A 144,179-nucleotide genomic window follows, 5' to 3' on the forward strand; every position below is an offset into this window, starting at 1 on the left:
CTGTGGTAGCTGCATTTGAGCCAGGCTCCTTCGGTGGCTTGCAATGAGGAGCCAGGAACAGCCTAAAAAGCTTTTTGAGCGCTTTTTAGACAATAACTGTGTGAGCTAAAGGCTGCTTGACTATTTTTTTTTTTTTTTTATTTATGTGAAATTGTAAGTAAACACATATGGAAGAGAATCTGGTTGCTTCCACTGTCTCTTTGAAACTTCTATATATCAAAATAAATTTACATTTAAGAACCATATTTTGAGATTTTAACATTATGCATGGAAATGAGTAGCTATGATTTCTAAAGGTCTTTATGTGTCTTATATAGTTAACATGTCCAGGAGGCCTTCCACGATCTACTGAACTTTTTCAAGAGTCCTTATGGTGATAAGCCATTTATTTCCTCTCTCTTTAGATTTCCTCTCTCTTTGTGTTTAATGTTTTATATAAAACTACAGTATTTTTTCCCCAAGAATGATCCCAAAGTATTTTACAAACTGAATATTTTGAATTTATTTAAACTCAGTATAATCCTATTAAGTAGCCTCTGAAAATAGGTATGCATGTAGAGTTCTATATTTCTGTCTGCCCTGTGAAGCACACCAAAGTGCTGCACATCATATTTATAAGCTCTATTTCAAATTCTTTCTGTAACTAAGACTCCCACTGAAGCCATCAAGCAAGTTACTTTTACAAGGAATGTAGACTCCTACTCAAAGTGAATATTTTTTGTTATAGACCAAGCCAGGGAATGCTGAGGGAATACTTAGAGTTGCCTTTAAAAGTTAAAGTTTTGAGTCTCCAAGCAATAGTGTTACAGAAGAGTAAGGGTGTGCAATGAACAGTGAAGTAGCATGTCTCTGCATAAGCAAGCCAATTCCCTTCTCATTAAACAGAATATAAGATGATGATTTCTGGCACAAAAAATTGATTATTTTTGTAAATAAACAGGCAGAACAAAGGAAACAAAACAGCATACTCCCTATTTCAAGGTGTGGCTTTAACTTCTTAGCTTGAACAGTCTTCCTTACAAAGCTGATACACTAATTGTGCTCACTTGTGTTTGGTTTAGGCAAGTGCTTTCCTTGTTGAATGTCCTGATTACCAACAGGCTCCTATCAGCATCAAGATCTTTCTGTCCCAAGTTACAGTTTGCCCGTTTATTTTGTCCACACAGTGTTCTGCCTTAAATAGACATTCATTTTGACACTTGTGAAGTCAAAGTGCATTACTGAAACAAAAACTGTTGAAATATTTTACAAGTTAAAACCAATTTTGGCTTCACCAGAACAGAATGGTTAGTTGCCATAGGAACAATGTAATGCAGAGGGGAATTCAACATCATTACAATAATTTCTAAGTATTGAATAGCTGCTCTAAGCTTTTCCTCTTGGCATATGGCAAATCAGAAAGTTCATAACTTTGTTGTAGCAAGAAGACAACCTGAATGGCTTTATTTTCTTTTCTAGCTCACTCTGAGGGACAGCAGATTAGCAGCCTTCCCACAAGTAACAGACAGAATAACAAAGTATAGTTCAGTGAAAAGTAGTCTGGTGGTTAGGAAAGGTGAGGAGACGTTGACTTTTGCTTATGAAACATCAAGCCAAATTCCTGTAAGCAGTATCTTTTAACTGCATATGGAGAAAGATAATGGAGAATGTCTAAACTTTATTAGCACAGTAAATTGCATGACATTTTGCAGTTGTATAACATTAGCTAGTGTTAATATGACAACAATTGATGCTAATAATTTTTAAAAATCTAATCAGTTTTTTTTAAAAACATGTCCCCCCATAAAGCCTCCCACCAGATCCAACACATTAATCTCAGAAATTTATGACGGAATGCTTTGCGGTCAAATAGCTTTCTCTTTGATTTTAAAGAAAAGGTAACAAAAGCCTAAGTGTTCACTATGTTAAATGTATTGAATAATGTTGACAAAACCCACTGAAATATCATGGAGGATGTAGCTTAGCAATCTTACTAAATGAGTTAGAAAATAGGGCAAATCCAATGCTTCTATTCCTATAAGCTTTTCAGTTGTGTTCTAAACTCTTCCTGTCCAACAAGCACTCTAAGAAATCTTAAATACTTCTTTGATGTAGTGTGATCCCATAAAAGTGCAAGAAAACCACTGTAGTTTTACAGGCAGAATCCTGTCTTGATTATTTCAATCATTCCAAATGAGAATTCTATTTTAATTATACAGTTTGGCTGTTGATTTACACTTGTGTTTCTACATTTTACACTTTTTGCCTTCTGACTACATATCCACCGACCAGAGTGAAAGAAGTACCCAGTGATTGGTCTTTGTTTTAGTGAACAATTAATTTCTTGCCTTATCTGAAACTGTCATCTAATGTTGATTTTTTTTTTTTTCCCCCCGACCATACCTAAGGAAAAGAATCAATCAGTAGTGACAACTAGTATATTAGTATGTCCTCAAGGAAATAATCGACAAGCAATGTTGAGTGTTTTGAATAAAACTAATGTTTACTTAATAGCCTTTACAAAGAGTAAGAAACTTTCTAATATCTGGGACCATTGTCTTGTGTCTCCAGTGTTTAAAACCTTTGTATTAGAATTTAATGATAAGTACTCTGGGACTACATCTGACAAAGGACTTGGACACTTTCCAGTTAAATGTTGTAACTTTTAGGGGTCTGACATTCATATTATTATACCAGACCTCAACTGAGACACTGTCACCTTCTTTATTTTGCTTTGGGCACGTCCCTTTTTCTGTTCAGAAATTTTTTATAGAGTGGAGAAGAAAAGTGAATGATTCTTGCTAAATAGATATCACATTGAATCAGCCATGTTGAGCATTCTAACAGATAATTGTGAAGCCCACATTGCTTATTAACTATATGCCTATGATCTGCATGGGCACAGAGAATTTGACATGCGTTGGAGGTATGGAGCTTGCCACATGTGTACTGATTAGCTGTGCAGTGCACATATAGACACTTTGACTCACTCTGAGCCTGATGAACAGAGCATGAAGGCCTTTCACAGCACTGGAATGAAAAGCTCCAGGAAATACGTATTTGAGAGGTCTCTTTTCCAGGTTGCAAGGCCAGGTCATGTCTCCACTTCTGAGAATTGCCTGTAGTGGACTGTATCTGTAGCTTTTACCTCCTTCTCTAACCAAAAAAACTATTGCAGGGGTGGGGAGGGGAGAGGATTTGGAGACAGTAAATTGAATGAGAACATTTCATTTTTATCTTTGAAGCCCTACCGGTGCCAGTCACAAAATAAACCCAAACCAAACTGAGTTTCCTGAGATGAAGAGAATGTTTGAACAATCTATTTTTTTTTGGAACACCTATCTGAAAAAGGCAAGCTCAAGTTCCTATCCCTGCTCTCAGAATAATTTCTTTTTTTTTTTTTTTTTTTTCAAGTAAGTCACAAAAAAAATCCTTGGATTGAGGAATGAATTTGATGATTATAGGCTTTAATACTTTTGTAGTCAGGATGCCTCACAAATTACGTGGCATTGCCTAATATTTCCTTAACCTTTTTTTTTTTTTTTTTCTTTTTTCTTTTCTGCACTTGATTTTATACCCCTAAATGACTTAGAAAGTATCTAGTGACTACCTGCCACATCACACAAATTCAGAGCAGTGTCCTGTAGTCATGGATATTCTTTCCTATATTTTCCAGTGCTTATGCAAAGCTTCTTGAAAATTATTTCCACACTTGTGGTAGACTGTAATTAGTAAGCTATAGATAGCAAATTGTGCAATATTCACAATATATCATTTGTGTACTGTAGCCTAAAGAATTGATTTCTACTCTGGAAGAATTATTGAGTAAAAGTATCTGATAGATATGCCAGATTTATCCCATACGGTGAATAGACCTATAGGAAGAAAACTGATAACTTTGTGTTCAGTGCTTTATCTGCAGAGTGTGCAGTAAATAATTTATGTGACAGACATTAAATAATGACAGTATAGGAAAATGTGAAGTAACCCTTTATGAAACCAGTTATGCTGTATATGAAATGGGAGGGTAGAGAGGGTCCTCTGGAGAGAGACTACATATATAGCAATTAAATACTACATAGTAATGCTTATACACAGAGGATAAGATATCGGTTCTGCAGGCATACTTCTTTGTAGCATCTCTTAGCTCTCCATGAGCCTGACTTTCTACCAGACTAATTATCCATTTCTGTAATCTACCAGTGTGATTTGTATTTCAGCTTCATATTATGGTTATAAAGAAAGGGTTCTTACACACATCTCTGTTAACATTATGCTTTTAATATTTTTAAACAAGAAGAAATAAATAAAAATATATTTATTTTTGTGTGTTCCATGACTAGAGCTAATAAAATACTGCAAGCTGAATATTCAAGTGGATTTTCAGTGTTTCCCAGTTCAGGCACATTAATGAACCTTTCTCCCTGTTTTCACTTGCACAAGAAGTGTTTTGGCTAAATATTACTCAGAATACCTATTTGATCACCTGTACTTCAATAAAAGTCTTACATAAATGTCTAAAACATAATTTGCTGTTGCATGTTTATTATTTTCTGTTTCTGAAAGCTATATTCAGTTAACAAACAGGAACAGTACTAAATCGTTCAATTTTGTTGTTATTGGATGAATGCAAGACTTTGACTGTGCCCTCAATGTCTTGTCTCTTCTTACAATACACTGTAGTAGTGATGATTAGGGTCCTGACTTAGATTTGTCACAACGATCTGGAAATCAGTTTGTGAGCCATAGTGTGGGGTGGAATCTAGGCAAAATATTCTGTGGGCCCTTTGAGTCAGATATAATTTGGTTGTGATTACAAACTGGGTATAGTTAATGGCTCCCATGCTCTCTTCCAGTGCTCTGTTCTCTTTTGTTCATCAAAAGAGACAAAATGAAATGTAATTTTGAAAACAAAGCACATAGAATTGATGAAAAAAAACAAAGCAAATGTATAATAACCATCTGCAGGCAGAAGGTGTTTGTTTAAGTTGCTGGTTATGAGATCCCCAAATATTCAGAGTCCTTGTGTTTCAAAGGGATAAACTTCATCCTTTCTGAACGCCTACAAATACTGTAAATATTTTCAGAAATTGGGTTTGGTTGAAGGGTGCTCAGTAGAGTTAGATGTTGCAAATTATTTGGTTGTTTATATGATTGTATAAGCATTTGGTGAGCTGATTGGTGAGCAGCTTTTAAAACTTACCTTTTGAATCGAACAATTAATGGAAGTAGGATGTTGAAACTTCCGTCTAACTATCTAATAGTTTAGCTTAAGAGAACTGAATGCTGAAATTGTGATAAAACTATGGTTGGAAGAAAGTCCTAGAATATAGAATGTCAAAGCTCTTCACAATTACAACAAATTATTTAAGTACTCATTTTCTTTTTCCATTCCACAGTTAGCTGTCTGGGAAACAGGGAAAATATTTTTGTTCCATACCTAAAGAGTCGGAGGCAATAAAATAATATAGAAACGGCTTAAAAAACCAAGCCCCACAACACAAAAAAAATTGAAATGTTAAGACACATGGAATGAATTACAGAATTAATAAACTGTAGGTGACGATACCAAAACCAAAATATACATAAATATGTAGATTATTATCAATATGCTATTATTATTTATTTAATGAGATTACAGGCAATACTGCCTACATGGTATTTATAAGTTTACAGAACTGTCTGTCAGTGTATAAGTACAGAATATTATGTTATAGTGCAATCTGTAATAGTGTTCTTTTTCACATTAATAGATTTACCTACATTTTATTAAAGAAGATAGAACAAACTTTTTCCACTTAAAAAATAGTAGTATCTGTTGTCTTTTCATTAGCAAACCTACTGACTGTTCAGTATAATGGTGGAATACATCTTAACACAAATATGAAAATTCAGGTAAAACTGTACTGCTATTTGCACTTTATTTCCTTTATTGTTAAAGTAGAACAGATTAATTCATTAGAACCACCTAAAAATAAAGTGTAACATTACAGTCTTTATCTAGTTATACAGCTGTCAACAATACTGGTCATAGTTTAATCAAGATATCAGTAAAGTTGCTGCCACTTAGTTAAGTAGCCCAGAAAATTAGATCCTGTTTTGTAGTGTATATTTATGTTATTCTCTTTTAACGTGTTACTTAACAGAGGAAGCAACAACATAGTAAATCTTTTATCCATGGATTCAGTAGTTTAGCAGATTTTCTTTCATCTTTTTACTCTTTTTCTTCTTCTAGCTGATAATAATATTAATGATAATGAAACAAATCTTTGTATTGTGATTGATCTCAGTAAAAACAGACTGTGCCCTTCAACTGTAAAAGGTAATTTAAGTTTTCACAATATCTGAGAATATTCCTATGGTGCTTTACCAATAAACCAGAATTTCCTATATGCTGCTTCCTTGCTTAGTGCACAAAAGAACTTGCTTGAGCATGAAACCAAAGGCATTTTTTGACATACAAATTTTCCCAGCCTTTTAAAAAGTAAATATTAAACTATATATAACAATTGTGTAATTTCACTGTAATTATGTGCTCAGGTGGCAATTATTTTCCTTATATTCTGTATAGTTCTTGACAAATGGGTAATAAACATTTAAGATATTCAATGTGTATGGTTTTGTGACCTTTAGTTTTTGATACTGCCATGAAATGATGGGCTTTGGAGAGTGAGATTTTTTATATCAGAATCTCCCACAGGTAAATCCTGTGAACTACAAAGTCTAGTTTACAAGTTTTTGAATAAGACAAAGAAATGAAATAACCTGTCTTCCTGTGACTGGTTTCTTCCCCGCCTTTCCTCCATAGCTACATCTTCCAAGAAGATGCAAAGACTTTCTTCCTTTTACTTCCCCCCACCTTACCTCTTTTTTTCATACTTCTTTATAAATTTATTTAATTTAACAATATCTTGCATATACTCTTGATTCTGGACAAGATATAAAGGTCAAGAAGAAAACAGCGTAACATGGAAGTAAACTCTCTGTTATCCTCTCTCACTCTTGCATCGTGGTGCTCTGGGTGCTTTGTGTGTTATAGTAACATGAATCTAATGTTGAACTCTTTTTTTTTTTTTTTTTTTTTTTTTTACACGGGTATGAAATATATTATTACTTATCACATCTTTTAGAAGTGTTTTCTCACCCTGAAGCAATTTATTTATTCAAATTCAGTAAGTATTCTGCTGTGGCTTCCATAGAAACCACTCTTCCTGAGTAGTTAGTGTCCTCTTATTCTCTGCTAATGAAGAGTACTCTACCTCATTTCAGTACTTGACACTGTTGATAATCCCATCTTCCTGAACTATCTCCATAGCAATCGTAGTTATCCTACCAATCTAACCCATTATTGTCTTTCACATTTGGGCTACTTCTTTGTGTTGATAAACCTTCTGCTTATACCATAACAAGGTTAGACTCATGGTCTTCCATTTTCTCTGTTCAACTGTACAGTCTTTCTCTGTTTATTTGTCTACATTTAGTAGGTTCCCAGTAATGTTTTACATTAATAAATTGTAAACGGTTTGTTACATGTTCTAAGGAGAGGAATACCAGGCTACAAATTTAGTTGCTGGAATTAGAATTATTACTAAGACATGATTTCACAAAAAGTTTGGCACCTTTGTGAAAGAATATGCAGATAATGTAAAACAGCTATATAAAAGGCTGTTACTTATTTTTTTAGCAAACTGAAAGAAAAACAATTATTTTAACATATCTCTGTTTAAACAATGGTTGCAAACTGTGCTTTTTATTTTTATCTAGATGCATTGATTTGCTATGAGGGGTTATAATTATTGGTTATACTGCTCTTTAGAATAAATTCTCTGGCAGAAACATTTATGATAGCATAGAGTTAGTAATTTTAGTGGTTGAATGAACAAATCCTAGCAGTGGTAGAAAATCAGCAGAGAGGCTGAAGGAATTATTGCTGAACCAATAAGGAATAACAAAATTATTAGTGCATCCTCACTTCTACAATCTTTTCCTGATGTACAGGGAGATGTTATCCTTTTCAGTAGAGAATAAAATTCAATTTTCTTTAATAGTAAAGTTAATCTAAACCTATATTGAATAAATATTTGGGGGGTTTTGTCCACATGATAAATATGCAGAAGGACTGCATAAAGATTTCACATGAAAACAGAACCTAGTATCAGCCTTCACTGAAGAAATTTAGACTTCTTTTTCAGAAGAACCGACAAGTTATATAGCACAATTAATTATGGCTGAATTTTAACAAAATATTAACTATGGTTTAGTAAAGATTCAGAGCATGACTACTTTTGACATATGTCTATTTGTATCCCAATATCCTTTGACATAGTTTCTAAATTATTAGCTATTCTGTGAGCATAACTGATTAGTTAGATGGACTTCTAATGACAAGACTAAGCATATTTTAATACAGCGATAGGAAATAGAAGGTTTGATTAACAGTGAAAATTGAAAAGTATCATCTTTCACTGGAAACATGGACACAGTTGATCCTTGATCAAAAGAAGAGAAGAGGAAAAAAAGATTAGGTTCAGATTGCCAATGCTGATGTAAACAAAACCTGTTTTCTGACATGTTGTTTTTGGCTGGAGTGAAAAAAGTCCAATCAAAGAAAGATGCTAAAACCTACAATTCAGATGAATTCGGAATAAACTATGATTTACTTTTTAAATAGATTTGCTGCAAAATATTTTATCATACATAGCATATTTTGGAAAGTTCAGTTCTCTACATCTAAGTAATTCATGAATGTTTAGCTGTGATAATCATTTCATATTGTGGAGTCAAAATAACCTCTGTACTGTCTCTATACTGGAAAATTCTGATGTCTTATAGACCATGAGTAGAGTTTGTGTATCCCACTCATGCCAGGACTCCTCTAGTTATTTGTCTTTAAAATCTTGTCTTGAACTGACCTGAGGATCCCAGAGATAGGGAACAGGAATGAATTAGCAGTCTGAAAAGACAGCTGCTAAAGGTCTGTTTGTGTTTTGAGAAGTGTAACTTCTGACCATGATGTAACCACACTGTAAATTTGCCATGTATATTCTGTTTGCCTAAGTTGCATGGTGTTATCTAGCAGTCTCTTTGGCTTGTATTCTCATTTTCACACAAACTGCTCCAGGTGGGGAGAACAGTCCTGCCAAGGACAACTATATACTTCTCTACCAAGCTGGGGAGCTGGCAGAGGGGAAAGTCATATCCTGCCAAAAGTCTCTGAGGAGCACAGCAGGCACAGTGGGTTTTGCAGTGTTTTTCTGAGGTTGCCTGCTTATCTAAATATTCATTCAACTGGAAAACTGTGTTGGGATACAGTATTATAGATTCCAGTATGGATTCTGGTAAGAAGTCTGTGTTGAAAAAAAATTACAGAAATAATGCAGAAGGGTAGGGAAAGTAACAGTCTTGACTTGAGACTAGGTTAAAACACAGCAAATTATTGAAATAATCGAAATGCATTCAATACAGCTTGAAGCTGGTCTTTGAGACCTTGTTTGTGTTTTTCTGCATGGTGGTTTAATTGATATGTTTTACAATAACAAGTTCACAAGCATGCAGTGCACTGTTCAACACTTGTCTTCACAATTAAACATAAGTGTCCTGGAAAGCATACTGTTATTCAATGATATCCTATGGCAAATAACTGATCTGGAGTTCTCCTTGTGACCATCTAACTGGTATTAAAAAATCTATACTGATAAGTCTTATGTTTAGAAATACGTATTTTTGGTTGTCTGAAAAGCTTTCTGCAGGCCCATGTTAACAAAGCATAGTATTAAGGAAACCTTATCTTCTTTATTGTAATTTTAAAATTATTAAAAAATAAGTAGGAGCAAACAACAAAAACCTAAAAATATTTTTCCATAGTAATATTTTTTCTGTTCTTTACTAAAATATACTTTTAAAGAAATGTGTTTTAACACAGTTTTGTAACCTTTCCTATAGAATAGGTTTCCAACTTGTTATACGAATATGACAGTCACCAGGCAGTATTTCTATATTCAATAAGATATTCTGATATTTCTTTATGTAAGAAAATAATAATAAAAAGTACATTTGAAAATTTCATAAGAAAAAGAAATGGGAATAATTTAAATTATATATGTATTAAGTAAAACTAATAATTTACCTTAATTTTATATGTTTGTGTCCTGGTTCAGCTAGGATAGGGTTAAGTTTCCCCAGCAGGGGGAAGGGATCTCCAGCCGGGTTATTCATACCATGCTGAAGTCAGGTCCAGCGTGGCAGCACGGGAACGTTTTCCTTTGTGGCTTTGGTGCAGGGAGCACGCGAGCAACGTCTGTAACCATTGCGGTTATTTTTCTATATCTTTTCTCTACATCTTTTGTCTTGTTTACTGTTATTGCTGTTTATTGTTGTTATCATTGCTACTGTTGTTGTTCAGATTGCTTATTACACTGTTGTATTAAATTTCTTCTTATTTTAACCCGGGGTTTGTGCCGTACCTGTGTCTGAGGGTGGGGAAGGGGCAACGGCAACATGGTCTCTGGTCCCAGCAGGGCTTAAAACCATCAGTTTGTTATGTTGGTTTCACTGAACCTTTCTCTACACAGAATAAAATTTAATGAAAATTAATGTATTCTGTCTGCTCAAATGGTAAAGCTCTTATTCGAGGCTAAAAAGTATTTTAAAAACCCATGAAAGAGGTTTGAAAATCAAAAATTTGGCCTCAAATATCCATGTCAATATAAGAAAACAGCAATAAAATTGTGACTGAGATCAGCTTCACAGCTTTTTTCTGTCTATGTACTGAGATGATGATGTGCACACCAGCTTTCAATGTGGAAGCTTCATAGTGAAGAACTAATCCATGTTCTTGAGACACCTGAGTGTGCCCTTTAAGTTCTGCTTTATTTTCACCTTCTTGCCAGTGGTGCAGACTGTGATTCAGGGCACCTACAGGGCCCAGGCTCTTTCTCTGCATGCAGAAGCTCATCCTTTCTTGTGAGGGTTAGCAGTTTTGCCTGTGGGTGTTATTTTTGGTAGCCTTCTGGGTGGCAGAGGAAGTGGGACAGAAACAGTAGAAGCCAGTCAGAGAACCCTATACCTGTTAGCAGTTTCCTACAGAAAACAATGAAGCATTCTTCCCTTTTTTAAAAAAAAAATACTGTTTTATTCTTTATATATCCTAGTATGATAATCAAATATACTTCAGCACTGTATTATACAAAAAAAAAAAAAAAAAAAAAGGAAAGAATAAAGAAAAGGTCCACATGGGAATGATAATATTTATATATGAATGTACTGTACAAAATGTGTGTATGCTACTGAGATTTAAATTTCCATATCTGACATATTGGTGATTTGTTTTTCTTTGATTATGTCATGAGAATAAGCACAGGAAATGCATGCTGTTAACAGCTGATGCATTGAATGTCATGTTTAATATTTTTCAAATATAATAAAAATATTTAATATTTTCCTGTGGATTCTTCTGTATAATGCTGAAATTAAGGCCAATGAAACACCATAATTTTTTAATATTCCTTAAGAATGCAAGAGAACATATAAATGACATATTAGGTTGATTCAAGCATTTTGCTGTATTAGCATAAACATTTCTTTTTGAAAACACACTATAAAAAGCACAGCAGGATTGTAAACTTGGCATTACCATACCCCAAAGGGCTTATGCTTATGTAGTAGTGCTAGGAAATGAGACCCTTCTTCCAAAAATTATAATTTTACCGTATAAAGACAATTTGATAGGGGTATTTTACACGTATACACAGGTTTGCCATTTCAGAAGCTCTGCAGGACCAGGTTCTGCTTCTCAATAGTATGTAATGAAAAAAGGAATCTATGTACAATTATTTAATATTGCAGATGCTACCGCTATAAGAGTAATATTGTCTTAGTAATTACCCCTTTGTTCTGTTTCTATCCCTTATTCCTTAGCAGAATGGTTCTCTACTGCATTATTGTTTGTTCTTCTCTTACTTAATTTAAATTGTAACAAATAAACGAGCTTCTACATTTTTCCTGGGGAGATAGTTCTCTAGTTTAACAAATATCAGTGCTTTGATATTGAACGTTCCCATAGTCACTCTGTACATCCCTATTCCTTATTTTAAATGGAATACCCTAGTTTTTTGAAGAGAAATATCTTGTAGACCATATCTGGTATTTAGACATTTTTCCATTCACAGAATCACAGAACTGTCTAGGTTGGAAAAGACCTTGAAGATCATCTAGTCCAACCATTAACCTAACAGTGACCACTCTCAACTACACCATATCCCTAAGACCTATGTCAACTCGAATTTTTTCTCGAATTTGAATGGTGCATTTTGACTGTGAAAAGCTGCTTGGTTTTATTTATTTTATTTTTTAAAAACATTTTGTAGTTCACAAACAAGCCATTGACCGGATTATTTCTTAACCTATAGAGTAGCAGAAGCTTTACCTTTTGACTATTCTTTAATACAATAAAATCTTCTCCTTCCTTCTGTTTCTCTCTTCACTCCATAAATTCTAATTGCAGAACTGTGGGTGATGCATGAGCAGTAAAGGGACACAGCTTGACTTTCTGCTTCCATGCTGGGTTTGAAGCATGACTAAGAATGAAAACAAATTTCTACTAAGAAACTGAACAAATATGATCTTGAAGTCACTGACAGTTAATAAATTTGGAATCCCCATTTTTGTTGACCTATTTACTAGGCTAGGACTCTATTGTCTTTTAGCAATCACAACATATATGTAAGTTCACATCTTAGAAGGAGAAACTGTACTTCAAATTATTTTGAGGTTACTACACAAAGTTTTTAAGAACAAGCTAGTTTGAAAAAGAAAAGTCTGGTTTGGGAATTACTCATCTTTTGAATAATCTCTCTGTTAAGGAGAATCTTGAATGTATCATATTCAACAATGGCAATTATACAAGCCCTACTGAATGCTTCTGGGTCAAGACCAGAAGGGTTTTCTCCAAGGGGGATCTTACAGTAGGCATCTGCTACTGACCTCCAAACCAAGATAAGACAAAAAAAAAAAACAAAAAACCATATTTGCGTCACTTAAGAAAGCTTCAGTTCCACAAAACTGAGTTCTTATGGGTGACTTCAGCCACCAAGACATTTGTGGGAAGAACAGTACAGCAGCTCACACAACATGCATCAAGATCCTCGAAGGCATAGGTATCACTTCCCAGTTTCTTGGGACGATGACTCATTTGCTGATTCCCAGGTCAGGATTAAGGTGAAAGAACACCAAGGATTATTCATTTCACAGAACTCAATTTTTATTTGCTCACAACAGATATTGGCATGAAACTTTATCAGTAAGCTTTGCAACTTCTGCAGCAAACAGTAAACTTCATAACATACACCAACTAGTGGCAGATCTTATAACATGCCCTGACAAGCCTTGCCTTATATGCAGGGATGGAGAATGAGGATGGGAGGGAAAAGAGAGAAAAAGAGAGCAAGACAGACAGACAGAAAGATTTCACCACTCCTTATTCCATTGTTGGTCCATCCAGCCTAGGAGCCCAATTCAGAGGGGCACCACCACCTTGGGGCTTTGACTTGTGTTCTTTTATAAATCCTTGCCCCTCCTCCAGGTGGGCACATGGACTCATTGGAATAATTAGGCATCATGTGCAGTCTATGCTTCTCGAATTTTTTGCTTTGGTGCATGCATAGTTTGTACCTTTAGATTCTTCTGGAAATGGGTCAGTGGGTTTGGGGGTCGTTGTGAACTTGCTCCCCCCTCCCTGCAGATATGACATTTGTCTGACCCTTCTTCTTGGTGCATATGTCACGAAAATGGCTTCTCTATTGGCTCTATATGCAGTCATCAAGATAGGAAAGTTCAGACTCAGGGAAGTGTGGTCCCATCTCCGTGGGACCCCTTCATCTCACCATGCCTCCCTGCCATTACCTGCACAGCCCTGGCATTTCCATAGAAACTATTTCTTTTACCAAAGTTCTTTATTGAATGTTTGAGACATTAACTATTGTTTCATCGGACCATCACAGTAGAGGACTGCTTCCTTATACAAATGTTAGATGTGCCAACCAAGAATGAGGCACTGCTGGACTTGCTACTCACTAACCAAGAAAACCTGCTTTGTAATATCTCAGTGACAAACTTGGCTGCAGTGATCACAATATTGTGAAGGATGGGATCCTGCTGAACACACAGAAGATTAGTATTAAGACAAAGGTTGTAGATTTTAGAAGAACAAACTTCAGCTCGCTCAGAGCTCTCTTGGGAGGGATTCCATGGGAAGTTTCCATGGAGGATAAAGGAGTTAGCAAGTGTTGGGAGTTGTTCAAGAACATTCTCCTGGAAGCAAAAACCCAAGTTCATCTCCTTTAAAGGTAAGGGAATTAGGCAGAGTAACAGACCCCCTTGGCTTAACTGTGAGATTCTGAGTCTGCTCAAAACCAAAAGAGGAGCATACCAGAGATGGAAAAGTGGACAAATACCTGCTGAGAACTACCAGGGCATTGCCAGGGCATGCAGAGATGCAGTTAGAAAAGCAAAAGCTCAGCTCAAATTGAAGCTGGCCAAAGATGTGAAAAACTACAAGAAAGGATTCTTCAGGGGTGTAAACAACAAACAGAAATAGAAGGAAAATATTGGCTCACTGTTAAACAGGAGAGGTGAATTAGTCACCAGCAATGCTGAAAAGGCACAGGTTCTCAACACTTTCTTCACCTCTGTCTTTACCAGCACCATTGGCCCTCAAGCCTTGGGAACAAGAATCCAGGTCAATGCAAACACAGACCCACCGTCAGTGAAGGAAGAGTTGGTATGTGAACTATTACAGGAGCAGCAAAGAAAGCCAACAGGATGATGGGTTGCTTCAACAAGGGCATCACCAGCAGAGACGAAGAAGTCATTACCCAACTCTACTCAGTGCTTGTCAGGCCACACCCGGAATACTGTGTTCGGTTTTGGTCCCCCATATGCAAATAAGATGTGGACAGGCTGGGGAGGGTCCAGAGAAGGACCACAAAGATGATCAAAGGGCTGGGAAGCCTGCCCTGGGAGGAAAGGCTGACAGAATTGGATTTGTTCAGCCTTGACAAGAGAAGGCTTAGTGGAGACCTTACCATCATGTTCCAGTATTTAAAGGGTGGCTACAAAGAAGATGGAGACTCCCATTTTACAAGGAGTCACATGGAAAAGACGAGGGGTAATGGGCACAAGTTACTCCTGGGGAGATTCCACCTGGACACAAGAGGAAAATTTTTCTCAATAAGAACAATCAGCCACTGGAATAATCTCCCCAGGGTGATTCCCAAACATTGTGTGGGGATTCACAAGTGGTGGATTCCCCAATATTGGACACTTCTAAGATCCATCTGGACAGGGTGCTGGGACATCTTGTCTAGCCTGTGCTTTTGCCAAGAATGGTTGGACCAGATGATCCTTGAGGTCCCTTCCAAAATGGTATTCTATGTTAATAAAATATTTACAGGATTGGTGGCCGAAAGAGGTTTAAAAGTGATTACTGTTGATATGATCAACAACAAAACCGATTTTCAGTTTTCACCTTCTCTAGTTTTGTGATTCTCCCCACTACTAAAACCAATAGCATAATGTAGACACATTACTAGACTTCTGGTTATCCGATTTCTGTTCTTGGTCACTGGTCACATCTGACAGTCCACTGTCTGTCCTTTGATGAGTCTGAATGCACTCTGTGGCCCTTGTCTGCTTTAAAATATGATCAAAATATTTTATTTTGGTTTTTGCTCCCAAACTGCCATTATCTTTCATCCTCCCACACATCTGTTCTTTTTCATACTATCATTCTAATATCTGTGTATCTTTCTTTTATGATATATTTTGATGTTTCCCAAACTGTAATCCAAGATCTGTGATCTATATTAATTAGTAAAGACCTTTTGCATAAAAATTCTTCTTTTGTCCTGCTCTTTCTCCAAATATCTGTTTATTGTATGAAAGTAAAAAAAATCCATGTTCTATTAATTTTTCATCCCTAAGCAATTAGGTGCCACAAGGATGCTTTATAGCCTCTAATGAACATAATTAGTTTTTCAGGAAACTGAAACAATATTAATCATCTGCAAATTAAATTATATCCTCCTCAACTTCAGGGCATTACCAATGCCATTTAATCTCCAGGTTGTTGGGGGTTTTTTGAGATTAACAATTCAAAACCTATTTATGCATGAAAAGGTAGCCAACTAACTTTAAAAAATGAATTTTAAAAACTTTAAAACTTGATCTCTTTTTTTTTTTTTTTTTGAGAAAATTAGGTAGCAGACTTAAAACAAGTGCAAGCTCAGATCATAATTAAATTGAAGCTATTCAAAGCATAAATGGAATCAGGAGATATTTTAAAAGCTTCATGGAAGATGGTTCTATTAGTAGCTCTTAAAATGATAGTCCAGAACAGGGTAGGATGAATATTGAACCGAGGTCTCCTCTTTGATTTCTAGAGGCTGCTTGTTAGAGCTTACTGGTATTACTGTTATACAGAGGAAAGAACACATGTCCTTTAGTTTTGGTTGTTGTGGTTTTTTTGTTTGTTTGTTTTGTTTTGTTTTTTAAAAAAGCAGCATTCTAGAATACATCTTTTCTGCTCCTGAAATGAGAATGAATCAGTCTTTCATAAATGAATGCAGAAAAATGGAAACACTTAAGATAATCCAATTATTGTTCTACAAAGCATCTCTAATGAAAAATAATAGTGCCACAATATCTAAACCAGCCTGTAAGAGCTGAACTACCAGAGGAATCTCTTTGTGTGTCCGGAGGGAGAGGGAAAGAACATTAGTTTTCTCAGTCTGTTTTATTTACAGTCTGCAGGTTTGGCTGCTTGCATGAACAAAAGATCATCAGCAACAATATTCTGGAGAGCAGAACCACATCCACAGTTCTTGCAGTTTTATTCAGTGAAAAAATTCATACTACAAAATTAGAAGTCAGCACTACAGTGATATATGTGGATGCACAAGGTATTATATAACCATAAATAATTTCCTATATACTCTGAGGCTGAAGATGAAAGTTCTGGAGTTAATTGCAGATGATGGAGAGAGAACAATGGAGGAAAAGAAACTCAGGGAAAAATCAATTTGTTCTTGAACCTGGTAGAACATGACAGTGTTGTTCAGACCTGTTGATAGGCACTGTATAGGTTCAATGGTTTATATATTATGTAGATTTATGCTGCCTAGATTTATACTTTTAAACTCTATACTCTCTATTAAGGGAATTTAGTACAGGTTCATCATGACATCATTCAGTTGCATCGCACTCCATAAGAAAAGGCTATGATGCTATGGGACAGATGGTTATCCAAATCCAAAATAATTTGCTCTGGAGGGATAAGTAAATCTGGAGCTGCTAAATATATTACAGTAATCACTTTACCGTGTTCATCTGAAATCTGGAAATCACTGAAGCTGTATCAATGAACTTTCATAGCTATATTCACCCATGTCTGCAGTGTCTCAGTTCACCAGGATATTTAGAACAATACCGCCACTAAATGGAACTGCAGGCATCCACAAAATCATTCAGGCCTGATTCCATGATGATGTTGCAACTTCAGAGAGTTGCCTCTAACAGTGCTTCACATCCAAGCACTGCTGGGAAGCAAGACTTGGACTTAAATGAGACCTTCATTGAAGCAGAAATGTAACTGATTTTGAAACAATAAAAGTTTGGAGTCAAATGTTATTTCTTGCTCTTGATTTTTGCCATCCAGAGCTGCAACATGACAGTTCAGAATTCCCATCTTTGACATGATAACCATGACATGTCAGGAGTTTTCTTAAATTCCAGTGCCTGGCTGTTGTGAACCACTGGCTTCACAGAAGTTTCATGCAATCCTTTAAAGAATTGATCATATTACAAGAAACACAGGATAAACTGTTATTTAATTGCATAGTAAAATTAATTGAGAATATGTATGTATTATGCAGATGAATTGTGAACAACTTTGTTGCAAACTGCTTTATCTAATAATTTTGAACTAGCTGCTTTAAAATCCTGCTCTTCTGCCTCTCTGGGTATGCTGAGAGCCCTATCCTACAAAATTTAGGCAGTGTGTTGACCTACTACCTGAAAAATTAGATTAGAAGAATGTTTTCTCATGAACTGATTTGCCATATTTATGCACATATGACAAAAGTGAATTGAAAAAAGTATTAATTGGCAAATGTCCCTAAATGGTGACGTCAGCACATCTACCTTGCAATGTTGCATTACCGAAATACTCAAAATTTTTAATTTATAAATGACAACTTCTGTTAATAAACAATTTAAAAAATAATTTGGCATTTGGATTTAAAAAGCTTATATTGCTGAGTGTCATTGAAGATTTTTCTAATCTTTGTCAGTCCTGATGAGAAGGGATTCATAAGCCTAAAAACTTGTCTGTTTTTATTAAAGCAGCTAATATGGTTGGATAAAAGATAGTACCTCTCTCCTCAGACTTTCCTTCTATTACAAGTGTGTGAATCTTTCCTGTAGGAAAGTCCATATTTGATAGGTAGAAATGTATCACCTTTCTTTTTTTTTTTTTCCTTCTACTTTATGTAAGGCAGTATAGATTAATAGGGTTTTTTTGTAAGATTATTTAAAAATCTGTGCAAAGAATCTTTCAGCAACTTATATATATATATATATATACACACACAATACTATATAATAATTTAATATTATTTAAAACTGCTTTAGAGGATTTTTAGAATCAAGCTTTTAGTGTACGTTGAACTGTCTGGTTTAAAACATTGAAAGATATTTTCTCTACATCACTCAAATACGTATGTAAATGATATCAGATTACATCACTTGTACAGACATCCGTTTGTATTAATGATGTATTGCAAAATATTTAATTTTTAAAGGTTTTTGATAAAATCAAGAGAAAGGCCATTAATGTGAGAGTTTTGTTTCCTCTGAAAAATTGCCGTCTGTGATTTCTCATAGTACTTTGCAATGAGTTTGGTATTGTGAAGTACAGCATCACGTCATTGACTTTATAAATAAAATGCAGTGGGTGAAATCTGGCCCTTAATGGTAGTGCTGTGCAAAAGCTAGCCGTAAAACACTGCAGGGTTGGCTGAACATCAGTGACAACAAATATTCTGGCACTATTGCACAGGATGGCTGAAGGCACTCAGCCATGGCACAGAGGAACACACACTGCCATTGCTTTGGAAAAGATCAAGCTTCTCTCTTGGTCAGTAAGTTGCAGAAGGCAGCATATGTATTAGCAGGTGGGGAAGCTGTTTACACCCTTTGGCTCTCACTCAGGATCCTGTTGGATGGTGCCGTGCTGCCTGGTGTCCATTCTGTATCCTAAATTGAGCATTAGTTGAAACAAAGCCCTTCACTTACACAAGGGATAGGGTTGAAAAGCCTCTTCATGTCTTGTTTTCTTTATGCATCTCTGCTGAGTGCTGGTCAGGCTTGTTCCTAAAGATTTGTCATTAAATTACCTATCTGGAACTTCAGGGGAAAAAGTAATTTCTTTCAGCAATCAAAAGATAATGTCTCATCAAGAAATCAAACGGAAAGGCATTGAAGGAGTCTTCAGAAATAAATAATAATAAATTATGGAAGAGTAGAGACCAGCTGGTGTTGGATACTGCAACCTAATATTCTTCCACTGTCTACCCCTTCTGTCTCACTGTCATCTACTTTAAATGAAAGATTAACTTTTAGGTTAAAGCTACTTCTTTACCAAATCTGGGCATATACATGCATTTTTTAGGGCTTACTCCATATTTCTTTGTCTCTTCACTTTGTACTTGGAATTAAAAGCCTCTTTTGTTCACTATCTTGCAAAAGGCAAGCCCAGGAATGCACCTCAGCTTCTTCTCTTGCACTACCTTGGTCCTGTGTCAGAAACACGTACTTGCTCAAAGAACAACCTTAATTTGGAAAGGATCTTCCACTCATGGTGTTCCATGGAAGGGCATCCTTTAAGATGTCTGAAATTTAATGGGATGAGCTTCAACAAGGCCAAGTGCCAGGTCCTGCACTTGGGCCACAGCAACCCCCTGCATGGCTACAGGCTTGGGGAGGTGTGGCTGGAGAGCTGTCTGGAAGAGAAGGATCTGGGGGTTCTAATTGACAAGCAGCTGAACTGAGCCAGCAGTGTGCCCAGGTGGCCAAGAAAGCCAACGGCATCCTGGCTTGTATTAGGAATAGTGTGACCAGCAGACGCAGGGAGGTGATAGTCCCCCTGTGCTCTGCACTGGTGAGGCCACACCTGGAGTATTGGGTCCAGTTTTGGGCACCTCAATACGAGAGAGATCTCGAGGTGCTGGAGCGAGTGCAGAGGAGGGCAACGAAGCTGGTGAAGGGCCTGGAGAACAAATCCTATGAGGAGTGATTGAAGGATCTGGGACTGTTCAGTTTGAGGAGGAGAAGGCTGAGGGGAGACCTCATCACTCTCTACAGCTACCTGGAAGGACATTGTAGAGAGGTTGGTGCTGGTCTCTTCTCACAGGTGATTAGTGACAGAACAAGAGGGAATGGCTTTAAACCGCAACAGGAGAGGTTCAGACTGGACAATAAGAGAAAAATTTTCACAGAAAGAGTGGTCAGACAGTGGAATAGGCTGCCCAGGGAGGTGGTGGAGTCACCATCCCTGGATGTGTTTAAGGGTCATTTGGATGAGATGTTGGGGGATATGGTGTAGAGGAGAACTTTGTAGAGTAGGGCTGATGGTTGGACTTGGTGATCCCAAGGGTCTTTTCCAACCTGAATGATTCTATGATTCTATGAATTTGTGGGGCAGCAAAAGCTAATTAAAAACAAATTTTCTTATCAGTTTAAGCAGTGAAGGTACATAAAATAATGCCTCCTAAATGGTTAGCAGTCCTCAACGTAGTGTGGCCTGTCTTGCTTGGTGTCCTTGGGGAAACTGGTGCACAAATAAGTGCTTTTCCTACCCGTAAAATGGTGATAATGACACTGACCTTCTTTGTAAAAAGCTTTAAAAACTATGGATGAAAAGCATTATATAAGAAGTAAGTATTATTATCGTTGCTCCTAGCAACTAGCAGCCTGCTTCCTGACAGCTGCAAGAGCAATTCGCAAGTGACAAAAATCCCAGCCTTAATTTCCTTCTCACAATTTTCACTTGTGAAACTCTAGCTTTCACCTCTTCTTCCAGCAGTAAGTGCCAGATATGTACTTATGTGATGCAGTGTCTGGGAGGGTCATTCTTCCTCCTGCTGCTGAAGGGTAAGGAAGGCTGCAAGGATCCTGGACTGGTTTTTGGATCCTGTGCTGCTCCAAATATATTCTTTCACTACTCTAACAGATTATAAACTGTTTCTGGTATGGTCTAAATGCCTACCAGTAACTCAAAAGGTAAATTGAAGGACAGAACTATAAGCAGTGAACAACGTTATTATCATTTTACTCCCACCAAGAATCAAAATCTGTGTTTGTTCAGGCTTACTTTGTACAGCCTGTCATTCCCCTGTGAGAAGTGATGGTAGAAATGCTTGGCACACTAACTCTAAAAGAAAATGCTTTTTAAAATTATGGAGTTCATTTCAAGCTTGATGAAGGTATATTAATATGTGTTATGACAGGAGCTGTGTCAAATTCTGTGGTAAAATGAACAAAATCAGGAATATGCTCATATTTTAAGTCACAGGACCGCTATGAAAATGTATTTCCTTCTAAAACTGCACACCAGCAAGAGGAAAAAGACATTGAAGTTGTGACAAAATGCTGTCACTTTTTCGGCTTTTACTGGTGATCTGAAATTTGCTAAAAAGTATTCTAATGAATTTTCCTGGAGTGGGCGAAGGGTGTTGCAGAGTACTTTGCTTTGAATGAGGATGATGGGGGGTTGGGAGTAAAAGGAAAGAAGTAGATCTTCCTGCATTTCCTCTGTTGCATGGTGCCCTGTGACAGCTACTTGACAAGATTCTGCACAGAGGCACTTGTTTCCCCTTCAGAAATAACGTCAACATAATTTCTCTGGACTGCAAGAACAGTGATATTCACAACACTCTTTTCTGCACTTCCATTTCTATAAGATCTTAACAAAGATGCAAAATCCCAGATTTGGAAGTGATTTTTAAGTAGAGTTCAGGCCATATACCTCCTAGTTTGAATATTGAGTCATGAGCTGAAATGGAACCGAAGTGTAAAATATACCCTCTAACACCAGGATGCTAGAGCAACATAAAACAATCTGTAAAATCATATTGATTTATGTACTTTGGTTTGCACATAGTTGAATAATTCTTGTACTCTGGCATGTTTTTTTCCTATTAGATGGGCATCTCTGAATAGAAGTGGTACGTAAGTGTTTCTGTTGGTTAACCTTATAGATAATAGAGAGGGTTTCTTATATATATGCATATATATGCACTCACTCATACATATAGAAAATCATCTGCATACAAAGTAATATCCATGTTATGTTCCTGAAAAATTCTTATAGAATTAATCTCTTCCCCATTCTTTTTTGTCCCAGTTGGAACTTGACTGTCAGCCAAACACCACGTAGCTGCTCACTCACCCTCTCCCCATCTGAGGGATGGGATAGTGATTTGGAGAGATAAAGGGAGACTCATAGGTTGAGATAAAAGCAGTTTAGTAATTGTAATAAAACAAAGAAATAAAAATAATATAAAGTACAAATGGGTAACACACAAGGTGATTGCTCACCACCACCTAACTAATATTCAGCCTGTTCCCAGCTGGCAATCCCAAAATACCAAGACCCCGCAATCGCAATCCCGGAAGTGAGAAAGAACCCCCTCCTTCCCGGCCACCCCTTCTTTATATACTGAGCATGACATTACATGGTATGGAACATTCCACTGGCTAATTTGGGTCCAGTGAGATGGCTCTGCCCCCTTCCAGCTTCTTGTACAACTGTGCATGGGCAGGACATGGGGAGTTGGCGAGACCTTGATCTCTTAGCAACAGCCATAAACATCAGTGTATTATCAGCATTGTTCTCATACAAAATCCCACACTGAATCCAAAACACAGCACTATTCTAGCTACTGAGAAGAAAAATTAACTCTATCCCAGCTGAAACCAGGACCATCTTCCTATAACACGGGCAAAAATATTTGATTTTTTTTTTCTTTTTTTTTTTTTTTTTTTTCTGGAAGTGCTCAAATTAATCTACAAATTCAGTTGTAAACATAAAATATAACACAATACTCCAATATGCAATGACCCCTCAGTTGTGTGTTCTATCTGTCTGCTTAGCATAAGTGAGGAGTGAAGTGTAAATGTGACTTTAAAATACAACTTTCAGTGTAAATTAAACCATTAGCAGTTGAAATACCTTTGGTAGAACTGAAGGTGTTAATGCCTCTTATCATTAATGCACAAAAAATGTACTAAGAGAAAGTTTCATATATTCATGTGTGTGTGTCTATTCTATTCTGAAACAGCCATTTCATGAAATGACTAATAATTTGAGGCATGTTTATATATGGTGATGGTTGCAGTTAGGTGGCTTAACACGGCATAATGAAGAGTCTGTTTCAGCATTTCACTGAAAGATGCATCCTTCTGTGGGAAATTGTCTCCAGCATTATTTTTTACTGATAAGACTGTTTATCAGGATTAGATTATACTCTATGAAGGTGTTACAAAATTCAGTTAAAGTGAAAAGAAACAGAAAATACATAAACATTACAAAACCAGACTTTCATCATATGTTCCTCTTTTCTTTTTCTGCTTTTATGATGGAATGGATTTACTTTTTTTTTTTTTTTTTTTTCTTGGAACATTCACTTGGAATTTTTCTGTGTTCATTTTAACTCCTTTTCACTCCTTTTTCTCATTTTCACTCAATCATGGGGAGAGTCCACTCAAAATCAATTTGAGACTATTCAGAATGATGACTAAATCCCACAGTATTTCCTCAGGAGTTAGTAAATTTATCCTGGCGCTTAGCAATCACAGTAATTTTTTTGGAAGAGATCACAAATCAGTCTTGTACAACCTAAGTGTTTTCAGCTACTTCTCCTTTGGAGTGAACCACAACAGATCTGAGTGGCAGAAGAGTAGTTCCTTGGTGAGATTAACATCAGAAAAAATTACCTTTCTCGTTCCTCTTGAGCCTCTTCTAAAGGCCTAAGGCCTTGAACTTCCCAGTGAGACATGTCATAGGTTTGAAGCAATCCCATGGATCTGGAACTTTGTTAAGCACAGCTGATTTCACAGAGGATAAAGATGTGCATAAACATGAAATGCCCAACACTTCTGTACCTCAATTCTCTCACAGAGAAAAGAACATCTGTAGAAGCATGACTGGAAGGTGCTCCTACCTCTCATCCCTCTGTTTCCTGCTGTTTAACCAGTATTACATATCCCACTGTGTCAATCAACACTTCTGCCCAGTATTGGACCAATATTATTTGCCTATCCATCTGAAGCTTGCTTTTTTTTTGTTGGACTTTTTGTCTGTTGTACCCATCAATGTCACTAATCTTAAAATACTAAAGGAAGCTAATAACTTCATCACTACCAGTTTGTATTGGACAACTCAAAGACATTTTCTATGGCAGTCAGCAACTTCAACCATGTTAGGGTAGTGGTACCCATGCCGGACCTCACCAAATTCCTCTAAATCTGGACCTGTGAAAGAAAAAATAGCCATCAAACTCTAAGACACCTCTCAGGAATTTCTTTTCTTTCCCTCTATCTTTGGGAATCCAAATATAATGTAGCAGTGGGATCTAGGTGTGATGCTCCCTTTAGGACTTATAGAAATCATATAGCCATTGTTTCACTGATGATTAAAAGGAGATGACTTACCAGTAACTGGGCTTCAAAATGAGTTGTCCACATAAACGTTTATTATTCAGTCTCCTTTACTTCTCTCCCAAAATTCTTATTAATTGAATAATGAACTGTCTTAATATTTATTTCACAAAAAGATTGTTTAAATGATCAAAAAATTGAAGTACATAACTCGATCAGTCTGAACCTATTACTGGAAAATAGAAGTTAATCAAAGGGTGATCTGAAGTTGTTCTGCCACCTTTGTAACCCGATTAGGTAGATTTCTATATTTATCAATGTTATGCAAGTTACTGTTGGTTCCTAGCTATCTCCCTTTGGCTGTTCAGAGGCAGAGAAAACCTGAGATTTAATTAGCTGGAATACCCACTAGGGCATCCAGGGTGTCTGGCCTCCCAGCAGCCTCAGCAAGTCATAGGCCAGAAGCTGCAACTGTTCATCTCAGAATGTCCTCAGCACTGGAAGGTGATACAGGGTGGGTTTTGCAGGCATAACGCTCTAGCATTTTGAGTGAGCAAACTCTGAGGCAGTGAAGCCACCCTGCTGAACACCCATCACAGCAAAAGTGCATGCCTCTGTCATAGAAAAAGGTGGCAGTTGTACCCTTGAGGGATGTGGCTATTGCTGTGCAAAGGCACTCCTCCATGGGAAATACCCTGGGAATCAGTCTGGCTTATGACTGCAGAAGCAGTAGCTCATCCAATCGCATTGGATGAGCAATTGTCACTCATTGGTTCTATTGTATAAAACGTAATCAAAAAGCCTGCACCCAGAATCTCAATGAATATACACAGATAAAAAATGGGACAGAGTGAAGCAGACATGTCATGGTAGATTCCCCTGTGAATACAAATTCCTTATCTGTGATGTGCTATTTACTGTGTTGCTTCAGATGTAAGAGTAAAAAAAGATCAATTATTTTAAAGAAGAATTGTAATAGAAAAAAAATTTTCTGTATCTCATTTGAAAGAAGAAGCCCACATAACTATCAGTTAGGCATGTCAGGTGATAAACTTGCCATCTAGTTTTAGTCATTTTAAGAATGCTTGAAATTTTTAGCAATTCTGGGATATTACTTGTTTTGTTGTATCAACTATGTGAATTTCTCTGAGCTGTAAACCCATGTAGGTCTTCCTTTAAACATATATTTCTTTAAGTGATGCAGGGTTCTGGGCTTTGTCTCATCCCGTGTGGTGGGTTATGAGGGGGTGAATCTTTTGAATTCTCGGAGGAAGAGCCACAGGGGGGCCAAGCACCACAGTGACTCAGAGGAACAATTGTGCTGGTGACTTTACTAACTGACCACTTTAGTAAGTGAATGGAACAATTTGTAAACAATCAACTGATAACCATCCAGAGAATAAAGGCACTTTGGTGATGAGACTATTTTCCTAATAACCCATTAACAATCAATCGATCATAGTTCAATTCCTACAAAAGTTAATTACATTAATATATGTAAGGAAGAGAGAGACCAGAAAGAGGAAAAAAAAAAGAGAGAGGAGGGGATAGGGAAAGGGGAATCACCACACTTGGAGCCCACATTGTCACAGAGTAGCGAGCTTGGTCTGTAGGTGTGCGTCGACAAAGACATATGTGGGGTATTGCCTTTATACAGGTTACAGTTACCTCTCTTTGCTTTAGTGGCAATGATTCATGGGATGAGAAAACTTAGAGTGAAATAAGGAGGGGTACCTTTCTTTGATGATCTTCTGGAGTTTCTGCTCTTCTCAAAATACCACGTAGGTACCATGACATAATGATACAGAGGACACGTCTCTACCAGATCATTCTGTGAGGTTATTTCTACAATACTTCTTCCTTTTTGTCACTTCTTTCTGAAAACAAACAAACAAACAAACAAAACCACCAAAATACGAAAGTAAGATAATTCCATGTGAAAAATATAATGTCTAAATTAAATGTGTATGTCTTCAAGGAAGAATTCTTCACACCCTGTTTCCTTCATCCTGCCTTCACCAGTAGCCTGTCTGAAATCAAACTGGTACGCTTTTATTTGTCCTCTGCCAACTCTTAACATCTTAAAACTTATTTAACCCCATTGACATATACCTTGTCTGTATCTGTCCTTGCTTAGGGACATATATATTTCATTTTCCCCTCTGCTGCTTTTCTACATCACTGTATGATATTCAGATTTCTTCTGACAATTTACAAGATTGCTAAAAGCTCTCCCCTTAGTCCAATCTACTGTTTGTCACTGAAGATGAGGTTTGGGTGTACAATTTCTGTAACTCAAGTAAGTTTTTGCTATATTCTTGGGTTTGTTTGTTTTTTTTTTTCTACACACACACACACACACACCCCACACCCCAGTCATTTCTTTTCAGGGACATAGTTGTTTTATTGTCCATTTTTTTCCTCCTATCTTATGTTATGATAATTTCATTGAAAGACTAATGCATTCCTGTGTACTGTCACTTTGCCAGTAACACTTTTGAGAACACATTCCATAAGTCTTTTGCTTTCTCTGGCAAGACACAAAAAAGAAATACGCATTCTTGTGTCATCAAGCTACACATTGACATCTTGTTACTGCATGTCATACATGTACATGGCTGACACATGGCAGCACATTATTTTGACTTTTTTTGTGTCACTAAAGCTTTTTACTTGCAATATAGTATTGCAGACCTGACATGCAGCTCACAGTGAGCTGTTCAGGTGCTTATTTGGAAGCCCAAGCACCTGACACACATTCCCTTCCCCCCAAAAAAGGAGTTTAGTGTCAGAAAACTTGAGATGCATGCTTGGGGCTGTCAGAATTATATGGTCAAGGGATAAAATAAATAATAGTAAGGGGATATTTTTGAGAACGAATCTAAAAGCATAGTAGAGAGGAAAATATTAGGCAGGTGTGTGTTCCTATATCTGAGTGAAGCGGCATGTAGCCTCTTTATTGTCTTTTTGGTAAGAGATGAGTGCCTCAGTAGTCCACATGACATTGCCAATGTGTATCTTAAGTTTCTTTCTAAAAAATCTGAAAAACAACTAAGTAATCTAGACAAAACCTTTAAACATGATTATTTTGGACATCTATATGCACTAGATTTTACCTAAAGTCAATATTATAAATGGAAATGCTATGGATAGTGTATATCCTACATTGTTGACAACTTTGACTCTTTTTCACACATTCGAGGTCTTTTATATTTCTTTTTTGTAAAACCAAATATGGATAAAGCTTGCAACTCCCAGTTAGATCACATGTGATCCAGGTAAATTTCTCCTATCTTGTGTTGTAGCAAAAATGTGCATTGCATGAAAGCTGATCCAGCAAATATATTTTAAACACAAATATATACTTGAAGATTGTCATTAATGCTTTAGAAAATATGCAAATGTATGCACTTCTGTGAAGGAAAAGAACACTAACATTTTTAATAAAATATTAGTTGGACTTTGTTTTTATTACTGCTGACTTTGATTTAAAAAGAAGTTATTAGTGATATGTCTGATTTGCCTAATTGCCTCAAAACCAAAAAATAAGATTAGAATACAAAAGCCTTCCTTTCATTGTTGATGTTTTCTTAATTGGTTTGTTGTTTTTTTTTTTTTTTTAAAGGCATATTATAAAATTGTTTTCATATCTACCAGAATAAACCTTCATGGTTCCTTAAATCCCCAGGCACATATCTGTTAAATCCCATCACTGGTTACCTGTTCATATAAGGTATGTGGGAGTGAGTTTCACAATGAAACTATATTATAATGCCATATAGTAATACACATTGCAAGTCAGACTACATTTATTTATAATAATTTTTTCAAAATAATTTTTTTCTTTTTTCTACACTATGTTCCCATTACAGAGCACTCTCTCCATATTGTTCTTGCACAGTACATTTCAACCACTAATCCAACATAAGAAGATGCATTCAGAAATTAAATATTGCACAATATGCAGTTCCTTTGTTCAGAAAGTTTGGACAGTTCCTTACTGTTAACAAAGTACGTGAGTAAGTAGTGTTTTTATAAATACTAATTTATTTAATAAAAATACAAAAATATAAATATACATATATAAAAATATCATGATGAATCAACACACAGACATTCTTTAACTCAATAAATATGGCAGTAATATTAATCTTCATTAAAGTATATTTTTAAGTTTATGTTACAATGCAGGTGCACACTGTCCCAGCTAGTAGGAAAGGTAATGCAAAGCAATTAAAAAAAATTAAGTTTCCATCTCAACATTAAAGGCACAAAAAGCCTTTTATTGTATTTTCATTGTCAATAAAAAACCTTTCATCAGAGGTTTCTAGGCAGAGAAGGTGAATTATAGACTTCTTAAAATCTAAATCATTCATATTCATTCACGTTGACTTATCGATTAAGCAAACCCTTACTAAGACAACACCTATTTTTTGTAAATTTTTTATTCCCAAGTAAGAGAGAGTAGGCCACTTTATCTAGTAACATAGACATGAATTCCACTAACATTGACCAGGTCACAGATTACTTTCTCAGTCTCGATCACTGTCTTCTCCACCATACATATCTGCTAGTTTTTTAAATCGAGGTCCCCAGTCACTGAGGTAATCATAGTCTTGGTTGCCCTCCGTGGTGAGTGATTCAAGGGAGCTGAGTGAATTTGCTATGGAATCATTTCCTTCGTAGGCATATGTTGCTAATGAATCATAAGGAGGGGCAGCTGGGTCTAAATCATTTTCCTTTAACCTTCTATGAATAAAATCTTGGACATCAATGTTTTCCCAAAGAGGTGCAGTCCTTCTTATCTGAAATATAGTTTCTGGGATAACATCTCTTCTCATCTTACTTTCCTCCCTTGCTTCTGGATTTCTCAGTGTGCCAATGTCAAAAGCCTGGGTGTCTTCTTCCCCACCTCCTTCATCATTGTAGGTCACAATGTTATCCCGAACATCATCCTTTGAGATTATCAAGGGCTCTTTCTTCCTCTGTCTCTTCAGAGCCGTAAACAAGACAACTAATACTGGAAGGAAACACAAGATGAATGAAGAAATGTGTAGTTAGAAATTAAATAAATAATAATTTTGCATTACCTGTTGGATTGGAAAAGTTTTAAGGCTGGGATGGGATTTTTGGTAGAAAAATAGTGATAAAAGCTATCTCCAATTTGAAGTTAATGAGGAAAAATTATAATGATTTTATAGCACTCAAAAACTTATGGTTTTTTTTTTAATTTATGGGAGAAATGATTTAAATATTATATATTTGAAATAGATATAGAATTAAGCTGAAGTTGAAAAGCAGACAAGGTAAAATATATCATCCTACCAGGGTTTGACTTTGATTTTAGTTTTGTGAAGTACCACCTTCCTGGCAGTCACTAAGGTTGATTTCATCAAACACAGTTGAATCTCCCTGGCAAAAGTAATTCACACTCTTGAAAGCTAGTGATTTAGGTATTCCTAAGTGCCTAATTCACTTTTGATAATGGGAGCTATAGGTCCTTCTGAAAATAAAAACCTAAGACCTTCAGCTATCAATATTATTGACGAAACTATTTTTGGCTTCAGTGACTGCAAGAATTGAAATCTAATCTTTGTTACTAAACGTTTCTTTTTAAAAACATGATCCCCCTAGTTTAATGTTAGTTGAATAACTCTTCTCTTTGGAGAGGTAAGGCTTGACACAAAAATAAACCTCTGCAGAGGGAGATGAAATACTTGAAGTTATATTTGTAAATACATTCTGGTGTCTAAATGCTATTGATTTCAGTAAGAGTTCAATGCTTAAGTGCATTTAAAAATTTGACCCTTGCTCCAGTAGCTGGAGTAAATAGGAGAGTCAGCGAGATTATCTGTCAATAAGGCATAACAGTAGTTGCTGAACTGCACATTGCAGCTGTGCTGAGTACTTTTGTTGAGTCTTAGGAACAAAGTTTTTACTTTGAATGACTTGAATACTGGTGAACAAAAGGGAAGATCACACATAACGCAGATAGGAAGAGGGGAACCAATATCTTCCACATGCCATGGTACGATGTTGTGAAAGTAAAGGCTGTTCTGTTCTGTTTCGTTTGTGATTTTTGTATTTGTACAGGATCCACTCTTTTGAAGTTTTCCTAATGCTAGACAAGTAATAGCCCACTTAAGAAAGTCTAAGAACTTCATGTACAAGAGTAGGGCAGATCAGTAAAAGGTTGTTATGAAGAAGTGTCTTTCACATCCAGGTACTTAATATGTCTCTCCTATTTTGGGCATGATAACACCATTCTACTATCCTAGCACACTACATCTTGTTGAACGAATAAATAAGGTGCTAAGAATCACACCAACTGTAGCCTAATGCTGGGTGTTGTGCTTCGGACACAACAACCCCCAGCAGCGCTACAGGCTTGGGGACGAGTGGCTGGAGAGCTGCCAGTCAGAGAGGGACCTGGGGGTGTTGATTGACAGCTGGCTGAACAGGAGCCAGCAGTGTGCCCAGGGGGCCAAGAAGGCCAATGGCATCCTGGCTTGTGTCAGCAATAGCGTGGCCAGCAGGGACAGGGAAGGGATCTCACCCCTGTACTCGGCACTGGTGAGGCCGCCCCTCGATTCCTGTGTTCAGTTTTGGGCCCCTCACTACAAAAAGGACATTGAATGACTCGAGCGTGTCCAGAGAAGGGCAACGGAGCTGGTGCAGGGTCTGGAGCACAGGTCGTATGAGGAGCGGCTGAGGGACCTGGGGGTGTTTAGTCTGGAGAAGAGGAGGCTGAGGGGAGACCTCATCGCCCTCTACAGCTACCTGAAAGGAGGGTGCAGAGAGCTGGGGATGAGCCTCTTTAACCAAGTAACAAGTGATAGGACAAGAGGTAATGGCCTCAAGTTGCACCAGGGAAGGTTTAGACTGGATATTAGGAAACATTTCTTTCCAGAAGGGGTTGTTAGGCGTTGGAATGGGCTGCCCAGGGAGGTGGTGGAGTCCCCATCCCTGGAGGTGTTTAAGAGTCGGGTCGACATAGCGCTGAGGGATATGGTGTAGTTGGGAACTGTCGGTGTTAGGTTAATGGTTGGACTGGATGATCTTCAAGGTCTTTTCCAACCTAGACAATTCTCTTCTGTTCTAACAATTGCGTTTAGCTGCTCTTCAGCCTTATGCTACTGTGGCTTTAGCTATGTCTGTAGCGCTAAATAGAGCAGGGTCTCTGACACTGGGGCCAAGAGACACAGAGTAGTCACAGTTGTTTTGCACAGCACTGGTATCTGAGCCTATTCTGAGTCTCATGTGCTATCATTGTGGTCTTAAAGTTGCAGTTTTATGTTTGGTTTTAGTTCAGTATTTCTGTACTAAAGCATTGCAGCCAATCAGAGTGATGTTTTCATAGTGAGCCAGCAAGGGTGTGTGTTTGTTTCATGGAACACATTTCATGCCCTGTGTTGGGGCATGAAGGATGGCTTTGAAGACCCAGAGCTTGCTGACATGGTTTTAAGAACTATGAAAGGTGGAGAGTGAGACCTGGCAAAGTTTGAACAGTAGTTGTCTGTTGGAAGTGGTGCCCTGCAAGTTCTGCTGTTCAGACTATGCCTGGGTAGTGCCCTGGGGAATCCAGGCTGGCTCATGCTGAAACCAGGCCAGCAATGAAGATTGAACCTAAGCAGTATGGACAGTTTGTCAGAGTTCAAGTACCCTTCCTTCCCTATACCCAGCAGTACAGATATAGCTCCTACACATTGTCCCTCTACTAATAATCTCTGTGGTCCTTTGAATATTTACTGGAGGTAGCTTGAATCCAGTCTAAAAACTGGAAAAAAAAAAAAAAAAAAAAAAGTAATCTCATTAGAATTATGTAAACTGACATCCATAAATTTATCACTGCTCCCTTGGCAAGTTGTGTTGGCCAGGACAGGTGGAAAGGGAAGGAGGTTTTCCATGGAGTTTGGCTGGAAAGTAGAGATGATAGCACTTTTAAGGAGATGCTTCTCTGGTAAGCAAAGCATGCAAGCTGCAATTTCAAAATTCTTTCCACTGGGTTATGAGCTAGCATTTGTTCTTGTCTCTTAATTTGTCACTTCATCTTTCTAATGCTTCTGCTCTCCAACCACCTGTCTAACTTCTGCTCTCACACTTTATTTAATCAACTGCTCTCACTACCACTCGCAAGCAACTGAACAGTTTTCTTCTATGATTTTGAGCTAAATATTTCCTGAGTATAAAAATTACAAATCATTCATGATTAAATAGTGTAACTGATAATTTTTTAATCACTGAGAAACTTATCAATCACCTTCAGGAATATGATTTTAAGGTCCCAGATCTAAATGAAGATCAAAGGAGCAAGCATCATCTAAAACTGTCCCTAGACTTTAAAATGTATTTCATCTAAATAATATTGATCACCTCATTCTTTTTGCACACTCTTCTGAATATTAATGATGAAAACCAGCCCATAGTATCTCCTTTTCCCACTCTCCCAGCTCCTCTTCCATCTTAGAAAACAGCTGATTAAAAAACCACCCCAAAACCACCAAAAAACCCACAACACTTCAGGTATAAAATATTGTTCTGCAGGGTCATGTGATTAAAGGGTTGAAGAATATCAGGGGTCTAGAATTGACCAGACCTTTGCCTAGTCAATTAAATGTCTCGTCACAGGTACTTACCTAGCAGGATAATGATGCAGAGGAGAATGGCAACGAGTGCTCCGGTGCTGAGGCCAGCAGGGAGGAGCAAGGCCTCAGCGCTGCAGGACTGCATGTTCCCCCGGCTGTCGCAGGCACACACTCGAATGGTCAGTGTGCCAGTGCTGCTCTGGATAGGGTAGTCATTGTCAAATATTATGATTGGCAGGAGATAGGTACTCATCTTACTACGGCTGTATCCATTTCTTCTAGTCATAATTCCTGCTGTGTTATCTAGAATGGAAAAGCAGAATAAATACATGTTGCTGAGTGAAGTTTTATGTGGTAATGGAGCTGAGAGGCAGGGAAGGGGATAGCCCTGGTCAGTAATTACCTTTGTTGTCTACAATGGAGAAGTTTGGATGAACAGCAAATTCTGGCACCAACTCAAAGAAAAATTTGTGTCCTCGAGGAGGGTCATCTTTGTCAACAGCACTCACAGTCTGTATCAGCTATAAAGAAAACAGTATTTCATGCTATTTTAGAAATCTTGTGTTTAAAATAAGGTGTCTGACTTTCATGTCCAGTAAAAATCCAATGAATCTCTATCCGAAGGCACAAACTGATGTCCTAAGCCAAACATTCCTCACATAACCACAGGAAAGCTTACAGTAAGCAAATTGTTGTTTTATTGTTTAAACACATAATGGATGATGAAAAAGAGGAGTCCTCACTGCAAGACAGCCGTGTGCTTTGATTTGTATTCTATATCTTGCAGTGATACAGAAACAATTGCCCTTCTGAATAAGCCATAAACCTGTGGCCTCGTGTAGGAATGACACAGAGTAGTGTGTAAACCAGTTGTTAAGTGGGTCTAATTCCCAATCCACCTCATCTGCTCCTGGCAATAAATTGGAGTACTGCACTGGCTCAGTTCTCCTGAGGTAATAAAAAGAGATGCTTTACTCCCTCCTAAATTGAAACCTCTGGCTGTGGAGCTTTATAGCTGCCCTAACAAGGTCATTCAAGCTCGGCTGGGAAGGAGTGATAATAGTGCCAGCACAGGGTCAGAGTAGAGTAGACTAAACAAGAGAGGCTTCAGCAGTTCTTCTGGCTTTCCTGTTGCACCAAAACATGTGCAGATATGTGTACTGATGTATATATAGACACATAAACACAAGCAATCTGAGTCTTTTCCTATCTGCTGTTAGACAGGCTAAGCAAAACAGCTGCAGGAATGAGGAAGGAAAAGCTACCTGGGAATAGCTGTGGTTTGTGAAAAGGCTTGCAACAGTTAACACCGTACCACATTTCATGAGTCGTAGCGACTCCAGTGAGCCGTATGAATGACTACTACGTTCTTTGCACTCCCTAGTGGGTATCGCACTGGAGAGTGATCCATACTCCATCTTGGCTTGCAATGACATGTTTGAGTTCAATCACAAGATGACAAAGCTTGTTGGCATGAGAATGGGAGTAAGCTTCAACCGAGGATGCTGCAACTTAGTACAGGTGAGTTTCTATGGCACCTAAACTTAAAGGCAAAAAGGGCTCAGTAGTCAGTCTTGTTTCTTTCAAAGCCATGAGGGAACCAATGCCTGTCTTGAAGTTTTCAAGTGTTTCCAGTGTGTAAGGTATCTTGAAATCCCACAGACATCAAAGTCACTTGTTATCAAAGACACTTCATGGCTTGTTTTTCTATTCTTTCCAGGGAAAGTACAGCATGACCTCTTCAAGAAATACAGTAATTGACAAGCAACACTGATAGAATTTTTAAGTTTTGGAGCAATCAAGTAAGGAATGCCTTTTTCTTATGTACTTTCTCTGAACATCAGCTTGATTGGGACTTGAGGAATACAGTTAAATTTTGGAGGGTATTTAGTGTCTCTCAGGATAGAACACTGTATTAGACAAACATAATTATAGGGCTACCAAAAATGCTAAAGTGTTTTTCTCACTGCAACATTCAGAAACCTGCTGTTGCTAGTGCTGTATTTCACAATGAGTTTTTGGACCTTTTTTTCTAGTTAATTTTGTGATACATTTATTACAACTAATAATATTAAGTTATTAAAAATCCAAACCAAACCAAACTAAAACAAAACAAAAAAACAAACAACAAAAACTCCCAAACCAGTAGAGAGATCTGAGTTTGGCTCATTCACTTCCTAGCAGCTCCTTCTAAAACAACCACAAGATTTATTTTTCTTTATAATTTTCTTTTGATTTTTGAGGCATATTGAGGAACTTGAAAGGTAATTTGTGAACATCAGCCTTATACAAAAAGATGTGACTATGCTGAAGGCAGGATTATGCAGTTTTTCTAAGTGTGATTAGAATAATAACTACATAATAAGATCTCTTTATTTTTAAATCATTTGATAATAATTACTATTTAGATTTATTAAAAAAAAAGTTTTAGCTATTTCCCAAAATTAGCAAAATTCCTGTTTATGGCAAAGTAGCCTGTTCAATATGTTGCTGAGTCTCATTTGAGAAATTATGCCAACATTTTCCCAGTGTCCCATTGCTTTTCTCTTTGACGTAATATGCTTCTTACAATGGCAATACAGAAAGGAAGACCAGGGTGGTTCTCAATTTTAGTTTTCCATTGTTTAATGCAAAAATGTAATATTGCTACCAAAAAAGAGTTCTTTCTGTTAGGACTAAAATACCGTATACATTTCAATGACGATTTTTTCCTCTCACAGTTTTAGAAGTTTTAAAAGACAGAAAAAGTGTAAAAGTACCATAGTAAAGAGATATAATTAGAATAAGTAACGATATTTGTGCAATTACTTGCTAAAAACCTCAGGGAGAAAATATCCTCATACACTAGCTACTAGAAATTTCAGTTGAGTATCTTGGGGGTTTTTGACATGTAATGAGTGGGATGTTTGTAGGATCTGGATTTGATTCCCTTCATGTCCAAATCACATGGAGGAGGACAATTGTGCCAGACATCAAGGAACTTAATTACATTGAAAACTTATTGTTGAGGGTAAGGCTGAAGTAGGAAAAAAAACCCCCAACTTATTACCTGCTCTAACTAATGGCTGCATGAATTGAGAACCAGCTGTTCTTCCACCAGGAAAGATGAGAGAATAAAAGAAAAATGAGAAAGGATGATTGAAGGTGATTTTGTCCAAATGATTAATAGATGAAAGAAAATCAGAAATGTTATCTAATTAAGGATATATATATATATATTTAGTTATACAGCTGTAAATAAAAGATTATTACATTAATGATAATCACTACAGAAATTAAAGATATGTGGCTATATTTACTTTAAGTATCAGAGTTATATGAAAAAGTTTAGTACAGTTTCATGTACATTTTGTAATTTCATGTAGAAAATTTATTCTTCCATGTTGAAGGAGTTATGGACATTGAATTATGATCACTTTTCACCAGGAGTTCAGAGAAAGATCTCTGACCCTGTAAGATTTATGAAGGAAGAGTTATTTTAAGAAAATTACTTTTACTCAAATACATTTCAATCATATCACTCTTAAAGAAGATAAAAACATACCCATTTTTTTTCTTTCTTCCATAGTTTCCCATGAGAATGAGCACAATTTGTAAAACACAACATTATAGCCATTATTTTGAAGGTTGCGTGTGCATGTTCATGTGTACCTCTGTGTGTTTAAAGAAACAGTCTCATACTCTTAAGTGGAACTTATTGGGTAAATTCAAGTTTTTAGGGAACACTTGTCTTTGAGGATACTGAAAATGTAAACAAGCATTGACATAAAGTTTACTCTGCTGCACTCAGGGCAAAGTGGTTATAGCAGCTTGACAGCGTAAGATGTAAGAGTTGTGAAAGAAGAATTATTCCCACTGGAAATATTTCCTGTAGAGTTTCTTTCATGATGAAACCAGAGATTCTTTTAAAGTGTTTGGACCTATTTCCTATTGGCATATTTTTTTCAAATGTGGAAATGTTTTAATTATAATACTGTTTTGTGCTTGTTTTGTTGTTGGTTTTTGTTTGTTTGTTTGTTTAGTTTGTTTTTGGTTTGGTTTGTGTTGTGTTGTTGTGGGGTTTTTTTGGTTTTTTTTTTTTGTTTTTTTCTCCTGAATACTGTGTTTTTAAGGCCATGACTTAAACCACAGTCAAAACTGGGATTATTGTTTACGTTCAGTCTACTTTATAGATGTTCATACTCATCTCTGAAAAAATGATTGGGGATTAATAGACTGTCTAGTCACAGATTCCTTACTTGTATCTGGTATATTCCTAGACATAGACTGCTCTCCCATTTTCTTCAACCTGTTTTAAAGACAGAAAGTGAGTAAAAGCTAGGTGGGGGCATTATGAATTAACTAGGGTCCCTGTGCACTTCGGAGCATGCCCTTACTGTTCCTGAGGCTGCATTTGTGGACCCTGAGAGCTGCACAAGTAGGAGACTTGGGTCCTGGGCTCAGTCTTGGGACTGCCTCTAAAAGGAATATAAGAACCATTAAAGCAAACATTAAACTAGTAGGGCATCTTTAACTGTATAGAGGTCAGCACCATCCAGCCACTTTTTAGATTAGATTTTCAGCCTCTGCTGGCTTGTCATGTCATGCGAATAAAACACAGTTGCACATTGGATCCACGGTACACACTTTAAAAATGCAGCAACATACTTCAGATTCTTGCAAGGTTCATTGAAAAAAGCTGAACAAGATGAGATCTATGAGTGGACAGATGCAATATATTTTCAAGTTAAAACTTCTACTAATAAAACAAAATTTGAGACAAATAGAATGTCCGCAATGTAATCTGTTGCTGCTTCTTTTCAAAACAGCAGCATGTCTGTGTTTGCTATTGTTTTGTTTTTTTTTTTTTGTTGGTTTTGGTTTGGGGTTTTTTTGGTGGGTTTTTTTGTGTGTGTGTGGGGTTTTTTGTTTTTTGTTTTTTTTCAGAATTTCTCCTTTTAAAATACACTATAAATAAGACAGTGAAAAATAATGTCACCTTCACAGGAATTTAAAGATGGTCTGCTGTTGTAGACAGTGCTTTTCTGAAGATTTCAAAGAATGTGATTGTCAATATAGCATGAAAATTGTACTCCTAATTTCAGAGAAGTAAGACTACCGGAGACAGACACCGTTAAACTAGAGATACAGTAGCAGCTGCTGAATTTTGTTGTTCCTTGTATGTGATTATAGATATACAGTGGAGTAGGCCTTCAATCCACTTGAATCATCTGGGCTTTCATTTTTGTTATATTATGCTCCTAGTGAAACCTGGATATTGTACAACAGAGAAATTTATCAAATGTCCTTTATCTACTTTCAGCTGCTTCTGAGATAAGACTTAAAAAATATCACTAAGCATTTGAGAAAGGAAAATTTGGAACATTTTGCTGTTGTTTTTGTATGAAACTTTTTTTTAGAAGTCATATAGGAGAGAGCAGAACAAATACCGGATCTTGGAACACTTTGTGATTCTTGAAACTTACTAAACTTGGGTTTTGTTGCAAATATTTCTCAAGGAATCTGGAAAGCTGTCACCACTTTGCAATAAACCATGAAAAAACATATTGTGAGAGAGGCAGAGTTTTTGACAATCAGCAGGAAGTAGTAGTGTGCAAATGCTGTGGGGGAATGTGGGAAGAGCAACTTTGTGTTTCTTCTGTCCTTTCTTTCTGTTGCCCCTTTTCCTTCCTGTATGATCTGGTTGGGCCAATCATTAACTAATCTTGAATTCATTAATAACACAGCACAATGTAAGTGGGTGAGATGAAGATTTTGTAGATTTCAAAGTGGCCACATTTCTTCGGGAGTGAAATAGTAATATAGTTCAAGTGTCTCCACACAGAAGTGTTTCAAAATCAATCCAGCTCTCAGTGGATGCCCATATTGTCATTTTGCAGCTTGAGTGATCACACATGTTCAGGCACAGATCTAACCTATATACATGTATGGTGCTAGCTGCAGAAAGCAGCCTCCATCATATGTGTGTAAACTTGAATAGACCTTTGATGTTGATACCTTAAGTCCTAAGAAATATTCTAAAATTACTACTGCTTAACAAAGCTTCATGTTTGGTAATGCAAACCACTTTGGTTTTGAAGTCTTGGCTCTGTTCCACAAATGCGTTGACAGTTTTAAAGCAGGACTGAATGCTTACCAGAAGTTGGAAAATTCTCCCTTGAACTCCAATTCCTACTTCAAAACTGAGACAGACTGCTAGCATGTATCTCACTAAATCAAGCCAATAGGTGTCTACCTAGAGAAGGCAGCTACAATGTATAAGCAACTTGTGACTGATAATTAGCAATAGCTACATGAAATATGTAATCTCTGTGTGCTCCATCTGGAAAAGGGAGGGGGAGTATGGAGGCTAATGAAAAGAAAAATCTGCCAGCTTTCTGATGGAGGAGACAAATTCTCTGTTTTGATGCCTGAGAGCCACTGAATGGCAGGAAAGAACACGGCAGCACTGCAAAAAAAGCTACCTGGGTTATTTTCTTAAATATTATTATTGATGGGTGTTGAAATTAGCTAAATTGTTACTAGCAAATTGTTCAGTTAAATCAGTCTCCTTTTCAAGTAAATCTTCCTGGTTTCCATGGAGAAGACTCATCCTCTAATCCAGCTAAAAAGACCCAATTAATTCCTGTGACAAGGGCATGAGAGAATTTGTACCAGAGCCTTCCCCACAACAGTCCCTGGGGCTCTAGAGCCCCATCAAAGGATTAGAGATTTCTAAATTGTGTGAGAGGAAAGCTGTGTCATACTCCTCTTTAGCCTGTGTATTAGCCAGTGGAATGGGACTGCATGGTAACAGATCTATTCCAGACTAATGAACATAGTTGTTTATGCACCTCTAGTGATAATGTTTCTCTGCAGTCATACCATTGTTGTTTGGAGACAGAAGAGTGGCAAGGGAGGAGGAGAGACTGTAGGATTTTCTTTCCTCTGACCCTCCTAAGACTATCTGAAAAGCACAATGCAGCTTCTAATATCTGCTGATGTTGAGAATGAGTAATGTCACTTGGTGGCAGAGAGCAATATTTGATTATTCTGACTGCTTCCTGATGCACCTGAGATTTAGAGAGTAGTGTGATTAATAGCTGGGCCCGATTTAAAACAAAAACAAAACAAAACAAAACCAAAACAAAACAAAACAAACCCCACAAAAACAAAAAACAACAACAAAAACAAAACAAAACAAAACAAAACAAAACAACCCAAACCACAAAAAACCACAACCAAAACCCACACACACAAAACAAAAACAAAAACAAACAAACAAACAAAAACCCAAACCAAAAAACACCTAAATGTATTTATCTTCTCAATCTGACTCTCCTGCTATGGGCACCAGGCGTAGAAGCACTGCTGTGATCTGTTAGTCTGTTAGGAAGCAATAATGATCCAAATAAGACACATGCTTTAGGTGTTCTCTAAAATAAGGTGTAGTCCTAAATGAACACAACATGATTCTATATCTTTATTGTACTATAGGGTGACTGCTAAACATGAAAAATATGGGTTATCTGGAATTTAGCATCCTTGCCCAAAATATTCAAGTTTGTATCTCTGTTGTCATTGCTATTTTTAGGTACCAAAATAAAAGTAGTCTCATGTGCTAAAGGTAACTTGTTTTCTGAAATACTAAAGTCAACTATATGTAAATGTCCAGATATGAACTCAGATGCCGTCTAGAGGAACCCAATTGTTAACAAATAGAACAGTCTGGATCTCTCATTCTTCTGCAGCTACACTTGATGCACACTGTCCTTCTAGTATTTTTTTTTTTTTCTTTTATTTTTCCACTGAGGTAAAATAATCCCTGGAATTAAATTGGTATGCTACATGTAAGGGAGGTCTGAAAAACTGTATGCCTATCTAATGGGTGTCTATCTTCTCTGTTGTTACGAAAACACAGAATTTACCAGAAAGGTGAATGAAATTTTATACATTAATTAATATTTCCTCAAGTACACTAGACTAGATGGAAATTTAAGAAAACTGACAAGCAGTATGCCTGGACTGAACTTGGTTCGAATATATGACAAAACCTGTGCTTGCTGGTTGATAAAATTGCACATGATTAATTTCAATGAAATCTTAATTTGTAAGATTTGGAACCTTTGTGTTATACAATCAGAGTACATCACTCACTTTGTTGTCAGTCATTATACTGTGATTTTAAGCTTTATTTGTCTCAATTTCATATTGTGCAGAGAGATTTTGTTGCACAGACAGAATTTAGGTCATATGCCAGTGTTTGAGATTAATGGCTAGAATTATCTGAATGTATTCCATGTGTAAAAACAGCTTAGATAAAAATAAAGCAAAACTATGAGTGTAAAATAACCAGAAGTTCAGGGAATTTTTTCCCACTTTATAAGGTTTGAACTGTATGCTTGTGTGACAGTTTATGTCACTGGTTAAGACACAAAGTTCTGATCGTAAACCTCAGTTCTTTTGAAAGGTGTTCCTTGTTCATTTTTCTGATATTATAATTTCTTCATCGTTTTAATTTAATTAATCACTGCCCTTTATATGAGTATTCCTCTATTTATATAATCTTAATCAAAAATAGTAAGTTCTTGAAAAATAATTAAAATAATGGTCAAGTATCTCTTCAAAGCCAAGTGATTTAATTCAAAGGATACTCTGTCTTTCTAACCCACTTACCAAAATTTCTGTATTAGGTGCAATGAATGAAAAATAAGTAGAACTGAATGTAAAACCCAGCAATCCACTGTATCCTCTTTTAGTCCCTCTTTTGTTCTCTCTTTTTATTTTTTTTTTTTTTTTCCATCTGTTAAACCATTCATAAAACATCGTCTGAATTGCAACTTGTAAATTGCATGTTCTTGCTCTGTCTAGAGTTCTGTAGGACCTGAAATTCTAGGCTCATCTCAGGGAACATCTATGCTGCTTTCAGGGCAACTCCCATGCCTATGTTAAATACAACACTGGGCAGCAACCAAGTGAAAACATGAGCATGCTTCCTGATGCATATCCATATACCCCAGCCCTGTAAAGCCTTTGAGTGTTGTATGATTACTGTGCTCTAAGAACAGACAAAATATCCTACATTCAGATCCTTTCCACATACTTTCTGTGAAGACAATCAGCCTTGGTTGTATGATGTCAGCATAAAACTAGTGAGATACAAGGACAGAACTAAGCCGAGTTTAAGGTTCCATCCTGGCCTCTCTCCACTAGAGTAGGAACCCACTCAGATTTGTGCTAAAAAAAAATAATGATATCAATTTTTCTTCCACTCAGAAATACATCAGTCTAGAGAAAAGGCTCATGCATGGCCTTAGGCCCATACTTGAAAGACAATCTCAAGGTACAAAATCTGCTATTAAATCCAGTTCTTTGGTAAATAATTTGAGCAAATCATACATCTTTCTTCACAGGATTTGAAATTGAAAGACTGTCTGGCATTAGCATAAATAGATGTTGGTTGTAGTGGCAGTAATATTAAAAGATTTCTGTAAAATCCTGTCTCTGAGTTCCATTAGTCTGTCTGCTTTCTCAGTTCCCAGTTATCACTTCATTTTCTCTAGAAATCTTGTTATTGTCTTTTTACATTTTTACAGAATTGCTGAGATAGTTTAGAAAGGGATATACAAGAGCTTTGACCAAATTCAACTTCATTCCAAACTGAAGTTTAACTTACAATGGAAACAGTTGCATTATCCATTATTTTTGCAAAAGTTTATTTTTCATATCTCCTTTACTGAAGCATAAGAAAAGATTTTCCTACTTTGTGTACTTGAAGGTGTGGTTACATTAACTAAGGCTTTGAAAAAAATCCAGAAAAAAATGCAATTATCAAACAGTATAAAGGGGTTTGTAGCATTATGTGTAACTAGTTATGAAAAATATTTTCTGATAGTAGGAATGATAAAACACCTTAAAGGATGATTTGATTTATACGCTATATTATTACACTAGGGTAAAATCCCGCATCTTTTATCTCCTCCTTTTTTGAACCAGCTGTCAGTTTCTGTAGAAGATAGGGAATAAAGAGGCTGAGTTGCTTTGCAGTTGCTCAAGTTAATATATGTTGAAGTCTTCATTATTTTATTCCAGGATATTTTCATTACAAGTTCTTCAGTGACATAAGTATTTGTTTACCTGTCCTGCTTTTGCATTTTCACAAACAAATGTTTCATAGTATTTGTCAAATTCTGGTGCATGATCATTTATGTCTAAAATCCGGATGAAGACAGGTATCTGGCTACTTTGTTTAGGATTATCTGAAACAAGAAAATTTTTAGTATTACAATACAAGTATTTACAGTCTATGTCTATGAAAAGACCTGAAAAGATCTAGCATTTTTTTCCAATATACATAAGAAATGTGAGGTTTTCTTGATTATACTAAAGCAATTCTATTTCATTTCCTATTGACATATATTCCATACACATAAAAGCTAAAAAGCACTGTTTATATTTGAAACAAATTGATCTATTACAGCATATATATATTTTTTTTAAATATAAAATATACTTAAATTCATTTGCATTAAAAACAGATCACTCAGTTATTGTCTTCTATAAATTAGTGCAGTAAATGATACATTACAAAAGCTGTCTATTGAGGTTGAGCTGTCAATAGCATTTACTTGTTCAAATCAGAAAAGCAGTTAAACAGCATCAGTCAACAACAACACAAAAAAATCCCTCACAACCAACCCAAAGTTGTCCTTTCTCTCCCAAATGTACAAATCAAAACAAAAAAAAGGATGCTATCATCAACTGGTGTTCACAAATTTGACCATCAAGGTTAATCTATCAGTGGAGATGAATCTTGCAGTATATGTATTGAAAATGGAGACCATATTTGACTAAACAATGAAAAAACATTTATGAGGAAAAGGTATCAGTCTTTATGGGGATATAATTAATCTCTTCATGTTACCCAATTCCCAGACTGTTAAGCACATAGACACCTGGGGAATCTATAGGGAAAATGAAGGGAGGGAGAAAAGTTGTTCCCTAAAATCAGTGTCTCTGTTTCCCCTCTGACTCTGTTGGCTGGAAAGAAAAGGCAGACAAGAGACATTCAGATCTAAAAGGGTCCAACAGAATAGTAAAGAATCCAAGTGAAAGACTTAGGGCAAGGGTTTGCTTCAGACATGGAGGAGAAAGAATTTCCTCTAGTACTGGCTTCAAATGAAACCATTTCCTGAGATAAGTTAAAGCAGTCGATGTTTATTTCTTCCCCTGATTACAGTAGTCATTCTGACAATGTGTTATTTGTCTGTCATGGCCATTTTTTTTTCCAAGGATTTTCCCAAAGACTTGGCTTAGGATAAAGCCTAAGTGCATCACCCCTGCACCAAATTGTTTCCTGGGAATTCTCAAGGAACCAGTTGACTTGTCTAATATATACTGTACATGGTTTTGTTGAGCCTGAGAATTCAGATTAACTTTTCATACATGACCAAGATGATCCTAAAGTAGTAAATTAAATTTTTAGATGTGCATTTAAAGATACTCTGTCTATTGATAATATCCGAAGGTCAAAACCAATGAAACAAGGTAAATCATAGATACTGTAGAATTCTAGTCTTTTCAGTTCTAATGTTCTTGTGAGATAAATGATCTTGAACTTACTGATTTCAGTTGCTATGACAGTAATGTTGTGCCAGGGAGTTTCTTCCCGGTCAAGTGGCTTTGAGATGAATAAAGATCCATTTCCTGAATAGATGTTGAATATTCTGTCAAGGTCAGTGTGTCGATCCACAGAATATCTGTCAAGGTACAGTAGAACTGAGCATCTCCTGTTACAGTTTGTAGTTTAGCTCACAGCCACCTCTAAAATTTTTCTAATTTTAACTGTGGTTAATCAACAATGTTTCCTTTACAGTTTAGCTAAGCTTTCCTGTAGCTGCCTGAGGAGTGCGGCATGTTACACATACTGAGAAACAATTTTTTAAGACTAGTGAGTTGGATGAAGAGCAAACTATGTGGGCAGTTTGTTAGATTGACATTTGAAATTACATTTTAGCTTATAAAGTGAATGCTGGAATAGCAACTAGAAGTGAACATTCTTAAATAACATTTTTGCAAATTAATTGTTTCTTGAAGAACTCAGTCATCAAAGGACACACATTGCAAATATAATTAAATATCAGTTTATAATAAGATATTTTTGAGATGTCACAAGAACTATCAAAATCACCAGAAAAATCTTTGGATTAGTTGCTGTTTAAGATGAAAGTTCTTAAAATCTGATTTTATGACACTTGCTTTTGCTTTGTTGTTTTCCAGCAAGGAAAAATTAGTTTTGCAGGTGTTTATAATTAATCTAGTAGTTACCAGTCACAATGTATAAATTGAGATTTTATACATAGATTACTTAAAAATATTTGATTTTTTTCCTCCTCTCACACCTCCTACCTCAAACTGTACTGCTGCAGGGCATAATAGGCTTGTTCAGAAATGCAGAAATCAAGTTTCCTAATCTGTTGCATGGTAAATACACAGATTTCAGTGCTGTGTTTGTTACTGCAGATAATAATAGCAGATGGTTAACAATTACAGCAGTATCACAGCATTGAACTCTTACCTCTAATTGCTATGAATTTCTTACAACCATTTATTATTTAATATAATGTGATCATTAAATAGTTAAACTATGGAAATGGTAGACAATGTAATGTCTAGGGAATTATGAAGATACAGAAGGCTGACTGCTGTCAACCTGCAAGGAGAATTGTAATACACCATTTTAAGTAAGTTTTTTGAAATACATCATTTTTACATAAGTTTGACGATGGAAACATGATATAAAAGCATAACGTTATGAACAGCTTGGTGAAAGTACTAGAACATGATGCCAGTTAAATGCTGATCTCTTTTTTTTTTTTTTTTTTTTTACCTGGTGCCTATAGGCTGTCATTCAGAAGCATACTCTGCACTGTTAACTACACAATAATTATATAACTATACCATACCTATGCAGGCTCCATAGATATTTCTCTGCTTGACATTTTTCAGTAGTCCCTATGTGCTTAATTACTTAAGTGGCCCCCTATTACATTGCACTTTCATCACTCTTTGTGCAGGAGACTTTACCCACATTTAAAGCATTTTATATTGTGAATTGGCTTACTTTATTGCATTCTTTGTTATATCTGGATCTTGGGCTACAACCTGCCCAATAATGCTTCCTTCCTTGGCATCTTCATCTACGTCCATTAAATACCAGGGTCTGCTGAACACTGGGGGTTCGTCTATGTCTTCCACAGAAATTTTGACCAAAGCCATGTCTTTGAATGGCCCCAGCTGGAGAAAACGAGGATCAGGATGAGTGTTGGTTGCTTCCACTCTTAAGGTGTATAACATCTTGTTTTCAAAATCCAGATGCTGGGGAGTAAATAATAAAGAAATTTTGTCATTTTACAATAAATGTAAGTCAGTTTTATGATGCTGAATTAGAAGTGTAGGCATTTTGTAATAGCAAAAGCTCTAAAATTTAATACATCTTGGAGAAGATGGAGTATATTAGGGCTTGTTCCAGGTTTATATAAAATAAGGAGCATTACAGAGCAGCAAGGTAATTATGATCCCTCTACCTACTACTTGTTCAGAATCCTGGATAACAAGGAGGGGTCAATCTATAGAAAAATATAAAGAGAGAAAGAAACTGGGAAGTTGGAGTCAATTCACAGGTAGGAGTTGCTAAAGGTCTTATTTGTCTCATTTCATTGGTAGGAACAAGAGCAATTATCCCATCTCTTAAAAGTTCTCTGTCCTGTCTCCTTTTCCTTACTCCTCCCCCATTACCACCTACCCTTGACTATTTTGCATCAGGAGCAACCCAGACCTGTCCCTGGCCTCCATGTTCCAAAGTGAAAAGAAAAACTATGAAGTCTGATTTACAGTCTATGTGGCATTTATATTATGCGTATCCATATATGCTTTATATATACATTCATATGTGCACACACAGACAAGCATGCACATACATAAATTTACATGTTTCCAAATACGTGTGTATAGATCTATATTATATATATATATATATATATGTAGATATCAATTAATTGTTCCTGATATGTTCAGTAAGAATAGAATCCAAAATAACATTCAGAGTTTAACAGTCTGAACACTAAAAAGTAATCAATAGATGTCAGAGGTGGTATTTTGAATTAAATATCTGCTGATGTCTTTGCTCTTTGAACTGCCATTGACATAATGTGTAACAACTTGAGTTTCACCAAGGTTGGACTTAAACCAAGACAGATTTTAGGTGCTGGAGATACCTGAATTTTGGACAGATTAGAGAGGGACAATTTATCCTTGGAGATGTAAGTTCATCAAACTTCAGATGAGCCTCCAACCCTTGTGAGCCTTACTGCATCATTCAGCTGACAAATCCCGCTGTGAACTGAACCCTCCAGGTTTTCACAGCCCTAATTTGAAAGTACTGTGTGTGAGAGTATATATATTGAAGACACAGCAGCCACTGAAATATTGCTTTATGTGAAGTGACATGCCAGTAAATTTCCCTCAAGACTTGAAAATAACAGATATCTGCTGAGGAAAGAGAAGAACAAAACTAATACAACTCCTTGGCAGCCTGACCCCTTGTGAGATCTACCGTTCCCTTCCCTGGAAAAAGAAAAATAACTGTAACACCTGGACAGCTAAGTACATATAAAAGAGAGGGAGAAAAAAATAAACCTCTTTGACAGTTATAATCCCTTCTTGTGTATCCTTGTCAGTGACGATATCAAACATGTCTGATCCATCCCCACTGGAGATGCTATACTCAATCTCTGCATTTTCACCCACATCGGGGTCATTGGCTTTAATTCTGCCAAGAGGAGTCCCAGGTGGGGCAGACTCGGGAGAGCTGAACTGGTAGGTGCCTGGAAGAGAAAAAACAAGCATTTACTGTTCTGAAAAGCTTTATTCTTCTGAATAATAAACATCTTCAATTTCACCTGGATCTTTTAAGTAACTTGAAGTTTGAAACGCTGTAAGGAAAATTATGTTAGTCATCACACTAAACTTTAAAACAGGTTTTGGAATTGATTGACAAGCTGTCACAAAAATTTCAAGTGATTCTTCAAAGCCATTTAGGATTGTGCTGTTAATGTTTTTTTCTTTTTTTGTGTGTTCTTCAGCTATAGCGAACAGAGAAGCTCGACAATAAGGCACCCATTCTAACCTTGATAATTTAACAGTATATACATCTTTTTTTTTCCTCTCAGTTTTCTATAACTGTTCCCAGATATATTTAGAAGTAGTGGGGGATTTTGTTTTCTCAAGACAGAAGAGTTGTAGAAACCAATGTGTATTTTAGAAAATGACTAAAATAAACCAGACATTTTTATTTTATAATTTGGAAAGATATATAATATTCAAGATTTGTAGGTGTTCTGTGTCAAAGTAATTCATTCATCCATTATTGGTAATACATACTAAAGAGTCATGATAAAGAGCATTGGATACAGGTTCCTATTAATTGTGATAGTTAATTGAAATGCAGATACATTCAGATTTTCTTTAATTTACTCTTCATATACTTTTTGTGCTCTTTTAATCGTTGGTTTCATTTAATGTTTTTATAATCAGGGTTTGCTAGAAAGAATTCTGATTACACATTAATCTTGCCTATGTATATGAAAAGTGAATTTACATGTATTTGTTGACAACATTTGCAATAAAGATCTAATTATAAAGACATACTCTTGTAGAAAAAGTATTAATCAGATTATTTTCTTGACCAATTAGGACAAGACAATGAAGACCTTTCATCAGCAGCAAGACATAAATGCTTTTAAATCAGTATTTTCAGTTATTTGCTACTAGGAAAATGTAAAAAATCTGATATATTCATCATTTTACATGTGACATTCCAGAATCTGATATTTATTTTGATCTTTTTTCTCATGTAAATTAATATTAATTTACTGAGTGAAATAGTAGTGTTGGACAAAATACCTTACAAGGTATAAATTGTACAAATTATATTGACTTGCAGTGAAGTACAGTTAAGTATCTTGCAACTAGCTTATTTCTTGCATTTATATGTACTTTGTTTTCTTTAAAGGGTCATGAAGGGTTTTTTTAAACACAAGGAATATATCAAACTTCTGACTGCTGCATGAGTTTCCATCCCCAATGGTACAGACAAAGAACAGAAGAGTGTCACTGCAAATACCTTATATTTGTATGAATGTGTACCAAAATGGAAGATAATGCTTGATGCTAAATTGTATTTGCTGTTACAAAGTCAAGGTTGTAAATGAAAACGCAGTAGTAGACTGTCTGGCTGCAATCCACACAGACTAAAATGCATATTAGTCCCTTAAACCAGGATGAAAAGGAATGAAAGGTGGGATTCCTGGCAGCTAAACTGTAAGTGTGAAGGCTTGCTCAAATTCAATGTTTTGGCAAGTGAATCAGAAATACTGTAGGAACAGATTTAATCATGTTACTTATGACTTCTTCCAGAATAAATAACTCCCTTGAGTGCTTTTACATCTGAAAGCATTCCTTATTTTTGTGGTGCTTTGTGTGTGCTACAAATTTTTTGAATGCAAGATGGCTAATCTTGTTTAGAGTACAATGTAGTTCAAAATGTCTAAGAATTTCATTATGGTACCACTTAAATTTAGTTTAGGCCTGTGCCTTTTAACTGTCCATGATTCCTTTCAGGAATCAAAATGAAACAGAACATCTGTTCCTTCTTAATGAAGTCTAAACAACCAGTACTTCACAGTGAACTCTGCCATCTTCCTTTCTTCTCCCTCTAAGAAATCAATCTTTAGTTCTTCCATACATTGATATTAACTCCTGTTGCTTGCATTTGCATTTCACTCTCTGCTTTGGGCCACATTATCACTTCTTGCCTCATATAAGAGAAAATGTAAAATAATTGGTTTTGGAAGGAGCAGATTTCCTCAACTAGATAGCTCTTTGAAGGTATGTCCCTCTTCAGAACTATTTAAGAAGAAATCACATTCTCCAGATGGGTTATTAAGTGTTGAAAACCACCCTACTGAGGAGAAAGAAAAAGAGAGGGAAGGGTCATCCACAAAATTGAAATTAAACAATTTAATAGATCCCACAGCATGTCTTCTATAGCCCATCCAATGTGTTTTAGTGATGTTCAAGGTAGAAAGTTACAGAGAAGATTGTATGAGGCATTCAATTGCATAAATTTCTCTATAACTAAATACCAAGACAAAAGATTATTGAAATAATCAGAACTTCCATAGACTTCAGACTTCAGCAAACCTTGAAAGAAGAGCAACATAAGGAACAAAGTTAGAGACTGACAATTTATTTTACAGTTCTATGAATTCTTCATTATTTATTTTTTAATTTAATTTAATTCAGCAACAAAGCTTACACTTCAATGTGCTACACTATTCTAATTTAGGTTCAAGAATTCCTATATGCCAAAATATACTGGGCTATCTCATGCTATACATGTCTAAGCAGTATTCCCTGCTGAAGTCAAACAGGAAGGCTGGTTAAAAATTGCTGAATGAGTTTGCCATGTGAAGGTGATTCTCAGCATGTAAACTCCAAGTATGAAATCAAATTATATTTTCTTATAAGGACTGCAGTACTTCCCCTCCCCTTTCTTTTAAAAAGCAAACTGTTATCATTAATATAGAGAAAAAAAAGTTAAATGTAATTTTAAGAATCCATTCTCCCACATTGTCAGAGTTTTCTAATATTTTAAAAAATCTGTTCTAGGTTGACCTGTTTATACTATTCTGAGGGCTTTTATTGCCATGGCACTGAAGTGACTTTCAAGTTTCTTCAAGTCCAGGAGAGTGTTTTCTAAATCAACTCTGTTCAGTCCTTGGTGAATCTGTAAAGAGAGCCAGTCAGGTCCCTAATCAGCAACAAGCAATTCTAATTTTATAATGTGGACATTTTTCTAGCAGGCACTTGAACTGAGGCTGTAAATTTCTTCTATCTGCAGTCTATTAGTTATCAGACACTGATTATAAGAATATGGGATTGGATTTAAACCAGTGGCCTAGTATGAAAGGATCTGTAGTATGCTACTGTGAAGCTTTCTGCATTGTGCAGCTTTCTGTTTGTTATTTTTTATGCTACAGAGCTATTTAAAAACAAAAACAAAAACACCTTAATTGTGTTATACTGGTCTAGATTATCAAAATCATTCAACATCAAGAGCTGAACACAAATTACAGGTACCTAAACCAAATGCATAGACTTCCAGCAGAGCATATCACCTGACCAACCCTGCCTGTGCAAGGTGGTACATTAGAAAATTTGCTGACCTATTTGCTTGCCTAAACATGTAGAACTAAAAGTGTCTCCAACACCTGAAACTTATATTTAGTAATTAAATAACTCTAAAGGCTTTAAAGTCCCTGCAGTTAGACTAAGTTACTGTTACAGCTCACATTCTTTTAAGCAGAGTAAGAATGGATAATAAGTATCATGCTAAGAAATATTGTTATTAAAAAAATTGAGGCAGACATTTGCATTTGCCTTAATAATGCTGCAACATAAACAGACACAGCAGTGGGCCAGAATTTATACTAAAAAAAAGGAGAAAAAAAAGGTCCCAGATGGTGACAGTAAAACAGCTGATTTTAGAGAGATTCTCTGGAAAACAACAGAACCATTAGATGCTTCATACTCTGGGGAAAACGAGGCGGGTTGTCATTGACATCAGTCAGAGTGATGTTCACGGTGGTGGTCCCTGATAGTCCTCCCATCTGGCCTCCCATGTCTTTGGCCTGGATGACCACTTGATACTGTTCCCTGTTTTCTCTGCTCATGTCTGGTAAAGCAGTCTTGATTATGCCTTGGAAAAGAGAAAAAGGAGAGACAGAGAGGTAAAGAAGAAGCACCACTCACATTAATCTCCAGGTTTTCAAATGGATTCATGTAAAATATACTGTGCAGATGTTAATCCATAGCAATCAAAAGGCATACTACAATAAATCTTTCATACAATAAATCTTTCAATCTATGGTTGATTTAATGTGATTTTAAGAAAAAAAAACCACAAAGAAATGTAATAGATATTGTTCATTGTCTGTGATGTGCTAAATCAATCTAATTATTCTTTCAATTACAAAAATATATTTGTTGATTTAATTAAATTTTTCAGCTACTATCCCCAGATACTATTTCTGTGGGTTATGCAATCTCTGGCCCTTGTGACGTTTTGATACTATAACACAAGGCTGAACTCTAACATGCCCTGCATTCATTCTTTTAGACTGTAATAGATCATAGATTTTAATGCCCAGTGATGGCCCCTGAAAGTCAGCTAGGGCTATAGATAATGAAAGAATTAGACAAGACTGTAAAATTAGTGTTGGAAAATCTTTTTTGGGTGTCCAATCTCAAGAATTTCATAAATGTAATTTAAATATCTCAGACCCTTGTACAGCACAGAACAAGAGTAGGAACCTCAGGTGAGAAAAACAAAAATCCCATAGCCTGAACAGAGAAGTGACCTCAGTCCTCCTGGGATCCAAAGCCCAAAAGACCTTTCATTAAAGTAGACACACACATGCTTTCTTTTAGAAAACCAAGCTTTTTGTTTTGTTTTGTCTTTGTTTTTTATTTAGAAGGGTGGTGGCTTTGCAAGGTTGAAGTGATGACAGCTTTTTCTTGTGAAGTGGGAGACTTTAAATACAGTATCCTTTTTTGCTTGGAGAATTCACACCCCTGTCTTTCCTCTCTCAGAAGGGTCTGATGACAAGCTTGATATGGAAGCTGTTCTATTATGCAAAAAAGGTAACCCTGGAAAACTCCTACTCCTAGAAAGATAGTGAAACAAAGAAAAAAAAAAAAAAAACAAACAAAAAAAAACAACAAAACAACACCTCTGTAGTCTTGTGGCTGTGGCATTTACGTCTGTTCCAGGATTACCACTTTTTTATTACCATACCTAGGCTTGTTGATACATGTAACATTAAGAAGCAAAAAGATGAGAACTCAGGTCTTCCCCAAACCATCTGCCTGCCTAACCACCTTCTGCCATCAGCTAATGGCCATGTGGAACTGGTCCTGTTTCTCTGCCCACACCTAGTAAAGATTTTTTGAATATGGAATTGGAAAAAAGATAAAAAGGAGAGAGGTAGGAAAAGGTGGAAAAACCCCAAACACTTTAATCCTATGCAAAATCATTACGCCACCTTTTAAAACTGTAGCTATGCGACTCATTATCTTTTTGGTATAATGTCCTTGCTGGATTTAAAAAATAAATTGTTTCAAAAGGAAATTAGCTATTAACTGAGCATGCTCAGTGGATTAGGGACTTCAGGGATTCTGGGCACAATTGCACTTAAATTCTGGATTCTCAAACCAAATTTTGATAACATGCAGGATCAAGCTAATGCAATGCCTGCTAAGTCTTACATGTATTAGTATTAGGTAGCTGAAGGGAGGGAGGGTGTTTGTTTCTTTTTTGAACCCAAATTTTGGATTATAGATATCCAAAGTTTACCCAAGATTTTCTTCTGTCTGTTTTGTATCTGATTTCCTTCATAATAGTGAAAAGGGCTTCCATTCATGAACTGCAACTTAAAAACATTAATACTTCTTACTTCAATTCTAATAGTGTTGGAATTAGAGTACAGTTTCAAAACTCATCTTGAGTTAAAAATTTTCAGTGGTCAAGAAACTATCACAAAATTTTAGAAATAATTAGTTGACCTTTGGGATTTTTTTTTTTTTCTTTTTTACCTTATAGTCTGAAACTGTCAAGCTTTTTTTTTTTTTTTTTTTAAGGCAAACAGCTGAAATCCCCAGAAATTGGTGTAAAATAAGTTTTAGTATTTTCATGATTCCTCAGACCCCTTACAATATTCTGTACCCTTTCTGAACTGTTGACCTTTAGAGTTAACGGTCATCTTCCAGAAGTTTTATTCATACCAAGTAAAGTAGTTCTTCTTCAATAATATTATTTTCACCAAAAAAGCAAACTTTTATTGTGATAAAAAAAAAAAGTGTCGTCATAGGATACCATATGCCTGTTCCAATATTTAAATGCAAATCAAAAGTGACTTGATGCTTGTATCCTGTCTTTGTCATTGCAAAAATTAAGACTGAATGAATTGCTAACCTGTTTCTGGATCCACTGAGAAATATGGCTGTCCCTGGAGAATGCTGTACACCACTTTGGCACTGTTTCCATAGTTGGCATCATCAGCATCTGTGGCTGTCACTTGAATAACAGATGTACCTAAATGGGTACCAAACAGGGAATCAGCAGATGTTAAGAAGGCATCTACTTCTTGTAAACCCCATACAGTTGTTTCTGTATTGAATTCTGTAAATAAATGGACAGAATCTGGTGGACAAATCCAGTGTTATCCTACCCAAGCAAACAGTAAAATAAAGCCTCATCTTCCTTGTGACTGAATCTAAATTCATTATCACATAAGACTGATGCTTCAGTTAAACAAGTGTAAATGCATAGGGATTGACACATGTCTTTGAAACTCAACACAGCATTAGGTTTTTTTGGTGATGAAACACGTTTGAAGATTGTTTGCTGGTAATAACATGACCTCAGTTGAAGGTATTCACTCAAAAGGTATGTAGCTGCTGTGTGAAAAGTACCATTATGATTCTTAACTTTATCTTAATCAATAAATTAACCTAATTTCCCTATACAAATTTTCTGCTTAGATGACAACCTCCAAATATCTGAAGTCAGACTGAATAAAAAATTTTATCTCATCCTAACTAATTTTTAAAATGATCTTTAAAAATTAGATTGGTTTTGGAAAAGAAATTCTGGATTTCTTTTCACTCTTGATCAAAGTTGTGCACCTATTTGACAAATAATTGGCATTAAACGATAGCTACATTTTTTCAGCATTCTCTTATTTTGCATGAAGACGGCTTGTGATGTCTTGTGATCGCAATGAAGAGAATATAGGATATATGGGATTAAGAGCACTGTGAGCCAATATCTTTGGTGTAGTTTATGGATTACAAGTTAAAGCTTCTGTAAAGTCTTATAAAATATACAAAAGGACAAAACTGTTCTTCACAAACTTTTATTTCTAAGCAATTTTCAAGATGTCAGGGTACATTCTGCTAACACAAACTAGAGCTGACAAATGTCTGGATAATGCAGTCAGTCCAATATCTAGAAGTGTAAAGGTCCTTAACTCTGTGCCAAGGGCAGAAGACTGACTAAGAAGCAACTCTTTACTGTATTTTTGGATGGGTATTTTTTATATATTACACTTCCCTTATAAGAAAAAGGTCTAGTGACCACTGTTCACTTAGGTGATATAGGATTCTATTCCTTTTTTTCTTCATCTTCAGCTTTTCTAGATTGAACTTCACCTACAAAACTTGCAGTCAAGTACCTCCCTAGACTATAAATTTAGAAGATGCTCATTTACCTGTGACTAATGAAGCTGAAGTGAATAATATCTAATATTGCACTTCAATGTATACGAGGGATTGGGGAAAGTAGAAATCCAGACTAATCAGAAGAGATTCCTAGACTCATAGAATCATAGAATGGTTTGGAATGGAAGGGACTTTAAAGATCATGTAGTTCCAACCCCCCTGCCATGGGCAGGGACACTTCCACTAGACCAGGTTGCTCAAAGCCCCGTCCAACCTGGCCTTGAACACTGTCAGGAAGGGGGCAGCCACAGCTTCTCTGGGCAACCTGTTCAGTGTCTCACTCTCACAGTGAAGACCTTCTTTCTTGTATCTAATCTAAATCTGCCCTCTTTCAGTTTAACACTGTTACCCTTCCCCTTATCACTACACTCCCTGACAGGGCTCCTCTTTACATACTGGAAGGCTGCTCGCCATAAGGTGTCCCTGGAGCCTTACCTTTTTCAGGCTGAACAATCCCAACTCTCTCAGTTTGTCCTCATCAGGGAAATGGTCCATTTTCCCTCCACATCTTCATGACCCTCCCCTGGACCTGCTTGAGCAGGTCCATGTCCTTATGTTGGGGGCCCCAGAGCTGAACACAGTACTCCATGTGGGGTCTCACAAGAGTGGAGTATTGGGGGACAATCATCTCCTTTGACCAGCTGACCACACTTCTCTTGATGAAGCCCAGGATATGATTGGCTTTATGGGCTGCAAATGCATGTTGTTGGGTCATGTTGAGCTTCTCGTCAACCAGACCCCCAAGTCCTTCTCTGAGGGGCTTCTCTCAATCCACTCATTGCCTAGCCTGTATATGTGCTTGGGATTAACCTGACCCATGTGCAGAATCTTGCACTTGGCATTCTTGAACTTCAGGAGGTTTTCATTCAAGCCTGTCAAGGTCCCATCCCTGGAGGATGGCATCCCTTCCCTCCAGTATGTTGACCGCACCACACAGCTTGGTGCTGTCAGCAAATCTGCTGAAGGTGCACTCAATCCCACTGCATGTGTTGTCTACAAAGATGTTAAACAACACTGGTCCCACTACTGACCCCTGAGGAATGCCACTCTTCACTGCTCTCCACTGCGTCATCAAGCTGTTGACTGCAACTCTTTGAGTGCAACCATCCAGACAATTTCTTATTCACCAAGTGGTGCATCCATCTGTCCCAATTCAATGTTGGAGGAGGTTCCAATATGATCCCAAGAGTGAGATTAAGACACAAACAAGGTCTAATGCCATATACCCAAAACAGGTTTATGTTATTAAAAAAAGTGAAGAGGGGTAGCGATAGGATAGAATGGAAGGAAAAGAGAGAAATAAAGCAAGGATGCAGGATAGAGCTGCAAGAATAATCACCACCATGGATCCAGTGGTATCTGTTGGTCGTCAGTCTTCAGTTCTTCAATGGTGGATGCACATTGAGCAAAATTTTCTGCTGCCTTTTTAAGTTCATCATATCCACTCTCTAGCATATCTGTCCACCTTTAGATTTTTTTTTTTTTTCTCTGGTCCCACAGGTTTTACTGCATCTGGCTTCTGGGGCAGGAAGGTTTGCCTTTTGTCAGCTCATTAGTAATGCAGGCATGGGGTCTGGCCTACACAATAGAGCAACAAACGGCTACAGGATGGGACCATCTCAGCACACCTCTGCCCCTTTGAGGCTTGTCTAAAGAGGTTGACAGTGCAAGTGGAAGGGTGCATCCTTCAATACACTCCCGCCTCTCTGGGCAGCATCCCCCAGAACAATTCACAGGCCTCAGCAGCTTCTCTTGGAGGTTTGCACAGACACAAGAAAGCTTTGAGACAGTAATAGGACATTTCAGTCTCTCACATCATCAAATCAATGTCTCTCCAATTTAGAGACAAGGATGTCATGTCAGACAGTGTCAAAAGCTTTGCACAAGTCCAGGTAGATAATGTCAGTTGCTCTTCCCTTATCCATCAACACTGTAACCCCATCACAGAAGGCCTCAAATTTGTTAGGCATGATTTTGCCTTTAGGGAAGCCATGCTGGCTGTCACCAACCACCTCCTTATATACCACGTGCCCTAGCTGATCTTGCCCGGCACAGAGGTGAAACTGACTGTCCTGTAGTTCTCCAGGTCTTCCTTTTTCCCTTTTTAAAAATGGAGTTATGTTTCCCCTTTTCCAGGCAGTGGGAACTTTGCTGGACTGCCACAGCTTCTCAAATATAGTGGATAGTGGCTTAGCCATTTCATCTGCCAGTTCCCTCAGGTCATATGGACTTGTGCACCTTCAGATTCGTTAGATTTTCTCAAAACTAATCTTCTCCTAAGCTGGGCAGTTCTTCATTCTCTCAGTTCCTGCCTCTGTGTTCTGCATCTTGGGTGGTGTGGCTGAAGCATTTTCTGGTGAAGACTGAGACAAAGAAGTCATTGAGTACCTCAGCATTCTCCATATCCTGGGTAACCAGGTCTCTTGTTCCCTTCTGGGGAGGACTCACATTTTCTGTAGTCTTCCTTTTATCACCGACGTACCTATAGAAGAGTTTCTTGTTGCCCTTGGCATGCCTGGCCAGATTTAATTATATCAGGGCTTTGGCCTTCCTAAACTGATCCCCGACTTCTCAGACAGTTTCTCTGTATTCCTCCCAGCTACCTGTCCTTGCTTCCACTATCTGTAGGCTTCCATTTTGTTTGAGGTTGTCCAGGAGCTCACTTGTTTATCTATGCAGGCCTTCTGGTGTTTTTACCTGACTTTATCTTTGTTGGGACACATCAATCCTGAGCTTGGAAAAGGTGATTCTTGAATATCAACCGGTTTTCTTGGGCCCCTCTTCCCTTTAGGGCTTTAACTCATGCTACTCTGCCAAGCAGATCCCCCAAGAGGCCAAAGTCTGCTCTCCTGAGTCCAGAGTAGTGAGCTTGCTGTGCGCCCTCCTCATTGTCCTAAGGATCTTGAACTCCACTATTTCATGGTCAGTGCAGCCAAGGCTGCCCTTGAGCTTCACACTCCCCACCAGTCCCTCCTTGCTGGTGTGAACAAGATCCAGCATATTGGCTCTCCTTGTTGGCTCCTCTGTCATTTGGAGAAGGAAGTTGTCATCAACGCATTCCAGGAACCTCCTGGATTGCTTGTGCCCTGCTGTGTTGTCCCTCCAACAGATATTGGGGTGGTTGAAGTCCCCCATGAAGACCAGGGCTTGTGAACGTCAGGCTGCTCCTATCTGTCTATAAAGGACCTCATTCTCTCAGTCTTCCTGATAGGGTGGCCTGTAGCAGACCCCGACTATAACATCTGTCCCTGCCCTCCCTTTAATCCCATAAATTCTGTCAGCTCCTCATTCATCCCCAGGCAGAGGTCCATGCACTCCAGCTGGCCATTGATGTAGAGAGTAACACCCCCTCCTATATAATAATAATAGTATTGGGTCCTGTTAGATGCATTTATTTTTTCCTAGTGTGTAATACTGCTTTACACATAATAGTTTTACCTACAAAATAGTAAGAATCCCCACTATTTCAGGTTATCTGAACAGGATGACAAGAGGGTAGAAATACTTCCTTCTCAGAAACAAAACAGCAGAACAATCTTGTAAAAATGCTTTGTCACAATTCATCAGACCCTGCAGAAGATTTTTGCCATCAACAATCTGGATTACTTTTTTCCTGGTTAAGCAGTTAGAGGTCATCTGTGTGCCAAGCTGAACTGTAAAATAATCCTGAAGAAGTGAACATTTAAGGACAATTTTATCACTAACAGTGTCCAGCATAACCGCTCATCTCGACAAAAATTAAAACAGTTTTTCTGAGAAAAGAGAAGTTTCATGAGTCCTATCTGCTTTCAAAAAAGCAAATACGTTAAATCCCATGCCTCCTCAAGACTAGCAGAGAAAGGAGAGGCAGTATCCCTTGCTAGCCTATGAAAAATGTAGAAGTCATCAGCAGAATCACATGCTTATAGTGTGTGCCACTGTAGCATTTAGAAGTTAAGAATCAAGGGAAATGTATATGTCCATCCCATTCTTCCACCCCAAAAAACCCAAATCAGGAAAACTTATTGCTGTGGCCTCCTGATCTAGGCACTGTCCTGGGACTGACAAAGACATCTGAGTATAGTCATAAGAACAGAATTCACATTAACTTTCTTTTCCTAGTATATTGTTTTGATGAAAAAGAATGCTGAATCCTGTTTTGAGAATGTTTTTTGAATTATTTATTTTTAAAGAAAGGCATTACAGAGCTCAGGGCAGTCTTTGAGAAATTTCTGTCTTTCTCTCATTGGAATGTATATCTCTGTTTTCTAAGGCTCAAGTGCCATATAATTATTTTTGCTGAGGAGAGTACAGATGGGGTAACCCTACAGAAACATTGAAGCTCACTACCAGATAATTCAATTGAATCTTATAAAGGATGATATATCATTATATTTTGTAAAATATTAATGTTTTCTTTCATCAAATTTTGTAGAGTGGTGAAACAATACTGTTCTAACAGCTATTGCTCCCTAGTAAATTAATAATACAATAATGAAAAATTGTTAACAAAAAGATATTTTCAGAAAATTTACTGTCATCATGCAGTTCACTCTTGTCTCTGCCAACAATCTGCTGTGTCAATAGAGGAGGATCCTCACAGATGATAGGCAATGCTTGTGCAAATTTTTTTTTTTTTTTAATGAAGAAATAAATCACCTAGCTTTTAGGGTCCAAAATTAAACCAGGAAAGGCAGTGAAATAAAGGAACTCAGCACTATTTCCAATTGTTAATGAGGCAAAACCAGTTTAGATCTTTTTAATTAAAGACAGCTATGCCCTATCCTCAGCCCCACCTGAATGGTGCCCACAAAACACTGATATATTTATTAATTTATCTGTAGTCTAGATTACCTCACAAACAGCCTATTGCCCACATTTTTCAGCAGAAGTCAGCATGATTTAAAACATGAATCATGTCACTATGTTAGAAATTAGAAACTTTCAGAGATATTTCCACAGCTGCCAGCATGTGCAGGAATGAAGGAGTGAAGTAGAGCCTGGGAAGAATTGGGGTGGGAAGACAGCGTTTTAGTTTTTGTCTTTGTTTTTCACCATCCAACTCTACTTTTAATGGGCAATAAATGAAATTAATTTTCCCAAGTCAAGTCTCTGTTTTGCCCCGATGGTAATTTGTAAATGATCTCTACGTCTTTATTTCAACCCATGAGCTTTTCCATCTTATTTTCTTCCTTTGTACCGTTGAGGAGAAGGAGGAGTGAGAAGGCAGCTGGGTAGGCCTCTGGCAGCCAGTCCAGATCAAACACACCACAAGAGCAAACTGGTGTGAAAGATGACAAAGAAAATGTGAGAATGAGTACAATAGCAGTCTAAGGAATGATAATATCACTTTTCTGCAAAACATAGTGAACTTCAACCCAATCCTACCCAGCAAGCTTATCCCATCTCAGGATGGGAACTCTGAGTTCTCAAGAGTTGTCTTATTTTATTTCTTTTTCTTTTTTTTCCCTTTTCTTATTTTTTTGTTTGTTTTGATGATTTCTCAATAGTTCTGTCACACAGTTTGAAGATGTCTGCATAAGATGACCAAGGAATAGCAGTTTGCTGAATATTTTGAATTTGCTAAGGTTTTTGAATGCTATAGTATCAGCAGTATTATTTTTTTCTTTTTCTTCTTTGCTTGGGTGTACATCTGAGTCTGGAAGCTTAAACACTTTGACAACACATCTGTGATGGATGGTGTCCTAATGTAACGGTAGGAAAATGCAGAAGGATAATTGTGAAGATAACCTGCGAAAAGACAAATTTAGGCTAAACCTGCGTAAGTAGTGTCTTTGTGTGAGTGTGTTTGCATGTGCATATGTATGCATGTATGTGCATATAAGAATGTAGAGTCCAAAAGGAAAACTGAATTAGAGAGAGAATCACTCTATATATATCTAGGACAGTATAACTCAGTGTCATAACTGAGACCCACTAACACAGATTTCCACAATTTATGAGGAGTGAGACATAAATTTGAAAAAGCATTTGAAATCAGAATGCTTTTCTGAATTATATTTAAAATGCTTTCTATTTTTTTGTGCTATTCAGTCTTTCAAAGAGTCCCTCTGGTATAATTAGGTCTCCTAGCATGATACCAGAGTGCATAGCAAAGCTGAAGTAAATAGCCTGCAGAGGACTGCTGTACTGCAAAAGAGGTCTTCCATGAGATGAGATAGGCACACATTTTGTTGCCTTTTCATGTAAAGTCATACTCTTCAGCATGCAACTCCTACTTGTCTCCTTTGGTTGACAAGAATTGAAAAAGCTTTTGCCAGTCAGAAGAATATATCTATGTCTATTTGAAAATGCTATTTTTACTGATAACTTTTTCTGTAACCTCATTTTGAACAGTAATCTCCAGCTTGGGTGAAGAAAATGAGCAGATTATGTTGTTAGCATAGAATGTTTCAAGATTCCACCATGAACATTGGATCAAAAAATGACAGATAGCGATTTAAATAACATTCAGAACCATGACATTTCTTTTCCAAAGGGAATTCTGTAACTTCAAAATGCATTTTGAGTTGGATTCAGACTTTTTTTATAAAAGTAGGATTTCAGATCGGTTCAAAGTTTTGATCTTAAGAAATAATAAGGTGCTTTGTTTAGACTTTAGCCTTCTAATATAGTTTTCAAAAAAAATTTGGAAATAAAAAAATCTGAAAATACTAAAATAGAATGTTTTTTACATTATCGACAACTTCCTTTCTATTTTTTCTCAAGTAAACTTCTGCCAAAATTGGCAATTATTGAAAAGTTCTGATTTTTACAGAGAAGTTTTGAGTGTGTGTGTGTGTATCTATCTGTGTTTAAGAGAGAGCTCCACTCAAAGCAGAAAGGCTGTTTCATTTTCAGAAATAGAAGACCAGCTGGGGTAAGTGGCAGGAAGGACTCTCCCTGAAGGAGAAGCTCTTGTGCTTGCTTCCTGTTTTCAAGCGCAATGACAATCTGCCGTTCATCAAGTTTATTCATGGAGGCAAGATTTTATTAGTGGATTACTTTTACAAGCTGAAAAGATTTGGGAGAGCTCTGGAAAACCTCTAGAGGCAAAATTAGAAATTTTGTTTGGCTAAAAACCTTAAGAAGGTAAGTGGACAGATAGTTTGTTCAGACAGCATGGCTCCAAGAATTATTTGCATGCAGACTTAGTATAGGGATACCTCTGTTGAAGACATGAGTGAAAATTTAAATGAACTTCAGAAATATTGAGAGGTAATAAACCACTCTGGTTTTGAGAGCAGATTGTTCTCTATGGATAGGAGTCTGTGATTAGGCAATGAACTGGAGAAATTATGAACTAGGAGCAGTCATGGCACTACCCAAGCCTGAAAAATTTAGGAACACGTAGAATTCACCACCAAGGATGTCATTACCACATCAGTTGGACCACATCACTTCAGACTACTTTCTATAAAAAGGGCAGGGCTAAATAACGTTAAGATATAACTCTTATGTTTTGACTGGAAGACATCCCTGTCTAGAAAGCTGAAGGAATAGGGAATTGCAAAGAAAACTTTGCTATTTTGTACATGACCACAATTTAGTGTAGATTTCACTAGACTGCTTTTTCTTTGATGCAAGAAAGGCCAGAGAGTTGGTAGCGTGAAAGATTTGTAAAGGAAAAGGAAAAGGAAGAGTAAAAGCAGAAAAGGAGCAAGTATCAACAGGTAAATGGATAAATGATTCAAGCCAGAAGAGGAATAAATGTGCATGACTGAGAAAAACAAATAAAGGCAATTTAGAATAAATAAGGAACTTGAGGAACCAGACTCAAATGAGAAATAACATGACACTGGAAAATTAAGAAGAAACTTAAAATATAGTGCAGCCATATATATTGAGCAGAAATTTATATATAAAAAACAAAAAAAAAAAAAAAGAGAGGAGCCAAAAATGTGGCTTAAAACAGGAGAAGCAACAGTTCATATGTTACATTTTATCAAGTTGATGATTTTTGATAGTCCACTGTATAAGGTGAAAATTTAACTTGAAAACATCTCTTATTATCGTGTATATAGTCTCACGTAATGGCTGACTGAGAAGTCAGTTGACGTTCTAGCTTCTGTAGATGAGTACTCTACCTTTGTTTTGGTTGCCCACTGATCTCCCATCCAGTATTTGCACCACTGTGGTGTACATAAACAGTCACTGTAATCCCTGCTAACATGACTAGAACTAATTTATGAGAGATGCAAGAGATAAATTATGCTGTGTGGTATAGCCTTACTTCTTCCCTCAGAACTGCCTTTTCCTCTCCATTCCATACACATAAAAAAAGATGGACCTTACCACCCATTCTGGAATTATAGGATATTTTTATGCAGCTTTACTCCAGAAACAGTCCCTTGTACTCTATAAATATAAAGGTGAAATAATTATAATAATTTCTTGTGTGTGTTGTGTTTTGATGTTTAGGAGTTTTGTTCAATGCTTCCTTTTCTATGACAAAATGAAGTCATGTTTTAGATTGTGTTATCAGAATTTGCATTAAAGAAGTAAGTACGTGCTAACGATTGTCTCACTACATAGAAAGATGCATTGTGACTAAACTACTCTGTCTTTAATCTTCCTGAAATGCTGTGTGGGGTAGAGGCTTTTGCCAGTGAATACAATACATACACCACTGTAACATAATGTCTGAAATTGAACTGGGAAAAGAATGGCTAAAGCTGAACAAAGCCGCTAGCCCTCACCCTCCCACTGTTCAATACCTTGATGTAGTAAATTTAGTTTTCCTTTGGCAGTAACTGTGAAGTGCATCAGATGCCCTGCATGAGAATTTGAAAAGCATTATGGATGCAATAACAAGTGGGAAACAGTATAAAGAATGGGAAGTAATTTGAAGTATTGGTGAATGAACAATTCGGTGTATGCTTATTCTTTCAGGAAGCTTCTTTTTCCCATTCTCACCATAAAGAAAAAGCAATACTGGTGCCATTAAATGTCAGTGATAAGATAGAAAAAAGAATAGTGAGAGTCTTTCAAGTATTAATGTTGACTAGCTTTTACATCGTATTTCATAACGACTAAAGAGGTACAGTATAAAGTTATCAGCCATCCATAATAAATGAACTGCAGTTTAGAAGTATTTTTAATTTTGTTCAACATTCTGTACATACTTACAATTAGAAAACACACTTCTTTTAGGCAGAGAAAGTATATTCATTCTATGTTCAAAAGAAATTAAAACAAAAAATGAAAAGAATTAATCACAAAATTATCCTAAAAATTTCTATTTAAAATAATGATGAAACTCACCAGTAACATATTTCTGGGCCTGGATCTGCTATGCATATTTTAGGTTGTTCTAACTAGAAGTACTTGCTAATGAGACCAGTATGTTGAAGGAGAAACAATTAATGCCATAATATGGCAGTTAATTACCTTGGTTATTCTTTCTCTGACCACAGGGCTTTTATGGAGTATATGGAAATAGGCCAGCTTTATGGACTGACAGCTGCCATCCATGGCAGGTCAGTCACAGGAACTCTACCACTTCTTTCCTTTTTAAAGATGGGAGCTGGTAATCTTGGCTTTTTGCCCCATCTTAATTTCTAGAATACTTCAAAAGAGAGAAACAGCTTTAAGCTGTTTTTATGATAAACTCATGAAGAGCTTGTCCCCATTGATCCTGCTAGGAGTGGTTCATAAAGTCAGCAATGTGGTCACCTATTGACTAAAAATCCCAATGCCTACCCAACAGTTTAAACCAACTTTTTAGTTCTATTTATAATTTTAAATTTATAAAATACTGAAGAAATCATAGGGAAGTTATTTCTTCACTATTCTCAGAGCCCTTTGTTCATGTAGTACATCTTTAAGAAGCTTTCTGCTTTGCCCTTTTCTTTTCTCAGATGACATTACCTGAAGTCTGCCATACAATCTCTAAAGGTTTCATTTAAGAGCAAGAGAGCAAGCTTAAAATAAAGTTTTCAATGATCACCATTTTTTAGGACTAAACTTTGTGTTTCTGATGTACATGTATGTACAGTTCTATATTTGATAATGCAACCCAGACAGGTTTATGATTTTTTTGGCAAGGAACAAGTCAGCTTTCTGCACCTGTTTTTAATTTTCTCTCTTTTTTTTTGAGCTTGGCTTTTGTATCTCTTTATTAGATTTTGGAGTCTCTTTACTATGGATGTCTATCTATGACTGGGAACTAGAACCTCACTTTCATTTGCATCTTCAAAATTCACCTACAATACAAGTAAATGGAATTTTTTACAGAGTTTCTACCTTTGTCAGCTCTGTAAACAGGTGCAATTTGAAACCCTATGTGTATCTATATTATGATCATGAGAATCTAGTACATTATTATTAAGACAACAGGCTGACTTCATAATTTTTTTTTATTTGGGAGCATTTTCATCATCTGTGGAAAATCCTGTTTGGGTCTGTCTCTTTAAACATTAATACAGCTGTTGAAAATAGTAATTTTCTATGAAAACGCAGTAAATGAAGATATTATTGATAAACTCAAATATACAATAGTTTATAATATGTGATTTTGAAAGCCTCTTGCTTCTGTCGTGTTTAGATACTGTGGATGTTGTTTGTGGAAACGACAATAAAGACCTGTAATTTAGAAGAAAAATGGAGTCTAAAGCAGAGAAAATGAAACAAATTCCAGGGTTATTAGTCATGGGCTTTTTAAAAATTGCATCAGTTAGAGTACTATTTTTAGACAAAAACTAAACACTTCTAGGGCTTGCATGGGTATATATAAGTAAATATAGATGTAAGTATGTATATGTGTGTATGTGTACCTACACGTCGATAAACCCCCTAGAATAGTGGCTCTCAGACTGTGGTCCATGCAACCCTGGGGGGCTGAGATGTCATTACAGGGGATCTGCAAAGGCTTAAAGTAGGGGTGGGGAATGTCCAGCCCCAAAACTTTTGGTGTGGCCCATGGCAAACACTGCACCTCCTTTTCCCTCAGCCCCCTCCCCTCAATGCTTCTCTCATACTCAAGCCCCCCCCCCCATGTCTGTCCAGACATGTTGGTATATTCAGTGCTACTGTGGTTGCTGGGACCCACTTTAACGAGGCAGTTTTTCTATTAAAGATATTTTGTTAACCCAACGGCCCTCTTTAGGGCCACAATGGGGCTGAAGTCTGTTCCTCCAGGTGGTGGCTGTAGACCCCGAAACAAACATATATGGTGACTGAACACAAACAAAAGGGGAGGTTAGAAGAATTATAAACACTTTTCAGCAAATTTTAATGTAAATATTGGCATCAAATTTGGAATTAACACGTTAAAATACCATAAAATGGGCCATTTGAGAGTGTTACTGCTATTTTATATTCATATAGAAACATTGCAATAAAGATATTATAATAGGAGTGTGTGCATTAACAGATTAATTGATTTCCTTTTCTCCAAATTTGAAGACCCTTCATGAGAAAATGGAAATAAATATTTGATGCAGTCTAGTGCTTTAAATCTTGAATAAAGTCTTGGTGGTCCATGGCCACAAAAGGTATTTAAAGAGGGTCCATGGTGAAGGAAAGGTTGAGAACCCCTGTCCTAGAATATTAAGTAGGGTCACTCTAGGGACTTTTCTGTTATTACTTCTAGACATTTCATTTATCTTCAAAAGTGTTCAAAAGTCTTGAGTATAATCTGTCAAATGACATACATGCAGAAGTGTTCTGCTCAAGACTGTTGAATTTTCACTATGTTTGCAAATTGATCACAGGTGCATTGGCTATTGATGGAAAAATTAGTCACAGTAAATGACACACATCTATAGGATGATCTTGTTTGAACAAATCTCATAGATTTGAAAACTTCAGGTTGAAAAAGATTAAGGGTATTGATTCCAAATTGCTCATTTGGTTAGAAATGCCTGAGCTAATTTTCAGAGGTTTAGATACTGGGATGTCTAGACACCAGTGAAAATTAGTTGGACATATGCTTTTAAATAGTTTATCTTCCTCAGGTAGATACACATCGCTGATTACTAATGTATCTTTTAAAATCTTATTTATTAAGTCAGTAAGTATTAGTCTTCCAGATCATTAAATATAAGACATTTTTCTTGTTCTCTCCCTCACCTTCCTCAGTGTGCTGAAGAGGTGGCTATTTTTTAGGTGTTTTTTTCACAACTGTCACATATTTAGACTTTATGAGGAAATAAATATTTTGATTTTTTGTTTACATTTCCAGTATACTGTGTGCATAGCCTTATTTATCATGGGTTATTTATAATTTTTCTTAGAGCAGAGTGAAGTAACTGTTATTGAGTTGGCTTTCTGACAGGACGCTTTGGTGAGAATTTGTGGTTTATTGGCAGCAACTTTTAAATGTGGGATATTCACACACATGTACATATTTCAGTGGACAGCAAGTTAGTCTGTTTTGCTTTGTTTTGTTTTTAAATTACCAGTTAAGTGTGAGCAATATGTATTTTGAATGTGAATATATGAAAATCTCTCATAAGGAATAAAATTGATACTTGCACAGATCTTAATCATGCTTGATCTTAATTTCACAGTCATATATCTATGAGATTGTAGGTAAAAACTCTTCTGGAAAAGTTCTCAAGGCATCTGGTTAGATAATAGATAAAAAAGTAAATTTCAGCATCAGGATTGCTGCCACTGTGAAAACTTGCAGATGTGCATGTTGCTAGATGTTAAGAAAAATACGGTGATTGCCATGAGAAATGCTGTAACCTATCTTGTTCCATGTACTTACTAATAGATGAGTACCAGTGGGAATAATATAGACTGGTTTTCAAATAGGAGTTAGAAAAGATAGTCCAGGATGACTATTCTTACCTTAATTTTCTTAACTTTGTGAAAGCTGTGCATGACAACAGAAAACTTCTGAAATGACCATATGATTGGCAAGAAAGAAAAATGGTGATGTATAATAGAATCCAAGCTGAATGTTAACTGAACGAAGAAAAAATCACATGTAGTAACCACCATTTCTATAATTCATCTTCTACGTTGCTAGAAATGTATTATCAATTTTCATTATTTAATTGAAAGAAATGTAATTTTATTTCTATAATATATATAAACATACATCTCTATTATAACTACATATATACATATATATGTGTATGGGCACATTTTTAGTGAGACATTTACTTATTTAAGAGTACTGTATCCATTATGGGCAAACATTCCCAGTCCTTCCATGTTATTATAGTAGAGAGACATTTAATGGTCTCTTTTAGGGAGAAGAGTGGATTTCTTTTGGGGGAGCAATGTTCCTTTGCTGAGCTTGTTACTCTTAGGCTGGTGGTATGATGTAGCTAGATCATCTATAATAGGAGTATTCTTAATGATTCAGATTCATAGGAGATAAAGCTTTCATTTCTCAGTAGCTCTATGAAAACTGCGGTTTAGGGGTGGAGGAGGATAGCTCACAAAATGAGGTACACAGGATAAATAAAGATGTAGGAGTCTGGACCTTTATTTTGTGATGGATTGATCTGTTGGATGAGACTGTTATGTGTTTGGAAGACAAAATTTTATGTCAAAGCATCTTTATGTGCATTCTACTGTGTGTGATGCTAAGTTACTTTATATTATATTAGAAAAAAATGTTTTATCATTGTATCTTATTTACACATTTTGGAAATACTTGGAAGTACATGATTTTTAAAAATAAAACTGACATTTTACACTCAGCTGCATATCGTTAACAGCTGAAATGTATATTCAGGCATTCAGAAAGCTGTGTTTGCTTTTAAGAACAACTGAAAAGCTTCTGTGTTCAGAAGATTAGACTAAGTAAGCATCCCAGATGTGCTTTAATTTAACAGAATGAAAAGATGCAAAAATACTTCTCAATATAATCTATAAATTTCTTTCATGGCTACATATCTCCAGTTCTCAAATATATTTAACATATCTAGTTAATCACAGTTTCTGACTTAGAACTGTGTGTCCAGTCTTCCCAACCTGCTACAGATTCAACATTTGAAAAATCTCATTCTCAAAAATTGTTTAAATAAAGAAAAGGAGTTTTTTCAGACACCTAAGACTACACAAGTAACTAAACTACGTGGTGGCAGGAAAGAACCCTTTGCATTAATGTGATATAATAGACACATTAATGTTAGCACTTTAAGGGTAACATCTGCCCTTAGACAAGGGATTACCACCTCCCCACTACTAACTTGCTTATTTAAATATCTGCCATGTTTTAATTTTAATAAAGGATATAAAACATGTATGCCTATACTTGACATGTTCCTTCTGATAAAGACAGAGCGTTTCTAATATTATTAATGTCAATTAGTCCCAGTTATTTCAGTCCTTTGTACCAGCAGTTCAATTGCCGCAGGCTCCAATATGGCCACAAAAATGTGAGAAGGGGCTCACTGCACCTGTTATAATATAACCTGTTTTAAAAGAAGCAAAATTATTTGGTGTCTCATAGCTGCAAGAGCTCATAAGGGAATAAATTATATGCCTGTAAACTGAAATCATGCATAGGAACTTGGTATTTATTGTGGCTCTGAAAACAGTTTGCACATGGTTGTGAATTGTAACACATGTTCATATTAAAGGATGTATAAAGGGTGTATGTTCATATCAAGAGGTATAGATACTGACTGAAGCAACGTGGCTGTGCCTTAATATTTTCATAATGTCAACGGGATTTTTACTTTTTAGATGTGAAGCCATGAAAGATGAAAGGACCTTGGTTTAACATCCTATCAGAAGGACAGCATCTCTAACAAGGCAGAACGTATCCCATTGTACTGCACTGCAGTGCGAGCAGAAGTGCTGATGTAAAGAATTCAGGCCCATTATGCTTTTTTTCAGCGATTACAGTGTCATAGCTGGAAATCTAGTGAAATAAAAAGAAGGAAAATGGATACATCAAACCATTTTTAGTATAAGTATGATACAGGAACTTTTAATGCTAAATTCAAGCTGTAATCTAGAGAGGTCAAGGGTTCTGGGGTTTTTATTTTATTTCATTTTGTTTTCAGTGAACACAGATAATAGGGAATAATACATTTCTTGCAGTAGAGTAGCCAGGCAAATAGTATTGCACCAAATCATTTCAGAGGGATATAAAGGGGAGTCACATTTAGCATAGCCCAGGCCTGAAAATTCCAGTTGGCAAAAAGTCACTCCAAGGGTGCTGTGATGTCTGTTGCTGCAGTAGCTGAACACATTTTAATGTATCTATGGAGTAGAGCTGTTCTAGTCTTCCACTAATTGGTGGGAAATTGAGACATACAGAGATCAAAATAATTTATGGTCACCTTAAAACTGCATCTCCAAAGTTTAGGCCAAACAGCTTACAAAGCCTAAAGTCACATATTACACTTTAAAAGTCACCCATCCTGTTTACTAATTGTGCCTTCGAACTCCTGTCATCTTATTTCTTCCTATGAGAAATACTTTAGACCAGCATGTCATGAAGGGTCAGAAGGGAGAGGTTTATGGGAGCTCAGAGGAGGTCACAAACTTCTAACAATGAATTGACAGTGGCTCAGTTCCCGTGGGACAGAAACATGGAAATTATTTATATCTTCCTGCATTTACAGCAAGTGCTCGCTACATTTACTTGCTGACAGCACTTCTACAACCCCCCAATTTTTTCTAGCACTGAAAGTGATTTCCCCCCTGCAAAAAGATGAGAAAGTGAGGAGCTCTATTTTAAAGATATGAGGATTTTGTAGCTGAAAAAAAATGAATATGTCAAGTGATTTTTTAGCTGAGGTTAGATTGCTGGATGAAAGAGTCTCTCCTGCTTTTATCTACTATACTTTACCTGCTATATTTGAATTGTTCAGAAGCACTGTTTCAATCTTGTTGAAGTTAATTTTTGTCTCTCATTTTTCTGGATGTGCAGTGTCTCAATTTTTTCACTTGTGTTATTAATACATTCTACATAAACTTTAAAAGAACTATGGCATTTCTGACAATTTATGAGAATTTCCCAAATTTTATAAATAGGACTTACTTGTTTAAGTTTCCTCTTAACCTTCATATATATCTATATATACACAATATACACATTAGTTTTTATGTGATTCCTTATAATATTTTTTTAATGTTTATCTTTTCCTGAGTCTGTAACAAAGTATTTATGTAAAGATAAAATTAACAAAGCCCTGAAGGAGAAAAATAATACATAAATTCAATGTTTACTTTTAATTTCATATGTTTGGATGTTGAATAAAGTTGTAAAATTATAATAATCATAAAATGTTATTGTAAAAAATTAGTTACATCATTTGTTTAGATCCTAGAAAGAAACTAATGCTTTTCATTTGCAGAGTGTATGTTTATTTGTTTCTTGAGATCACATAACTATTTGAAAGTGTTGTAAATTTATAGACTTTCCTCTGAGGATGGTTTCATTTTGTTTGTTGAAGAGCCAATATATCCACATTACATATGATTTTGTTTATCTAACTAAACATAGAAGAAACCTCAGGAAAACAACAGTAGTTGTAAATGGACGTTTAAATTTTACAGAACTTATATACATTAATCATGAAATAAAGTCCATACAGGGATATCCTAAGACCTACATAACATCTAGGTTGAAATCATGGAGCCGTACAAATTCAAAACAACCTCTTTATAGTATCACAGCTCTATTAAGTTCCTTGAAGAGCAAGCCTCCTTTTTGCTAGGAAAATGCTGTCCATATTAAATGCATAACTATACAAAAGATAAAATAATTTAAGGGAAAAAAATTGTTATCTAAATAATTTTCCATTCTCATTCAAGTGTGGTTTGTTTTGGTTTGGTTTGGTTTGGTTTTTTTTTTTAAATAGAATTAAAAGTTTTAAAACACCCATTCATACTCTTGAAAAATTTCTGCCTCATGACAAATACAAAATATTTATAAAGCATTCTATACACTTCCTTAATAGAAATGTAGTGCAAGCTTTTGTAAATAAAAATACTATGCGTGTATGTAACAGAATGCATGTCCAAAACTGACAAAACCCAATGCACCCCCACTTTATTCTAAAACTGAATTTATATTTTTAATTGTTAACAAAGAGGTTTTTGCCTTTTCCACCTTGATGTTTTATTTTAAGAAATATTATGACACATTGAACACTTATTTTAATTTTCATCTTTCTTTGAGATATTTTTCATTATAAAGACTTGTATAAGAATAGTAAAGAATATAAATTTTAAAAATTATCAAAATACTGCATTTAAAAATGAGAACCCTATGCAGATTCTGACAGTTACAGAATTTTTTTAATTCTACTACAGAATAGTGACAAATGCAGAAATACAGGAGTGTGTTCTATGCAGAAATATAGGGGGTATAAGCTACAGGATTTCTGCCATCATGCTTAGTTTGACTAAAAGAAATTCTAATACTATATTTTAGCTGCTGAATGTAAAATATGAACTTGGGCATAAAATATTTATTAGAAATATATCTTTCTCCTAAAGCTCACTCGATTATTTATTTTAAAATAGAGTATATGTTAACAATTAACATTCTGAAATTTTACAAGTTAACAAATTAGTTTTCATAAGGTTGTGAAAAAGTCAAGACAATCTTGCATAGATTTTGTTTTATAAGCATCTGAAACCAGGAAAAATATGCAGAGGAGAAAATATAATTTTTTTCTGCTGAAATATGAAAGATGAGAGCTGCCTCCATTTAGTCGTTTATACACATCTGTAGATTAATGCTTACTGAAATAAGCAAATTCAAAAATAGCAAACATGACAGTTATTGGTTTTGGTTCAGTTGGGGGTTTTGTGTTTTGGGTTTTTTTTGTGTGTGTTTTTATTTTTTATTATTATTATTGTAAGGCCTACTTGTTCTTGTAAGAAATTCCTATACAAAATGACAAATTGTTCTTGAGAAATGGGTGTTTATGCTTATGAGATGCTGAAAACATGATGTAACTAAAACTAAATATCAGAATGCAGACTTACTTAAATCCAGTAGTAGTTGTGATGCTTATATATTCCCAAGAGATATTACAGAAAGAGTGAACAACGATAATGAAACTCGCAACACAAGAATTGTGTAACTGATGTTGCATATATACTACTGCACTCACAGACAACAGCATGCTAATAAAAATGATCATATTAATGCACATTAGCCTGTGCTTTTTACTGCAATTTCATGTCTCTTCTTCTTTGTGTGTATGTACTTTGTATATATCTTTTATTTAGAGTCGCTGTTGAATACAATGCATATTTAGGCATGCTGTAATCCTGTATGCGTGACTTGAAAATGGCCATATTTGTATTTCATATATAACATCCTTCTATCAAACTTCACTATTCAGCTACAGAAAAACTCTTTTATTCTGATTGTATTTGCAATAAAAGCAATTTAATGGGAAAATTATAAATTTTAAATTTATCCATTTAAAATTTGTCCCTCTATACATTATACACATCTTGTCCTCTACCAACTCTGAACCAGGAGGTGCCTTTGGTTAGATCCATAATACCTAAAAAGCAGCAGTTAAGTATGAAGAAATGAGTGCCAAGTTTAATTAGGCATTATCCCTTCTTTTAATAGGATCAATTCAAAGATTAAAAACACGTAAAAAATACTCATCAGCTGCATGTTAAAGATGTTTAATGAGAAAAAATGGTAAGCCTTACTTGTTAAAATTAGCAAGGCAGGTAAATGGATGGTGTAGTAATATTTACCGAGGTGTCAAAAGAGATTGAATTCCACAGGACATCTCATTGCTAACTCCCGTTCTTAAAGATTTCCTAACTATGTTTATATCCTGAGAAAAGTGGTTTTCACAATGAGGTGTAAGGCTAGTTTTGATTTTATTTTGTTTTTTTAACTATCATCTTTCACTTGAAAAAAAATACCTGAATCATAGCTTTTACTCATGTAAGCCTTGAAGAAGAAAAACTAGATTTTTAGTATGATCAGGGCTGTACTTTTTTCTCTATATGAAGAGAAAATGAAAAGATTATCTCAAGATGCATATGTATTTAGCTTTTCTGAAGTTTCCTTATAGTATATCTAAATTATAACAAAATCAGAATAAGTCATGCTTCAAATCCACCTACTCTTCATGGTGATCAAGACTGTATTTTACAACTTTGGTATTCCATAATTTTAAAATATTGAAAGGAACTTTTGTTCCTTTACTTGTTATATTATGTTTTGATTAACCTTTATGGGTTTGTCTAACACCTTTTCTTCATTTTTTGGAATTATTTTTTATTGAATCAATTTACCTAGTCTGACATAAATCTCAGGATTCTTCTAGTCAACTCTCGCACTCTTTGAAAATATAGCTACAGCAGTTATTATCCTCCAGTACTTCAGTATAGTGGCTGATTTTAATGAGAAATTTCATGTTATTGAGTTTTAGAATCTCTTAAACTAACTTTCTCATTTATTTTTTAAATTGATATCACTGAGCATTTAGCGTGATCATTTCCATAAAAGCTATCTGAAATGACACTGCAGTCAGCTCACTTCAGTGGTTTTGATTGCTTCCAGTACTAACTTTGCTACACAGCATTTTAAGTATACCCATAATGCTTTTGGTGATATGACTGGATTCAATTTAGTCATAGAAAGGGTAATTTATGTATTGCTTGATGGTTGCAGTGTAGATATTACAACATAGGATTAGCACAAACTAGTGCACAAATAAGCATTCATGTTTCCCTCTGGGCTTGGATAGGTTGTGCTGAAAATGCATGTTACACTTTCACCGTTCTTAGTGATAAACTAGTCAAACAGGAGTGAGGCTTGCCTATTGGTACTGAAAATCACACATGCTGACAGAAATGTTGACTATCATTTTCCCTTGTGTGCTCTAGATCTAGTTATTCCAAGAAGTAGTCAGTAACACAGTGATAAATATGTTGTATGCTACGTCATTTGAATAACAGATACAGACACAGCTGGAAACATTGCTAGTGATGATTCTTCTTCAATTTCTCAATCTTAATGACATTTTCATAAATATGTGCTATCATATTTGTTGAGCTTGGAAAACATATAAATTTAATAGTTAAGAAAAAAATTATATCTTAAGACACAAAACTGGAAGGACGTGGAGGATGGGAAGAAACTGGTATTTCCCCATAAATTTTGAACTTGCTTATCATGACTATATCTATTTCTTAAAATGTGTATAATGTAAGTGTATAGTTGTTTCCAGTCAGAAAAGTTATTTGGTTAGGTGTGCAAGAATCTGTGTATATGGTTATAATTAATAACCTTCATCATCTTAAGTATCACTGCAGGACTACACTGACATTTTCTAGGGATCTTTTGTGATCTCAGTTTTCTTTCCTCTTTCTTTCTTTCTTTCTTTCTTTCTTTCTTTCTTTCTTTCTTTCTTTCTTTCTTTCTTTCTTTTCTTTCTTTCTTTTTTTCAGAATATTTTTAGTCCTTTTCTTTAAGGTGAACTTACTTTCACAGCAGCAATAACCTTAATATGCATTCCTCAGTAATTTTTCAGTTTGTTCTTCCTTAATGACTTCCTTTACACAATCTTCCAACCTCAAATTCCATTTTAAACTCTACAGTCCAAAATCAACTAAGAGGTTTGGCCCTACCTGCTTACCAAATCTGGCTTTTGGACTTCTATTTGACAATTGTCTAATCCGTGAACAGCAATATATAACAAAACCACTGAAGAGATTAAGTGTTGAGATGTAATTAACCTACCTGCATAACTGACAATTCTGTAAATCTGTGATTTTCCTCAATAAACACTATGTTCAAGAAAGCATTGTTTCAACTGAGTGTCTATAGAAAAGAAAAGCTAGTAGTTGCTCATCCAATCATACCTATTAAATGAAGAATAATTACAACTTCTTAAATGCCATTTTCATGATGCATTGGAGATTTTTTAATGGATATCCTAGTCCCTGTGTGTGAGAGACTAGAAACCAGGTCTGTGAGAAACTAAGACAAACAACCTGGGAAAGCAAAAGTTGAGGCTGATTGAAGAAATGCCTCAAACACTTGCAAGACAAAACTGTGAGTCACAGGGTGCATGCTGTGGAGGCCGAAGCTGATAACGCTGCCCGATGCAGCTGGGGGAGAGAGCCCCGTGGAGACAGGACGGCTCTGCCCTGGGGCACCTGGGCAAATTTCAAGGGCCATGTGTCCAGTGAATGACCTTTGCTTCATTATCCACAAAATGCATATTAAAGTTAACACCCCTCAATATGCTAACGAGGGCTGTCATGATCATGCTAATTACATCATCCCATGAAACACCTTACCCCTCCCTGTACATGGGATACGTAGCTATGTGGGTCGACCTAGGGGACGGACCCAAGGAAAATGGGTATAAATCAAAGGGGGGAAGAAAGGACTCGCTGTCTCTAACTGCCCCTCGCTCTGCCCCCCCCTCTCCCTGACCCCCCCCCAACCATCTGGAGAAAGCAGTGAAGTGAAGAAGACGAATGCCAGCGAAGAAGACGGCCGCCTCCTGGAACCCTCGCCGGCGGGATCAGCGCAGGAACCCAGACCGGTGATCTGTATCCCCCCATTCCCTCTATCTCCCTCTTTTCCTTTTTCTATTAAGAAATGCAAGGCATATTATATTGCTCACCACAACTTGCTCTGTACTTGGCCAATTATCATGTGTTCAATTAGTGCATTGTAGGTAGTTAATAAATGCTTGAACTTGGAGACTTGTTGTCTGCTCCAATTGGGGATTTGCGAATCTGAGTCACTTGTCGCCCTCGTGGGAGCGGGACATGACACTGTGGAAAGCATGAACCAGGAGCCACAACCCATTGCCACACTGTATCAGTTTTTCTTCTTTTCCCTGCATTTTGTTGTATGTGCTGCCCAGTGCATATTTGCTGGTTTACATTCATATGGCTTTTTTTTGTCTAGATGTTTAAAGAACTACATTATCTTCATTATATACTTTATGTGGTCTCTTGTGTGCTTTATGGGAAGGTTTACAAGAGTACCACTTGCTCTCCCATGAGTTGTATTCCACCTACAGCAGTAATCTCACCTTTTCACTGCCAAGTTACTTCCTCCACTTATGGAACCTGCTCCCTTATCTGGAGGAATAGGACAAAGGGACTCCAAGAAGGAATATATTTGCATATTCCTTATTTACCTATTTACCTTATTTACCTATACGTACTATCCTGACTGTTGAATTAGCATTCTTATGACTGACTTCAAAAATACAGAATTTCTGCTTCTTGAATGGACTAAAGGGGATTTGGGTTCTTATTCTCTGCTATATAAGAAATTGCAAAACTACTTTTAATCATTCAAATTCAAATGCTAATAATTTCATTCCAGTATAGACTTTATATCTCTGAATGCAAATATAAACTAAACAGAACAAAAAGTAACCCAGATCCATTTTTTTGCCTTGATATTGGAAGATAAGGGGCTTTTCTACTGTTTAAATACTTTTCCTGTAATGCTTTTTTTCACAGTAAAACTCACCTTTACTTTGTCTTTTGTGGACACTTTTTCATAAGTAATGGTACTTACACTATCATCATCCTCATCGAACAGACGTTTCATAGACTTAAAATTTCACAGGTAGTACCAAAGGACTGAATCTTACTCTGTTCTCTTTTATTCATGCTTCTCAAATGACTAACGAAGTTGGACTAAGTGATAATGTTAAACATGGACATCATGCTTTTTATCCTATCTATTCCTATGGAGATCCTTCCTTAAAAATATATTTCAAACTAAATATGACAGGTGCACTGCCAACATTTTTCCTCACAGATTATAAGGAAATTAAACTCTGAATGGAAAGAATTTTTCTGTTTTCCATGTACCTTTAAAAGAACCTTTCTTAGTTTCTTTGCATTATACACAGTAGTGTCATGATTAAAAAAGAGAATTATAAAATAGAGTCCTGTTCCATTATACTTCTGCTACTGTTGTCATATTAGCTTCTGGAAATTATTTTGCAAAGATACATATTAGTCTCAAATTTGATTGGTATTTTATTGTTATTGTCTCTCTTAGCAATGCTATTATCCAGGGCTGGTTTTGCAGACCATTAGAGTAATTCATGATAAATAAATAACTCTTGAGAATTTACCTGTCAGTTGTTTCCCATAGCCTGTGTATTTTATGCTTACTCATCTTATCAGAGAGACAGTCTCTGCTGTAAAAGAGTGGAGCACTTAGACAATCATGATATCTTCTGATGAATGCGTGTAGGTGATTATCTACCACTTTATAGTATTTGAACAAAACTGAGAGTATTATTTTCCCTTGATGCTATAGTTCTCATGCATCTTCTACTGTCGCTCCACATTTTTATTTTTCAGTGCAGCAGTTGTGAATAGCTGTAAGTTTTTATCCATGAAAAAAAAAAAAAAGATATTTAAAACAACAAAAAAGAAGAGTTATTTCTTTGGGGAAGGGGTTCATATGTTTGGTATCTTAAAAAAACTCAGACAAACAAGACCATATTAAAAAGAACATCACCAACAAATACTAATATTGATACCAAAGAGAAAGTAGTTCAAAAAGCATAACAAAAACAAACAAACAAACAAACAAACAAATTTTTAGGTATTTGTAGGAACATATTTTGCATCAGTTTGATACATTAATGATTTTACATACTTACATGCTGAAAGTTGTTTATGACTAAAGGTGCAGAAATATATGGTAAATTAGACTTTACATGTATAAAGAGGGTATATTTTATGCAAGCTGTGGCAAAAATATGTAGTAACTTATAAGACAACCATATATGCTACCTTGATGATTCTGGTGGGCTTAAAGGAGTAAAAAGTCACTTATATTAGAAGTAGATGAAGATGAAACAAATAAATAAAAGCAGAAGCCAGTAATTTATATTACTGGCAACAAAAACTGTTCTATGGATATTCACAGAAACTAGTATTAAGTGCCTCAAATAATAAATTACTTGTAAGTTCCAAATCAACTCAAACCCATTTGTATTTTACATAAGGATAAGTTTTTACCTACCAACTCCAGACATCTCCGGAATACTGGCGGTGTACATGTCCTTGGTGAATTTTGGTTCATTGTCATTGATATCGTGGATTTTAATGATAAATTCAGACTCTGGCTCCACTTGTCTTCCAGTTTTTCTGTCTATAGCCTTGGCACGTAGCACATACAGGGACTTTTCTTCTCTGTCCAATTTCTTTGCAGCATGAATATCTCCTGTATTTTCATCTATAATGAACAGACTGCCAGCCCCATCTCCTGTTAATATGTATTTTAAATTTCCATCTCCTTTATCTTGGTCAGTGTGTAGCTTCAGGGAGGTAGAAAAAAAGAATTCTATAAATATATGCATTGTTATTACAGACCAAATCATTCAGCATATATGAATAAGTCTGTACAATCTTGACTATAATTGGGGTCAGTAGTGGTTATCTTCTGTTTCACTGTTGGAAAAATTGAAAATTTGAGACTCAGTCATATACAAAAAAATAGCTCTAAACAAACTATAAGGACACAAGGGGATATAGAAGATATTGGAGTAGTTTTTAAAATTACCAACTTAAAACAAAAAATGCTATTTCTTTGAATAGTCTGTTCAGAAACTACCAGAAGTCTTTCTTTTGAAGATGACAAGGAGTATAAAACTCCTAAGTTTCTATCTGCAAAGTAACACTTGTCTTCCCATTTGTTGATTGCCAGTAAGGCAATCAGCTACCTTGTAACAACACAGAAGAAATGAGTTTTAAGGATTATAGCGTCTGAATTTCCCCAAATCATCTATAAATGTTCTGATTTAAGCAACTTGTGTTTCTAGGTTTGGTTGGTTGGTTGGTTTTGGTTTTGTTTTTGTTTTTTTTCCTTTAGGAACATTTTACCTCAGTTAATTACTTCCTTCCTTCTACTCCTCTCCACGCAGCAGAAATAATTTTCAAGAACACTAGGAGGTAAATTTTCAAAGCATCGAGTGGAGCTTAACAGTCCATTTCCTACTACACCTCTTCATAAGAGTTCAGAACTTTATCCCTGTGAACTTACGGGCACTGATTAGTTTGCCATATAGCACCATTATGAAAAAGTGCCTACATCCAAAGCCAAAGCAAGCCATTGAAGCTGACCTAGGTACTAGAAATTCTCACATAATACCATTTTTTGGAAGTCTTTTCCTCTTATTTCATTTACAAGGACTCACAGTTCATTTTTATAAACATCTGAAGTATGTTTTCCTCAAGTTATATGCTTACAGTCACAAATGGCCACAGATTGGTGACCTGAGCATTTTTCAAATGTGTATAGAATCTTATCCCAACATTTTTTTTATATTTCTCTGAGAAGAAAGTGTAGTATATCATGTCACTAGAGACAGATAAGTTATCTGATGCCACTTATTTCCTTGTTTCCTTGTTTCTGTATTCCTTCCAGTGTTTATCTCCATGCTTTGTAGCTCAGTCATCGTATCTTTTAATTACTCCACCTGTATGAAAGGTGATTGTGGCAGATTTTGTTAATTTCTTCACTTTGATTTTTTCCTCTAGTTTAACATTGTATCCTAACACTAGTCACCAAATAGTCTTCTAGAGGCAAGACTGAATGATACTTAACAATATATTCAGTGTATATCTGTAATAAATATCTGTGAAAATTCTTAAGGATTGCATATAATGGATTAGAAGAATTAAACACAACATACATACAGCATTCAAGAATATGTACCTGTCAGCTTGCCAACTCTACAGGTAATACGGAGAAAACAAATATTATATGAGTATCGTGCTATAGAGTGTGGAGCATTATGTAATCAACATACAAAATTCATTTAAAATATTTAATTATTATTTTCATATTCGATTCTTATTTTCAGGAAGAATAGACTTTTTTGTATGTCATGTACAAAATATAGCTTATTTCTTTCGGTCAGAAGTTTGCGTCTTGTGCCACACAGCACAACTTCCTGTCCATAAGAAACAGTGTACATTCGTTCTTGTTGAGGTATTCCTCACCTTGTGGCATAAATATTTTTTCTTTTTTTATTTTTTCTTTTTTTTTTTCTTTTTTTTTTTTTCTTCTTATCCTTATCCTTATTCTTTATCTTTTTTTCTTGAGGTAGAACTTTTAAAAATATGCCAAATAAGAATCAGATCTCAAGACTCATGAATTGCACCTGAACCTAGTTTTCTCATGAAGACAGGCCAACTTCTTTTTGAGTCTCTAAAATGTCCAGGTACCTGTTACAATGCCTCCTTAAGACCCTCAGTCAGCCAGATGGGAAACCCTCCGGAGCAAGTCCCATGTCTGGGAACTGGCGAGGGATCAATCCCAAGTGTCAGGAGAAGGGTAATCACTTAACATAAGGCATTAAGGAGGTTGGAGACTGTGTGAAGCTTATATCCTTTCTCAGCACTAAATATAAGGAAGTACTTCTCAATTTTCACACAAGACATCACCCAATAATCAGTAATTAGTTTAACTGTTTATGGGACTGACATTAGTCATGTAAGTGTTTAGGTTAGATATATGAGTTCTCGAAAGTTAAGTAGTTGCACATTCTGTCCTGTATTTACAAAGTTACTTTTTGTGTTTTTGAAATAACTTCCATCAATCTCTCTGGGGTTTTTGGTTTTCTTCCTGCACATGTATATGCTCCAACACACATTGATATTGATAGAAATTTATTTAACTTGCTTATTGTTGTATGAATTAAACTAGGCTCTGGCCCACAGTATTACTTCCATAGCAGCCTTCCTGACAGACTGCAATGAAAGAGACTTAACTTACAGGAGCTCTGGTCTTTAATTAACAGACATCCTATGCATGGTAAAATGGGAATATTTCCAGAGACACTAGAAGTTTCCCACTTTAAAAACAAGCAGCCATAACTGAAACAAAATATCACAGATAACAACTGAAAAATAAAAGAAATAAGAGGGTAAGGGGTAGAATTAGATTTTTATATTGCTCGTTTTGATTGAGAAATCAAGAAAACAAAATTCATAGTTTAAATAAGAATATATTTTATATGTGCAATTTCATCAGAAAAAGTATATAATATGCATTTTATTGGAAATTATATCTGGAAAGTTATTTTAATATAATATTACATAAAAGTGTGGTAATAATGTAGTTCATATTTGAAAACCTGCTAAATGTTTTTTCCAGTCAGTTCTGCTACCTAAAGAAACTTTCAGAGACTATAAACTGACTTAAAGTTAGCACTTTACTTACTAATATCGCAAATTTTGCTATCTGAAATTTTTTATTCCTACAAACTCTTTGTAGACTTGGAGAGCTAGTCCTCTGCTGAAAAGAGGTCCTATATACTAAAAAAGAAGACAGATGCAGATGAGTAGCAGTGATTCAGGCTGTAAATGTTCATAGTGTTAGCTTGCTAACCCCATTTTGATTGTTCATATGAGCAACTCTGATGGTAATCCAGGGTCGACAACCTCTTGAAACAGGGTGATGATCAGCAAGTAGTGGGAGCAGTGATCTTTTCTGTGCTAACAAGTGGTTCTAGAAAAAAAAAAAATCACATCTGTCCATCGTCATTCTCTTACCTTGCTCCTCAACTATACATTGATACTCAGAGAAGAGGTTAATTTATTTTATCTGTCTGTTCAAACTGTCTACAAAGGTGTCAGGTAGCTCAAACTGTGATGAGTATTTTAAGCTTCCTACTTATTTTTTTTTTTATCAAATGATAAACAGAATTTTCAAGCATGATAAATTTGGGAATAGAGTGTGATTTCCTAGCAATGAAGAGTTGGACCTCTTATTGCCAATTTACTATAAGTAAGAACACTTGAAGTACCGTTTCAAATTATCACTTATTCTACATGGAACAATTTCTAATGTCTATGTATGTTTTGATTTGCACTTCACATATGAGGAATCTTCACTGATCTGTGAAGTCATTTTGCAACATCATAGTTTGTGAAAAAAAAAAAAAAAAGGGACCGCGTTCATACTTAAGAATAAATAAAGTAAAACATTATCCGGCATTTTATAGAAATAAAATACTAGTTGTGTAAAACAGAACAATGAAACCATTCTCACACTATAATGGAGTTATATAATTACAAAACATGCTTTAAATTTACGAGACAGAGTAACTCCAAATGACTGTAGATTTTTATGCAAAGTAAGTATAGGGATATATACATTTGTAAAAAGATACTGCAATTTAATTTTGACCAACCAATTGTGTTTCTTTATGACTGGTAATCTTTTATAAGCAGTTTAAATATTTTGAATTTATAATATAAAATATGATTTCAGCTTTTCAAATTGTAATTGTTCTACAGACAGCCTGCAGAAAATCACTTACAGAAAACCACATGCAAAAATGTAGTGTGCTATAAGTTTTCAATGTCATGCCTTTTATTCACTAAAACAAAGGAACAAGAACAGAGAAATTTTCTAAATCCTATTTCCAGATATAGTAAATGTTTTTACATACAAAATAGTTTGGGGATTTTTCTTTTTAATTAGTTAACTTTATGTGTGTGAAGGAGGCTCAGATGTTCAAACTAGAAAATAGTATTCATACATTTGATCTGAAGTAATGTTTGACTGCTGTGGTTTTTTGCTCTACATGATCCTTTTTCTCTATTTGGGGTGGGGTAGGTGAGCAAGAAAAAATTCTGTATGGGTGGTAAACAAACTTGTCAAATGCATCCTTTCTCATATCATAAATTGTTCATTCTGCAATTTCTGTGAAGACCTGGCACCTCAGAGGACAACCATGAAATACTTTGATAAAGGAAAGCAAACAAACAAAAAACCTCAAACCAGAAAATATATTAGATTAGTCAGTATATAGTGACCCCACTGACAACAAATGCCATCCCCATTCCATTCAATATCCAGCATTAATTCATCTGAAACATATTGGAGTAAAGACATAACATAGAAGATGAACTGCCGAGTATCTTGATGTCTTAATATCCTTTGGCACACATTTCTTTTCTACAGTCTTCTGTGTGGCTGGCTAAACACATACTGAGCTCAACTTTGCCTGAGGATCTTCAGAGACAAAGACACTGGTAATGGTTATGGAGGTGACAGTTAGTTATTTCTGTAACAGTGTATGTCTTATAAATATGGACATATTTATAAATGCTCTCTCAATCTTTTTTCTTTATTTACATAGGAAAAGCATACATCTCAAATTATCTATCCAGTTCTGTGAAACTAATTTTATGTGATGTGATAATTGTGATCTGATGTTTGCAAAAGAAATTTTGACATAAATTTATATGTGTCCCTGTTACTGTAATTTCCAATAAGTAAATGAGTAGTCAAACAAAATATTATCTCAGAAGTCTGTGGCATAATCCTACTTCCCCTAAATTAAGTACTTGGTCTTTTGGTTTACCCTTCATTCTCACATAGCACTCAAAATTTATGTGCAAATGATGGTTCTAACACATATCTGCCTGATCTCAGGAAGTATTCTATTTAACTATGCCTTTTTAGTCTGTCCAAGGCTAATCCATAGCTTCTCTCAAAACTGCTATTATACAGAGTAGAGAAAGATATCAACATTCTTCTGAGGGAAAAGATATCTCATAAATTATCAAGTTCAGGAATTAGTATGGAATGGCAAAACAAAACATAGCAGAAAAGAAAAAATGTTGCCTTAGAAAAGAGTTCCTTAAAAGACAACGTTTAAAAGTACTTGACTCTTTCTTATTAATGTAATTTTAATTTACTAAATTTCCTGTAAACTGTGCAGCTGATCTGTTTCACAGATCTGTATATTAGAGGGTAACTCTTTTCAAGTTAGGCAGACATATAATCAATGGAAGAAGGGAGAATCAATGGACACAGTTACAAATTATATAGTGATATGAATGAATTTTCCCCATTTAGAAGCAAGAAATTACCAGACTTCATTTAGATTTCATTTTGCTTGCAATTTATTTCTGTACAACTGTTGTTGCAGAAGAGGGGAAAAAAGAGCAAGATGAGATACTTGTGACTAGTGAGATTTTTAATGAATAAATACAGTGAAAACATTTATTTGGTTGCCTAAATTCAGAAAAGAGCTTTGATCTTTCATGTGGAGAGGGATGACCAGAAAGGAAGGACAAAGATACATCAAGGAGAGAGTAGATCCATGTTTACATTGTGGTAGGCATTGTACTAATGCTTACAGCTTAGATGGTTTACAGCGTGCCTCTGTACCATGGTATAGAAAAAGGGCTATTACAGATTTCTTACCTCCCCTGCCTCCACCCACACAGTCGTCTCCACCAGAGGAATCCTGACATCCCATGGTCTTCTGCCTCAGTATCTATTTGCCTGTGTCTTCTAGAAAGGGTGAACAATGTCCTTTCCTTATTTTTTAAGTGAAGATATGTTGCAGTCAAATTAACTCTTTTTTGTGTCACTAAATTGGTATGTCTACGTATTTCAGTGGTAGATGGAGACCACACTGATTTTCACATTTTTGTGGTGAAAGTGCTGCTAGAACACTAGCAAACCTCTTGAAGGGAATGTCGAGAATACAAGATTGCATGGAGTCTGCAATCACAGTTAGAATGTAGATGCACATGGGATGGTCAGAGGGCAAAAAATAGAGAGTTTTAAAGTCAGAATTTTTTTTTTTCAGATGTGCCATAAACTTATTAGCTAGCTAGGCAGGTGACTGATATCTGATGTGGAGGACAAGTGAATTCATGTCCATGCCCAGTCCCAGGTCCAAATGCTGAAAACTCCAAATTCTGTAACATCCTGGTCACACATCAGAGAGAGTGGAGGCTTCTATCCATCTCAGCTATTTTTATTTTCTCTCCTCAAAGCAGGACAAGGAGAAATAGGAGGAAGATGCAAAACTGAGTATTTTCTTGACATGAAGAAGCAGTTCTGGGTCCCACAGGTTAGATATAACTATGGTGTGTTACCTTTCCTCCTGTGTTCACTGTCAACAATGTTGCCTTGCACATTGTGAAATACTGCACTTGGGTGTTCATCCTTACTTGCTATTGACTGTTGTGTAAAAGTAGAAGTTCTTTGAGCAAAAGTCCTACCAATTACATTAGATAATTTTAATGTCCTTACACTATTTTTTAAATTCATCCTGTAGAATTGTGAAGGTATTTTCATAATTTCTGTAAATTTTCTATAATAACCTTAAGTGCTTAATTCCTCTTTCATATTGTTGTGTGAAGCAATTTCTAAGGATTTTACTGCACTCTGCTATTTCTTTACACCTTCACTAGTACAGTTATATTGTATTTATATTTAAACAAATCACTGAAAAGGCTCATGGTAGATTTGTATAGGCCTGTATATGTATTTTAGATGTTTGGAGCAGTAGCCTATTGCATGGTCTTTGTTCATTTTGGCTGGAATAGGGTTTTGTTTCAGTATGTATGATTCAAAGGTCCTTCTGAAAGGAGGACATTAGGGTTTGCTTACTGTTGGTTTATTTGGGGTTTTTTGGGGTTTTTTTGTTGTTTTTTTTTTTTTTTTTTTTTACTTCCAGTTGCTGGAGGCATAACAATAAAGACATAAAGTGTAAATGGTGCTAGTTATTTTGGTTTGAGACTATCACAAGCCAGTAGGGGAAAATTGGAAGTTATAAAATATTATGATTTCTTTCCCCATGTGAAAACAAAAGCTGAACCAAGAGTTATCATACATCGGTATTGTCTTTTTATACCAAATGTATTTCTATTTAAGGTTTTGCTAAACCATAACACAGCTGTCCAAACACACCTCTGTCCTTTTTATATTTCATGTGAAATTTATGCTTCAGATGGAAAATATTCCCTCTCTCCCCCAAAACTCTGCATATTCAGCCTCTTAGTTCCTTGTACAGTTAAGGAGCTTTCCCCAACCCAGTCCCAACTTTGCCTTTAGTACAAAGGCTTTTCCTTGAGATTAACTTTAATAACATTGTTTTCTTTACAGCTTAAGGCAGAGGACTCAAGCCGTGTACAGCTTCAGAATTAAAAACTTTTTCATAAAATCAACATAATGAAGCATTATATTAATAGTTTGACATCTAGAAAATGTGGAGTTTGGCTGTAAGATATCCGGACCTACTGACTCTGTAAAATGTATAGGGAAACTATAATAGACAGTACATGGCATAAATGATCAATTTGGCAGCGTCCTTAACTGTCAGATTTACTACGACTCTTTGAAATATGCTTATGTCTTCTTAAATATGAAAACAATAAGCAAAAATAGTAAGCAGTGGGAAGGAACAAGGAAGCATAAACTATTCTGGTGTGTTCAAAGTGAGCCTTTCTGAAATGAGAAGAAAAAAGGAAATTTCTGTACTTTTAGGATTCCTCAAACATCTTTTAATCACAGTTCCTAGCTAAAGCTCCTAGGCTGACAGAAGAAACATGAAATACAGGAAAAGACAAGCTCATCTGTATGTTACTTTTACAAAGCCATGTGTCTATTTACATCAAATTTCTATTCATATATGGTGATTGTACTATTTATTCTGAAGCAGTGGCACAGATAAAGATTGAGCTTTCCAAGTCTGCCCAATATGTATTAAAGCACAAATTGATTTGACCCCAGGAAACTTGACTGCAATTATCACTGTAAGTTTACTCCAAGTAAAGAAGGTTATGCATATAGAGGTGGGAAAGAAGACAGTATTTGCAAAGGAGGTTGCATGAGTATTACATAAACCAAAATAAATTAATTAATACAAAAAATGCAAGAAATGTACTTGAAATAAGAGCTTGTACCATCCCAGCCAACCCTAAAATTTCACACAAAATATATTGTTAGCGAAGGGTAGGTTATTAACCAGTGCTCCCACTCTATGATTTCAGACTTTTGTGGGATTTACAGAAGCTATGATACAGCACCACCAGCAGCTCAGCCAATATTCTCCTTCATTAACATTTTAACTAATTAAAAATTCTAAAGATATCTTAAAAACTGTAGTAGTTCTTCAGTGTGGATTGCAGTAGCAGTATCTGCATTGCTTTAATTTTCTATTTATGTGTGTTTAATCAAAAGTTTTATGCATGTGCTAACTGGCAATGAATTTACCTGACTTGAATTTGTGACATCAGCACAAACTTCTTAATTAAACAACCAAACTCTGCATGTGATGGTAACCTAAGTGACTGTATATTAAACATGGTAAATGACATTTACTTTTCTTATCTTCTGTTTTCCAGCATCTGGTTCTTGTGTTCAGCTGTCTATTGTTACAAATTCTCTGGAGAATGATATTGTAAAAAACACTGCCGATAGCAGCTCCAGGTGCTGATTTTGACTTAGTAGGTAAGGGTAAATCTGTTTTTCATTCAGGAAGGTTTCAGCAGAATTTGGTTCTGCTGATACAAACAGAATATGGGGAAATTAACTCCCTCCACATACATCTCCCCATACCTAGCAGGGAGTCCTGGAAACCAGAGATGTTTACTCAAGTGCCTTTTTCCCTGCCATACTTTGTACATCTGTGCCCTATATGATAGGCTGTAGGCTGGAAAAGTAGTTTCATTCTTACTTCTGCACAAAGAATTTCAAAGCACATATAATTTCTTTGTTTGTTCTCCACTCTCTATTCTTCAAATCAACTGGGTTGCAGGGTTTCAGACTGATGAAAAGAGCCAAACTGTTTGTTTATGGTTTGCCATACCCTGTCAGTTGGCTGTTTTGTAAGATACAAGTTTACAGGAAGTGACTATAGTCATCAATTATGTCCACAGGTCAGAAATTATCACATCATAACATCAAGCACTGTCACTTTAATCAATCCCTGGAACAGGTGGTAAATCCATCATTATTTTGAAGGCTTCACAATGAGAAAGGATATTTTTCTCTCACCAGAAACTGCTGAATGAAATCTATCTCTGTGTGTGATGTGTCTTGTTGTTTCAGAGGCACTCAGAATGCACCGTAGTTCCAAAAGATGTGCACAGAGATAGGCAGGAATAAAAGCTCTGGCCCTGGAAGCAACATGAGTTCACCATATGGATGGATTATCTCTTACCCTCCACAGAACTAACTGATCTGGTCTCAGCTCTACACTAATAAGCATATAAGAAATACTCTAGAAAGGGAGACCAGTGGTTTGTCTAGCCAAGTACTTTATCTCAGAGGCAATAAGAGATGTTGGTTTGAGAGAGCATGCAAGTCTGGCCACTGTAATTTTCCTTCTTTTACAATCCCAGCCTCCCTGGCCCCAGCATCTACAACTATCAGATTAGAATAGGGATGTTAAAGGGACCTGTGCTGGGGTCTTTTTGGTTTGGTTGGGTTTGGTTTATGAATCTGATGTCCTTGAACTTGTCTAGTTCTAGTTCATTGCCTTAAGTTTGGACAAGTACTACATTGACTGAAGTTACACTGAATATACCGATATATTGTTTCCAGTTGTGGGTCATGCACAATTATATGAAGAACACATCAGTAACAGGAGCATTTTATTAGTTTTAAGCACAATTTTCATGCATATATATACATATATGTATGTATACTTTAGATGGATGTCTACAAAGCAGGACTGAAAGTCATAGAGCATAATGCAAGAGTAATAGAGTAAGTTGTTGAGATGTGAGGCAATATGATCAAAGAGTCTTGTTTGGCCCAAAATATGTAAACAAGCATCCAGGTTTCCAGCACCAAACAAATAAAACCAGACTGTAGGCCTGCTGACTCAAAGGAATCAGATCCCAAAATGTTCATTCTTCCTAAGCTGTTTAACTATATGTTTTTTCCAGAAATTTTCAAAATATTTTAAGTAAATTACTATCTTTAAAACATATTTACTTTTATATGAATGCATTTCAAACCTAAAAAGCAATGATTTTGAGTTCTCCGTGCTTATCGATTCACAATGATCTCTACCACAAAACTTCAAATTACAGTTTAAGAAGATGTATTTTTCCTAAGATCCTGCTTTGCAATCTGATAATCTAAATATTTTGTGGACACTGGACACACCTCATAAGAAGAAATCTTTTTGTTCCTCAATACTCATTTCAGAATGTGGTTGTTAAATGCTGACACTTTAAATACCTCAAACGTTTATCTAAACCAGAACTTTCAAATGAACGCTAGTGGAAGGTAGGTAACGTCATTGCTTGACTTAAAGCATCACTGAGGTCCATTGCTACTGCATGTTTATTGGCACAGTTAACCAAACAAAAAAGAAAAAGGCAGGCTGAAATTGACTTAGAGTATTACACTGGTTACTGCAGTTCTGCAGACTGTATTGGAAATGTGAGCTGTCATACCAACCGAAGGGTACTCAGTGAAAGTATACTGTGGAGTTATCCTTCTCATGCCTTCCTCAGTCTGAGTGCAATTCCCCTGCCCTGTGCCTAACTCAGATTCTTAAGGTAGATATACCAAAGCATACAGTTTGAAATCAGGATGGGGCATAATAAGCACTAAGACTTCAATCTATGTTGTGATAATGGAGCTTCCTAAGTGAAGATATTGTCCAAGAAGAGTATGCTTCAAAGCAGTAATTAAGAAAGAAATAGGGTTACTTTTTTGCTTTTTCTTATTTGTCACTTATATTTGTTGAAATTCTCATTACCTACTTTTACGGTTCTTTTAAATCTTCTTTCAAAATACCATCTTCGGAAGGTCATCACTGTAATGATGACAAAGACAAGGCAGTGGCTGGAATAGCTATCAAATAAATTCATTATTTTCCCGACACAGCAGAACATGGTAAGTGTAATGCCATTTGGAGGGAGCCTGAGATGAGCTCAGGTTCTGCATAAAGCACAGGCTGGTTGTACCTGTCTGATTAAGCATGAAGACTGTGGCTTAGACAGCCAGGATAAGGCTGCCTGTGACTTCAGATGAAAACACCATGGAAGAACAGCAGTGCCTAGAGAAGCCAAAGCATAAGGCCCAAACCAAGCATAAAGCCCTGCAGATCAACAGTGTTGCTTCATCAATGGTATGTTTAATTTAACAGCCAAATCTGCAAGCGATCAGGTGAAGTAACACTAATATGGAGACATTAGATAATGTGGGAGTTATTTGAGAGTGACTCTTAATTTTTTTTATTACATTCTCAGAGCAAATATTAATGAAAAAGAAGCCCAGCAGGAGGTACATAAAGATGAATTAAACTAATGTTTGTTTAGCAGCATGGATAGTTAAAGTGTTTACATCTTGTTAAAGCAGATAAAAATCTGAATGTATCAATGCTAATTTTGTATTACCTTTATGAAAAAAAATAAGTTTCTGGAAGGAAGCTGCAGTCTTCGATGCTGATTGTCTGCATCCTTTCCTGAAATCTATTTTTGTCTAAAGAATTACTCTGTACTTTGGAGAAGCACACAGCACACAAAGTTAAAATGATTGGTTTTCTAATTATTCTATTACTTCATCTGGAGTAAAATGTTGACCATGTTCTTGTTGACCATTTAGAGATATCTTTTAAGATAGAACTTGAGATTTTGCTAATATTCAAAATAAGAGATCAGAGTGCTCTTTTTTAAAATGGTTTTCATTCTTGATGTGTGCTGTCCTTTCTGCTGGTTCTCTTCAAATAGTTAAGCCTTGCCATTATGCTGAATTTGTCCCCATGCAGTGGCTATTCAGTTCTGTATCTAGCTGTTGTCCTTGTCTGTCTCTGTGACCTCAAATCACTGTTTCAGCAGCTCTGCTGCAGTTTTCTCCTCAGAAGAACAGATATCATGTCACTGCTCATTTAATATGAAATACTTTGATGTATTTTGGTGAATGGTACTTATGGAAGTTGAAATTATTATTAATAATCATAGTATCATCATTATATGGTTTTATTTATCATTTTCTCTTTCATCCTCATCAAATAGATCAACATAAACCTTTACTTTATGCTGACCAAAAATATATATTATGGATATATAAAAATATATATACTTATATATTTTTAGAGGCATAAAAAGATTTTAAACTGTGGGTGTTTCTCTTGTTTCTTTTTCTTTTGCACACTTTGAAATTAGACCAGATTTAGTCACCTGAAGTAAAAAGATAATTAATATCCATACCTCTAATAGAATGAAAACAGAAGGCGTCATTCCTGTTTCCCTCCATTAACAGTGTTTTTGAAGGACTAAAGAATTTCTTCCAGGATAGATTCATATTATGCCATTTACTTCATGTCTTTCTGCATGTGATTCTAAATCTTTCATATGGAATGGGTGAGAATCAGACTGTGACCTCTTCCACTTCACAATTACTAACTTGTACATATATGAATGTATTTTTGTGTTCTGTGAAACTTAGAGAGGTTTAAAAAATGTTTAATGATTTATTTTGCTTTCTTGCAACTACCCCACTTCTGTTTACTTCAGCAACAATATATACAGAAATATTTGCTTCCATGCCAAATTCCTCTTTACATTAATGTTATTATTGTCCACAGCATTTGTTTACATATAATCAATATAGGTTTAAAATTAAAGATAAATATATATCGTTATTTCTTTTAGTCACTTGTGTTACATGGAATAGAAAATAAGTTGTTCCTTTTTTTTTTTTTTAATATTGATTTAAATGATCTTTAGTTTCAGCATTATAAAAGCAAATGTTGCAGTGGTAGAGAGACAAGGTAAGCAAATACTCCCTATATATTATTTTTCATTTGTTAAATCAATCAGTTACCTGGCCCAGTTATATTTGAACATTTAATGCTCTGTTACCTCCTGGTATTTGACAGTGTTTATTCATCATAAATGCTTATTAAAAAGAAAAATATGCTTACTTCCACAACCATCATAAGACTGAACTACCAGAAAAGCATCATTTTTAAAGCTTGCATCAGTAGTTGTAACATTTTTAACAGTGTGATATAGGAGTGTCAATTCCACTCAAACTGCACAGAAGTTGTAAACAGAACTTTTTTATAAGAACCTAATTTCTTCTCAATATTTAGAAACTAAGTATATTTCAGCACTTAATGAGAAATATGTAGCAACAGCTAAAAGCTCAGGGGCAAAAATGGCTACAGGTAGTGAACACAATCACAAATTTTAAGTTAGGTAAATATATTTTATGAATGCTTGAGTAAAATTATGACAATATCTGACTTAATACTTCTGTGCTCATCATTTTTATGTGGTAGGAAAAGTTACAGGAATCATTTATATCACAATTCAAGCATTCACTCACTGTTCACCAGGTAGGTAGCTATTAAACAGTTCTGGTTTTTCCTCCTTTTCTTAGTGTGTCTTGATATCTTACTCAACCCAGTACTTGCAAGCCCTGTGTTCAATCAAATGTCTGATTCATGACTGTTTTCATGATATTCCAGAGCTTTATATGTGATGTTTTGTGGAAACACTTTATACATAGATATGTTCTGAGGAAAAGTTTCTTTAGATAAGTGTTGGTAATTACATTTTAGAGATGGAAAAAATAAAGTAAAATGTACATAAACCAGCATTCAACCAAGTTCTATTAATATTTTTTTCTAGCATCACCAGTTATTTTTATGGTAGGGTTTGGGCTAGAACTTGTAGCTAAATCAACCATTCTGAAGACCTCTTTGAGATTTTTTGAGAGTTCTACAACTTAAACAGAGAGGAATTAATGTAACCTCCTTAGGTTCCCTCTATGGAAATGGAGAATACCTAAAAAATATTTTTCCTCAGTTAAGGCTAAAACTCATTTAGTATTATCAGCCTGATTGTCATTTCTTCACACTCAGAATTTGACAAAAATGGTATGATGGTTCCAATCTGAAATGGGCATACTTGTCCCTGAAGTGTGAAGCAAGATAGGGAGGAATTTATAACTTCTGAAATGTTCATGGAGGCCAGAATGCTTTCCCACTCTTTTTATTACACTCTGCTTTGTGAAAAGAGAAAAGAGAGATTTCAGCAGAGTTCCTTGACCAAAGTCTGATATAAAAGCAAGCAAAAGTTATCCTAGTGTGTTTGTGTTGCTACAGAAATACATACAACAAGGATTTGACTGTAGTTATGTATTTCTATAACTGAGAAGAGATCAAAGATTTCTTTTTGATTGATATCCAACATAGTGTCAAATTGACATTACATTGGTTACACTAACATATTTTTCAGCTTCTAGAAGGCTGAAATACATGATGATTTCTGCAATGGACAGGGTTTGATGTATCAGACATATACAGGAAGAAACGACTTGCTATTCTTGACAGTTACTTCTTGACAGCTCCTCTGTTTGTCTTCAAGGTGACTATTCGTAAACCTTTCTCTGACTGACAAGATGTTGCTTAATACCACCTTCTGATGCAGTCAAATTGCCCTTTCTCAGTAGTCACATATTGATTTGCTCTGATGGGTTTTTCACTCTTTTTATCACCAAGCTGGCAGGTACCAGTAAACCACAATATAGTCAAACACTTCCCTTATTCAGAATCTCTTCCATAATGTAATCAATGCAATAAATATATAACATAATAAAAAGTATCTTGTGAAATACATCTTCCTCACCCTCCCACCTTTTCATGCACAATAAATGATTGCCTGATAATGATAGGTTTACAGATTGCCACAATCTTCTCTTCCCACAGGCTTAAAGCTGCAAGGCTGACAAAAACCAGCCTATGAAGTTGTAATAAGATAGGGTTATTGTCTGAGTAAAAATTACCTCTTGTGACAGGTTTCTGAGCCAGCCAGATCTTTAGGCAGACCTGCTTAGGCCTCTCTGCATAAGGAGCTTGCCAAAACCGAGGCTTTTATGCTCAGAAAAGCCAGTTTTCACTCTTTTTTTTTTTTTTTTTTTTTTTTTTAAATGGCAAATGGAAGTTACCACTGGAGACAGAAGAGATCTCCATTCTCCATTTCCACTTTGTCTCTAAATCAGGAGAATCAGGAGTTTTTACTCTGAACCTTGGTTTTCGTTAGCTTGCCAACACCCTCAATCCCAACAAACTCCACAGGGAGTCCTCCACTCTGTGGGCCCCTGTTACTGTTGCCCTGACCCATCCGCTGGGTTCTCTGAGCACATTCTGGAGATCTCTGGGGAAGGGGAAGTGTGACTAAGCCAAGAGCAAGCATTGTAGTGAAAAATAAACTAGACTCTACACAGTACCCTTGCTTCTATGTTGGGTATTGGGTGGGCATAATTTTTCCACACCTGAGGAAGAGCATGGTGAGAGAAGGAAAAGGGAAAAGAACTGGGTAATTATTTTTGGTTTGCCTTTATTCAATCACCTCATACTGACTTTGACTAAAAGTAGCTGGGTAATTTTTCAGATGCCTGTATTTATGCTAGGTATGAAGCTGTCACTTAGCCCTGATAAATTATCAAAAATTATCTTGTAAATTCTCCTTTTTCTGTTAAGCATAAAGGCTCTATAAATACACAGAGTTGGCAGATTTCTGTGCTTTTTTTTTTTTTTTTTTTTTTTACTGGAGAATCATTGTATACTGGATGTTCTGTCTTGAGAGGAAAAGGGAGGGAAAGGGAAGGAAATGAGGAAGGTGAGAGTTTGGAAATAACTGTTTGAGGATTTCCTAATATCTTATGTCTTTGGGTTTATTTTGGTTTAGTTTTGTTTTTCACCAGCAGTTTAACTGAGTTAGCATTTCAGATTGAAAAAAACCCCACAGAAATTCCTTGAAAACAGAACAGACAGGGACCAAAAGAGATAATATGTGAGATATGTGCCATCCCCCTGCCTCCAGGTAAGATTAGTATGGACTTTCTGGCACCTGTGTTTTTAGTTTGTCATAACTTCCAGTATCAAGATAATCCTGTCTCTCTGAGTGATCTTTACCTAGTACTTCACTGTATTGACTGTATTTACCATGAAAAGCTTTTTCCTGATGTTGAATGTAAATCAACCTTATGACAATATGAACCCAACTTCTTGCTTGAACATGACAAGAATTTGAGATTTTTTTTTAGCAGTCTTTTATGCAGTTGAAGAAACAGAAGGTGTCAGCTCTCATGACAGCTGCTCTATCTGTACCAAACAATGCCAACTAACTCTTATTATTCATGTATTTGAAGTCTCTGATCACTGAAGTTATCTTCAGAAATTATTCTTTATTTTGTAAAATATGATGTCAAATTTGACCACAAAATTCTAGCTTAGCCCTATCATTGTAATGTAACATTCAAGATATTTTGCATTTAAACATTTTACACTTAGGTTATGCATGATGTGTTAAGATCTCTTTACTATTTTTGAAACATCAATTAAAAATGTGTTTAGGTTGTCACAAATGAGCTGCCCTTCTTTGTCCAAAAGAGTCCTATTGTTTTTGGAAGATGTAGCATTTGTCTTTCATCATTTTTTCCTCTGGCCCTCCAGCCTTCTTTTTAAAAGTAGCAATAAAATTTTATTGAAAACTTCGGTTTTTACTATTTTTTGAGAAAAATAAATTCTACTTTCATCAATTTTTCAGTAAGGTTTATGTTGGAAGTGTGCAGAAAATAAGTAATTTTTAATCAAGTAAAGCTATGGCTCTGCAGTGGTATTTGTAGTTACGTTATGCATGTATCTGGAGACAGGGACTTGTGGTATTTTTTTTAACCTTTATTTTCATGGTTTGCCTGTTTTCATTTTAGTTTATTTGGGGATCCATTTGCCTAGAGATATGGCTGCTTGAAACTAGATCAAATGTTTGTTGAAAAAATATGTTGAAGAATACAATATAAGAGGAGATAATTTATTACATTTGGAAATTATTAGATTTTCCATCTTTCATTTTATAAAATATTGTTCAGACTCTTTTTCATATTTCTTGGATCTCTTGTGTCCTTAAGTTTTGGTTGGTTTGTGTTTGTTTTTTGTGGTTTTTTTGTTTTGTTTTGGTTTTTTTTGTTTGTTTGTTTTTTTTTTTCTTTTTTCTTTTGTTTTGATACATCATTATCTCCGCAGTATTCGTTCAAAGACAGGGAAAACTTTTGGCAGTAGATGAGATGCACCTGTCCCAGAGCGGGAAGAGGATCTTGGGTCAGGAGTTAGCTGGGCTCACTGACAGAGCTTTACACTGGATTTGAAGAGGGAAGGGGGCAAAACATCAGCCCATCTGAAGTGCATGTATACCAATGCACACAGCATGGGTAACAAAGTGGAGGAGCTTGAAGCCGTGATAAAACAGGAAAATTATGATGTCATGGCTATCACAGAAACATGGTGGGATGTCTCCCATGACTGGAGTGTGCCAATTGATGGTTACAAGCTCTTTAGGAGGGACAGACAGGGAAGGAGAGGTGGTGGGGTGGCTCTGTATGTTAGGGACTGTTATGATTGCTTCGAGCACAGGTGTAGTGAAGACAGGGTGGAGTGTCTTTGCATCAGAATCAGGGGGAAGGCCAACAGGGCAGATGTTACAGTAGGAGTCTAGTACAGGCCACGCACCCAGGACAGAGAGGTGGATGAAATATTCTATAGGCATTTAGGTGAAATCTCATGATTGCTTGCCCTTGTTCTTGTGGGCGACTTTAACTTCCCAGACATCTGCTGGAAATACAGCACAGCAGAGCGGGACCAGTCCTGGAGATTCCTGGAATGTGTGGGAGAAAATTTTCTGATGCAGCTGGTGAGAGAACTAACAAGACAAGGTGCCCTGCTGGATCTCCTCTGTGAACAGAGAATGACTCGTGGATGATGTGGCGGTTGAAGGCCGACTAGGGCACAGCGATCATGAAATATTAAGAGTTCTCTATTCTTAGAGAGGCCAGGAGAGGGCTAAGCAGGACTGACATCCTGGACTTCCACATGGCTGACTTTGCCTTGTTTAGGCACCTACTTGACAGGATTATTTGGGAGATGGTCCTGAAGGGTATAGGGGTTCAGGAAGACTTGGCGCTCTTTAAGAAGAAAGTCTTAATAGCTTAGGAGCAGGTAGTCCCCAGGTGCTCTAAGAGAAGCCGACGCCAGAGAAGATCACCCTGGCTGAACAGGGAGCTTTGGCTCCAACTCAGGGAGAAAAGGAGAATTTACAGCCTTTGGAAGAAGGGGCTAGCCACTCACAGTGATTACAGAGAGGCTGTGAGGCTATGCAGGGTGGAAATCAGAAGGGATAAAGCCCATCTGGAAATTAATCTGGCTTCAGCAATCAAGGATAACAGGAAATGTTTCTATAAGTATGCCAGTAGCAAAAGAAAGACCAGGGAGAGTCTCCATCGCCTGATAGATGCAGGAGGAAATATGGTAACAAGTGATTAGGAGAAGGCTGAGGTGCTTAATGCCTTCTTTGCCTCAGTCTTTAATAGCAAGACCAGTTGTACTGAGGGAATCCAGTCTCCTCAGCCAGAAGACAGAGACGGGGAGAACGACACCCCTGCAATCCAGGAGACAGTCAGTGACCTGCTGCTTCACACGGACACACACAAGTCTATGGGACCGGATGGGATACACCCGAGGGTGCTGAAGGAGCTGGCTGGGGTGCTCGCCAGGACTCTTTCTATCATTTACCAGCAGTCCTGGATGACCGGGTTGGTCCCGACTGATTGGAAATTGGCCAATGTGACGCCCATCTATAAGAAGGGTCGGAAGGGTGATCCGGGAAATTACAGGCCTGTCAGCTTGACTTTGGTGCCCAGGAAGCTGATGGAGCAGCTCATCCTAAACACCATCATGCAACACATGAAGGACAACCAGATGCTCAGGCCCAGTCAGCATGGGTTTATGAAAGGCAGGTCCTGCCTGACAAACCTGATCTCCTTCTACGACAGGATGACCTGCTTATTGGATGAGGGAAAGGCTGTGGATGTGATTTACCTTGACTTTAGCAAGGCTTTTGACACCATTTCCCACAGCATTCTTCTGGCAAAACTGGCTGCTCGAGGTCTGGACAATTGCACACTCTGCTGGGTAAAAAACTGTCTGGACGACCGGGCCCAGAGAGTTGTGGTGAACGGAGTTATATCCAGTTGGTGGCCGGTCACGAGTGGTGTCCCCCAGGGCTCGGTTTTGGGGCCACTCCTGTTTAACACCTTTATTGATGATCTAGACTAGGGGATCGAGTGCACCCTCAGTCAGTTTGCAGATGACACCAAGTTGGGTGGGAGTGTTGATGTGCTCGAGGGTAGGGAGGCTCTGCAGAGAGACCTGGACAGGCTGGAGCCATGGGCTGAGGCCAACTGGAGGAGTTTCCATAAGGCCAAATGCCGGGGGCTGCCCTTGGGCCACAACAACCCCCAGCAGCGCTACTGTAGGGTCGACATAGCGCTGAGGGATATGGTGTATTTGGGAACTGTCAGTGTTATGTTAATTGTTGGACTGGGTGATCTTCAAGGTCCTTTCCAACCTAGATGATTCTGTGATTCTCTGATTCTGAGTCTGAGAGAGGAAAGTAATGACAAAAGGAGGAGACCCAGGAGACTAATTTTTCTTCTTTTATTTGATCTTAAAATACTGATTTTACTTTAAGAGCAGAGATTCTAATGAAAATATATTATTAATTCTTCTTCATAACATGTGTTTTAAAAGATGGATTTGGAATATATGCATGCTAGATGGAATATGTTGAAAATGTGATGAAATCTTCCCTCAGCTGAATTACATTTCCTAATTATTATTTATCAACAACATATGATTATTTAGGATTCTGTTGGGGGTTTTTTTAACTTATCATACTGCTAAGTCAAAAGATGTCAAAGAAACATGCTTAATAGCATTTACGTGCTGTACTGAATGCAACATTTTTTCAAATAAGACAAGTGGGATGCATCTATAACAAAGTGGAGGGCACACTTGAAACACTGAAAGGATAGTGCACTTGTATGTTCTCTCATGCTAAGAATAGGTGGTTCTTAAAGTGTCTCTATGGAGGGAAAATAACTAATCTAAGAAATCCTTATGGATTGATTACATAAATTGATTAAAGGCACAAGTGAAAAAGTAAGTTCTCTCACATACTCTAAAGGCAAGATTAAGATAAAATTCAATACATAAACCCCCCAATGTTAGGTTATTAATAAAAAAAAATATTTTTACAGTGGATGAGAATATGATTCAGGATGGAGAAACTGAGGTTACTGTAGAGTTTGGCACTGCGGTGTTAAGAGCCATCTCAGTGGGCCATGCATGTGGGCCATAAACTTCTTCCTCCAAAACTGCTCAGAGTGGTAGCTGAGAATGGCCAAGGCCTCAGCAACAGATTGAGAGGACATGGTGAACTGGGATAAAACTAATGGATTAAGGACTTCACTGGTCCCATTTTCTGACTTCTCTGCTGCTTTGCATATTAAGAGGGACCCTACTCTGGACTTTCCTGGTGTACCAAAGGCAGTAAGCAAGGTAATGTGAAATAATATTTCCAGGCATTAGTACATTTTCAGTCTATATTTACAAGGAAACACTATCCAACTCCATTAAATAAGGATAAAATCCATGCCGTGTAATGGGGTAATTGAGTGAAGTTGTGTATTAAGTAACAGCAAGTCTAGTGAGGTTGGTAATTCACTGAGACTTCTTGACTGTTACATAAAGTTCTTTTGATCTTGTTTCTGTTTTCTTATAAGGCAGACTGCTATGGTAGGCAACCTCACAGACGTCTGAATATTTGTAAGTGCAGACTACAAGAAACAAATGGTGGTATTTAAATAAATGTTGTACCCCAACCCCCTGAAAAACAAAACAAAACACGCCATTCCCCCAAAAAAACCCAGTCTTCAAATATTTTTCTTTTCATTTTATACTTCTTAATAAGATACACAGGCAAATTTAATTAATCAAATTCAGTGGTTACCTGGATGTAGAACAGAGATTTTCTTCAGTTTGCATCCAATTTAAATGATGCTTATGACATGCAAAGCCTAGTTCTTTTTTCTTTTTTTTTTTTTTTTTAATTGAAGTTATTAAACAGGGGGTTATTCATAAAGCAGTTAATTTGAGCAGTGCCAGTTCTTTTTTACCTGATTTTTTATTTCCCCCTTAATATGAAAAATAAAGGCTGCAGGTGCACACAAATGTTGATGTAGTTGTTTGTTTATTATTTTTAAATTCTGGGATATGACAGGTGTCTGACTGTATAGTTTATGATTGGATCTAACATGCATTGCATGGAACTTCACACATTATCTGCGCACCAAGATTAGGAGCCTTTGAATAGCAAAGTGCGTGTTTGATATAGGGAGAGACTATCTTTCATGTAAAAAAATTAATTGGGTGACTTAAAGGAGATAAAATCTCTTGTCTCTTGAAATCACTTGAGTATATTGTTTCAAAGCATAAAGGACTGTGTTTTCCAAAATGGCTGTTGGTTTTCATTAGACCTATTTCTTCATCCCTAGGGATATTTAATAATGACTGGAGTTAGAGATGGGATGTTCGGCATTTTGCACAACTGATTTCCATTCAGTGGGTATCAGGTAAGTTATTTAAAAATGTAGATACATAAAATCAGTACTAGCTTTGGAAAATATAACTAATTATCCCTTGGCTACTTGGTTAGAGCCTTCTGTGCATTTTAATAGCTTTTTCTTTAATTAATGAACATCATTCCCAGCAACATTTTAATACTTGCTAAATTGCATGTACTTCTTTTAGATTATTATCTCTTGGGATTGTTTGTTTAGGATGTGAGTAAATTTGATAGGCTTTTCTCATAGCAGGTCAGTGTTTTAGATTTCATTTCTTAAGTTTCGTATGCGGCTTTAAGTCAGTAGTGGCTGAGAAGTTAGATCTATGGCCCCTATTTAGTGAAGGAAAAGGAGAACGCAGAAACGAAGGAATGCCACAGTATGATACACAGTCAGGTGTTTTATTTTTCAACCCCTTCATATTTCACAAAATATTGACAATAGGTTTTTTTTTCCTTTAAAAAGAAATCTCTCTCATACATTTAATTCTCAATGTTGTGTTGTAATCCACTTTTTCCTTTTCTTTTTTGTGAATTCTTAGTAGGCAGGATGAGTATTATGGTTCCCCTCACTACACCCTCTGAAAATTCCTCACATTGATCATGTCACTGAGATATTCAATATTCACAGTAGGCAACAGGCATCTTGAAAGAATATGTTAATTTCTTACAAGTACACCAGACCTATTTTTTAGTTACTTCTTGTCACAGGGTGAAGCCTATCCACAAGCATCAACTGGATAAATGAAACCCTGATTGCATCTGCCAGCTCTAACTGCTTAGATTAGTCTAGTATGTACAGGAAAGAAACAAAGAATCAGGAATGATGGAGCTGTTAACTACTTTCAATTCTTGGAAGATATTTGGGAAGGAGACCAGAGGGTGAGAGTAACCCTAGTAACAACTGCTATTTGGCCTTAGATATGGGGAAAGAGGTCATCCTGTGGTTACTTGGGTAGTGAGGCCATTGGCTGACAACAATCTAATTTTAAAAAGCACTACTTAAGATGTTAACACCTCAGATATGGGGGAAAAACTCCTCCCTCCAGGGACCTCTCACAGCAAGTGGGGCCTGAGCACAACACAGAAGTGTTCTCACAGGGACCAGACTGCCAGCCAGGACTTGGACAGTCCAGCTGTCAAAGCAAGTGTCCAGTTCCTCTGTGTCCCAGCTGCTGGTCTAAAGTCATCTGGAGGGCTGAGCAGTGGGAGTGAGAGGTTTGTGGATGTCACAGAATAGCTCTCCATCCCATGTACCTATCCTTCATAAAAAAAAATATGCCCCTTTACGTCATAGAAATGTTCTTACCACATTGCCAATAACAGAATGCACTCATAACAAAATAAAGCATCAAGAAAGTAGCATTACTAAGAAAACACAAACAATGACCTAACAGATTAGAATTGTTTGAAAATTGTTCTAGAGTGAAAAAACTAATTATTTAATATTATGGCTATGATCCCTTAGAATTCTATTTCTTGATAAAGTTTCTTAATTCAGTTTATTTAATTTTTAGTACATTTATTATTCTACACCAGTAACCCATCTGCTTGTGCATATCCATATTAAAGAGGGACTGGATAAGAATACTTGCTATGAACTAGTCCCCACTGGTTGGAATAAAAGTGCTCTCTCTTCACACATACCAGTTTATTAATTACCATCACTCTGAGCAGGAGAATACTAAACCTGAGATTTAAGCCTTTCTCAGAATAATATTGTTCCAAAAAGTTGTTGCTTTTTTTTTTTTTTTTTTAAAATTCCTTAGTTGACTTGTAGCAGCTCCCTCTTGGTTTTGTATGTCACATGTACCTAGGCTAATTTGAACTAGCTCAAATGTATTTACTGTGGTTCACTGAGGACAAAACTTTGATCATTTTGTCTTGTCATAAACCGCTCTAAAGTTAACGCAATCTTATGTAGTTTATCACTTCAATATGACTCCATGTCTTTGGAAAATAGGATATTTGGGGTGATTTCCATGTGTTTAGAGAATCAATAATACTGACCTCTCTTTCAGGACCTCTGTACAATATTTTGCAGTGAAATGTGAAAAATCTCAACATGTTATCTGGATTATAAGAAATGAATCATTTCAGATCCAACTGTTGTACAGTCCTTTGGTTTTGGTTGGGTTTGGGGGTTGTTTTTGTTTGTTTGGTTGGTTTTTTCCTGGACTTTGCTCTATGGTAATAAGGTTTAATGGCTTTTAGTTAGTTTGGATAAGTGCAGTGTAAATATGCATCTCACACACAGAATCATCTAGGTTGGAAAGGACCCTGGAGATCATCTAGTCCAACTGTTCACCTAGCACAATTCCCACCTACAGCATATCCTTAAGCTCTAAATTGACCCGACTCTTGAACACCTCCAGGGATGGGGACTCCACCACTGCCCTGGGCAGCCCATTCCAACACCTAACAACCCCTTCTGGAAAGAAATGCTTCCTAATATCTGGTCTAAACCTTCCCTGGTGCAACTTGAGGCCATTACCTCTTGTCCTGTTGCTTTCTACTAGGCTAAAGAGACTTATCCCCAGCTCTCTGCAACCTCCTTTCAGGTAGCTGTAGAGGGCGATGAGGTCTCCCCTCAGCCTCCTCTTCTCCAGACTAAACACCCCCAGTTCCCTCAGCCGCTCCTCATAGGACATGTGTTCCAGACCCTGCACCAGCTCCGTTGCCCTTCTCTGGACACGCTCGAGTCATTCAATGTCCTTTTTGTAGTGAGGGGCCCAAAACTAAACACAGGAATCGAGGGGTGGCCTCACCAGTGCCGAGTACAGGGGTCAGATCCCTTCCCTGTCCCTGCTGGCCACGCTATTGCTTCACAAGCCAGGATGCCATTGGCCTTCTTGGCCCCCTGGGCACACTGCTGGCTCCTGTTCAGCCGGCTGTCAATCAACACCCCCAGGTCCCTCTCTGACTGGCAGCTCTCCAGTCACTCCTCCCCAAGCCTTTAGCGCTGCTGGGGGTTGTTGTGGCCCAAGGGCAGCCCCCGGCATTTGGCCTTATGGAAACTCCTCCAGTTGGCCTCAGCCCATGGCTCCAGCCTGTCCAGGTCTCTCTGCAGAGCCTCCCTACCCTCGAGCAGATCAACACTCCCACCCAACTTGGGGTCATCTGCAAACTGACTGAGGGTGCACTCGATCCCCTAGTCTAGATCATCAATAAAGATGTTAAACAGGAGTGGGCCCAAAACCGAGCCCTGGGGGACACCACTCGTGACCGGCCGCCAACTGGATTTAACTCCGTTCACCACAACTCTCTGGGCCCGGTCATCCAGACAGTTTTTTACCCAGCAGAGTGTGCGATTGTCCAAACCTCAAGCAGACATTTTCACCAGGAGAATGCTGTGGGAAATGGCGTTAAAAGCCTTGCTAAAGTTAAGGTAAATTACATCCACAGCCTTTGCCTCATCCAATAAGCAGGTCGTCCTGTCATAGAAAGAGATCAGGTTTGTCAAGCAGAACCTGCCTTTCATAAACCCATGCTGACTGGGCCTGAGCATCTGGTTGTCCTTCATGTGTTGCATGATGGTGTTTAGGATGAGCTGCTCCATCAGCTTCCTGGGCACCAAAGTCAAGCTGACAGGCCTGTAATTTCCTGGATCGCTCTTCCGACTCTTCTTATAGATGGGTGTCACACTGGCCAATTTCCAATCAGTCGGGACCTCCCCAGTCATCCAGGACTGCTGGTAAATGATGGAAAGTGGCCTGGCGAGCACGCCATCCAGCTCCTTCAGCACCCTCGGGTGTATCCCATCCGGTCCCATAGACTTGTGTGTGTCTGTGTGTTGTAGTAGGTCACTGACTGTCTCCTCCTGGATTGCAGGGGGGTCGTTCTCCCAGTCTCTGTCTTCCGGCTGAGGAGGCAGGATTCCCTCAGTACAACTAGTCTTGCTATTAAAGACTGAGGCAAAGAAGGCATTAAGCACCTCAGCCTTCTCCTAATCACTTGTTACCATATTTCCTCCTGCATCTATCAGGCGATGGAGACTCTCCCTGGTCTTTCTTTTGCTACTGACATACTTATAGAAACATTTATTGTTATCCTTGATTGCAGAGGCCAAACTAATTTTCAGCTGGGCTTTATCCCTTCTGATTTCCACCCTGCATAGCCTCACAGCCTCTCTGTAATCACTGTGTGTGGCTAGCCCCTTCTTCCAAAGGCTTTAAATTCTCCTTTTCTCCCTGAGTTGGAGCCAAAGCTCCCTGTTCACCCAGGGTGGTCTTCTGTGGCGTCGGCTTTTCTTAGAGCACCTGGGGACCGCCTGCTCCTGAGCCATTAACACTTCCTTCTTAAAGAGCACCCAGCCTTCCTGGACCCCTATACCATTCAGGACCATCTCCCAAATAATCCTGTCAAGTAGGTGCCTAAACAAGGCAAAGTCAGCCATGTGGAAGTCCAGGATGTCAGTCCTCCTTACCCCTCTCCTGAACTCTCTAAGAATAGAGAACTCTATTAATATTTCATGATCACTGTGCCCTAGTCAGCCTCCAACCACCACATCATCCACCAGTCCTTCTCCGTTCACAAAGAGGAGATCCTGCAGGGCGCCTTCTCTGGTCAGTTCTCTCACCAGCTGCGTCAGGAAGTTTTCTCCAACACATTCCAAGAATCTCCAGGACTGGTCTCGTTCTGCCATGTTTTATTTCCAGCAGATGTCTGGGAAGTTAAAGTCGCCCACAAGAACAAGGGCAAGCAATCATGAGATTTCACCTAAATGCCTATAGAATATCTCGTCCATCTCTCTGTCCTGGTTGGGTGACCTGTAGTTGACTCCTACCATAACATCTGCCCTGTTGGCTTTCCCCCTGATTCTAATGCAAAGACACTCCACCCTGTCTTCACTACACCTGTACTCAAAGCAATCATAGCAGTCCCTAACATACAGAGCCACCCCACCACCTCTCCTTCCCTGTCTGTCCCTCCTAAAGAGCTTGTAACCATCAATTGGCACACTCCAGTCATGGGAGACATCTCACCATGTTTCTGTGATAGCCATGACATCATAATTTTCCTGTTTTATCACGGCTTCAAGCTCCTCCTCTTTGTTACCCATGCTGTGTGCATTGGTGTACATGCACTTCAGATGGGCTGATGTTTTGCCCCCTTCCCTCTTCAAATCCAGTGTAAAGCTCTGTCAGTGAGCCCAGCTAAGTCCTGACCCAAGATCCTCTTCCCGCTCTGGGACAGGTGCATTCTGTCTAATGTCAAAAGGTCAGGTGCCCTGTATACCAACCCATGATTGAGGAATCCAAAGCCCTGATGGTAACACCAGTCTAGGAGACACCCATTCATCTGCGGAATTCTCCTGTAATCTTCCTCATCCATCCCCCCAACCAAACGGATGGAGGAGAACACAATTTGTGCCCCTGACCCCTTAAGCAGTTTTCCCAAGGACCAGAAGTCTCTCTTCATTGCTTTAGGCCTTCTCCTGGTGATGTCATCACTACCTACCTGAAAAACCCGGAGAGGGTAGTAATCCTTCAATCTCACTAGGGTAGGGAGTGTTGCTATGAGATCCTTGATCTGTTGTAATATACCACATAGACATTCCTTGTGTGAAAAAGACATTGTGATAACAGTCTTGATGTAAGCTTAATTGAGGTTTAGAATGACATAGATGGTTTGGAGTCCATTCATCTACAGCAGTGGGACTGAATCTAGAATCAGCTCTTATGTTTGATATGTACTTCTCTTTGATAGCTTTCTATTTTTACAAGAAAATATTTCTGTGAGACTAAGTAGAACTTACAGCTATAGAGATCCGTATTATTGTGTACTGTATTTTATGTTTTCTTTGCAAGTTTACTCCATACTTAAGATACTTCCAACTAAATTTTATTTAGAAATCTCTTTATGCAGTTAGTTCAGTTTTTATTGATGATCCCTTTGCCTACAACAAACCTTGTTTCACTGATAAACAGATATAGCAATGGAATTATTGGCTTTCATCTTATTTCCCCTACTGCAAGTCAGAGTTAATTTCACTGAAAACAGAATTGTATGGGTGTAGTATTGATATAAATAAGGTCACAATCAAGTTCATAGTTACCACGGTTGGTTTCTTTGATATTTGTTACTTAATAGAGATGATTTTGTATTTTCCAGATGACCATGCCTCCCATAACCAGAGATATTAACAAATGTTCAAAAATATTTTGAGGTCTTTTAATAAAAAATGTCTCAATCTGTTTAGTAGACACCAGCAAGTGAGATTGCTACCTGATGATCTGACTAGTAACAGCATTATGGATGAATGACAGAAGCTGGAATGGACATTTATTAACTTAAAAGATACTAAGATAAACATTTTCTTAAATTTTAAATAATTCTGGGTGGTTGCTGTGTGTATTCTAGGTCTCTACCAAGATTGTTTAGTTATACCAGACCACAAGACAGATCTGTTGATGGTGAGACACCACAAAGGGCTAAAAATCTGGAAAGCTTTGAGTTGTGTGTTATCAGGAAAGGTAGAACTACAGACAGATGGAATTCAAAGATGTGTTTGTCAACAATAGCTGATGTAGATAGGTCTCAAAGAATGGAAAGTCTTTCAAGCCATTAAGTAATGATTTCAGTTTATTGCAGAAATTATGAAAACCAGATCTCATACTTTATCCATACTTGGAATCGTGAATAGACAGAAGTTTTATCATGAATAAATAGAATACTATATTTCACCTGAGGAAATACACATCCCAGTATACTGGCAAATGCCACGAGGTAGATGAATGAAGACATAAATCAGGGATATGGTGTAGCTGGGAACTGTCAATGTTAGGTTAATGGTTGAACTGGATGATCTTCAAGGTCTTTTCCAACCTAGACAATTCTGTGATTCTGTGAAATTCTCTATTCCTTTAACTAATATTTGTGTTCCAACAGTTGAAAACTGGAAATGATTCAGTAATAAAATTTGCATGGGCATATATAATAAGAAATTAGAACATTTTCATTTCCTATTCTTTGTCACTACTTCATCTCTCCCAGAATTTGAACAATTGTGGAAGTGGTCCGTGACTTGTGTTTTTTGACTTAAATGGGAAATTGGGATCATTGCTGTATGAAAAGCAAAACAACTCTGGAGAAGGGAAAATACCAAAGGTGTCAGGTACATCACCTCTAAAGAATCCTTTAAACAGAAGGCTTACCTTTCCCACATATTGAGTATCTGGACCTGTGTACTCCTCCAGCAAGAAAAATTGATTCCACATCCAACCACGTTTGATGCGACGCAGTGTTTTTCCTTCGTTGTCTGACAATGCTGTTATCCTTTCACTGCGTGAGTGCTTATTAGTCCTTTTTTGGGATGGCATCGTATGAATTGCATGAAACATAGAGCTCCAAAGCAAAACTGTCAAGAAGGAGTAAGTCCTCATCATTTACAAAGATTCTTTTAGCCTCCACTCCTCTAAATAATTCACCAGAACAGATTTTTCAAATGTTATATTCCTCTTGTAAGTAGGACCTAGGGGATGGAAAAAAATATTTGAGTAAGTTGCAATAACTTTATTTCCTTTAGGCCATGGCCTTAGGGAAACAGGAATACCATTAGCCTAGTGATCATGACAATAATCCATGGAAATTATATATAACCATAAAAATTATGCAGAGAGTTTTGAGTTCTTTAATGTCTCTGTCATTTTCTTCTATTTCACACTCTCATACTGTATATAGACATTAGTTTAAAGCAGAATCTGAGCAAAATACTTCTTAATCTGAAAACTTCAGCTGCCACCAGCATCTTGACAAAATGGAACAGCCCAAATAGTAAGAAAGCTTCCAACCTAATCTCTTCCAGCTCAGCCTGATGCTAACCCCTTTTACTATGCTGTCTGCAAATACAAAATTTCTGTTACTTCATGACTAATACAACCCCTTCATCCCCTTTGCTGACCTCCAGTTGTCCAGAGGATGCATTTCTGTTTCTGCACAAAGGAACTCATAATATAACATGAAGTTTAAAGTATTATTGATACCTTCAAAATATTTTTTATTCAAGAAAGAAAAGGTACTTGTTAGATAAGTTTCAGTTCACAGGAATCCTACTGGGCATTTGGGACAGAATTCTGCATTTGGAATGTTTACTACTTTTTCCCCCTCCTGAATGGGTGAGGATTTTCATGGAACGGAATCTTATTTTTATTATTATTTTTCTGAAACTGCTGTTTTGTGTAGAAGTTTGTAAACAACATTTTTTCAGAACCAACGAGGTTTTTTTAAACACATAGTCTTTATTTGGCAGTACAACTGAGGTGCCTGATGTCCCAGTCTTTTCCATAACCTGGATTGTCTGTCAAATCTGCTTTTGCTTTAGAGTATCTTTAGCTAAGGTGTCATTGTATATTACAGAAAGCATAAGAAAACAATTCAAAACATCGTTTACTTTGCAAATCCTAGTCTGTGAACATAGAACATATGATAGAATCATAGAACATATGATAGAATCATAAAGGCACAACACCCAGAAGTTTTAGAATATTTAAATTTTTAAATTTAAAAAAACATACACACCTATACTCCTTTCTCCCACAACCCAATATTACCAGCAGCTACCCGCATTTTGGATTTTTTCGGGGAAAGGAAGGCAGTCTTTTTTCTGTATAAAAAGATAGAATTTTTGGAAATAAGATGCTTTTTGTGCAAATTATTAGTAAGTTGAGAACCAAAACTGTTTAACGGAAAACATTTAGTGAATTATACTCTAAAGGCCTTAATGATTAAATTGATGGAATTGTGCCCTTGTGTGAAGTTTTCCTTAAAATGATGATAATCTGTATGGTTTCAGGATCTTAACTAGCAATCCTGAAGGAGGATCAAAGTCTTAGCATTTTAGCAACTTCAAACAGAGTTTTAGCTGAGCAAGAAGTGAAGGCTTGGAATATATATCACTTTCTAACGTCGTGTTCAAAACCAAAAAGACAACAATTTAATAGGTGTCAAATTTATGTAGAAGATCATGAATATAATTCAGGAAAACTCTTATTTTATTTCTTTATTTTAATTGAAGAATCAGAGCACAAAGTAAACTAACTTTATTTGCATAAAGTCATGAATGTACATAGATCTTGGCATAAATTACTGGATGTTATTTTCTTTGAATTCTCTAGGTATACTCAAAATCTTGTTTTCTACCTTGTAATGCTCAGTAAGTTCCTGTTGCATTCAGAAGGGCAAAGAGGAACTCTCCTGTGGCTAGTTTAATGCAACTAAATTTTAACCGGAAAACACTTTGTGTACATGATGATGATTTTGCCTTGTGATTGAAACTTACTGGATACAAATCAAAAGAAAAATAACTCCTCAGCCAATCTTTTATCCATTTCTAAATTCGATTATTCTAATTCCCAGTAAAATATAGACTGAAATAGTTTTTATCACTGAATAAAACTATTTATCAATGTAGAACATAAGACATGATCATTCAGATCCTCAAATCCAGCCCACTGCACCATCTGAGGCAGCCTGCAGGGCCTCTTCAGACTTTGTAAATCCTGTAGATCCTGGTTACAGTATTGCAAAATGAAAGCAAACAGTAACAGGAACTACGTTTGAAAATACTGTACTCAAAAGGCAGATTATCAAGCTTTACCAATGGCTCTGAAGTATCTTGCCTCATCTTAAGATACTCTTTCTTGATGTGTCATCAAATAGTGCTCTTTCACAGCTGCATTACAGTACTTTTTGTGGAACCGTAGTTTAAGAATTCATTTTATATACCTTCTGAATGATAACATATTAAAATATTCATACTGATCAAATTTTGTATTTGACTGCTTTTGCTTTGTATATGAGTGATGTGTTGCTACTTAACTATAGTTTTTATATAGTTAAGGTCACGACTGATTTCTTTCTCTATAAAGCATGTCAGCTCTTTTGCTTTAAAACAAAATAAGCCACAAAACAAACAAACAAACAAAAAAGCCCTGAAAACTACTTACATATTTGTCAAAATTTTAACACATAGTGAAGCCATGAAACCAGTAAAATTCCTAAAAATATGTTTTACAAAACCTCTAAGCCTAGGAAGACTGCTGTGAAAAATAAGTTATCCAAAATGTCAGAGATTATATTTTCTCTTCAGAATGTCATTATTTCAAAATTTAGACAAATCTAACACTCAGATTATTTAATCTGGTTTATTTTTACTCTTTTTTGAAACAGGGGAGGATAGGGAACATTAATATATTTTAATTTGGACATGTAGAGATGTGTGATTGCATGTTCAGTTTTGCAATTATTTGAAATGGAAATAAAATTTCAAACTTCAAATTTCAAATGCTTTACTTTTGTTTTTTCAAAACTACACATTTTTAATTTCCTGAAATTCCCCTTATCCCTTTCTGTCCAAACACTATTTACCATACTCATTCAAATACATAAGATGTTTATACTACTCTTTTATTTGTACTCAGATAAATACTTCAAGGTGGTCATTGGTTTATATATCTTATTTTGCATTCAGCTGCTCAAATGGGTCAGGATTTGTGTTTGGTAGACTCAGAAGGTGTATTTTAATACTGAAACACAGGATTCTGGTGTAGGCTGGAAAAGCAAGAGCAGCTGTTCAAGGGACTACAATGCCCTGTGCACAGATGCTCTGAGCCTGCTATAAGAAATTATTTCTGTGAAAACACCAATTTATTTAACAGAGGTTTTTTTCTCGGAGGAATCTTGGTTCTGCATTTTGTCCTAGCCAGGGCAGAACTTAAACTGAGATTGTTTAAAATGTGTGGTTTTCTGTGTAGTGCTGCCCTCTACTGATTTCCTTGCTAGTTAACAGACAGACTGTACTACTACTGAGAGAAAAGGTAGTAGTATCCTTTATGTCAAGAGGGATAAAACTCAGTTTTTGGATTGACCGAAACAACAACAAAAAAATATAGCTCATAGTTTCCTCCTTTTGATTTTTACAATAGTTGGAGGTATTAGGTATAAACAGTTATTAGTCAGGATCGGTCTGGAACTATTGAACATTATGGTAAATAATTTGGTTTCTTCTAAGAGCAGCAAAAATCTTAAGTCTGAAACCAGACAGAATAATTTTAAACTTTTTTTTTTTTTTTCTAAACCACTGATCAAAATTATATATGTAATCTCTCTTGTTTCCCTTCTGCTTCCACCATTTACTTAGTACAACAGTCATCTTACTGTACTTGTCAAACAATGGAAAATGGTTTTCTTCCTAGTTGTATTGCAAACTTCTTTTAAGATATTCATGTAATAAACATTTTAATGCCCCAAATTTTTGAGAACCTGCATTCTTTCCCCACTTTGCAAATCAGAGGATCTGAGTAGAAACAATAAATGGTTTTTATTCTTATGATTTGAGGGATCTGTATGGTAGCCTAGAACCATTACAGTCTTTCCTCTCAGTAAGGACTCCAAATCCTACAACAGTTTCAGGTAAATGAATTATCTCTGTATGAAAGACACGGTTCTGAGCACATTAGCAACTGAAAAAAATGGATCTTTTAAAATCCTTTTGAATGCAAAATATTCTATTTTGTTTCTTCAGGTGTAGTGTGAAATAAGACCTGCTGGGATCAATAGCAGGGATTTGTTAGCAATGATGCCAATTTAAATGTTTCTATAGCAATTGCCATAGCAATGTTTTTAATTAGTGCAGCACAGTCACTGACAAGCATGACATGAAGAAAGGCTAACCTTCGGCAACTTGATAATGTATCCCACATTAATTTGTTTCATTTGTTAATAGCAAAGTAAAATTCTGTTCTAAAAGAAAAAGGCTGCAGTACTTGTCTTTAGCTAAAAATAGCAGAGTTAACTGCAGCAGCAGTGCTTCATATTGCTCTCACCAATCTTTAAATAGGAAAGATGCTACTGATGTTCAGGATGATCCAAACAATCTGTAAAACTAAAATATGTATTTTAACAGGATATAGCAAGTATAAATTTTGTGTAGCCTGCATGCATGGAAGCATTCTCATTGACTTTGGCTGTGTTTCTTTTGAAATCAAAATAGCTGAATGTAGCTTTAATCTACCTAGCCTGAATACTAAGAATAGTGAAGCTGTAGCAGCAAAAGGCTGTGCTATAAACAGCAGACTGCCACTCATAATACCAAGACTTAGGTAGAGGCTGGATCTGTGCCACTGTAGGTTCACTTTTATTAGTCCCTTAACTAATTAAAAATAGCCCAGGCATGCATACACATGCTTCCTTTTGACTGCAGCACTCAAATATTCTCTGAGTGTAGCCATCCTACAAATATGAATGTAGAGTGTGGATGTATCATTGATGTCTGACTTTCAAAAAACAAGCTCTTTTTGTTTTCATCTTCCAAATTTTTTTCCTTCCCTCTCTCCTCTTCATAGATAAAGATAGGGTTGGGGGTAACATTGAAAGGATGAAAAGAAAACAGCCAATGTGTATCTTGACTGACATCCTGTGATGAATTTGAGAGAATCAAGAAAGGTGTTTTCAATTATTTCTGAGAGCTGTAGCTTTTGAGGGATACCCAAAACTTAAGGGACAGATTTTGGACTGATGAACACTCATTCTTTGAGTACAAGTACTCAGATCCCATTCAGGCACAGGAACATGGGCCACACAAAAAAAAAAGAAACACATCCCCACTCAGCAGCTCCACTGCAAACCTTTCAGAACAAATTTTCAGAACTGTTTTTTGCCCATTGGGTTGCTGATCTGTTCAGCAGTATATACAGTGGAAATAAGCTCTGCTGAAAATTTTGCTGTGAAACAGCTGAAGGCAGTTCTTTATGTCTAGGACACCAGTGCAGGTTCCCTTAGCTACATGACTCAAGGAGTCACAGGAACAGAAATAAATTTTTAGAGAATGAGAACTAATAGCAATTAGTATTGGAATGTCTGTTGAATTAATGTTTTTAGGTAAATGAATCTATGGCTTGTAGGTTCATATAAGAAATACTTCTCTTCCTGTGACAAGAGAGTTAGCATTTATTTTAGAGTTTTGACAGCCTCTTGGGCATGTACATTGGAGACACTGGTCCAAATTCAACTCAACATGTCTTGAGTCACCCTCTCTATAGCACTCACAGTGAGTAATGCCAGTCCCCCAGGTGGGTGGATCTGGCAAGAGAATGTGTTGATTCATGTTTGGACAATCCCCACTGTCAAAGATTCGTGCAGAAAGACAGCTGTGATTTAAAGCAACTGTCCCTGGGCGGTGAAAATACCATCTGCCCTTCTCTGGAGCAAGTCTCTTCCAAGCTGCACATAAAACTGTTTCTGGACTCTTTCTCCCCCAACCATCCTTCCATATGCTAGTGAATGAAGCCTGAAGCACTCCAACACATCCTGTATAAGGGTCTCTCCCTTGTTAACAATGGTATTCAATTAAGTTAAAAAGAGACTTCTAAAATATCTACTCCTGAGGCAGCAGATCACTGGATTACAAAAGTAAAATGTGTATTTAGAAAAAAAAAATAAATCTTTTTTCTCCAGTAATGAACCTTTTTACATGATCTGCTTTTCATCAACATGAGGGGAACTAGGAAATACAGCACTTGTAAATCCTTAACGCAAGGTCTTTTGAAGATATTCCTTTGATCTTGAGTATCGATTTTTCTCCACAGGGAACACATTTCACTTTTATCATATAATGAAGCTGCATTATAAGTTTTTATACCACACCTTATTTACAAATGCAACACATTCATCACATTCATGGTTTTTAACTAATAGCTTTTAGAAACAGGAGGAATAATAAATGCTGTCATCAAAGTCAAATTTTTCTCTTTGCTTCCCTTTTAAGAGTGCCTCAAGTTCTGTCACTCATAAACTGATTGGCTGTACTTTGATAGTGATACCCTGTAATATTTAAGGGTTTTTTTTTTCCTTTGGAGGGGAGGGGTGTGTTGGTTAGGTGTCTGGGTTTTTTTTCATAAACAGCTTAGCCCTCTGTCTGCCCAATACAAAACCAAGCAGTATCTGAAGATGTAGACCCCTATTTTCCAGATGTGTTGATTCTCATCAGTCTTTCTTCATAAAGCAGATGAGATTCACCTATGATAGCACTGTTAATGACAGGACGTACTTACCAGTTCTCCTGATAATTTGGACTACATGTTTTTGCCAAACGCCTCTTTCTTGCTGCTCCATTATGCAGCAGTTCACTCTGGTCACACAGCTGGGGCCTAACGCAGCATTCTGAGATTCCATGTCAGGTGTCTCCTACCTCTGCATATCTCCTGAGCATCCCCTGATGAAAGCTTGCTAAACTTTCTGAGTCTACAGCTTGTACAATGCCCCAAGAGGTTCTAAATGCCATAATGTCTCAGAATAAAGACATCTTCAAATAGGTATTTTCCAGATTTTTGAAAACCATTAATCTCTCCCGTGAGTTTTTTTGCTCATATATGTCTGAGTCGTGAGAAAACTTGTTCCTATAGAGAAGTGTCATGAAAATCAGATTTTAATTACTGTCTGCAAGGGAATATACATTCACTTCTCTGGACTGGAAAAACTTAGTTGCTGACCAATTAAAGGTAGATATCAGATTCAGACTAGCAATGGAGCCTGTTGTCGCAGCCTCATTCCTGAAGGAACTGAGCAGCTGCTGAATGCTGTACTTATCAGAGCTCAACCCTCTTTATGCCCTTCTGCTCTCTCCAATGGGATCATAAAATCAAGAAAAGACTCATCCTCAGAGCTGAGCAGGCCCCTTGCAAGCATAGGAATTTGTGCACAGAAACAGTGCATAAGTTCAATATAATTTTTTGCAATGTCTCAGTTAATTTGAAAAGAGTCTGATGCAGCTGAGGCTTCATCTTTTATTTCCATAATAAGAACCCTAAAATATCTACAGTGGTAATCCCACCACTTTCAGGAATAATACAGTTCTCAGAAATATAATGTGTAATGACTTTCCCTTTTCTTATTTCTAGGTATGAATTTCTTCCTTAACCTCCCCCTCCCCCCCGCCCCCCAACAAAAAAACCTTTTCCTTGCATCTCATTTGACTTCATTAATGGAAGACAAATTCAAAACACGAACAAACTCAAAATAAGTATAATAAAGTATTGCTTATACTGTTAGTAACCTGATAGTCCAGATGAGGATGTATTCAACAAGCACACATTCATAATAGTGAATAAGTATGGAGAAGAATATAGGACTTTTCTCCTGTATATTTTCTCTGTCACCAAATACTAGGTATTTAGCAATCCCCAGTAGATTCTCTGTCATGACTTTCTCCATTTTTGCTCTGAAACCATGTAAATTTCTCTAGAAGCCACAACATTCTGCAAGGACACCCACAATTTAACAATCTTATGAAAAGAACTAACTCTTTTTGGTTTTGAACATTGTAACAGACAGCTTCATTAGACAACTACTACTGTCATTGGAAGCCACAGTAAATAGTCATTCCCTTTTCACTTTCTTTGCCACTAATTAATACATAGACTTAAATCAACTTCTCCTTCAGTTGTCTCTTTTCCAAGATTAAAAGCTCTGGGACTGTCTGCTTAATCATTCCTTGTCTGAAAACTGTGCCATACTTTTGATTGCACCTGGAGCCCTTCTCTGAATATCTTTGGGTTATTTTGGTGTATCTTTTCAGATTGGCAATCATCATTTGTTGCAGTATTCAAGCTGCAGGAGCTTCATGCATATATAGACAGCAGCTTAATCACATTCCCTACTTAATTTCATGATGATATATGGCATTGTTTGCTTTTTTTGACTGATGCATTGCTCTGGGCTAATGTTTTCCTGTTATTATTTATTGTTACATTATGGTGTTATTCCCCTATAGTCAGACTTTATTATTTTAAACATAAAATCTGAGGTTTACCATGTGTGTGACTAAAAAATTTCATAACAATTTCACCATCCATCATTTTGGTGTCCATTCACTGTATTGCATAGACTACAAATGTATACATAGCAAACTACTATAGTTATTAAACCACTGTAAGGTAGAGAATGGTTGGCATGACAAGGCTCCAATCCATATGGTTAAACTCTCTTCTCTCCCTTGCATCCCTCCAAAACAGGGTTACCATGTCCATATCATCTACAATAAATGACCTTGGTCTTGGTCCTCAAACACTGACAGGAATTTTCGGGGGGAGTGCCAGTTCGTATACCCTAAACTGATGTTAGGGACTGTAATATCAGTGAAACAATATGGAAAATTACATTATAAAAGCCAGTTTCCTTGACAGGTGAAGCATAATAGTATAATCATAGTTGTAATATCCTTTCGTAAGGTTTTGCAAAGGCCCCTTGGCTTTATTATGCTGAATGTCACTTGCAAAGTTTTTCACCTTAATATTCAAACCTGTTTTCAGTTTATTTATGAGCATGTTGAACAGTGCTGGCCCTAGTACAGATCCCTGTGGAACACTACAACAGACCATATTGCAATGTGAAAACTCACTATTTACTTCTTCCTGCTGGTTCCTGTCATTTAATCAGTTACTGATACATACATGGACCTTCATTTCTAGCTCATAGCTGCTTAAGAGCCTTTGGTGAGTGACCCTGTCAAAAGCCTTCTAGAAGCAGAACTAGATCATATCAAAGAGGTCAGAGCTATCCACATGCTTGATAACTCTTTCAGAGGACTCCAATTGGTCTGTGAGGCAGAACTTCCCATTCCAAAACTATACTGACTTTTCCCCAGTATGTCATGTGTCCAACAACTGTATTCTTTATGAGAATGATTTACTAACAGTTTCACTGGTTTGGGCCTTATACTTTGTCCCTGTGACTTGTCCCTGGTAGAACTGAAACTGTTTTTTAAAAGTTGGCATTGGATTTGATACTTTGAAACCTTAAAATATCAAAGAAGTTGAAATGAAATGTTAAGGGAAGTAATGACTATTTCAGTTTCATCACTGAGATTTCTAAAATTCTGATAGTATGAGTGAAGTCACAGCCATTTACTACAACTCAGAATCCCACTGTACTGAAATTAGATCTTCTGATGAGTCCCCCATTAAATAAACAACAAAAATAATAAAACAATCTGGTATTTAATTCTTAAGGGTTTATAACCCCTTCTGTTTTCTCCTGAAAACTGTGACAAATGAACCACAGAACACTGGGTAGCCACAAGCATAGGATTTACCATCAGAAAGGTTTTCATGGAGCTTCTCAAAACAGTTTTCAGTTTTTAATTATAGCAGTTTGTTAAAATCAAGGCTTCCCCAGCCTCTGATGAAATGGCAGAAAGAGTATCACACAGATACTTGGCACTAGATACTGAGTCTATATGCTGTTCTAGTGGAGCCCCTTTCTGCTGTGTTTTTCATAAGGGTTTATGGTCTCTCCCAAGAGCTAGTAGCCCACATGTGGTCAGTCAAACTCCCTCTGGTGCTTCACAGTCCTGCAGAGAAGCCCACCAAGAACTCTGATCAGTAGCTCAGAGTTTGGCTTCTATGCTCCATTTCATATTGAAATTTTGATTACATCAAGTTTTAAAACCCTCTGTATCTCAGTATGAATTCCCAGAGCATGCAGATTTTGATGTGATTTATTTGGATTAATTCAAAACACACCTAGTACCTTTCAGATAGCATTCCAGAAATACTCCCTATATTTTCCTGCCCTTTTCATTACAACTAAGAAGCAACAGATATAACTGCATGTACCATGTATATAGTTCCAGTTTCAGAATGAAAAAAGAGTAGAAATATGTCTGAGAAAACCTGATATAACAAAGTATTTGCTTTATGTTTTCTGCTCTAATATTTTTTGTCTAGCTTTGCCCAAAACTGCAGGGCATAGTCAAGCTTTAAAACTTCCTCACATAAACTCAAATGCCTGTGACTCTCTCCTTTCCTTCTTGCATTCCTGAAAGGTGAGGGAAAAGGATATATGAAGGACCATAGCTGTGTTTGGGCTCCATACTGCTAAGACAAGTCATAAAATATCTGGCTACATATAAACCAAATTAACTCAATCACATAATAGGAAAAAAGGAAGTGCATAGTTAATCTGTACATAGGGATATTATGTCAGTTACTTTTTTTTGATCTTTTCTTGGTTTATATAGGAAATGAAACAAACTTATACTTCCTACAAGTGAATTTCCTCCCTCTTTTTATCTTTGTGATTCTGTAATCATTATTATGGCCAAGTTTTGATGTCACTTCTAAGTCATATGGATGGGGCTAGACAGTATCAGTTAATGAAAGAGTTTCATTTTTACTGTCAATAATGCATGCTAAATTGCCCTTTTTTTTACTAACTCTGAAGAACTGTCATTATATGCACTAACCTCAGGCAGTTCTTCATGGAAAAGAATGTACCTTCCTCTACACCTTGTTACTACAGTGTTGATTTTAAAATAGACATTTGTAGTTAGAGTTATTAATAAATACGGTGAATAATAATGAACCAGCACAGTCAAATGCAATTGTCCTATTGCAATTCTGGATGCTGTGAAGGGACACTATGCTGCAATGGTATAATTAAGATGGACATCATGATATAACAATTTTAAGTCCATTGGATAAATAGCCTAACATCTTAATGAATATGGAGGAATGGCTATTTTTAGTAATAGAAAGTGCTAAACAAAGCCTATAGAACAATTCATTCATATATACCTGCCTAACATCAATATTTTATCTAAAGGTAGTAAGAAAGCAATAGGAAGGATTTTTGAGTGAAATAAAGTCTTCTAGCTGACACAGCGGAAGTCACTGAATAGTGCTATTGAATTTTTCATGATCATTTTTTGCCAAAAATTTTATTTCTATTTGTTTCACAGCAGAACACATGGAGACATGGAGAAAATTATACCTGATGTGTAATGTGGATTTATGCCTAGATATTAATGTAGAAGAATGGTGGTATGCCTCCAATATTTGAGACAGAAAAATCCAAATTCAGACTTAAATATAACTATACCTATATCTATAAATCCAACATTGTTTGATTACTAATCTTACATGAGAAAAAAAATTAAACCATAGGAGTCTAGGATCTCTCAGAATTCACTATTTTGTGTTGACTGATACCTTTTAACAGTTCTACTCTTTCCTCACCCTTCCCTAAATCTAATAAAACACATTTTATTTTACAGGAATTATTTTTTTCTTCTAAAAATATTTCTTTTAATTCTTCAAGGATATACCAAAAATTTCCTGAAGCCAATGAATATAAGACTGTGGACTTCCAACTAAGTCACAGTTACGCTGATGAATTTAAAATAGCAACTCAAATGACTGCTTATTTTATTTTTCATTCACAGTTCTTAATGAAGTAGTAATAGTATAAAAACAAAATTTGTTCCTTTCTGGTCACTTGTCCAGAGAATAAATGATATTAAGTGCTCTCCATCAATCTTCTGTTTACTGTTCTCCTTCATTTTGTATTAACAGCACTGCTAAAATAAAGAGCAATCCATGAGAGAATTTTATGTTCCAGAATTTATAGGTACTTGATAGACTAATGTTTAACATATTTCAGAAATATTCTAGATACAGTCCAAGCTGGGAAATGCATGTCTATTTTTATAGAATGTAGAGATCTGCAATATAATTCCATTTAGGAAGAAAATTATAGAAAACTTGTTTTTATTAGATGCATTTATCACTATTAAGCAGAATCTGGGGGAGAAACAGACACTCGTGTTATTTTTTTGCTGTTAAGGACATGATGAATTTTCTTATTATTGAATACTAGATATGTGCTATCCAAAAGAGGGAGCCATAACATTATACTATATCTTTCCACTTCATGAGACAATGAAACTGCATACATTCTTTTATTCTTTTTTCTTAATTGTACTTAAAGATGATCTTTGCTCTGAGTTTTTTTGGTTTTGTATAAATAACCAACATAGTTCAGAACTAGATAACACATGTGAAATTTTTTACTGAAATAAAATATACTTGAACAAGAGAAAATCATCCTGTCATTAAAAAAAAAAAAAAGAAAAAAAAAAAAGTCAGATTGATTTCTGTTGCTCTTGACTCCACCACATGCTTTTTTACCAATTTTGAGAAGAGTTTAATCTCTCTGTATTCATTTCCCACCTTATGAAATGGAAAATATATATATAACCATCAAAGAAGAGTGCTTGAAGTATTTGCTAAACATACTTCGATTATTTGTCTCTGTAAAAAATGAGACTAACATAAAATATCACTCTTAATAACTGATGAGATGTCCATTTCTATGAAACCTTTGCTTGGAGGAACATAATACTCACACAGGCATTACCCGTATTTTGGAAAGCACGGATGGGATTGCCTTCATATCTGAAAGTGGGAAATCACAGATTGGATTGCCTTCATATCAGTGGACTAAGATGATCTGGAAGAGTAGAATAAAAAAGCGCAGAGTGATCAATAACACTTGCCTTACTTTCATAGTTTCTTTAGAGCATTCTCTTTGTCTCTTCCTGATAGTTCTATGTACCACATGGGGACTCCAGCACACCCCAGAAGCCTATGTGAGGAGGGACTTTTGGAATTTTTGGCATCAGAGAAGCATTGATAGTTGTTTGATCCCTTTCTAATATTTTTCAACTAAAGTATAGATTTGATTTGCCTCTTGCTTTACAAAAATCTCTCTTGCTGATTTGATTATGACCATCTCTCATTATTTGGTAGCAATGTAATTGGCAGGAAGTAATGTTAATGTTGATATTATAGACCTATTTGGTAAATGAGAAAAGACAGATCATGTTAAAACCCTAGAGATGTAAGTCAAAATACAAATTCTGTGGCTGAAAGCACATATACTCAAACATATATGAAATTGTATATGGAACTTCTGTGAAAATATGTTACCCCTTTTATGGAATGGGATTCTTTTAATTGCTTCTAGTATTTTTCTTTCTTATTCCTAAATAAAATTAAACATCATAGCCTACATATGCTATATAATCTAAACCATTACATGGTTTTCACTTTTTTTTTTTTCCAAATAAGAAAAGAGGAAGTCAAGTATAGGGAAGGGAAAGAGCAAGTGTACTGAGGAGGAGAGGAAAGGGAAAAGAGAGGATACAAATACTTGAGAAAAAAAAGCTGCAGGAAAGGAGGATAAGTATTCTTCAGATAGTGTATAAAGCTAAATGTGAACATTCCGTTCATAGCCTATATTAGATAAAGTTTAGCTGTCCATTAGAACGACTGTTTTCAGTTACTCTGTTCAAGAAACATGGATCTGACTTTTTCAGAGCTGCTGAGTATTAGCAGGTCCAGCAATTAAACTAGTTTTGGAAATGCTCATCAACTCTCAAAACAGTCTGTGTTACACTGGGTCTATTGTTTCATCTGTTTCAAGATCCACTAAACTTTTCTGTCCCTAGCTTTTTCCTCATGGGAAACATATGTAATAGTCATACTTTTCCCATGTGTTTTAAGAACATCTGCTACTTTTTGTGAAACTTCATGTCTGGGAATAAGCATCATTCACAGAAACAGTATTTATCACAGTGGTATTTGAAGTCATCTAACAGTTTTTGCCGCAATATAATATATAGATAAGTTTAAGGAAAACTTCAGTATTATTGGAGTTAGGATAAACTTTAAGTGTCTCCACTGCAAAGTAGACAAGTCAGACTGCAGATTTTTTTGAGAAAAGCAATCAACTGAATAAAGCAAGACAGAATAAGCACTCCACCTTAAAACAGTTTAGCTGAACAAAGCATCCAGACAGTTTCTTCTTCACTTTGGAATTCTTTAGATATATTTTTCTTATTACATATCTCTTTATCAGATAAAGTCAATCCAGCCTGTGATGTGACTTGTGGAGACAGCTTGTGACATCCTTCCAATTATTTGCTTCAACAATACATTTGAACTCAAAACTTGAAAAAAGATAAGATTCTTTACAGCTATTTATATTCATGAAGTTAGTATTATTTGTTTAAGAGTTGTTCACCTTTCCTAATTTACTCCATTAATTTTTCCAAAATTTTGCCAATATTTTTACCAGTATTTTACTGAAATTTTTACCAGTATTTTTCCAAATTTCCTGTAAAAGAGAACTTCTTTGGCTGGTATGTTTTAAATTTTACACTTTTCAGGTTTTGTATCAATATTTCATGAGCTTTTATTTTATTGCTTCATAGCATGTAAACAGATTTCCATGTTACAGCTTCTGTTGTGACATGGAATGCTTTAGTAGGTAATATGAAATGATAAAAACATTTTAATAACTGAAGGTCTTCTTAGCTATTACAAAATTAAATACTTTTTCTTAATATCCAGATTGAAAACCTCTCCCACGTGTTATAATGAAAGTCAGTAATTTTACCCAGAAATTAATTTCATAAAATAATTTTTTATATGTTATCAGCTGCCATTAAGTTATCATAAAAGAAATTATGAGCTTGAGGTTAAATCTATTTCTTGAACTTTAGCTTTCCCTTTCAGTCTTGATGAATATATAAGAAAATACATTTGTTAAAACCAGCTTGTGAGTGTTGAAATTATAACAGACAATGCATTGAAATATATACTACATGTGAAACTTTCCTCATCTGGATGTGAACCTCGTGAATGTAATTAAAAATAAAAATGCTTACTCCAGCCATATTTTTACTTTCTGTCTTCCCTGTTGGAATTTTAAAAGATGTTCATGTTTTCTCCAATTATGTTCACTGAAGTTCTTTTATGTGCCATTAGGCTTACTTTGAATACTTCACTACCAAGTCAAAACCAGTCATACTTTCAATGTATTGTTTGGTTTTAATCATATAACTCCTCTGTCATACAGTGAATTACTATTAACGTTCAATTACTGTTTGTTTTTAATGCAGGCTGCATCTGCACCTACACTAAAGAAGATGGTCTTAATAAGAATTTAGGTAATAATTTCATAGTTAGAATTCCCAATTTCTGGTGATTTCTCTGTGATGCATACAGTTATAATTTTCTTCTTTCTGAAAGTCAATGTATTCTGGATTTTTCTGATGTGTTTATTTCAGTACCACCTTTATTTTGGCATGCATTCAAAGTTAAGTGTGGCAAGGCACTCTTTATTTCCATTGTTCTTTCCTCCATCACTTACACAGGACATTATTTCAGTAATGTTTGTAGGGGTGGGCGGGGGGGGGGTATTTTTTGTCTTTCTTACATGCACTATAATTTCTCTGCTCAGGTGTACATAATATTGCTCATACTTTTTGCTGTTCAAATCTCTGCAGGAAATTTTAGAACTTTCTTCCAAGTCATGTATGTCAATAGAAGGATTCTGCTAACTTCAATGTCTTACTGTTAGGTTTTTGTTGCATTTCTGTAGTTTTTCTACTTTTTGTCTGGCATTAGTCAGTGTCTCTGCCTTTTAATGAAATTTTCGTTAATAATATACACATTTTAATGCTTTTAAAGCAATGGCTTCTTCAACATGTGTTACTAATGTATACAGTTGATTGTTTAAACCAAAGATTTCTTAGCTCTGAGTATAATTTTAAGGTCTGTACTGTGTGTTGATTATTATTCTAATTATGCAGTAGTCAAGTATAACTATTTTATCTATTAAAATGATTTATTACTTTTATAAGAAATATGTTCACAGTATTCTCTTTATTCCATTTTAAACTGTACTGAAATGATATTCAGCTATTTTGATAGCTGAATGACCTATAATTTACCTTTATCTCCTAGCCTATGAAGAATGAAGGCTCTTTACACTGTCTGGACTACCCTCTAACTTTATCCACTGATGTATCAGAAATCAGTATTTGTTGGCATTTTGTAATACTGTTTCCTCTGACATTTACCTTGCAAGGATCATGGAGCTATTCCAGTATATGTTTGAATACTGATGACATATGTGCCAAAGATAATATATTTTAAAAAATATTATCCACTTAATTTTTTTCACATATTGTGTGTAAACTGGCTTTGTCATTTAATATTATCTATCTATTTACATTATATTCACATGCACATTATACAAATTTATGTGGATTCTGCACACATACTAACAACACCTGTGCAGGAGGAAGGGTGTGAAGATTCTGAAAAGAAAAAATTCTTGTAATTTATCACTAGTTCTGATTACACATAAATTGACCATTTCCCCCCTAGTTTGGTTGCTATTGCTCAGACTTCAGGCTCTGGTGTGTCAGGACTTCAGGCATCCCTGAACAACTGGTGTTCAGCTGCATAGCAAATTCTGCCCCTGTCTGTCCCTGTGCAGCTCTCAAGTCCTGTGCTCTGCTTATTAATGACCATGACAATATTTCCTCTCTTTATAAAGATTGAACATAAATGTTACTGATGTCCATGGGAATATTCAGCTAGACCACGTTGAGCTTTGCATAAGGACTATGTACATTTCTGTTGTTTACCTGGAGCTTGTACTAAACTGCTTTCATAGAACACTTTGAAATACCTTGTTGTAATTACTAATAATTGGCAATTTCTGAGGGGCATCAAATGAATAGCAATTTACTTGGTCTCTGATGCAACACTGATGTTCAGTCCAGGGATAGTGAGATAGAACCACATCATTGAAAAGATATTACATATGATGTGCTAATAATATGTGTATAATTTTCTCAGGTGCTAGTATTTCTTCTTCAAGATTTACTTCCACTCTTCTGTGCTCAATAAGATAACCTGTTATTCGAGTTAGTGCATGTTTTTTTACTGAACAGTAAGCTATGACTGTTTATACTCTCCTGTTGTACTAGCAATTTAACAGGACTTCAGCTTCAGTAGTAAAATTATTTGGTTATTCTTCTCTCAGCTGAAGCCAAAGACAAAACTTGAATTTAAGCAATGCAGACTTATATCCATGAAAGTTTCTGAATGTGTTAATAACTTCATATTAAAACTAGAATAGTTAAAACTTCTAATTTTTTTAACTGCACTGACTGTGCCTGCCTGCCTATTGTCTGTCTTTCAGATTTATTAGTGATATCAAAATCACAACAAAGTATGAATAAAAATTTCTCCACTCTCAAGTCCTTTCACAACCTCTCCCTTTGCATGCCTACAGTATTTGTGATATATGGACACAAGGTTACATAGGCCACGTATCTTTTTTTATAAACCTCATATCTGTTTTAAAATGCAGCAGACAAATATTGTTCTAAGTTGTTTCCTTTTTGATTACTATGGTTTACAGACACTATAAATATTTTCAACCAGGAAAGTGGGATTCTGTAAAACAAGTTTAAACCTGCTTGTAATTGGCATATATACTTTTGTGAGGGTCTCTTAGAAATAGGCTCCTTAAAAGTCTGCAGACTCTCAGTGTTAAAAACACTCAAAACAGCATATCCCTAGTGATCTAAGTAGTGGTGTGTTCTATAAGAACTGGGTTCAGTGTCTTTTATTTACAAATGATAAATTGACTTTTGCTTAAGTAATAGGCAATAGTTTCATGTTGGGTAAATGCAGAAATATTGTTAATATTTCTATTTTTGCCAAGCAGTCACTATCAGAGGATATAAATATGACAGAAGAGTATAAAACTCTCAGGTGGCCTGAACAATGACTGCCCTAATAGAATGACAAGCTATGGATGTTCAGTAATATTGGTGGATATACTTAGACCAGGTTGGATCCTATGCTTTAGACCAGTCCCTGGCCTTTCCTGGAGGTCTCTTAATGATGGAGTACAGACATTAGTGACTGTTAAGACCTTCTGAATCTTTCATTGTTTGAATATCGATAAAGTGTTAAGGCGAGCATGGTGATGACATTAATTCTTTTGGACAAAAGGTCAGTGAGACTTGGAATGAGGGGAATTATTTTTTCTCCACTTGCTAAAACAGTTTTGTCTCCAGAGCAAAGGGAAAGGACTTTTTCACTGGTACATCACCCTGTGGTGGAGGGTGCCACCTTCTTTTTCCTCACTTCCCTCAGAAGGAGGACCACTCAGAAACCTCTGTCATCTTCACTGTCCTCTCTTCAAACCAGCAAGTCTCTCTGACCCCACAAAACTCAACAGTCCTCCAGCTCAAACCACAACAAGGACACAGCAAGGCCAGTTGCCCCAGAAGGCAGTGAGGCCAGACCTTAGGGAGATGTAAAGCGTATGATAAGAGATAAATGTTGGAAATGTTATGATACTACTCTTAATCTGGCAGATAATAATTTTGAGAATTGGCGTCATGTAAAAAAAGATTCTGCTGGGATTTTGAGGTATTCCTGCTGACTAGCAGATGAACTCTGTGAAATTACAATGCACCTGGCTTTCACTAGTACGTCAACTCCAACTTTTTAATTGCACTTATTTATACCCATAAATATATATCCTTATATATATATATATATATATACATAAGTAAAGCATATGTATGTTACTCCCCTAAATATTGAGGTTTTTAACACTCATTATGTTTAAATTTCTTTCACACGTAATTTCATAGAACTGTGGACAATAAACCAAACGAAGACTGACAAATATTTCTTATTAAATTCTCAGTGAGATAAACTGCAAGTTTTAACATCTATGCCTAACATTAATGAATATGGCTGTCAAAGTATTAAGATATATCAATTTTCAGACGCAACAGTTATGGTAACATTCAGTTTCTTGAAGAAAAAATAAATTACGATATATGCTGCCTCCAGAGATGAACACCATTTTATTTCAAGTCAAGTAGCAGTTCTTAATCTTTAGAATGGGATAGGTCCTGTTGTTTCTTACCTGCGTCTGAGAAAGCAATTGCTTATAAGTGGAGGTGGTAGTTTTGTCCTATGACTACCATTTTATTTAAATCTTAATATCTACAATTCTCTTTTTTGTAAAAAGGATGAGAAATTTTAGATTCTTTGTGGCAATCCTTAAAACCCTGTACTTCATTCAGTGTGCCTTAGAATTAACCACTACAGACTACTTGAAAAGGAGAGAGAACATGTCTAAATATTCCTTGTCCTTCCTGTCCTTCAGAGACGTAATAGTGGCCACTGGAATGGAAATTTTTTGTTTAAAAGGAGCATGCTCACACCACTTGACCTGTCAATTATCAGGATAAAGCTAAACTTCAGAAGTAATTAAGTAAAATAGGAATAAGAAGTCAACTTTTTTTTTTTTTTTTTTTTTTTTTTTTTTTTTTTTCCATTATGAAAGGACATTTAAATGAAAGATATCAGAGGTATTGCTTTGTCTACCTTTGGGCTGATCATTTAGATGACAATATAGTAAGGCTGAAGATATTTTGAAAACTGCATTGTAGCAACAAGATTCCAGGTTTCCTGAATCTTTGCCCCTTGAGGTGAGAAACAGAGTTACAAGCTGAAAACCCCATTTTGAAAGTCACTTGAATTTTCTGAAGGTAGGAGTTTGTCAATACATGCAATAAGGAAGAAAGTGCATGGGTATTGAATAAATACAGATGCTTCACTGAGACTAATCAGTTATGTCACGTAATTGTATTACAGTGATTCATAAATCAGTTCCTCTTTCAGGAAATTCTTGCCACAATACAAAGTTATTGAATGAAGCTGAAATTGTTTCCTGAAAATCTTGAAAGAATAAACTGAGGCTGACTGGTTTGTGGACTGTGGGAACTACCAGCCAGCCAGCTACACTTCTATGACTGGTATAATCATGGAACAGATCCTCCCGGAAGACATGTCAAAACAAATGGAAGACAGAGGGGTGACTAGGGGCAGCCAACATGGCTTCACTAAGGGCAAATCCTGCCTCACTAATTTAGTGACCTACAATGGACTGACTACATCAGTGGACAAGGACATGCAGTGTTATCTACCTGGACTTCTGTAAGGCCTTTGATATGATCTCCCACAACATTCTTCCTACTAAATTGGAAACATATAGGTTTCATGGTTGGACTGTTAGATGCATAAGAAATTGGCTGGTTCGTTGTGTCCAAAGAGTTCCAGTCAATGACTCAATGTCCAATTAGAAACCAGTAACAAGTGGTATCTCTCAAGGATCTATACTGGGACAAGTACTATTTAATGTCTTCATTAATTACATATACAGTGGGATTGAGTGCACCCCCAGCAAATTTGCAGATGACACCAAACTGAGTGGTGCAGTTGATATACTTGAGGGATGTCATCCAGAGGCACCTTGACAGGCTTGAGGAGTAGGCTTGTGTAAATCTCATGAAGTTCAACAAGTCCAAGTGCAAGGTTCTGCACCCGGGTTTGTAGTATTACTACAGACTGAGGGATGAAGGGATTGAGAGCATCTCTGCAGAGAAGCACTTGGGGATACTGCTGGGTGAAAAACTGAACATGAGTTAATGACTTTAAACTGAAAGAGGGCATGTTGAGATTGGACATAAGGAAAATATATTTTACAGTGAAGGTGGTGAGACACTGGAACAAGTTGTCCAGAGAAACCGTGGATGTTCCATCACTAGAACTGTTCAAAGTCAGCTTGGACAGGGCTTTGATCAACCTGCCCTAGTGGAAGGTGCCCCTGCCCATGGCAGAGGGGCTAAACTAGATGATCTTTAAACGTCCCTTCTGACCCAAACCATTCTATGATTCTGGATTGATGGTGTGGGCAGAGCAGTTGTTTTGATGTGTTTTTGTCTGCTATTTACTGGTCTGGGTCTGCTGTTAAAGAACTGAAAGTTGAAATGGCCTACATAGTTCTCAACTTAGAGCATCTTTCTTACCTTACCTGCTATTGGCTAAAATATATACCACTGAAGGCCTTACAATGCAAGTATATGCATGGCTTTCATGACACTGATGCTGTGCACATGAAAATATATATATACATATATCTATGTTGACATCATTATAGAGATATATTTACATAAATACCTCTGGATCTCTTTATTCCATCTCTAAAATTATATCGATACAGATACAGATATATAGCTACATGTATGCAGATATATAGGTGTGTGTGTGTTTTCATCACAAGCAATGAAATGTCAGGATTTTTTTTATTGCCTACTAAACCCACAGGCTGACTAGCATGAAATTTAATTAGTGCTAATCAACTTGAGGTGAAGGAAGCAGAAAATTATTGTGACTCATTTATTTTCCATTCTACAACAATGTCCCTCTATTTATGTTCGTTAAAAGCATGATTTTTTTTTAGATTTCAGATTTCATTCTGTACAAATTAATGATTCTAATGCTATTTGCACAGAAGGGATATAGACAAACTACAACATTCATTTTGGTCCCATTTGTATGGTAGCTGCCCACAATAGTACATTTAAAAAGAACTCAAACCAAGTAATCCAGAATCTTATGCTGGTTTACACAAATATTTATGAGGCTTCAGCTTTGTGAATCCACTCTTAAAGCTTTGGAGAGATAGCCTCCCTCCCTCCCTCCCTCCCTCCATCCCTGTTCCAGAGAACTAGTGATTCTTTTTACTAGGTTGTCAGGTTTTCTTCTACTGTCTCTAGGCATGTTTAACAGTTACATTTGGTTACTCAATATATGTTTCTGCCCTGGTTTTGTATTGTTTGGGACCCCCATGATTAGGTCTTAGAAAAGTTCCCAGTAACGCGCACAGTACATAGCTACTGTTACAAACTACCTGCACTGTAAGAAAAATATCACTTAAATAGTTATCCTGAGTTTATACAATTTTGTGTACAAAATTTTGTATTAAAAATAGTGAAATTATTTCTGAATAGGTGAAATCCTCTGTATGTCATGAGACCAGGACCTTTAATCCTCTGCTGGTTAATCCTTAAAACGTATTTTAGTTCTGTTCAACACTCAGGATGTGAATATATGCTACTCCTAATGTGTTGTACACAAAGATCTGTACAGAAACTACACAAGAACTATCTGGTCCTACATGCAATTGTTAGTAAATTTTCAAATGTATCTTTTCTTTGAAATCATCATTTATATATTGCTTGACACTACTGAGTGTACCTCTTGAGTAATCAAATGTAAAGATGGTCCTGTGTCTGTATATAGCAGAGAAGTTCACTATTTAATCAAACAAATGTTTAGTAAACCGAATCCTTATAGCAGTTTAAAAATATATCCATTCTACTGTAGGCTTTTAGTTTTGGGAAAGTGTTATGAACAAGAATATAAACATTTTGGGGACAGAAAAAAAATATCAGAGGACCTTTGTATATTTGAGAAGTTCATTCTTTGTGGATCTATATTGTTGGGAGATGTTAAATTTGCTTTAAAATGTAAATGTTAATTGTATGAGTGTAAATTCAAATGGAAAATTATTAGAGTGAATACCATTGGCAGGAGTGCTAAATCTTTCCTTCCAGCAGTGCTAACAGTTATGGTGCTGAATGTGCAACACTAGGTAGTTTCGTAAACCATTATCTATTAGATTCAAACTTTTCAGATCTATGTCAGTATGAATAAGCATCTTTTATTTTACTTTTTTTGGGGTGTGTTTTTTTTTTTTTTCTTTTTTTTCCAAAAACATCAGTTTATGGTGCAGTCTAACCAATTCCTAACTTACTCCCCTTTTGTCTTCCCTAGTGTTATTTTTTCTTTTCCTGCAGGAAAGCTTCAGGGAAAGGTTCTCAACCAGTAGGTTTTTTTGGCCACTTGTATCTGAGAGCAGCTGTAACAACATTTTAAGTGCCTTTAAAAATAGTTTGAAGTATACTAAATGCATGACATACTTATCTGTTTTGAATGTCCTGCTGTTTCCTGAAGAAATGCTTTGCCATCATGAGTAGCGCAAATGTTTTGGTAGGACTATGACTGGAAGAGCAGGCAGAACCAGAAGCTTGGTTTTGATTACAATGTGACAAATTCTATTACAACATTACAAAACTCCTACTGGAAGTGATACCTGAGTTCTCAGTCTTCATACTAGCACTACTACTACTATTACTACTACTACTGCTAAACAAAGAACAATATCTTCAGTATTACAGATAAAGTTCTATCCCCATGAAGGAAAACTAAGAGATTAATTGATTTTATTTAGAACACAAGGGGTTTTACTTAGTATCTTACCCCTAGAAAGGATATAAATACAATCCAGAAATATGTCTTCATTAGGAAAGAAGACATGTTTCACATTAATTTAAAATCATTAGGAGCAAGATCTGGCTCAATTGCTGGTAATCTATGGGATGCAGATAACATCAAGGAATGATGAGTCTACATTAATTTTAAAATATATTTCCATTTTTCAACAAGTCTGAATTCTCTTTAGAGGTGAAATTTCCTTTTACATTTGGGAAGCAAATGTAAGGATTATTGCAAATCTTTCCAGAAATGGAAAAATATTTTCTGTATTTTTATTTTTACTCTGAGGGAAAAAAATATTTTTTTATCAGATAGAAACATTATAAAAATACACATTCAGCACTCATTTTTACTCTAGGTAAGGGAAATGGCACAAAAGCAATTTCACTGGCTTCAGTGGGACTAGTCTTATTGCAAAAAGTTAGTCATCCAGCATGTGGCACAAGCACAAACAGCTATCCTGACAAATAATTTAAACAACTGCAACAATTTCCTTTTGAAACAAATTTGTTTTTCTGATTTTTTTTCTGCTGTTACTACACAGGAAGAATAATTTCCATGAGATTTCCCACAACCAGCACCTATGCCTCAGAAATCAGAGGAAAGAAATTGTTGACAATAGTTTCCCACTACAAAACTTGGTATTTTAATCCACTATTTTTATACATTACATCCAAAGTATTATGATAAATAATAATGTGATTCACATAAAAGTATTGTGATAAACAACAAAGTAAACAGGCAAACAAATTCAGCCAGAAAGTAGCACTGCAAACTTAAGCAAACCTGTTTTAATCAATTCTATTTTAAAATATTGTATCATCTTATAATTTGCATGAATTATGTTTGGATTTATTTCTGTATACATATATATGTGTGAATGTATTTATATATATATTTCTATGTTTATATATGAAGAATTCTGTTCATGAACTGGGGCTATTTTGATTTGTTACATTCAGGTATGAGTAATTTACTGATACCTTCTAATCATATATATAAAAACTGCTGGATTTTAAAATGTTAAATTTGCATTTGTACTGTGCCTACTTTTTCCTTTAAAACAGAAGTAATGGGATTAACTTCACGCTTATCCCCAGATCATATCTTTTTCACTTTACCTCTTGGTCATCTCCTCAGGAGCAAGTATTGAATAATGGAATACCGATTAAATAAAGAACAATTATTTTAGTAAGATATTGAGCTGAGGAATTTAGATCATTATACTTTTTAAATTTCCTTCACTGAACAGTATTGTACAACCTGATGTTTTATTGAATTATTTTTTAAGAGGTGACAAAATATATATGTCAAATTCTGCACCACTGATTATCAACGTAATTGATCATAATTTTCAAAAAGTAATGGCTAAATCCAGTAATATCTGTATATATTATTAGATAAGCTTGCATATATTATTAATTGCCTTCAATCGAACTATTACAATATGCAAATTGAGATAATCTTGTAAGTGTTGCTGTGTAGTTTGTCTAAAATGATGGAAAGATCTACTGTTTGCATCCCCAAACATAAAAACACTAACCACAATTTTCTCTATTTCACAGAATTTTTTCTTGGGTATCATTTAGAAAGACCATACTTTGAATTTGGACAAGTAATTTAGGAACTCTTTCTCAACATACTTATATACAATGGGAAAATGTTTTCAGTATCTTTTGGAAATTGTAGTCTCAGTGATGACATGCATGGCCCAACATTGTAGTATTTTTCCAGGCAGAATTTCCGTGAAGCTGGTGGTTATTTCCCTTGAACAGGGTTTGTGAGGATGAAGCAAACTGACCACCATTTCGCACTTAGAAAATTTCTACTTACATAAATCCCCCCGACATTTGCATTTTTGTATCAGGAGATTCTAATATGAAACTTATGTTTTATATTACACAGGGAAAACTGACTTTAATATGATGTTATCTTGATGGTACTCTTACTACTAAGCTACTACTCTTACTGCTTAAAAAGTGTGAAATTTAAAGAGAGAAACGTGCATTTAACTGGCAAATAAATACTCTGGCCATCACTTGAGGCATTCCATTCTGTGGTTACAGAAATATATTTCCAGAGAAAGGTTTGTGACTGTTTACAGTGTTACTTAAGTATTCAAGGCACGTTTATTTTTATTAATATTGGTGTATTCCTATAGAGAAATTGGAGGACTGGGAAAGTGGAGGCCCCATTCTACCCCTGGCTCTCACACTGCGCTACTCCATAACTGAGACTAAGTCAATTCAACTCTCTGTGCAATAATCTCTGTGTATGGGATGAAGACAATGCCACCCATCTCCTTTTGTAATCTTTCCAAGATTGCACAATGAAGATCATAAATAACATACTTTACTTCCTATCTTTTCTGTAATTATATTACATACTATGCATGAAAAAAAAAAACTTATTTCTAAAACATAATAATTTTAGAGCTTTCTTGTAAGATGTAGTATACATTCAGTATTTTTCCTTTTTCCCTGAAGTTAGTAACAATCTTCCTTGAACTAACCAAAGCCCAGTTTCACTAGGATTTTGCACTACAAACACAAAGTATGATCTGATCATCATGATCAGGTCTCTCCTGTTCAGTCATGCTCAGCAAGTAGGCCTCAATGTCAGTGGATTTTTTTTATCATGATCAGTTGCTGAAAGTCAGGACGGTAAGTTGCCTTTTACCATTCAACAATTCCCCATTTGCTTAAAAGGTAAAAGGTGAAAGTTATTAAAATGATGCTTAAATGCTTTTACGAAGATTATTTTTGTTCATTTCCCTTTGCTTTATTTTCCTTCTCCTCCCACCCCCTTTTAGCAAAATTTTGGATGTATTCCTACAAATGACTTTTCATAAACTCACTCACATGCAGAATGCAGTTAGCTTTCACTCAGACATCCCTATTCATGTTCAAATATTTGAGCTTCTGCAGATAGCATTTGCATGTAACACCTGCTGCAAGCCTTAGAAATTCAGAAGGCATTCTGAGTGGGAGATGCATTTTTGTCTAGGCTTTTGCACCAGTTGCCTTCTGCAGCTAAATAGCACTGACTGCATGAAACAAACAAATAAAATTATATATCAATATTGTCTTATAGCCAGATCTATATAACCCAGTTTTCTTATAAACACAATATTTGTGCAGGAATTGGACAATTTTTAAACAGTGATCATTACTGAGTTTTGATTTTCAGTAAGGTCTTGCCATATCTCCAGAACAGTTTGCAAAATTGGGAAAAGAAGGACGAGGAGGAAGAAGAGTTCTGTGTTTATCTCTGAAAATAAGTGCTAGATTCTCTGCTTGTGTGTTAACTCTACAATAAATGAAAATTCTGAAGTAATAATTGTTCCTTCATGTGTCATGTTATGGTCAGGCTTTGGACAATCAGCAAGAAACATCAGTCTACTTGTTTTACCTTCTGAACAAACTCATTCTCAGAGAAAATTGTCAGTCCTGTTACTTTCTAGTTCTACTTCTCAATGCTTCTGTCAGTAGATTCCCTGAAACCTATGTTGTGCAGCTTCAGAAACCATGTCCTGATGCCATGGTATTAGCGAATGTCAGAATTAAGTTGTACATTTTTTTTCTGCAGCATTGTGGGTGATAACATTGAAACTAGTGGATTTAGGATATCATATTTTGTTTGGCAGAAAAATTTGAGAGTGAAATCACCCTCATTGGCTGATCCAATAATGATACGGCATCTCTGCCAATGCCCAGCGACTGCCACTGAGATCAGCATCTTTGTGGAGAAACAGCCAGGTGAGGGGAGAGCACAGATCCGTGGGAATGGGCTGCTGTCTGGAGGGGAAGGCAGCCTTTTTGAAATGGTCACTTCTGCAGACAAGTGTGAAAATGCTGGAAGCCTGAAGCACTTTTACCATGGAGCTGTACAAAGCATATGGCAGAACTATTTCTCTCCAAACTGCATCTCCAAACTGCTTTTCGTGTTTAGGTGAGACGTACCGGTTACTTATGCAATGTAATTTTTCACAATAGTGTCTGCAGGACAGTCTCTGAAATGAAATACTCTATGTTGCTCACACAAATAAATATACTGAAAACTTTGAGTGTTGAAATCATCCCACCAATTTTAAAAAGACTTGACAACTATTTAGGTGCAAGTTTAGTACGTAGTACTGATACAGCTACATTTCTTCATTTAAAATTATTCTTGTTTATCTAACTTAAAACAAAACAAAACAGGAATTATTTTTTATATGCTTTTGATTGTATAACATCCCCTTGTAAAAGTTTTATATTGTTACTAATAGAAAATCATGTTATCTGTAAACATATTTAATTCTATCTTAAACTTATATGATTGCATAGTGAATGACAAATGACAGGAATATGTATTTACCTATCAAATTGGCATATAGATAACACTACACTTTTTTAAAAATGTATTTTTTCTATAGAGTTCTTAATAATCATAGAAAAAATATAAGACTTCTAAAAAATTAATTAGTCCATGATCACTTTGTTAGAATAGAAATTAACATTTTAGATGTGGAAAATGACTTGGAAACAATGATGTTTAAAGGTTTGTCATTAGCATTTCCTATCATTACCGACAATATTATTTATTCAACAAAGCTTTTGATCCTATTAACGAAACTACTGCAACTAGTACACTTGCCTTTTTATCAGGTATACTACTGGTGTAGTACTCAGCAATGAAGCGTAATTCTGCTGTGATTTAAGTACAATATGCATTCTGTTACTGACTTCCATCAGAGCAAGACTGATACATTGGTTGTAAATTTGTCTACTGAAAATGGAAATTATCAGAAGAAATTACCATTCTATTTTCTGACCTACTACTTAAATCTGTGAGAAGGTGAGTGGCTACTGTATGCACATTGCCATACAACTGCAAAGGATATCAGTTTATGTATAGTTCATATGCATCCTTCTTTGAAACTCATACAATGAAATTGAATGGATATGACTGCATGTTCCTTGCATGTGAAAAGAAAAAGCAAAATGTCATTCACTGGGCAATTGTTTTCTGCTGGTTACTTCAAAATCAAGTGGTTGGTTCGACCTTTTATGCTTTCTGCCTTGCTTTCTGTGCTAGTCTCTGATTATACATATTAGGCTGATAAGGTTGTTTGGTAGCACTTCTGGAAAACAACCTTACACTTTAAGCCTGTTGACTTTGACTTATGGCTATGAATACCCAAGGGGACATCTCCCTCAGCTCTCAATCTTTCTGAGCCCTGAGCTGCCACTTCCTCCTGTAAGACACATTAAAAAGAAAAAAAAGAGTAATTTTGCTGCTCCCACTAAAGAAAAACAAAACAAAGCATTGGTACTTCATTCTTAGTAGCAGCAAAGACCTCCTTAACCTGGTTTGTTTTGATTAGACTTTTTCAATAAAAACAAGTGTAAAAGAAAGAAAAGGAAGATAGCTTCTATCTGGACAAGGGAAAAAGCATCCTGCACAGAAGTTAAGCTATGTTGTTACTGCTATATTGCAGTAAAAACTGAATAATGTCTAATAGTACTGCCAAAAAGCATACACACTTCTAGCTTCCTAATATGCACAAGCAGTTGTCATATATACAGCAACACAAGTTTAGATGTCAGCAATTTAATACAATTATTTTCTTTCTGTATTGTATAAAAGAAATCTCCCTGAAGTGTTCTGCTGCACCTGCCCCCTACCCTCACTCCCTAAAAAGTATCTGTAAGTAATCTTTAACATTTTAGACACTTTTAAAGAAAGCATCTGCTCATTTGCTGTCAGCAATTTTAATTTAAATTCTAAAGAAAGTTAATCTACTCACCGTGTAAGCCTAGCTCTGTCTCTCCAGTGCTGCTTCTCTACCTGCTTCCTCCCTTCTGCCTGTTACTGTATCTCCAGCGCTGTGTGTGTACTTGCAACTAACTAGGGCTCCCTCTCTCCCAGCAGCACTTTTAAGCCAGACAGGCAGGGAGCTGAAGCCAAAGGAACTCTCTATCTGATTGGTTTCCATTCAGTGCCCCCGATTAATAAGAAGCGTCCCTCACAGAGAGAGATGTTGCTGCTGATGGAGCCGCAGTGCTCAACATGAGAAGGTTTGGGGCTGAGGGGGGACAAGCTCGCTTTGCCAGACAAACAGTGATTTGCAAGTGAATGCAGTGGGAGGGTTCAGAGAGGAGGGCTTTGTTAAGGACCCTCTATTTAACTGAGGCTTAAATACAGAGAGATGCTACCAACTCAGTTTGATCTGTTTTCAGTTTTAAGGGTAAAGGCATACCCATAACCTATGAATTATGTGGAGAAAAAAAAAAAAAATATCTATAGCAATACAGTGCTGTTTGCGTGCACATACACACTGAAGGATGCAAAATTATCCTGTAACACTGCAGTGACAAATGATTTTGAGTTGAAAGAAGGCAAGGTGTGGGAGATATCCTCCTGTACTCAATATATTTACAGCACTAGTGTCACTTGCAGCTATTGATAATGATGAGCTTGTCACTGTACCTGAAAGTGGACATATGACAAAGTTGCAAAAGATGTTTTGAAATTGTGGCTAGTAATGTTCAAGTCATTCACAGAAATATGTGCTTTTGCCAGAAACAGCAATGATTTTCCTGTTTCCTGGTGCAGCTTGTTTGGGTACAAGTAATCACTGGTCCCTACTATGTCACCAGATGTTCAATATTACAGAATATTGTGGTTTGCTTGAACTAAAGCAAAACTTGAGCATCTTCAACTAAAACATGTTGCCTATTAAAATGGGAAAACTGCAGTAAGTTCTGGGTTTGGATCTACCATGTGTGCATTTTTGTGCATTTCTGGGCACTAATGAGTATTTCTGCCACTGACACAAGATAAACATTTGCAATGGGACTTCTAGGAACTGGTACATTGCAATCACTTTCTGTACCAACAAACCCTGAAGATAGCTTTCATCAGATGTCTCTTGTGGGCACCAATACAGTAAAATAGAATGCTGCAAAGTGTAGTTCTCTGGGCTTCTGGCATAATTAATTTAGTACCAAAATTTCCTCTTAGAAAGATAGATCATGAAGCTAGTTTCTAATTATGAAATATCATTAAGGCTGTGGGTTCAGCAATTGGGGTGAAAGGAGGAATCTGTTTATTCTGGCAGAGAAACTTTACAGTAACAAAAGGAATGTTTACATCAAACAGTTAAATGAGAAACCTAAGTAAATTATTTCTTTTTCTTTATGATCTTATTATTGCTTTAATACTACCTCTGATGAGCTCCGGAGGCTCATATTCACAGTACAGTGTTTCTAATGAGAACCATGTCACCATTAGGTCCCATTTGAAATGATTAAGAGATTGATGCAACTCATACAGACATCAGTCAGACCCTTTCCATTTATTTCAGTGGCAGTTAAGTTGAGCCCTGAATGAACTTAAGTCTTCTCTGAGAATGCTATACATCCATTAAAACAATATTTACATATGTGTAACAGAGTGCAGAATTTGGTCTGATTTTTTGAAAATCACAGAGCAAAATCCAGACCCAAACCAAAATCAATTACTGCACCTCAGCTAAAATGCATAAAGCAAAGTTTTAATCAGTATTTTCATCCCACAGTCAATCCACTTTGGCAGTGGAACTACTGGAAAAAACCATTTAGTATAATTTTTGTCTCAGTAATTACATGGGAGAGTAAAAAATAGCTACAGACAAGTGTGTATCTCTGATGCACTATGGTTCCAGTGCAGCCTTAAATCTTGGGGATCCTAAAAGATCTTTTCTTAATAGGAAGATGTCTGGATGATAAAACGACATGAGTAATGGCTCTACTTTTTTCACTGTATTGGCTTTTTTTCACTCTTTTGGCTGCTCTTTGGGAACATTGTGGCTACTCTAATCAATATTAGGAGGCCATCCAGGTACAGAGAAATCCCTGAAACTGGAAATATGTACAAATCATCTTTGCACAATACTTCCTTGATCTTTAGAAAGCATTATTCAGTGGCAGCTGGGGTACTGGCCTCTGCTTTAAAGGCAGGCATAGATCTGTTCAATACCAGGCAGAGGATATTCAGATAAATGAGAAAAATGCTGTTTCTGTTGATGCCATCTTCAAGTTTGTAGTAAAAAAAGCAACATTTTTTATATTAGAGAGTATAATGCCTGCTCTCTCACATACATTTTTCACGGTGGTGTAAATACGACACAGTAACAACTACAGGGGGGAAAAATTGAAATTATGTGCTATACTTTCACAAACAAGAGGCACATGGAAACAGTGTTGCATGATGGGGGTAAAAAGTTTTGCAATATACACTGTAAATGGAATATAGATCAAAAGTAGGCCAAAAAGGAAAAAGCGTAGGTGTGACAGCAAATAGGGAGAGATGGGTAGAAATCTGAGGCAGTGCTACTCTAACACACAGAAGGCTACTCCACGTAGAGGAGGAAAACAAAATGCTCCTTCTGAAAAAGAGTGGGCAGTGGAAAGAGAGATGGAAAAGCAGAAAGTGCACCAAAAGGGTAAGGCAGGATTGTTTTTATTGCAAGACAAGCTGTGCTTCAGATTTATGTTTTATGAAGCCTTTTTTGGAATCGGGTCTCCTCTGTTTTGACCCCTATTCATCTTCCTTTCTTTACCTTCCTAAAGATTTCTCTGCTAGCGTCCATGGGAAGCAGTGATTACATACCCAATCTTCGTTGAAATTCTGAAGTTTTCCTTATTTCACAGAGGTTAAAATCACTCAGCAGTGCATGGAATTGGGCTGGTTGCCATGTGAAATCATTCTGAGTACAACCACTGTTTCCCATCACTTTTTACTTTCCTAACATGTTTACTCTTAATTTGTTTAGGCAAAACTAAATTCAAATAAAACTTCAGAAGAGGAAAGGAAAATCTGTTTTTATCCCTAGGTTTTTCCACCCATATCCAGTCAGCAGATGATGTCTAGAAATCTGTCAGTGGGACTTCGATATCTCACAATCTCTTCACATGCTTTCTGATAAACCAAGGCAGGCCTGAATTCTCACAAATCTGTGTTCCCACAGATGTCCTAGCATCTGTAAGGAAAAATTGCTCCAGGATTGGGTAGTAACAACTTCCCTTCAATACACCACTTATATGAGTTGTTTCCATTGTCAAAAATGTTAAATATGTATTTAATCTTTCTCAAATAAGAGACTCTATGTGATGCCAAAAAAGAACAGAGCTGAACAGAATGAAACAGTCAAGAAGCACATAAATAAGAAAAGCTCCCTGAGATTCACAAGAACAAAGCTAAGAGTTGTGCGACTCCAGCTCTGTTCATATTCACCAGAGCCTTTAAGATTCTGAAACATAAAGGAACTGGATCAAATAAATAGCACTAGTTGAAAAACTAGTTCTAAACACATCTGTATTTTCACTTAGTCAATCATTTCAAAAGAATGCTATTAAGTTCTTTTCCAGCTTTTTCTACCTTTCTGTGAAAGACTTTAAATGATTCATTTATGATGAAGTGTATAACTTTGAAAGGTTGTCAGAACCTTACTAAATCAGACCTGGCAAGCACTAGATTTTGGCTGCCCCCCTTTGATACACTTAGGATAGGGCATAAGAGAGAGAATAAGAAATCTTCTGCTCCTTTCCCACTTTTGAACCTCTTTCTTTGGTACAATTATGCAAGGAACAGCCACTCTGTCTTGTCTGAAGGAGAATTACATTTCTGGATATGTCTCCAAATTCCCAAAAAAGACATGAGAGGAGGTAAGACGTGTACGTGGGAGGGGGGAAGAACATGTAACAAGACCAAAACATGGTAAGAACAGTTAGACATTGCCAAACTTTGAGCTGTTTAAAACAAAGCAAAATTAAAACACATATAAGGCAACCTTGTGCCACACAGACCATTGGACTAGGCTAACATGTCTCCAGACTTATTTGTGTTTCTGTCTTGAGAATTACAGTAGTAAAAGCTTTAGTTAAGAATATATACAATAATCAGTTTCATAGCTTAATCTGTATAATTTATTTACAGCATTTTTAAGCAAATTAAATCCCTAAATTTGAATTTTTTCCCAGATTGGTAAAAACCTAGTGATTTTTTTTTAGATCCTTGGCACAAAATTATTGGAGTTATTTGCATACACACACACACGTGCATATACATATTTACATTCATGTACATCTTCCCCGTTTATTTCTATGAGGACGTTTATGTCAATAAGTCAAGATTCAAAAGTAGTATTAAATTAACTTGATTTCAGGCTTAAATAGGTAGATAAACATTTTTAGAAATCCCCAGCAGTTTCAAATTTATTAATTTGTTTTGAATTATTTTTTTGTCATCCATAAATCAATGGTATTTATCACTTCTATTTTGCTTTCTTTCTTCAGTCTGCAGATATGGTGTTCCAAAATGGTAAAATAAGATAAATCTGGGTTAGGTTTTGCTGAACTGAAGTTTTAAAACATCCGGCCAGATTTCACAGCAGCAAGTCTTTAATATTTTCAAAGCAGTTAATCAGTTCAAAGCTGGTGAAGATTTTGAAAGCACATAGTAACCAGTGTAACTATGTATAAAAATAAAAATGCTCTAATTTTCAATCAATTTACCAAAATGATCACAGAAACATGATCTATTGCATACACAAAAAGTGCAGTATACTTAAGTAGAAACAATAAATATTGGATGAAAGATGGTAATACATGAAGAGAAAGTGAAGATGAAGCCATGTGCATGAAAGTATGAGCCAGGCTGTGTTTAAGTCATAACACTTTCAGAAACTGACTTATTTAACATTTTATTTTTCATTCTTATCTAAATTTTTTTTATGTGGATAATTAGGTCTGATCACAATCTTTAACACAGATTTTTTTTTAAATACTGGTTTAGTGAAACTCTTGACAAATATTGGTTGCTTCTTGTTTATTTCTGTTATCAATTCTTTGGGGAGAAAATTGTGAGCCTATGATTCCTGTATAAAATTAAACCTTTCAAAATTATTTAAATGCATTTTTTAAATTGATCTAATCCGAATAGATCTTCTGGAGCGTTTGAATTGTTGGGGGGTTTTTTGCATTCCAGTCTGCAATATATCTTGAAACTGGTTTACTTGGGATAGGACTGCTTATTTTTAAGAAATTTGAAAAAATCACACAGAATGGAAATTTTTTTTTAACTCCCTACAGTAATTATCCAATTAATTGCAATAGCAATACACCATTATAAGATGTATTTGCAAAAAATTATCTTCAGCTGCAGGCGTGAAATAATCGTTAAATATTCTTTTCATAAAGGAAATAATGTTAAGGCAATAATTTGATTTGGATATCCTGAATCCACTTTCTACTCAAAACAGCATCATCTTTACCTCCAAACATTAAGAAAATAAGACTTCTTAAATATTAATAAAAATATGTAAGACTACTGACCAGCCCAGCAGAACATATATTTCAGCACAGGGTGGACCTCCACATACACTAGTTACAGAGCAGAAGACCAGATCTACAATGGTATTTAAGTACCTTCTATAGAAAATAAGTATATAAAAAACCCCATGTAATTCCTTTGGAAACTGTGCCACTCCTATGGGCAGATGTAACCCACCCTCACTTTT

General features: G+C 36.2%; 1 protein-coding gene across 5 annotated transcripts; it reads right to left on the reverse strand.

Moving 5' to 3' along the window:
- Positions 1-29,222: 29,222 nt before the first annotated feature.
- On the reverse strand, positions 29,223-109,188 carry CDH9 (cadherin 9). 5 transcript variants are annotated; one of them, XM_074897858.1, is made up of 11 exons: positions 108,944-109,188; positions 79,564-79,858; positions 54,349-54,468; positions 51,907-52,074; positions 47,952-48,139; positions 46,378-46,631; positions 44,877-45,013; positions 43,392-43,513; positions 33,679-33,796; positions 33,327-33,578; positions 29,223-29,710 (listed from the first exon to the last, which is right to left on the reverse strand). In XM_074897858.1, exons 1-11 carry the CDS (start codon positions 109,172-109,174, stop codon positions 29,223-29,225), a joined length of 2,373 nt encoding a protein of 790 aa, XP_074753959.1. In that variant the 5' UTR covers positions 109,175-109,188. The 5 variants fall into 5 exon arrangements, with proteins under 5 accessions (XP_074753959.1, XP_074753958.1, XP_074753961.1 ...); XM_074897857.1 differs by having other exon boundaries at positions 43,392-43,576; XM_074897860.1 differs by having other exon boundaries at positions 29,223-29,704; positions 47,952-48,123; positions 51,885-52,074.
- Positions 109,189-144,179: the final 34,991 nt, after the last annotated feature.

The sequence above is a fragment of the Athene noctua genome, chromosome 2 (assembly GCF_965140245.1).
Source record: "Athene noctua chromosome 2, bAthNoc1.hap1.1, whole genome shotgun sequence".
NCBI classification, from domain to species: domain Eukaryota; kingdom Metazoa; phylum Chordata; class Aves; order Strigiformes; family Strigidae; genus Athene; species Athene noctua.

Coding starts and splice junctions, on each gene's coding strand:
- CDH9 (XM_074897857.1), bottom strand. CDS start 109,174: ATGATGAGGACTTACTCCTTCTTGACAGTTTTGCTTTGGAGCTCTATG. Junction 54,469..79,563: donor TCCGGAGATGTCTGGAGTTG/GTAGGTAAAAAC, acceptor GTACCCATTTAG/GTACATCTGTTATTCAAGTG. Junction 33,797..43,391: donor AAAATGCAAAAGCAGGACAG/GTAAACAAATAC, acceptor TTTTCTTTATAG/CTGATACAGACTGTGAGTGC.